The sequence below is a fragment of the Pelecanus crispus genome, chromosome 2, assembly GCF_030463565.1.
Source record: "Pelecanus crispus isolate bPelCri1 chromosome 2, bPelCri1.pri, whole genome shotgun sequence".
Taxonomy (NCBI): Eukaryota; Metazoa; Chordata; class Aves; order Pelecaniformes; family Pelecanidae; genus Pelecanus; species Pelecanus crispus.
The window spans coordinates 85,845,920-85,990,098 of record NC_134644.1 but is presented as its reverse complement, the minus strand read 5'-3'; the positions used below and the strand labels follow the sequence as shown (position 1 = coordinate 85,990,098).

Here is a 144,179-nt window from a genome sequence, read left to right as displayed (position 1 = left end):
TCCTAGCTCTCCATGATCCTGACTTTCTTCCAGACTAATTAGCAATTTCTGTAATCTCCCAGTGTGATTTTGTATTTCAGTTGCATATCATGATTACAAAGAAAAGGATCTTATATCTCTGTTAATATTACACTTTTACAATTTTTAAACAAGAAAAAATAAATACAAGTATGTGTGGTTTTGTGCATTCCATGATACCATTGTAACCTGTTAACTAGAGATAATAAAATACTGCAAACTGATATTCCATTGAATTTTGAGTGGTTCCCAGTTCAGGCACATTCATGAACCATTCTCCCTGTTTTTGCCTGCACAAGCAGATTTTTAGCTAAATAGTATTCAGAATACCCATTTGATCACCTGTACTTCAATAAAAGTCTTACATAAATGCCTAAAACATCATTTGCTGTTGTGTGTTTATTATTTTTCTGTTTCAGAAAGCTGTAGTCAGTCAAAGACTAGGAACAGTATTAAATCATTCAATTTTGTTGTTACTGCATGAATGTGAGACTTTGACTGTGCCCTTGATGTCTTGTCTCTTCTTACAACACACTGTACTAGTGATGATTACTGTCCTGACTTAGATTTGTCACAAGAATCTGCAAATCAGATTGTGACCCATCGTTTTGGGGTGGAATGTGGGGGAAATATTCTGTGGGCCCTTTGAGTCAGATGTGAATTGGTTGTGATTGCAGATTAGGCACAGTTAATGGCTCCCATGCTCTCTTCCAGTGCTTTCTTCTCTTTTGTTCATCAAAAGAGGGAAAATAAAATGTAAATTTGGAAACAAAGCAGATAATATAACTGATGAAAAAACAAAGCAAATGTATAATGATGACCTGCAGGCAGAAGGTGTTTATTTAAGCTGCTGGTTATGAGATCCACCAATATTCAGAGTCCTTGTGCTGCAAAGGGATAAATTTCATCCTTCCTGAATGCTTACAAATACTGTAAATATTTTCAGAAATTAGGATTTGTTGAAGAGTGCTCAGTAGAGTTGGATGTTGCAAAGCATTTGGTTAGATATATGATTGTATAAGGATTGGTGAGCAGCTTTTAAAACTTAACCTTTGAATTTAATAATTAATGGAAGTAGGACATTGAAACATCTATATAACTAAGTCAGTCAAGCTTAAGAGAATGGAATACTGAAATTATGCTAAAACTGAGGTTGGAAGAAAGTCCTAGAGTATAGAATGTCAAATCTCTTCGGAATTACAACAAATTATTTAGGTACTCTTCCCCGCCGCCCCCATTCAACAGTTCGCTATCTGGGAAACAGGGAAAATGTTTTGTTCCATATCTAAAGAGTCAGAGGCAATAAAATAACGTAGGAATTGCTTAAAAAAACAAGCCCCACAAAACTAAAAAAAATCCAAACATTAACACACGTGTAATGAATTACAGAATGAAACAACTGTAGGTGATGATACCAAAAGCAAAATCTACATAAATATGTAGATTATAGACTATATGCTGTTATCTATTTAATGAGATTACAGCTACTACTGCCTACATGGTATTTATCAGCTTGCAGAGCTGTCTGTCACTGTATAAGTACAGAATATTACGTATGTTATAGAGCAATCTGAAATAGCTTTCTTTTTCACGTTAATAGACTTACCTACATTTTATTGAAGAAGGTAGAATAAACTTTTTCCAGTTAAACAATAGGGATCTCTGTTGTCTTTGTATTAGCAGCAGTTGTCTCTAAAGTGAAAATAGTTCTGTTAAATTTTTCTTTTCATTTTTAGTATGCAATGTATAAGGCTAGTAGAGATGTTTGTCTATTCATCTTTTTTGGTTGTTTTTTTTTTTTTTTAGACTAGCTTGAGAATCACCTTAAAATGTCTTTTGCTAAAAGCCCCCAAAAAATCTGCATTTGCTAGTTTTATAGTATGTATGTAATGGTAAAGAGAGCACTGCTTTCTCAGAAACATATGGTTGATGACTGCTGTTTAGCAAAATCATTAATTTGGTTAAATGTCAGTAACAAATTTCTGCCAGATTGTTTTATACAAAACCTGAGAGGACTTAATATTTACTTAATACAAAACTGTATATTGATTATGACAGAATTGCTTCCCAGCTATTGATAGGTTTCTAAAAATTTTTAGATTTGAAGTTATGTGAAATCTGAATCTACTCTGTTCAGTATAATGGTGGAATACGTCTTAACACAAATATGAATAGTCAAACAAAACTGTGCTACTATTTGCATTTTTTCCTTTATTGTTAAAGCAGAACAGCTTAATTCATTAAAAACACCTAAAAATAAAGTGTAACATTAATGTCTTTATCTAGTTATACAGCTGTCAGCAATACTGGTCATAGTTTAATCAAAATATCAGTAAAGTTGCTGCCACTTAACTAAGTAGCCCAGAAAATTAGATCCTGTTTTGCTGTGTGTATTTATGTTAGTCCTGTTTAATGTTTTACTTAACAGAGGAAGCAACAACATAGTAAGTCTTTTATCCATGGTTTCAGAAGTGTAGCAGATTTTCTTTCATCTTTTTACTGTTTTCTTTTTCTAGCCAATAATAACATTAATGATTATGAAACAAAACTTTGTATTGTGATTGATCTCAGTAAATACAGGCTGTGCCCTTCAACTGTAGAAAGTGATTTAAGTTTTCACAGTATCTGAGAATATTCCCATTGTGCTTTACCAATAAACAAGAATTTCCTATATGCTGCTTCCTTGCTTAGTGCACAAAAGAACTTGCTTGAGTGTGAAATCAAAGGCATTTTTTGACATACCTATTCTAAACTTTCCCAGCCTTTTAAAAAATAAATATTAAACTGTATATAAAAATTGTGTAACTTCACTGTATTTATGCAATCAGGTGGCAATTATTTTCCTTATGTTCTGTATCATGCTTCACAAATGGGTAATAAACTCTTAATGTATTTAATGTGTATGGCTCTTGTGACCTTTGGTTTTTGATACTGCCATGAAATGAGTGGCTTTGGAGAGTGATGTGAGATTTTTTTATCAGAATTTCCCACAGGCAAATCCTGTGAACTACGAAATCTAGTTTACAAGCCTTTGAAAAAGACAAAGAAATGAAATAGCCTGTCTTCCTGTGACTGATTTCCCCACTGTTCCTCCATAGCTACATCTTACAGAACAATGCAGAGAGATACATCCTTTTACTCCCCACCCCACTTTTCCTTCTTAGCTGTTTTTCTCTTCCTTTTTTTTTCTTTTTTAATTTATTTTTTAACTTAGTATCTTGCATATACTCTTGATTCTGGACAAGACAAGAAAGGTCAAGAAGAAAACAACGTAACATGGAAGTAAGCTCTCTTGTTATCCTCTCTCACTCTTGCATCATGGTGCTCTGGGTGCTTTGTGTGTTATAGTACCATGAATGTCTCTAATGTTGAACCATTTTTTTTTATTGTTGGGGGGGTTGTTGTTGTTTGTTTTTTGTTTTTTTTACAGGGGCATGAAGTCTACTGTTGTTTATCACATCTCTTAGAAGTGTTTTCTTACCCTGAAGCAATTTATTTGCCCAATTTCGGTAAGGGTCCTGCTGTTGCTTCCATAGAAACCACTCTCCCTGAAGTAGTTAGTGTCCTCTTATTCTCTGCTAATGAAGAGTCCTCAACCTCATTTCAGTACTTGACATTGCTGATAATCCCATCTTCCTGAACTATCTCCATAGCAATCCTAGTTATCCTACCAATCTAACCCATTTTTATCTTTCAAATTTGGGCTAATTCTTTGCGTTGATAAACCTTCTGCTTATAGCATAATAAGGTTAGGCTCATGATCTTCCATTTTCTGCGTTCAGCTCTACAGTCTTCCTCTGTTTCCTTGTCTACATTTAGTAGGTTCCCAATATTGCTTGACAATAATAAATTCTAAATGGTTTGTTACATGTTTTAGGGACAGGAATACCAGGTTAAAAATTTAATTGCTGGTATTAGAATTATTACTAAGACTTGATTTCACAAAAAGTTTGGCATCTTCATGAAAGAATATGCAGATAACATAAAACAGCTATATAAAAGGCAGTTACTTATTTTTTTTACCAAATTGGAAGAAAAACAATGATTTTAGCATAGCTGTGTTTAAACAATGGTTACAAAGCAAGACACTGTGCTTTCTATTTTTATCCAGGTGCATTGATTTGCTGTGATAGGATATAATTATTGGTCATATTGCTCTTTAGAATAAACACTCTGGCAGTAACATTTATGACAGCATAGGGTTAGTAATTTTAGTGGTTGAATGAACAAATCCTAGCAGTGGTGTAAATTCACCAGAGAGGCTGGAGGAATTATTGCTGAACCAATAAGGACTAACAAAATTATTAGTGCATAGTTACATCTACAGTCTTTTCCTGGTGTACAGGGAAATGTTATCCTTTTCAGTAGAGAATAAAATTTAGTTTTCTCTAACAGTAAAGTTAGTCTAAACCTATATCGAATAAGATTTGGCAGGTTTTGTCCACGAGGGGTATGCAGAAGGACATTGCTCTTTGCTAGAGATGACTGCAGAAAGATTTCACAGGAAAACAGAATCTAGTATCAGCCTTCACTTAAGGACTTCATACTTTTTTATTTCAGAAGAGTCAAATGTAACACAATTAATTATGGCTGAATTTTAACAAAATCTTAACTATGGTTTAGTAAAGATTCAGAACACACCTACTTTTCACGTATGTATATTTGCATTTCAATATCCTTTTACATTGTTTCTAAATTAACTATTCTGTGAGCATAACTGATTAATTAGGTGGAATTCTAATGACAAGACTAAGCATATTCTAATACAGAGATATGAAATAGAAGGTTTGATTAACAATGAAAATTCCAAAGTATCATCTTTCATTGGAAACATAAACACAGTAGATCTTTGAAATGAGGGGAAAAAGACACTCATTTCAGATCACCAATGCTGACATAAGCAAAACATGTTTTCTGACATATCATTATTGGCCTGGGGGAAAAAAATCTGCTCAAGGAAAGATGCTAAAACATATAATTCAGATGAATGTGGAATAAACTGCAATTTACTTTTAAATACATTTGCTGCAAAATAATTTATCACACATAGTATATTGTGAAAAGTTCAGTTCTCTGCATCTAAGTAATTCATGAATGTTTAGTTGTGATAAGCATTTCATATTTTGAAGTCAAAATAAACTCTGTCCTGTCTGTATACTGGAAAATTCTGGTGTCTTGCAGACCATGAGTACAAAGAGTATGTATATCCCACTCATGCCAGGCTTCCTCTAGTTATTTTGCTTTAAAATCTTGAACTGACCTAAGGATCCCAGAGATAGGGTACAGGATTGAATTAGCACTCTGAAAAGAATTCTACACTCATTTCCAGTGGCAAAATGGCATTGACGCCATAGCATTTTCGCTTGGATAATTCATATCCTGTCAATCATAGGTAAGGACAAATTGACAATGGAGACTTCAGACAATTTGCTTCTTCAAGATGTAGTTTGAGTCAATGCTTGTTTTTAAACATTTTTTAAAGGCACCTGGAAAAATATGTTGCATTAGCACAGCGAGAAGGTTCATTATATTCAGTTAATACACTTCGCCCAATATCAGGTTCCCTCTCTAACCATTAAGTCCAACTACCAGACTGAAGCTAATAGAATCTGTGCTGATCAGCTGAAGCAGTCTGTGGAAAAGAGAAGTGGGATATAAAGCTTATATGTTAAATACAAACCAGTATCCTTTTTCTAGGAAAAGAGGTGTATCCAGGAAAGACATAAAGACTATGACTACTGAAGGACTATTTCGTTTTGAAAGGTGTAACTTCTGACCATGGTGTAACCACACTGTAAATTGGCCATGTATATTCTGTTTGCCTAAGTTGCATGGTGTTATCTAGCAGTCTCTTTGGCTTATATCCTCATTTTCACACAAGCTGCTCCAGGTGGGCAGAACAGCCCTACCAATTGCAACTACATCCTTCTCCACCAAGATGGGGAGCTGGCAGAGTGGAAAGTCGTATCCTGCCAAGTGTCTCTGAGGAACACAGCAGGTTCAGTGGGTTCTGCAGTGTATTTCTAAGGTTGCACACTTAAATATTCATTCAGCTGAAAAGCTGTTTTGGGATACAGTATCACAGATTCCAGTATGGATTCTGGTAAGAAGTGTGTGTCGAGAAAAAAAAGTACAGAAATAATGCAGAAAGGTAGGGAAAGTAAGAGTCTTGACTTGAGACTAGGTAAAAACACTGCAACTTATTGAAATAATCTAAATGCATTCAATGTAGCTTGAAGTTGGTGTTTGAGGCCTTGTGTTTTCCTGCATGGCAGTTTCATTGATGTATTTGACAATGGCAAGTTTGCAAGCACGTAGTGCACAGTTCAACACTTGTTTTTCTTTAAACATGTGTCTGTAGAAAGCATACTGTTATTCAGTGATGTCCTGTGACAGATAACTGCTCTAGAGTTTTCCTCTAGAAAAGAGGAAACTTTTAACTACTATGAAAAATCCTGTACTGGTAAGGCTTAAGTTTAGATATACGTATTGCTGTTAAACTAATTATGTTGCTTGTCTGAAGAGCTTTCTGCAGGGCAACATTAACAAAGCATAGTATTAAGGAAACCTTATCTTCTTCATTGTACTTTAAAAATTATTAAAAATAAGTAGGAGCTGACAATAAAAAACTAAAAATATTTATCGCCATATTTTTTCTGTTCCTTACTAAAAGAAACTTTTCAAGAAACATGTGTTTTAACACAATTTTGTAATCTTTTCTATAGAGTAGGTTTCCAACTTGCTATACAGATATGGCATAGTCATCAAGCAGTATGTTTATGTTCCAGAAGGAATTCTGATGTTCCTTTATGTAAGAAAATAATAATAAAAAGTACATTTGAAAATTTCATATGAAAAAAATTGGTAATAATTAAACCATATGTATGATATGTGATAGGTAAAACTTAATTTTAATAATTTAGCTTAATTGTATGTTTGGTGTGTTGGTTTCATTGAACCTTTTACTAGAAACAAATTTAATGAAAATTAATGCATTCCATGTGCTCAAATGATAAATTTCTTATTTGAAACTAGACTATTAAAAAGAACCTATGAAATAGGCTTCAAAGTCAAGGATTTGGCTTCAAATATTCAGGTGTCAATATAAAATAACAACAAAATTGTGGATAAGGTCAACTTCACAGACTTTTTGTGGCTATGTACTGAGATGATGACTTGCACAGCTTTTCCCCCAGCTTTCAGTGTGGGAAGTTCCATAGTGAAGAACTAATCCATGTTCTTGAGTGCGCCTTTTAGGTTCTGCTTTATTTTTACCCTCCTCCCCAGTGGCACAGACTGTGATTCAGGGCAGCTAGAAGGCCCTGGCTCTCTTTTTCTGCATGCAGAAGCTCATTCTTGTTGTGAGGGTTAGCAGTTTTGCCTGTGGGTGGTATTTTTGGTAGCCTTCTGGGTGGCAGAGGAAGTGGGACAGAAACAGCTGAAGCCAGCCAGAGAGCCCTACACCTGCGAGCATTTTCCTACAGAAAACAATGAAGTACTCTTCTTCTTTCTTTTTTTTTTTTCCACATTCTTTTATTCTGTATATATCCCAGTATGATAATGGCAGTACATCAAGTATACTTCAGTGCTGTGTTATACAAAAAATGGGAAAGAATAAAGAAAAGGTCCACATGGGAATGATAATATTTGTATAAGAATGTAGCATACAAAATGTGTATGTGCCACTGGATTTAAATTTCCATATCTGACATATTGGTGATCTGTTTTTTTTTTTTTATTACATCCTGAGAAGCAGCACGAGAATTTTATGTTGTTAACAGCTGATACATTGAATGTCATGTTTAATAATTTTCAAATATAATCAATTTAGTATTTTCTTGTGGTTTCTTCTGTATAATGCTGAAATTAAGGCCAAAGAAATACCATATTTTTTTTTTTTTATTCCTTAGGAATGCAAGAGAACATATAAATGACACATACTGAGCTGATTGAAACATTTTGCTGTATTAGCATAAACATTTCTTTTTGAAAACACACACATAAAAAGCACAGCAGGATTGTAAATTTGGCATTACCATGCCCCAGAGGGCTTATGCTTATGTAGCAGTGCTAGGAAATGAGACCCTTCTTCCAAAAAATAGAATTTTGCTCTATAAAGACAATTTGATAGGGGTATTTTGCAGGTATACAAAGGTTTTCCAGTGGAGAAGCTCTGCAGGACCAGGTTCTGCATCTCAAGATTATGTAATAAAAAAAGGCATCTATGTACAATTATTTAATATTGCAGATGCTACTGCTGTAAAAGAGTAATACTGTCTTAGTAATTACCCCTTCATTCTGTTTCCATCCCTTATGCCTTAGCAGAATGGTTCTCTGCTATATTATTGTTTGTTCTTCTCTTGGTTAATTTAAATTGTAAGAAGTAAACGAGCTTCTACATTTTTCCTGGGGAGATAATTCTCCAGTTTAACAAATATCAGTGCTTAGATATTGAATTTCCTCATAGTCACTCGATACATCCCTATTCCTAATTTTAAATGGAATACCTTATGTTTTTGAAGAGAAATATCTTGTAGACCACACCTGGTATTTAGACTTTTTTACATTCATCTTCTCAAATTTGAATAGTGCATTTCTACTGTGGAAAGCTGCTTGGTTTTAAAGGACACTTCTTGGGTTTATTTATTTTACCTTTTTTAAACATTCTGTAGTTGACAAACAGGCCATCGGCTGGCTTATTTCTTAACCTGTGCGACATCAGAAGAAGCTTTACCTTTTGACTATTTTTTTATATACCACAAAGTCTTCTCCTTCCTTCTGTTTCCCTTTTCACTACATAAGTTCTAGTTGCAGAACTGTGAGTGATGCATGAGCGGAAAAGGGACACAGCATGACTTCCTGCTTCCATGCTGCGTTTGAGGCATGACTAAGAATGAAAACAATATTTCTACTAAAAGACTGAGCAAATATGTTCTTGAAGTCACTGGCAGTTAATAAATTTGGAATCTTCATTTTTGCTGAGCTATTTACTAAGCTAGGACTGTATTGGCTGTTAGCAATCACAATATATATGTAAGTTCACATCTTTGAAGGAAAAACTGTACTTCAAATTACTTTGAAGATACTACACAAAGTTCTTAAAATAAGAACAAACTAGTTTAAAAACTAAAAGTCAGGTGTGGGAATTACTCATCTTTTAAACACAAATAATAAAGTATTTATAGGATTGGTGGCTGAAAGGTTTAAAAGCGATCACTGTCGATCCACTGGTCAACAAAACCAATTTACAAATTTAACCTTTTCTAGTTTTATGATTCTCCCCACTACTAAAACCAATAGCATAATGCAGACACATAAGCAGACTTCTGGTTAGCCAATTTCTGTCCTTGGTCACTGGCCACATCTCTGACCATCCACTGTCTGTCCACTGATCAGTCTGGCTGCATTCTGTGATCCTTGTCTTCTTTAAAATATGATCAAAATGTTTTATTTTGATTCTTTTTCTCCCAAATTTCCATTATCTTTCATTCTCCCACACACCTATACTTTTTCATATTATCATTCTGATATCCTTGTATCTTTCTTTTATGATAGATTTTAATGTTTCCCAAACTGTAATCTGAGATCTGTGCTCCACAGTAATTAGTAAAGAACTTGTGTATAAATATTCTTCTTTTGTCCTGCTCTTTCTCCAAAAGTGCATTTATTGTATGAAAGTAAAAAACAAAAACAAAACCAAAAAAACACCCCAAACTTATTTGCTATTAATTTTTCATTCTTAAGTAATTAGTTGCCACAAGGATGCTTTATAGCCTCTAATGAGCATACTTAGTATTTCAGGAAACTGAAACAACATTGCATTAATCATCTGCGAATGAAATTATATCCTTCTAAACTTCAGTAAGTTGCCAATGCCATTTAACCTCCAGGTTGGTTTTTTTTTTTTTCCCAGATTAACTATTCAAAAACCTATTTATGCATGAAAAGATAGTCAAATAACTTTAAAAAATGAATTGAAAAAACTGTAAAACTTGATCTCATAGTTTTTTGAGAAAATCAGTTAGCAGGCTTAAAGCAAGTGCAAGCTGAGATCATAATTAAATAGAAGCTATTCAAAGCATAAATGGAATCAAAAGAGATCTTGAGAGCTTCATGAAAGATAGACCTATTAGTGGCCATTAAAATGGTAGTCCAGAACAGGGCAGGATGAGTATTGAACCAAGCTCTCTTCTTTCATTTATAGAGGCCACTTGTTAGAGCTTACTGGTGTTACTGTTACACAGAGGAAAAAATGCATGTCTTTTAGTTAAAAACAAACAAACAAAAAACCCACCACAAAACCCCAACCAATAAAATAGGTCTTTTATGTTCCTGAATCAATCTTTCATAAATGAATGTAGAGAATTGGAAACATTTAAGATAATCCAATTATTGTCCTACAATGCATCTGTTAGGAAAAATAATAGTGCCTCAATATCTAAACCAACCTGAAAGAGATGAACTGCTGGAGGAATCTCTTTGTGTGTCAGGAGGAAGAGGGAAAGAACATTAGTTTTCTCAGTCTGTTCTGTTTACAGTCTGCAGGTTTGGCTACTTGTGTGAGTAAAAGATTGGTAGCAAATCGTCATCAGCAACAATATTCTGGAGAACAGAACCATATCCATGGTTGCTTTTGCAGTTTTAGTCAGTGAGAAAATTAATAGAAGGCAGCAGTACACTGATGCCTGTGAATGCACAAGGTAGTATATAACAGTGAATCATTTCCTATATATTCAGAGACTGCAGGTGAAAGTCCTGGGGTTAATTGTAAAAGATGGGGAGAGGACAATGCAGAAAAAGAAACTCAGGGAAAAATGAATTTGTTCTTGAACCTGGTAGAACATGACAGTGTTGTTCAAGCCTGCTGATAGGCACTATACACATTCAGTGATTAATGTATCATGTAGATTTATGCTGCCTAGATTTATATTTTTAAGCAGTGTATACTCTCTATTAAAGGAACTTTGTACAAGTTCATCATGACATCATTCACTTACATCACACTCCATAAGGAAAGGATATGATGCTATGGGACGGATGGCTAAATACTCCACCCAAATCCAGGTTAATTTGCTCTGAGGGAACAGAAAATTAAATCTGGAGCTGCTAAGTATAGTGTGATAATCACTTTCCCATGTTTTTCTCAAAGCTGGAAACCACTGAAGCTTTGTCAATGAACTTTCATTTTCATAGGTGTATTCACCCATGTCTGCAGTGTTGTGGTTCACCAGGATATTTAGAAAAATACCATTACTAAATGGAACTGCAGGAATCCACTAAATCATTCAGGCCTGATTCCATGATGGTCTTGCAACTTGAGAGAGTTGCCTGTAACAGTGCTCCACATTTGAGCATAGCTGGGAAGCAAGACTTGGATTTAGGTGAGACCTTTACTGAGTAAGAAATGTAACTGACTTTGCAACAGTGAAGGTTCAGAGTCAAATGTTATGTTCTCGCTCTTGATTTTTGCTCCAGGACTGCAATCTGACCATTCAGAGTTCCTGTCTTTGGCAGGATAACCATGACATGGCAGGAATTTTCTTATAATCCAACTTCTGGCTGCTGTGACCCACTGGCTTCACAGAAGTTGTGTGCAATAGTTTAAAGAACTGCATATATTACAAGAGCCATGGGATAAACTGTTATTTAATTACATAGTAAAATTTATTTAGAATATGTATGTATTATGCATATGAATTGTGTACTACTTTGTTGCAAACTGGTTTATCTAATAATTTTGAACTAGCTGCTCTGAAATTCTGCTTTTCTGCCTCTCTGGGTATGCTGACAGTCCTATCCTACAAAATTCAGGCAGCGTGTTGCCCTACTGGCTGAAAAGTGAGATTAGAAGAATTGTTTTCTCATAAATTGGTTTGCCATATTATGCACATATAACAAAAGTGAATTGAAAAAATATTAATTGGAAAATGTCCCTAAATGTAGCTATAGGGTATGTCAGCACATCCACCTTGCAAATGTTGCCTTACCAAAATACTCAAAATATGCAATTTATAGATGAGAACTTCTGTTAATAAACAATTTAAAATCAATTTGGCATTTGGACTTAAAAAGCTTATATCGCAGAGTGGCATTGGAGATTTTTCTAGTCTTTGTCAGTCCTGATGAGAAGGGATTCATAAGCCTAAAAACTTGTCTGGTTTTATTAAAGCAGCTAATATAGTTGGATAAAAGATACTACCTCTCTCCTCAGACCTTTCTTCTATTACAAGTGTACAAATTTTTTTATAGGAAAGTCCCTATTTGCTAGGTACAAATGTATCACCTTTTCTTTTTTTTTTCCTCTACTTTATATAAGACAGTGTAGATTCACAGTTTTTGTAAGATTATTTAAAAATCTGTACAAATAATCTTTCTGCAAATTATATATACAATACTGTCTAACCCTTTAAAATTTATTTAAACCTGTTTTATAGGATTGTTAGGATCAATCTCTTAATTTATGTGCAACTATCTGGTTTAAAACATCAAAAGATATTTCCTTTGTATCACTCAAATACATGTGTAAATTACATCAGATTACATCACTTGTACAGGCATGTGTTTGTATTAATGATGTAATGCAAAACTCATTTTCATTTAACTTTTAAAGGCTTTTCATAAAATCAAGAGAAAGACCATTAACATGAGGGTTTTGTTTCCTCCAAAAACATATAGTGTGTGATTTCTCATAGTACTTTGCAATTAGTTTGGTGTTGTGAAGTCCAGCAGCACATCACTGACTTTGGAAGAAAAATGCAGTGGGTGAAAACTGGCCCTTACTGGTAGTGCTGTGGAAAAGCTGGCTGTAAAGCAGCGCAGCGTTGGCCAAACATCAGTGACAACAAATATTCTGGCACGATTGCACAGGATGGCTGACAGCACTCAGCCGTGGCACAGAGGCAAACACACTGCCATTGCTTTGGAAAGATCAAACTTCCCCCTTGGTCAGTAAGTTGCAGATGGCAGCATATGTGTTAGCAGGTGGGGAAGTTGTTTACTCCCTTTGGCTCTCACTCTGGATCGTGTTGGATGGTGCCGTAGTGCCTGGTGTCTATTCTGTATCCTAATTTGAGCATTAGTTAAAACAAAGCCCTTCACTTACACAGGGGATAGGGTTGAAGAGCCTCTTCATGTCTTGTTTTCTCTCTGCATCTCTTCTGAGTTCTGGTCAGGCTTGTTCCTAAAGATTTGTCATTAAATTACCGATCTGGAACTGCTGGGGAAAAAGCAATTTTTTTCAGCAATCAAAAGATAATGTCTCATCAAGAAATCAAATTGAAAGGCATGGAAGGAGTCCTTAGAAATAAAAAATAATTAATTCTGAAGGAGTGGAGACCAGCTGGTGTTGGGTACTACTGTCCACCCCTTTTGTCCCACTGTCATCTGCTTTAAACGAAAGATTAACTTTTAGGTTAAAGCTACTTCTATGCCAAATCTGGGCATGTTCCTGCAGTTTTTAGGGCTTACTCCACATTTCTTTGTCTCTCCTTTTCACTTTTGTTGTCGTGTAACCTGACAGGCAGCTAAACACCACGCAGCCGTTCACTCACTCCCTCACCTCCCCAGTGGGATGGGGGAGAGAATTGGAAAAAAAAAAAGTAAAATTCATGGGTTGAGATAAAGACAGTTTAATAGGACAGAAAAGGAAGGGAAAATAATAATGATATACAAAAGAAGTGATGCACAATGCAATTGCTCACCACCCGACGACCGATATCCAGACAGTTCCCGAGCAGCAATCGCTGCTCCCCGGCCAACCCCCCCAGTTTCTGTACTGAGCATGACGTCATATAGTATGGAATAGCCCTTTGGTCAGTTTGGATCAACTATTCTGGCTGTGCCCCCTCCCAGTTTCTTGTGCACCTGGCAGAGCATGGGAAGCTGAAAAGTCCTTGACTAGCATAAGCAGTACTCAGCAACAACTAAAAACATCAGCGTGTTATCAACATTCTTCTGCTACTAAATCCAAAACAGACCACTATGCCTGCTACTAGGAAGAAAATTAACTCTATCCCAGCCGAAACCAGGACAACTTTGTACCTTGAATTAAAAGCCTCTTTCATTGTCTTTCCTCCAGGAAGCAAGCCTGAGAAAGCACCTCAACCCCTCTTCTTGCAACTACCTTGGACCTGTCTCAGAAACACATACTTGTCCAAAGCACAACCTTGATTTGGAAAGGAGCTTTGACTCATGGTGTCCCATGGAAGGGCATCTTCCTTTAAGATGCCTGAAATTTGTGGGGCAATAAAAATGAATTAAAAGCAAAATTTCTGATCAGTTTAGACAGTGAAGGTACATAAATTAATGTCTTCTAAATGGTTAGCTGTCCTCAAGGCAGTGTGGTCTGTGAAGAGAAGAGCAGGTTTCTGCTCCTGTCTCCACTACTGTCCTGCTGGGTGTCCTTGGGGATACTGGTGCACAAATAAGTGCTTTTCCTACCTTTAAAATGGTGATAATGATACTGACCTTCTTTGTAAAAAGCTTTAAAAACTAGGGATGAAAACCATTATATAAGAACTAAGTATTATTATCGTTGCTCCTAGCAACTAGCAGCCTGCTTTCGTGACAGCTGCAAGAGCAATTCTCAAGTAACAAAAATCCCAGCCCTAATTTCCTTCTCACCACTTTTACTCATGAAACGCTAACTTTCACCTCTTCTTCCAGTAGTTAAGTGCAAGATATGTACTTATGTGATTCAGTGTCTGGGAGGGTCATTCTGCCTCCTGCTGCTGGAGGAAGAGGAAGACTGTAAGGATCCCAGACTGTATTTTAAAAACAGGATGGGTTTTGGATCCTGTGCTGCTCCAAAGATATTCTTGCACTACTGTAACAGATCATAAATTGTTTCTAATGTGGTCTAAATATCTACCAGTAACTCAAAAGGTAATTTGAAGGACAGGACTATAAGCAGTGAGCAATGTTATTATCATTTTATGCCTACCAAAAATCAAAATCTGTGTTTGTGCAGGCTTACTTTGTTCAGCTTGTCATTCCCCTGTGAAAAGTGATGGGAGAAATGCTTGGCGTACTGACTCTAAAAGCAAATGCTTTTTAAAATTATGGAGTTTATTCCAAGCTTGATGAAGGTATATTAATATGTGTTATGACAGGAGCCATGTCAAATTCCATGGTAAATGAACAAAATCAGGAATATGTTCATATTTTAAGTCACAGGACTATGTTCATATTTTAAGTCACAGGACTGCTATGAAAATGTATTTGCTACTAAAATAGTGCACACCAGCAAGAGGAAAGAAGACACTGAAGTTCTGAGAAGACACTGTCACTTCTTTGGCTTTTACTGGTGATCTGAAATTTGCTAAAAGGTATTGTAATGAATTTTGCTGGAGTGGGTGAACAGTGTTGCAGAGTGCTTTGCTTTGAATGGCGATGGTGGGGGGCAGGGGGTAAAAGGAAAGAAGTAAATGTTCCTGGATTTCCTCTGTTGCATGGTGCCCTGTGACAGCCAGTTGGCTGATTCCACACAGAGGCACTCACTTCCCCTGCAGAAATAACGTCAACATGATTTCTTTGGAACACAAGAACAGTGACATTCACAACCCTCTTTTCTGCGTTTCCCTTTCTGTGAGATTTTAACGAAGATGCAACATCCCAAATTTGGAAGTGATTTTTAAGTAGAATTCAGGCCAGATCCCTCCTAGCTTGAATTATGATTCATGAACTGAAATTGAACTGAAGTGTAAAATACACTTTCTAACAGCAGGATGCTAGAACAACGTAAAACAGTCTGTAAAATCAGATTGGTTTATGTCATTTGGTTTGCACGTAGTTGAATGTGTCTTATACTCTGCCATTCTTTTTTTCCTTTTAGGTGTGTATCTCTGAATAGAAGTGGTATCTAAGGGTTTCTGTTGGTTAACATCACGGATAATAAAGTGGTGTGCTTTTATATATGCACATATATACACTCACCCATACATATAGACAATCATGCATACAAAGTAATATCCATGTTACGTTCCTGAAAAATGCTTCTAGAATTCATCTTCCCCCCATTCATCTCTCCATATATATTGGGTTTGCGTGGCAAGGTTTTGGGAGTGGGGGGGCTACAGGGGTGGCTTCTGTGAGAAGCCTCTAGAAGCTTCCTTTGTTTCTGATAGAGCCAATGCCAGCCAGCTCCAAGATGGACCCACCACTGGCCAAGGCTGAGCCAATCAGTGAGAGTGGTAGCGCCTCTGTCATAACATATTTAAGAAGGGGGAAAAAACCCAAACTGTGCAACTGCAGCCAAAGAGAGGAGTGAGAATATGTGATAGAAACAACTCTGCGGACACCAAGGTCAGTGAAGAAGGAGCAGGAGGAGGTGCTCCAGGCGCTGGAGCAGAGATTCCCCTGCAGCCCATGGTGAAGCCCATGGTGAGGCAGGCTGTGGCCCTGCAGCCCATGGAGGTCCATGGCGGAGCAGATACCCACCTGCAGCCCATGGAGAACCCCATGCCATGAACAGGTGGATGCCTGAAGGAGGCTGTGACCCTGCAGGAAGCCTGGGCTGGAGCAGGCTCCTGGCAGGACCTGTGGACCCATGGAGAGAGAGGAGCCCACACTGGAGCAGGACTTGTGACCCCGTGGGGACCCATGCTGGAGCAGTCTGCTCCTAAATGACTGCACCTCATGGAAGGGAGCCACGCTGGAGCAGTTTGTGAAGAACTACAGCCTGTGGGAAAGACCCACATTAGAGAAGTTCATGGACGGCTGTCTCCTGTGGGAGGGACCCAATGCTGGAGCAGGGGAAGAGTGTGAGGAGTCCTTCCCTGAGGAGGAAGGAGCCTCAGAGACAACATGTGATGAACTGACTGCAACCCCCATTCCCCATCTGCCTGTGCTGCGCGGGGGGAGAAGGTAGAGAAAATCAGGAGTGAAGTTGAGCCCAGGAAGAAGGGAGAGGTGGGGGGAAGGTGTTTAAGATTTGGTTTTATTTCTCATTATCCTACTCGGTTTCGATTGCTAATAAACTGATTTTCCCCAAGTCAAGTCTGTTTTGCCCATGATGTTAATTGCTGAGTGATCTCCCTGTCCTCATCTCAACCCATGAGCTTTTCGTTATATTTTCTGTCCCCTGTCCAGTTGAGAAGGGGAGTGACAGAGTGGCTTTGGTGGGCACTTGGCATCCAGCCAGGGTCAACCCACCACACCATAGCAGAGGCAAAAATGTTTTGTTTCCTCATTCTGCTTTTTTTGTGTGTTTTTTTTTTTTTTCTTGAACTGCTCAAGTTTATCTACAAATTCAATTGTAAAACATAAAATGTAACAATACTCCAATATGCAATGACCCTAACACTTACGTGTTCTAGCTGTCTGCTCAGCACAAGTGAGGAGTGAAGTGTAAATGTGACTTTAAAATACAACTTTCAGTGTAAATTAGACCATTAGCAGTTGAAATGCCTTTGGTAGAGCAGAAGGTGTTAATGCCTGTTGTAATTAATGCATAAGAAAAGTACTAACGGAAAGTTTTATATACATTTTTTTGTGTGACTATTGTATTCTGAAAACAGCCATTTCATGAAATGACTAAAAAGTTTAGGCATGTTTGTGTATGGTGATGGTTGCAGTTAGGTTGCTTAACCTGGCATAATGAGGAGTCTGTTTTGGCATTTCACTGAAGGATGCAACCTTCTGTGGGAAATTGTCTACAGCATTATTTTTTTACTGATAAGACTGTTTATCAGGATAAGTTTGTGACTCTATATAGGAATTCAGTTAAAGTGAAAAGAAATAGAAAATACATCAACATTACAAAACAGGACCTTCATTATATGTTCCTCTTTTTCTTCTTTTCTGCTTTCAGGATGGAATGGATTTACTTCCCCTCACCCCCCTCCACCCCTTGGAATATTCACTTGGAATTTTTCTGTGTTCATTTTTACTCCGTTTCACTCCTTTTTCTCAGCTTATTTGCTTTTAATCCTGGGGAGAGCCCATTCAAAATCGATTTAAGACTGTTCGGAATGATGACTAAATCAGACTCATCTCTCACAGTATTTCCTCAGGAATTAGTAAGTTTATCTTAGCCCGTAGCAGTCACAAGTAGTTTTTCTGCAAGAGATCACAAATTAGTCTTGTACATCCTAAGTGTTTCCAGCTACTTCTTTTCCTTTGGAGTGAACCACAACAGATCCGAGTGGCAGAAAACTAGATCCTTGGTGAGATTAGCACCGTAAAAAATGACCTTTCTCCTTCCTCTTGAGCCTCTTCTAAGGTCCCAAGGCCTTGAACTTTCCAGTGAGACATGTCTGAGGTTTGAGGCAATCCCATGGATATGGAACTTTGCTAAGTGCAGCTGATTTCACAGAGGATGAAGATGTGCATAAACATGAAATGCCCAGCACTTCAGTGCCTCAGTTCTCTCACAGAGGGAGGAACATCTGCAGAAGCATCCCTGGAAGGAGTTCCTACCTCTCATCCCTCTCTTTCCTGATACTTAACCAGTATTGTGTATCCCACTACATCAGTCAGCACTTCTGCCCAGTATTGGACCAATATTTTTTGCCTATCCAGCTGAAGCTTGGTCTTTTTTGTTGGACCTTGTGTCAGTTGTACCATCAATGTCACTAATCTTAAAATATGAAAGGAAGCTAATAACTTCATTAGTACCAGTTTGTACTGGACAACTCAAAGACATTTTCTATGTCAGTCAGCTCCTTCAGCCATGATAACGGAGTGGTATCCATCCTGGACCTCACCCAGTTCCTCTAAATGTGGACCTGTGAAACCGACAATAGCCATCAAACTCTAGGAGGCCTCTCAGGACCCTCTTTTCCTTCCCTTTATCTTTGGGAATCCAAATACAATGTAATAGTGGGATCTAGGTGTGATGATCCCTTTAGGACTTGGAGAAATCATACAGCTATTGTTTCACATTTGGTTAAAAGGAGATGACTTACCAGTAACTGGACTTCAAAACGAGTTGTCCACATACACATTTATTATCCAATCTCCTTTCCTTCTCCCTCAAACTTCCTGTTTATTCATTTAATGATAAGCTTTGTTAATATTTATTTCACAAAAATACTGTTTCGAAGATCAAAAAATTGAGGTACATAACTCCATCAGTCTGAACCTATTATTGGAATATAGAAGTTAATCAAAGGGTGATCTGAAGTTTTTCTGCCACCTTTGCAAGCCAGCAGGGTAGATTTCTATATCTGCCAATGCTGTGAAAGTTCCTGTTGGTTCCTATATGTGGCCCCCTGCCTGTTCAGAGGCATAGAAAACCTGGGATTTAATTAGCCACAGTACCCACTAGGGCATCCAGAGTGGCTGCCCACCCAGCAGCCTCAGTGAGTCACAGGCCAGAAGCTGCCCCTGTTCATCTCAGAACATCCTCAGCACTGGAAGATGATACAGCATGGGTTTTGCAGGCATAACCCTCTAGCACTATGGGTGGGCAAACTCAGAGGCACTGCAGCTGCTCTGCTGAATACCCAGTGTAGCTTCTCTGCTGAATACCCTTTGCAGCAAAGGTGCACGCCTCTGTCATAGACAAAGGTGGCAGTGGTACGCCTGAGGGATAAGGCTATTGCTGTGCAAAGGGGCTCCTCCATGGGAAATACCTTGGGAATCAGTCTGCCTTATGACACCAGAAGCAGCAGCTCATCCTATCACATACGTTTGTCACTCATTGGTTCTACTGTATAAACTGTAATCCAAAAGACTCCCCAAAATATCTCAATGGATGTAAAAAGATAAAAATTGTACAGAGCAAAACAGACATATCACAGTAGTTTCCACTGTGAACACAAATTCCTCATCTGTGATGTGCAATTAACTGTGTTGTTTCAGATGTAAAAGAAGATCCATTTAAAAAAAAAAAATTGCAATAGAAAAAATAGTTTCTGCAGCCCATTTGAATGAACAAGCCCACATAACTACCAATTAGGTATGTCAGGTGATAAACTTGCCAGCTAGTTTTAGTAATTTTAAGAATGCTTGAAATTTTTAGAAATTTTGCAAAATTACTTGTTTTGCTGTATCAACTGTGTGAATTTCTGTGAGCTGAACTACATGTAGGTCATCTTTTAAACATATATTGCTTTAAGTGGTACAGGGTTCTTGGGCTCACTATTGAAATAATGGGAAAGCATGGGAAATTCTCTTGCTGAAAACAAAGGCTAAAACTCCCTCTCTTTGCTTTAGTGGTAATGAGTCATGGGATGAGAAAACCTAGAGTGAGAGAAGTGGGGTGCCTTCTTTTGATGATATTCTGGAGTTTCTGCTTTTCCCAAAGTACCACAGTGGTACCATGAGATAATGATACTGAGGACATGTCTCTACCAGAGTGTTCTGTGAGGTGACTTCTACAATACTTCTTTTTCCTTTCTGTCACTCCTTTCTGGGGAAGAAAAAAAAAAAAAAGATAAATAACAATACACAAATAAGATTATTTCTATGTGGAAGATATAATTTCTAAATTAAATTTATATGTCTTCAAGGAAGAAGAATTCCTCACACCCTGTTTCTTTCATCCTGCCTTCACCAGTAGCCTCTCTGAAATCAAGCTGGTACCCTTTGATGTGTCCTGCACCAACTCTTAATATCTTAAAAAATTACTCAGCTCCACTGACATATACCTTGCCTATATCTGTCCTTGCTTGGGGACAGATGTATTTTCATTTTCCTTCTCTCCTTCCATTCTACATCACTGTGTGATATTAAGATTTCTGATGACAACTTACAAGATTGCTAAGAGCTCTCCTCTTAGTCCAATCTACTGTGTTTGTCACTGAAGATGAAGTGTGGGTGTACAGTTTCTGTAAGTCAAGGAAGTTTTTCCTATATTCTTGTTTTGGTTTGGTTTTTTCTTTTTTCTTTTTTTTCCCCCCAGTCATTTCTCTTCAGGGACATAGTTGTTTTAACTTCCATTTTCTCCCTCCTATCCCATATTAAGGCAGTGCCTTAAAGTTATGAAAATTGCATTCCTGTGTACTTTCACTTTGCCAGGAACATTGTTGAGAACATCTAGTCTATAAGTCTTTTGCTTTCACCTCCAAAAGACACAAAAAAGAAATACGCGTTCTTACACCATCAAGCTATACACTGATGTCTTGTTACTACATCACATCCATGTACACGGCTGCCACATGGCTGCAGGTTATTTTGACTTTTTTGTGTCACTAAAGTTTTTTGCTTGCAACATGGTGTTGCAGGCCTGACACGCAGCTCACAGTGAGCTGTCCAGGTGCTTGTTTGGACCCTCCAATCCCCTGACACATGCATGCCCCCCTCCTGGAAAAAGTGTCAGAAAACTTGAGATGCATCCTTGGGACTGGCAGAATAGTATGGTAGAGGGATAAAATAAATAATAGTAATGAGATATTTTTGAGAAAGAATCTGAAAGTCAACATAGTAGAGAGGAGATTAGGCAGGAGAGTGTTCCTATGCCTGGGAGAAGTGACCTTGCATGTAGCCTCTTTATTACCTTCTTGGTAAGAGATGAGTGCTTCAGTAGTCCACATTACATTGCCAATGTGTATCTTAAGTTTCTTACTGGAAAGATACGAAAAATAACTAAGAAATCTAGAGAAAACCTTAAAACATTATTATTTTGGACTACATGCACTTGGTTTTCCCTCAAGTTGATACTAAAAATGGAAATGCTATGGATAGTGTACATCCTGTATCATTGACATGTTTGATTCTTTTTCATACATTTGAGATTTTTTATTTTTCTTTGTTTAAACACATGTGGATAAACCTTGCAACTCTCAGATCACATGTGATACAGGTAAATTCCTTCTATCCTGTATTGTGGAAAAAAAGTGCATTGTATAAAAGCTCATCCAGCAAATAGATTTTAAACACAAACATGTACTTGAAGATTATCATTTACGCTTTAGAAAATATGCAAACGTACACACTTCTTTGAAGGAAGAGAACTCTAACACCTTTAATAAAATATTAGTCGGACTTAGTTTTTATTGCTTGGCTCACCTTGATTTAAAAGGAAGCTATTAGTAACGTCTGATTTCCCTAATTGCCTCAAAACCTAAAAATAAGATTAGAATACAAAACCCTTCCTTTCATTATTGATGTTTGTTTAATTATTCCGATTTTTTAAAAGGCGTATTATAAAATTGTTTTCATATTTACCAGAATAAACCTTCTTGGTTCCTTAAATCCCCAGGCATATATCTGTTAAATCCTCTCACTGGTCACCTGTTCATATGAAAAGGTATGTGGGGGTGAGTTTCACAATGAAACTATATTATTATGCCGTATATTAATACACATTGCAAGTCAGACTGCATTTATTTATAATCACTTTTTCAAAATAATTTTTCTTTTTTTCTACACTGCATTCCCATTACAGAGCACTCTCTCCATATTTTTCTTGCACAGTACATTTCAACCACTAATCCAATATAAGAAGATGCATTCAAAAATTAAGTATTGCACAACACGCAGTTTCCTTTGTTCAGAAAGTTTGGACAGGTCATTATGATTAACAAAGTACATGATTAAGTAGTGTTTTTATAAATACTAATTTATTTAATAAAAATACAAAAATATAAATATACATATATAAAAATATCATGATGAATCAAGACACAGACATTCTTTAACTCAATAAATATGGCAGTAATATTAACCTTTTTTAAAGTATATTTTTAAGATTATGTTACAATGCGGGTGCACACTGTCCCAGCTAGTAGGAAAGGTAATGCAAAGCAATTAAAAAAAATTGTTTCCATCTCATTATTAAAGGCACAAAAAGCCTTTTATTGTCTTTACATTGTCAATGAAAACCTTTCATCAGAGGTTTCTAGGCAGAGAGGGTGAATTATAGATTTTTTAAAATCTAAATCATTCATATTCATTCACGTTGACTTATTGATTAAGCTAACCCTTACTAAGACAACACCTATTTTTTGTAAGTTTTTTATTCCCAAGTAAGAGAGAGTAGGCCACTTTATCTAGTAACATAGACATGAATTCCACTAACACTGACCAGGTCACAGATTACTTTCTCAGTCTCGATCACTGTCCTCTCCACCATACATATCTGCTAGTTTTTTAAACCGAGGTCCCCAGTCACTGAGGTAATCATAGTCTTGGTTGTCCTCCATGGTAAGCGATTCCAGGGAGCTGAGTGAATTTGCTATGGAATCATTTCCTTCATAGGCATATGTTGCTAGTGAGTCATAAGGAGGGGCAGCTGGGTCTAAATCATTTTCCTTTAATCTTCTGTGAATAAAATCTTGGACATCAATGTTTTCCCAAAGAGGTGCAGTCCGTCTTATCTGAAATATAGTTTCTGGGATAACATCTCTTCTCATCTTACTTTCCTCCCTTGCTTCTGGATTTCTCAGTGTGCCAATGTCAAAAGCCTGTGTGTCTTCTTCCCCACCTCCTTCATCATTGTAGGTCACAATGTTGTCCCGAACATCATCCTTTGAGATGATCAAGGGTTCTTTCTTCCTCTGTCTCTTGAGAGCCGTAAACAAGACAACTAATACTGAAAGGAAACAAAAGATGAATGAAGAAGTGGGTAGTCAGAAATTAAATAAATGAGCAAATATTTTGTATTATCTGTTGAACTGAAAAAGTTTTAAGGCTGGGATGGGATTTTAAGAACCTGAAGACCTTCAGCTATCAATATTATTGACAAAACTATTTTTGGCTTCAATGACTGCAAGAATTGAAATCCAATCTTTGCTACTAAATGTTTCTTTTTAAAAACATGATCTCCCTAGTTTAAGATATTGAGTAACTCTTCCTTTTGGAGAGGTAAGGATTGACACAAAAATGAACCTCTACAGAGGGAGATGAAAAAATGAAGTTAAGATTTGTAAATATATTTTGATGCCTAAATTATACTGATTTCAGTAGGAATTCAATTCTTAAATGCATTTAAAAATCTGACCCTAGCTCCAGTAGCTGGAGTAAATAGGAGAGGCCAACAAGATCATCTGTCAATGAAGCATAACAGTGGTTGCCGAACCACGCATTACAGCAATGCTGAGTACTTTTGTTGAGTCTTAGGAGCAAAGTTTTTACTTGGGATGACTTGAGTACTGCTGAATAAAAGGGAAGACCACATGCTGTGGGTAGGGACAGGGAAACCGAGATCATCCACATGCCACGGTACAATGCTGTGAATGTAAAGGCTGTTCTGTTCTATTCTGTTTTGTTTGCAGTATTGTATCTGTACAGGAGCCATTCTTTTCAAGTTTTCATTATGCTAGACAAGTAATAGCCCACTTAATTAAGTTTAAGAATTTCATATACAAGAGTAGGGCAGACCACTAAAAGGTTGTTATGAAGAAGTGTCTTTCACAGCCGGGTACTTAATATGTCTTTCCTATTTTGGGCATCATGACACCAGTCTACTACCCTAAACATCTTGTTGAACAATTAAATCAGGTGCCAAGAACAACACCAGTTGTAGACTAACAATTCTGTTTAGATGTTCTTCAGCCTTATGCTACTCTGGCTTCAGCTATGTCTGTAGTGCTAAGTAGAGCACTGATGCTAGGGCCCAGAGACACAAAGTGATCACGCTTGTTTTGCACAGCACTGGTCCCTGAGCCTGTTCTGAGTCTTAGGTGCTATCACCGTGGTCCTAATGCTCACTTTGTTTTTTGTTTTTAGTTCAGTGTTTCTGTACTAAAGCATTGCAGCTGATCAGAGGGATGTTTTCATACTGAGCAAGTAAGGGTACATGTTTCATGGTACAAATTTCATGCTCTATGTTTGGGCATGAAGGGTGGCTTTGAAGACGCAGAGCCTGTTGACATGGTGAACAAGGTAGAGAGCAAGATCTAGCAGAGTTTGAACCATAATTGTCTGCTGCAAGTGGTGCCCTGCAAGTTCTGCTGCTCAGACTGTGCCTGGGCAACATTCTGGGGATTCCAAGCTGGCTCATGCTGAAACCAGGCCAGCGGTGATGCTTGAACCTAAACAGTATGGACAATCAGTTTGTCAGAGCTCAAGTACCCTCCCCTACCTATGCCCAACAGCACAGATATAGTTTCTACATATTGCCCCTCTCCTAACAACCTCTGTGGTCCTCTGAATATTTGCCGGAGATAGCTTGAATCCAGTTTAAAAAACGAAAAAGAAGTGATCTCCTTAGAATTATATAAACTGACACCTGTAAGCCTGTCACTGTCCCCTTGGCAAGCTGTGTTTGCTAGGACAGGTGGAAAGGGAAAGAGGTTTTCCACAAAGTTTAACTGGAAAGCAGAGATGATGGCACTTTGAAGAAAGCACTTCTCTGGTAAGAAAAACAGGCAAGTTGCAGTTTTTATGTTCTGAACACTAGATTATGAGCTAGCATTTATTCTAGTTTCTTCATATATCACCTCATCTTTCTAATGCTTCTGATCTCCAACAACCCATCCAACGGTCACACTTTGTATAATCAGTTGCTCTCACTACCACTTCTGAGGAACTGAACGTTTTCCTTCTATGCTTTTGAGCTAAGTACTTCCTGAGTATAATAATTACAAATCAATAAAAATTACAAATAATTCAAAATTATTAGAAAATCATCTTTCCAAGCCACTTTCCATCATCTATCAGCAGTCCTGGTTAACAGGGGAGGTCCCTGATGACTGGAGGCTTCCAATGTGATGCCCATCTACAAGAAGGGCCGGAAGGAGGACCCGGGGAACTACAGGCCTGTTAGTCTGACCTTGGTGCCGGGAAAGATTATGGAGCGGTTCATATTGAGTGTGCTCAACAGGCAAGTGCAGGTCAACCAGGGGATCGGGCCCAGCCAGCATGGGTTCATGAAAGGCAGGTCCTGCTTGACCAAGCTGATCTCCTTCTATGGCCTGGTGACCCACGTGGTGGGGGAAGGAAAGGCTGTGGACGTCATTTACCTGGACTTTAGCAAAGCCTTTGACACAGTCTCCCATAGCATTCTCCTAAGGAAGCTGGCAGCTCATGACTTGGATGGGCGTAGTCTTCACTGGATAAAAAACTGGTTGAGTGGCTGAGCCCAGAGAGTAGTGGTGAATGGAGTTAAGCCCAGTTGGCAGCTGGTTATGAGCAGTGTTCCCCAGGGCTCCGTTTTGGGGCCAGCCTTGTTTAATATCTTTATCAATGATCTGGATGAGGGGATAGAGTGCACCCTCAGTAAGTTTGCAGATGACACCAAACTGGGCGGGAGTGTCGATCTGCTGGAGGGTAGGATGGCCCTGCAGAGGGACCTGGACAGGCTGGACCGATGGGCCGAGGCCAACTGTATGAGGTTCAACAAGGCCAAGTGCCGGGTCCTGCACTTGGGTCACAACAACCCCATGCAACACTACAGGCTTGGGGAAGAGTGGCTGGAAAGCTGCCTGGCTGAAAAGGACCTGGGGGTGCTGGTTGGCAGCCAGTTGAACATGAGCCAGCAGTGTGCCCAGGTGGCCAAGAAGGCCAACAGCATCCTGGCTTGTATCAGGAATAGTGTGGCCAGCAGGAGCAGGGAGGTGATTGTCCCCCTGTACATGGCGCTGGTGAGGCCGCACCTGGAATACTGTGTCCAGTTTTGGGCCCCTCACTACAAGAAAGACATTGAGGTGCTGGAGCGTGTCCAGAGAAGGGCAACGAAGCTGGTGAAGGGTCTGGAGCACAGGCCTTATGAGGAGCGGCTGAGGGAACTGGGGTTGTTTAGCCTAGAGAAGAGGAGGCTGAGGGGAGACCTTATCGCTCTCTACAACTCCCTGAAAGGAGGTTGTAGTGAGGTGGGTGTTGGTCTCTTCTGCCAAGTAGTTAGCGATAGGACGAGAGGAAATGGCCTCAAGCTGCACCAGGGGAGGTTTAGATTGGATATTAGGAAAAATTCTTCATGGCAAGGGTAGGCAAGAATTGGAACAGGCTGCCCAGAGAGGTGATGGAGTCACCATCCTTGGAAGTGTTCAGAAAACAGGTAGACGTGGCACTTTGGGACATGGTTTAGTCTAGTCTACCCTTGATTGTTTTAGTGTGGACTTGGTAATGTTAGGTTAATGGTTGGACTGGATGATCTTAAAGGTCTTTTCCAACCTAAATGATTCTATGATTCTATGATTTATGATTCAACAGCTAGTATAATTGATAATTTTTTAATCACTGAGAAACTTATCACTCAGCTTCAGCAGTATGATTTTAAATTCCTGGATCTACATGAAGTTCTGTTTATAACATAAAACATTACTCAAATGAGCACTGTATCTACAACTGACCATAGGTTTTCAAATTTATTTCATCTAAATAACACTGATGATAGTCTCATTCTTTTCGCACATTCCTCTGAATAGTAATGATGACAAACAGCCCATAGTAGCACCCTCTCCCACTCTCTCACCTCCTTTTCCATCTTAGAAAACAGTTGGTAAAAAACCCCACCACATCAGATATGAAATATTGTTCTGCAGGGTCATGTGAATAAGAAGTTGAAGAATATCAGTGGTCTAGAAGTGACCAGACCTTTGCCTAGTCAATTAAACATCTCATCACAGGTACTTGCCTAGCAGGATAATGATGCAGAGGAGAATGGCAACCAGTGCCCCTGTGCTGAGGCCAGCAGGGAGGAGCAAGGCCTCAGCGTTGCAGGACTGCATGTTCCCCCAGCTGTCACAGGCACACACTCGAATGGTCAGCGTGCCGGTGCTGCTCTGGATCGGGTAGTCATTGTCAAATATTATGATTGGCAGGAGATAGGTACTCATCTTACTACGGCTGTATCCATTTCTTCTAGTCATAATTCCTGCTGTGTTATCTAGAATGGAAAAGCAGAATAAATAAATATTGCTGGATGGAGTTTTATGTGGTATGGGGATGGGGGGTGGGATGGTACTGGTCAGCAGTTACCTTTATTGTCTACAATGGAGAAGTTTGGATGAACAGCAAATTCTGGCACCAACTCAAAGAAAAATTTGTGTCCTTGAGGAGGCTCATCTTTGTCAACTGCACTCACAGTCTGTATCAGCTATAAAGAAAACAGTATTTCATGCTATTTTAGAAATCTTGTGTTTGAAATAAGGTCTCTGCTTTTCATGTACAGTAAAAATCCAATGAATCTCTATCTAAAGACACAAACTGATGTCCTATGCCGAATAGGACATAAACACAGGAGAGGTTACAGTAAGCAGATTGTTTTTTATTGTTTAAACACATAATGGAGGATGAAAAAGGGGCTGGTTGTCACTGAAAGACAGTGTGTGCTTTGATTTGCACTCAGTATCTTGCATTGATATAGAAACAATTGCCCTTCTAAATAAACTATAAACCTCCTGTGGCCTCATCTAGCAATGACACAGAGTAGTGTGTAAACCAGTTGTTAAGTGGGTCTAATCCCCAGTCCACCTCATCTGCTCCTGGCAATAAATTGGAGTACTGCACTGGCAAGATGCTTGGTTCTCCTGAGGTAATAAAAAGAGATGCTTTACTCCCTCCTAAATTGAAATTTCTGCCTATGGAGTTCTATAGCTGCCCTAACAAGGCCACTGAAGCCCAGCTGGTAGGGAGTGATAATAGTGCCAGCACAGGGTCAGAGTAGAGTGGACTAAAAAAAAGGGAGGCTTCAGCAGTACCTCTGGATTGCACAGGCTTTTCTGTTGCATCAAAACATGTCCAAATGTGTGTACTCATGTATATATAGACACACATATATGATAGCAATTTGACTCTTTTTCTGTGTGCTGCTAGACTGATAGATAGAGGTTAAGGAAAACAGCTGCAGAACTGAGGAAGGAAAAGCTACCTGGGAATAGCTGTGGTTTGTGAAATGACTTGCAATAATTAACACCATGCCTGGTTGCATGAGTCATAGTAACTCTAGTGAGCTGTATGAATGACTGCTATGTCCTTTGCACTCCCTAGTGGGTATCGCACTGGAGAGTGACCCATACTCCACCTTGGCTTGCAAGGGCATGTTTGAGTTCAATCACAAGATGACAAAGCTTGATGGCATGAGAATGGGAGTAACCTTCAACTGAGGATGCTGCAACTCAGTACAGGCGAGTTCCTATGGCACCTAAACTTAAATGCAGAAAGAGCTCAGCAGTCAGACTTGTTTCTTTCAAAGCCATGAGGGAGCCAATGCCTGTCTTAAGGTTTTCAAGTGTTTCCAGTAGGTAGGGTGTCCTGAAATCCCACAGACATCAAAGCCACTTGTTATCAAAGACACTCTGCGGCTTCTTTTTCTGATATTTCCAGGGAAAGTACAGCATGACTTCTTCAAGAAATACAGTAATTGACAAGTAAAGCTGATACGATTTTTAAGCTTTACAGCAATCAAGTAAGGAATGGCTTTTTCTTGTGTACTTTCTCTGAACATCAGCTTGAGTGGGACTTGAGGATACAGTTAAATTTTGGAGGGTATTTAGCATCCCTCAGGATGGAACACTGTATTAGACAAACATAATTATAGGGCTACCAAAAATACTAAAGTGTTTTTCTTACTGTATCATTCAGACACCTGCAGCTGCTGGTGCTGTACTGCACAATGAGTATTTGCCCATTTTTTCTAGTTAATTTTGAGATACTTTTATTACAGCTAATAATATTAAGTTGTAATAAAAAAAACGGAGAAAGTCTGAGTTTTGCTCATTCACTTCCTAGCAGCTCCTTCTAAAACAACTACAAGATTCTTTATTTATTATTTTCTTTTTATTTTTGAGGCATATGGAGGAACTTGAAAGGTAATTTGTGAACATCAGCCTTGTACAAGAGGTTGTGACTATGCTGAAGGCAGGATTATGCAGTTCTTCTAAGTGTGATTAGAATAATAACTACATATTAAGGTCTCTTCACTTTTAAAGCATTTGATCATCATTACTCTTTAGAATTTTTTTTAAGTTTTATCTGTTTCCCAAGATTAGCCAAATACCTGTTTATGGCAAAGTAGCCTGTTCAGTATGTTGCCAAGTCTCTGATTATGCCAACATTTTTCCAATGTCCCATTGCTTTTCTTTTTGCCATAATCTGCTTCTGAGAGTGGCAATACTGAGAGCAAGACCAGGATGGTGCTTAATTTTAATTTTGCATTGTTTAATGCAAAAAAGTAATGTTGCTACCAAAAAACCCACCCTTCTGATAGCACTAAAATACCAAATTGAAATGAGAAAATTTTCCTCTCACATTTTTACAAGTTTGAAAAGACAGAAAAATTGTAAAAGTACCAGAAAGAAGAGAGAGAATAAGTTATAATATTTGCACAATTGCTTGCTGAAAAACTCAAGGAGAAAATATCCTGATATAATAGCTACCAGAAATTGCAGTTGAGTATCTTGGGGCTTTTTGAGATGTAATCAGTGGGATGTTTGTAGGATCTGGATTTGATTTCCTTCATGTGCAAATCACATGGAGGAGGACGATTGTGCCAGGCATAGAGGAACCTAATTACATTGAAAACTTATTGTTGAGGGCAAGGCTGAAGAAAAATAAAATTAAAAAAAAAACCTTATTACCTGCTCTAAGTATTGGCTGCATAAATTGAGAACCAGCTGTTCTTCCACCAGGAAAGATGGGAGAATAAAAGAACAATGAGAAAGGATGACTGCAGGTGAATTTTTCTAAATGATGAATAGGTGAAAGGAAATTAGAAATGTTATCTAATTAAGGGTTTTTTTCAGTTATACAGCTGTAAATAGAAGAGAATGATGTTCATGATAATCACTGCTGAAATGAAAGAGATGTGGTTATTTTTATTTTAAGTATCACAGCTCTATGAAAAAACTTAGTACTGTTTCATGTACATTTTGTAATTTCATGTTGGAAATGTATTCTTCTGTTTTGAAACACTTATGGACATTCAATGACTTTTACTCCAATATGTTTCAAGCATGTCAGACTTAGAGAAGGTAAAAAGGATTCCCACTTTTTTCTTTCTTCCATAGTTTCCCATGCAAAAGAGCACAATTTGGAAAATACAGCATTATTGTCACTATTTTGAGGGTTGTGTGTGCATGTGCATGTGGACTTATGTGTGTTTAAAGAAACAGTCTCATACTCTTGAGTGGGTCTTATTTGGTAAATTCAAGTTTTTAGGGGTCACTTGTCTTTGAGGGTACTGAAAATTTAAACTTGGGCATTGGCGTAAAGTTTTCTTTTTTACACACAGGACAAAGTGGTTGTAGCAGCTTGACAATGTAAGATGAGTTGTGAATGAGGAATTATTCCCACTGGAAAAATTTCTTGAAGAATTTCTTTCATGATGAAGCCAGAGACTCTATTAAAGGGTTTGGATCTATTTCCCATTGGCATAATTTTTTCAAACGTGGAAATGGTTCAACTATAATACTGTTTTGTGGGGTTTTTTTCCCTCCTGGATACTATGTTTTTAAGGCCATGACTTACACCACAGTCAAAATTGTGATTGTAGTTTATGTTCAGCCTATTTTATAGCTATTCATACTCATCTCTGAAAAAGTGATTGGGGATGAATATACTGGCTAGTAACAGATTCCTTACGTATATCTGGTACATCCCTAGACGTAGCCTGCTCTCCAGTTTTTTCCAAGCTGTTTTAAAGGCAGAAAGTGAGTAAAAGCTAGTTGGGGGCATTCTGAAATAACAAGGGTCCCTGTGTACTTCAGAGCATGCCCTTACTGTTCCTAAGGCTGCATTTTTGGACACAAAGAGCTGCACAAGTAGCAGACTTGGGTCGTGGGCCCAGCCTTGGGACTGCCTCTAAAAGGAATATAGGAATCATTAGAGCAAACGTTAAGCTACTAGTGCATCTTTAACAGTATAGAGGTCAGCACCAGCCAGCCACTTTTTAGATGGGCTTTTCTGCCTGTGCTGGCTTGGCATGTCATGCGAATAAACCACAGTTGCACATTGGCTCCAGGGTACACACTTTAAAAATGCAGCAATGTGCTTCAGACAGATTCTTGAAAGGTTCATTGAAGAAAGCTGAACAAGATGAGGTCTATGGGTGGACAGATGAAATATATTTTCTGTTTTAAAATTTCTACTAATAAGCCAAAATTTCAGACAAATAGAATTTCAAAATAACAACATATTGGTTGTGGCTATTGTATTTTTAAACCTCTTTTTCAAAATTCCTTCTTTTAAAATTCACTATAAATAAAGAAGTAAAAAATAATGTCACTTTCATAGGAATTTAAAGATGGTCTGCTGTTATAGACAGTGCCTTTTTGAAGTTTTAAAACAATGTAATTGTCATATAGCATAAAAATTGTACATCCAATCTCAGAGAAGTAAGACCAGTGGAGACAGACATTGTTAAGCTAGAGATACGGTAACAGCTGCTGAACTTTATTGTTTCTTGTATGGGATTATAGATATGCAAAGGGGTAGGCCTTCAATCCACTTGAATCATTTGGGTTATTGTTCTTATTATATTATGCTCCTGGATATTGTACAACAGAGAAATTTCTCAAATGTCATTTATCTACTTTCAGATGTTTCTGAGATAAGGCTTAAAAATATCACTAGCCACTTGAGAAGGGAATGTTTGGGACATTTTGCTGTTTGTTCTTGTCTGACACTTTTTTCAGAAGTGGAATATGAGAGAACAGAACAAATCCTGGATCTTGGAGCACTGGCTTTGTCATTCTTGAAATTTATTAAACTTATTTTGTGCTGCAAATATTTCTCACGGAATCTGGAAAGGTCTCACCACTTTATATGCAATAAACTATGAAAAAACATATTGTGAGAGAGACTGTGCTTTTGACAATCATCAAGAACGTAGTAGTGTGCAAATGCTATGGGGGAATGGTGAAAGAGCACTTTGTGTGCCTCCTGTCCTTTCTTTCTCTTGCCCGTTTTCCTGCCTGTACAATCTGGTAGGGCTAATCACTAACTAATCTTGAATGTATTAATAACACAGCACAGTGTAAGTGGGTGGGGTGAAGATTTTGTAGAACATTTCAAAGTGGCTACATTTCTCTAGGAGTGAAGTAATAATATAGTTCAAGTGTTCCCACACAGAAGTGTTTCAACACCAATCCAGCTGTCAGTGGATGCCCATCTTGTCATTTTGCAGCTTGAGTGATCACATGTATTCAGGCACAATTCTAGCCTATACACCTGTATGGTGTTAGCTCCAGAAAGCAACATCCCTCGTGTGTGTAAGCTTGAATAGCCCTTTGATCTTGATGCTTTATGTCTTAAGAAATATTCTAAAATGCCTGCCACTTAACAAAGCTTCATGTTTGGCAATGCAAAACAGTTTGGTTTTCAAGTTTTGGCTCTGTTCCACAAATGTGTTGGCAGTTTTAAAGCAGGACTGAATGCTTATCGGAAGTTGGAAAGTTCTCCCTTGAACTCCAATTCTTACTTCAAAAGAGAGAGAAACTGTTAGCATGGGTCTCTCACCAAATCAAGCCAATAGGTGTCTACCTACAGAAGGCAGCTACAATGTAGAAACAACTTGTGACTGATAATTAACAATGGCCTCATGAAAAACGTGATCTCTGTCTGCTCCACCTGAAAAAGGCCGGGGAGGGTGGAATGGAGACTAATGAAAAGAAAAATCTGCCAGCTTTCTGAAAGAGGAAACAAACTCTTTCTCTGTTCTGGTGTCTGAGAGCCCCTAAATGGCAGGAAAGAATATAGCATCAGTGCAAAAAAAAGTGACCCAGGTTATTTTCTTAAATATTATTATTGATGGGTGTTGAAATTAGCTAAATTGTTGCTAGCAAATTGTTCAGTTAAATCACTCTCCTTTTCAAGTAAATCTTCCTGGTTTCCATGGAGAGGACTCATCCTCTAATCCAGCTAAAAAGACCCAATTAATTCCCATGACTAGGGCATGAGATATCTTGTACCAGAGCCTTCCCCACAACAGTCCCTGGGGCTCAGGATAATCAAAGGATTAGGGATTTCTGAATTGTGCAAGAGGAAGGCTGCATCATATTTTTCTTTAGCCTGTGTATTAGCCAGTGGAACAGGACTCACATGGTGACAAGTCTGTTCCAGCCTAATGAACGTAGTTGTTTATGCACCTTTAGTGATAATGTTTCTCCCCAGTCATACCATTGTTGGTTGGAGACAAAAGAGTGGCAGGGGAGGAGGAGAGACTCTAGGATTTTCTTTCCTCTGACCCTCCTAAGGCTATCTGAAAAACACAATGAATGCAACCTCTAATATCTGCTGATGTTGAGAATGAATAATGTCACTTGGCAGCAGAGAGCAATATTTGATCATTCTGACTGCTTCCTGATGCAACTGAGATTTAGAGAGCAATGTGATTAATAGCTGGGCCCGATTAAAAAGAAAAAAAAAAATTAACAGAATATATTTATGTTCTCAATCTGTCTCTCCTGCTATGGGAACCAAAGGTAGAAGCACTGCTGTGATGTGTCGAGAAGCAATAATGGTTCTAATAAGACAGCTGCTTTAGGTGATCTCTAAAATAAGGTAGAGTAGTACTAAATGAACACAACATGATTCTATATCTTTATTGTATTATAGGGGGACTGCTAAACATGAGTAATACAGGTTATCTGGAACTTAGCATCCTTGGCCAAAATATTCAAGTGTGTATCTCTATATTCATTGCTATTTTTAGGCACCAAGATAAAAGTTGTCTCCTGCACTGAAGATAATATTTTTTTTCTGAAATACTAAGTCAACTGTATGTAAATGTCCAGATATGAACTCAGATGACATCCCTGAGGAACCCAATTCTTAACAAATAGAAGAACAGTCTGGATCTCTCATTCTTCTGCAGCTGCACTTGATGCACACTGTCTTTCTAGTATGTTTGTGGATTTTTCCAATTAAGGAAAATAATTCCTGGAACTACATTAGTACGCTGTATGGAAGGGAGGTCTGAATAACAGTATGCCTATCTATTCAGCCTCTGTCATCTCTGTTGTTAAAAAACCACAGAATTTACCAGAAAGGGAAATGAAGTTTTATACATTAATGGATATTTCATCAATTTTGCTAGACTAGATGGAAATTGGGTTAAGGAAAGTGACAAGCAGTATGCCTGGGTTGAACTTTGTTCAAATACATGACAAAACCTGTGTTTGCTGATAAAATTGCACATGATTAATTTCAATGAAATCTTCATTTGTAAGCTTTGGAACCTTTCTTTGTGTTATGCAATTAAAGTACATGACTCACTTTGTTATCAGTCATTATACTGACATTTTAAGATTTATTTGTCTCAGTTTCATCTTGTGCAAAGAGATTTTGTTGCACAGACAGAATTTAGGTCATATGCTGGCTGTCTGAAATTAATGGCTAGAATTATTTGAATGTATTCCACCTGGAAGAACAGCTTATAAATCATAAAACAAAACTATGAGGTTACAATAACCACAAGTTTAGGGAATTTTTGCTCATTCTATAAGGCTTGAACTGTATTCTTAAGTGACAATTTATGTCACTGGTTAAGACACAATGTTCTGATCATAAACCTCAGTTGTTTTGAAAGGTGCTCCTTGTTCATTTTTTTGATATAATAATTCCTTCCACTGTTTTAATTTAATTCATCACTGCCTTTGATATGCATATTCCTCTATTTATGTCATTTCTTGAAAAAAAATTAAAATAATGGTCAAGTACCTCTTCAAAGCCAAGTGATTTCACTCAAACTATCTTCTGTCTCTCTAACCCACTTACCTAAATTCCAGTATTAGGTGCAATGAATGAAAAATAAATAGAATTGAACACAAACTCCAGCAATCCATGTATCCTCTTTTTCTCCCTTCTTTGGTCTCTTCTATTCCCCGCGCCCCCCTAGTCTGTTAAACCATTCATAAAACATCATTTGAATTGCAACTGGTAAATTGCATGTTCTTGCTCTGTCTAGAGTTCTGCAGGACTTGAAGTTCTAGACTCATCTCAGGTACTGTCTATGCTACTTTCAGTGCAGCCCCTGTAGATCTGTTAAATATGACACTGGGCAGAGATCAGGGTAAAATATGAGCATGTGTTCTGACGTGTATCCATATTGCCCAGCCCTGAAAGCCTTTGAGTGTTATATGGTCACTGTGCTCTAAGGACAAACAAAATATCCTACATTCTGATCCTTCCCACATACTTTCTGTGAAGTCAGCCAGCTTTGGTTGGATGATGTCAGCATGAAACTAGTGAGACACAAGGACAGACCTAAGCTGAGTTTAGGTCTCCATCCTGGCCTCTCTCCACTAGAGTAGGAACCCATTCATGTTTGTGCTAGTGAAAGTAATGATCTCAAGCTTTTTCTTCCACTCAAAAATGCATCAGTCTAGAGAAGAGGCTCATGGCTGGGCTTAGGCCCATGCTTGAAAGACAGTCTCAAGTTACCTAATCTGCTACTAAATCCAGTTCTTTGGTAAATACTTTCAGAATTAAAAATCAGCAAAACATATATCTTTCTTCAAAGGATTTAAAACTGAAAGGCTGACTGGCATTAGCATAAATAGATGCGGCAGTAATATTAAAAGTTTTCTGTAATATCCTGTCTCTGAGTTCTGTTGGTCTGCCTCATTTCTCAGTTCCCAGTTAATCACTTTATTTTGTCTACAAATCTTGCTATTGTCTTTTTACATTATTAGAGAATTGCTGAGATAGTTCAGAAAGGGATATACATGAGCTTTGACCAAATTCAACACAATTCCAAACTGAAGTTTAACTTACAATGGAAACAGTTGCATTATCTTTTATTTTTGTAGAAGTTTATTTTTCATGTCTCCTTTACTGAAGCATAATAAAAGATTTTCCCGCTTTGTGTACTTGAAGGTGTGGCTACATTAACTAAGGCTTTGAAAAAAAATCCAGAAAGAAATGGAATTGTCAAACAGTATAAAGAGTTTTGTAGCATTATGCATAACTAATTATGAAAAATATTTTCTGATATTAGGAATGAAAAACCATCCTAAAGTACAATTTTGTATTATATGCTATGTTACTATACTAGGGTAAAATCCTGCATCTTTTATCTCCTCAAACCTTTTTTGAATCAACTGGTAGTTTCTGTAGAAGGTAGGGAATAAAGAGACTGGGTTGGCTTGCAGTTGTTCAAATTAAGATATGCTGTTTTCACGATGGTATTCCAGGATAGTCTCATTACAGATTTTTCAGTAACTTAAGTATTCGTTTACCTGTCCTGCTTTTGCATTTTCACAAACAAATGTTTCATAGTATTTGGCAAATTCTGGTGCATGATCATTTATGTCTAAAATCCGGATGAAGACAGGTATCTGGCTACTTTGTTTAGGATTATCTGAAACAAGAAAATTATTTATATTACAATGCAAAGATTTACAGTCTATGAAAAGGCCTGAAATTATCTAATATATTTTTTCCAATAGACATTAGAAATGTTCATTTATCTTGATTATATTAAAACAATTGTATTTTATTTTCTACTGACATACATTCCATATACATAAAAGCCCTATTTATATTTAAAACAAATTGTTCTATTATAGTATATGTATTTTGAAATAATAGAAAATATACTTAAATTGATTTGCATTAAAAACAGGCCACTGAGCTGTTACTGACTTGTATTCCATACATCAGTGCAGTAAATGATTCATTGCAAAAGGTGTTTCCTGAGGTCAAGCTGTCAAGAACATTTACTTTTTCAAAGAAGTAAAGCAGTTAAACAGTGCCAGTCAACAACAACATCAACAAAAATAATACCAACCCAAAGTTGTCCTTTCTCCCCAAAATGTAAAAAACAAACCAAAAAAAGGATATATGTAGATGTTACCATTAATTGGTCTTCACAAAGTTGTCAAGCTATCACTGGAGATGAATCTCGCAGTACACATATTGAAAATGGAGACCATATTTGACCAAACAATGAAAAAGCATTTATAAGGAAAAGGTATCAGTCTTTCTGAAAATGGGAATATAATTAATCTCTCCATATGACCCGACTCCCAGACTGTTAAACACATAAACTCCTGGGGAATCTATAGGGAGAATGGAGGAAGGGAGAAAAGTTGTTTCCTAAAATCAGTATGTCTGTTTCCCCTCTGATGACTGTTATCAGTTGGCTGGAAAGAAAAGGCAGGCAAGAGACATCCAGATCTAAAAGCGTCCAACAGAATAGTAAAGAATCCAGGTGAAAGACTTGGGTCAGGGTTTGCTTCAGACATGAGGGGAAAGAATTTCCTCTAACCTTGGCTTCAAATGGAGGCATTTCCTGAGATAAGTTAAAACAGTTGAGGTAAATAATAATTTCTTCCCCTGTTTATAGTGGTCATTCTGACAATGTGTTATTTGTCCATCATGGACATCTTTTTTTCCAAGGATTTTCCCAAAGACTTAACTTAGGATAAAGCCAGTGCATCACACCTGCACCAAATTATTTGCTGGGAATTCTCAGGGAACCAGTTAACTTTTCTAATAGATACTGCACACAGCTTTGTTCAGCCTGAGCATTCCAAATTATCTTTTCACACATGGGCAAAGATAATCCTAAAGTTATAAACTGAACTTTTAGATGTGCATTTAAAGATACTGTCTATTGATAATATATGAATAAGGGCAAAACTAATGAAACAAGATAAATCATACTGTAGAATTTCAGTCTTTTCTCAGTTCTAATGTTCTTCCAAGATAAATGATCTCCAACTTACTGATTTCAGTTGCTATGACAGTGATGTTATGCCAGGGAGTTTCTTCCCGGTCAAGTGGCCTTGAGATGAATAAGGATCCATTTCCTGAATAGATGTTGAATATTCTGTCAAGGTCAGTGTGTCGATCCACAGAGTATCTGTCAAGATACAGTACGACTGAGCATCACTATCTCCTATTACAGTCTCTAGTTTAGCTCACAGCCACCTCTAAAAGTTTTCTGATTTTAACTGTGGTTAATCAAGAGTGTTTTCTTTACAATTAACCTAAGCTTTCTTGCAGCTTCCTGAGGAGTGCAGCATGTTACTAATACTGAGAAACAACTTTTTAAGACCAGTGAGTGGGATGAAAAGCAAACTATTCATGTGGGCAGTTTGTTAGACTGATATTTGAAATTACCTTTTAGCTTATAAAGTGAATGCTGGAATGAAAACTAAAAGTGAACATTCATAGATCATATTTTTGCAAATTAATTGTTTCTTGGAGAACTCAGTCATCAAAGGACACACATTGCAAGTATAATTAAGTATCAATTTGTAACAAGATATTTTTGAGATGTCACAAGGACCATCAAAAACACCAGAAAAAACTTTGGATTAGTTGTTGTTTAAGATGGAAGTTCTTAAAATCTTATTTTATGACACTTGCTTTTGCTTTGTTCTTTCCAACCAAGGAAAAACTTATTTTACAGGTGTTTTTAATTAATCTAGTAGTTGCCAGTCACTATCAGGTTAAATAGAGAATGTATACATAGATTACTTAAAAATATTTTATTTTCTCACACTTCCTACCCCAAACTGTACTGCTGCAGGACATGACAGGCTTGTTCAGAAATGCAGAAATTAGGTTGCATGGTAAATACACAAATTTCAATGCTGTGTTTGTCACTGCAGATAATAATAGCAGATGGCTAACAATTACAACAATTTCACAGCACTGAACTCTTCCCTCTAAATGTTATGACTTTCTTGCAATCATTTCTTATTTAATATAATGTGATCATTAAATAGTTAAGTTATGGAACATGGTAGACAGTGTTATGTCTAGGGGATCATGAAGGTACAGAAGGCTGACTGCTATCAACAAGCAGGGAGCGTAGAAATACACCTTTTTGAGTATTTTACCTAAGTTTGCCATTGGAAACATGGTATAAAAACATAATCATGTGAACAGTTTGGTGAAAGTACTAGAGCATGATGCCAGTTAAACGCTGACCTCTCCTTTCTTTTTACCTGGTGCCTATAGGCTGTCCTTCAGAAGCTTACCCTGCACTGTTAACTGTGTTTGCCTTAGCTCCCATAGATATTTCTCTGCTTGACACTTTTCAGAAGCCCCTATGGGCTTCATTGCTCAAGTGGCTCCCTATTGCATTGCACTCTCATCACAATTTGTGCATGAGACTTGATCCACATCTAAAGAATTTTAAATTGTGTAATGGCTTACTTTATTGCATTCTTTGTTATATCTGGATCTTGGGCTACAACCTGCCCAATAATGCTTCCTTCCTTGGCATCTTCATCTACCTCTATTAAATACCAGGATCTTGTGAACACTGGAGGTTCATCTATGTCTTCCACAGAAATTTTGACCAAAGCCGTGTCTTTGAATGGGCCCAGCTGAAGAAAACGAGGATCAGGATGAGTGTTGGTTGCTTCCACTCTTAAGGTGTATAACATCTTGTTTTCAAAATCCAGATGCTGGGGAGCAAATAATAATAATAATAAAGGAAATTGTGTCACTTTACAAGAAATGTAAGTCAGTTCTATAATGCTGAATTAGAAGTGTAGGCATTTTTAGGAGCAAAACCTCTAAAATTTAATGCATCTTGGAGAAGATGGAAAATATTAGGGCTTGTTCTAGGTATAAGAAAAATAAGGAGTATTATAGGGCAGCAAGGCAATTATGATCCCTCTGCCTACTATTTGTTTGGATTCCTGGGAAACCAGGAGGCATCAATCTATAGAAAAAGAGAAAAAGAGAAAGAAACAGGGAACTTGGACTCAATCCACAAGCAGGAATTGCTAAAGGTCTTATTTGTCTCATCTCGTTTGTAGGAACAAGAACAATTATCCCAGCTCTTAAATACTCTCTGTCCTATTTCTTTTTTCCTTACTCGTCCCCCATTACCATCTACCTTTGCCTATTTTGCATCAGGACCAACCCAGACTTGTCCCTGGCCTCCATATTCCAGAGTGAAAAGAGAAACTATGAAGTCTGATTTCCAATCTATGTGACATTTATATTATGCACATCCATATATGCATATGCATATGCACATTCATATGCACGTGCATATACATAAATATACCGATGTTTCCAAACGTATGTGTATAGATCTATATTTTATATATATGTATATATCAATTAATTGTTACTGCTACATTCAGTAAGAACAGAATGAAAACATTGTTCAGAGTTTAACAGTCTGAACACTAAAAAGCGACCAATAAATCTTTCAGAGATGATATTTTGAATTAAATTTCTGCCCATATCTTTGCTCTTTGAACTTCCATTGACATAATATGTAACAACTTAAGTTTCACCAAGGTTGGACTTAAACCAAGACAGATTTTAGGTACTGGATATACCTGACTGTTGGACAGATTAAAGAGGGACAGTTTAGCCTTGGAGGTGTAAGTTCATCAAACTTCAGGTGAGCCTCCAACCCTTGTGAGCCTTACTGCAGCATTCAGCTGACAAACCCCACTGTGAACTGAACCCCTCCAGGTTTTCACAGCCCTAATTCAAAAATACTGTGTGTGAGAGTATATATATTGAGCAGACAGCAGCCACTGAAATATTGCTTTATGTGAAGTGACATGCCAGTAAATTTCCCTCGAGACTTGAAAATAACAGATACTGCTGAAGAAAGAGAAGAACAAAACTAATACAACAACTCCTTGGCATCCTGACCCCTTGTGAGATCTACCCTCCCTTCCCCTGGAAAAAGAAAAATAACCATAACATCTGGAGAGCTAAGTACATATAAAAGAGAGGGAGAAAAAAATAAACCTTTTTGACAGTTATAATCCCTTCCTGTGTGTCCTTGTCAGTGACGATATCAAACATGTCTGATCCATCCCCATTGGAGATGCTATACTCAATCTCTGCATTTTCACCCACATCAGGGTCGTTGGCTTTAATTCTGCCGAGAGGAGTCCCAGGTGGTGCAGACTCAGGAGAGCTGAACTGGTAGGTGCCTGGAAGAGCGAAATCAAGCATTTATTATTTTGAGAAGCTTTGTTCTTCTGAATAGCATCATCTTCAATTTCACCTGGATTTTTTAAGTAACTTGAAGTTTGAAACACTTTAAGAAAAATGCTGTTAGTCATCATACTAAACTTTAAAACAGGGTTTGGAGTTGATTGACAAGCTGTCACAAAAATTTCAAGTGATTCTTCAAAGCCATTTAGTACAGTGCTTTTAATGCTTTTTTTTTTTTTTTTTCCCCTCTCCTTCGGCTATAAGGAACAGAGAAGCTCAACAATTACGCACCAGTTCTAATCTTCACTATTTAACAGCATGTATATATTTTTTTCTCTCAGTTTTCTAGAAATGTTCCCAGATAGATTTAGAAGTAGTAGGGAATTTTGTTTTGTTTTCTCAACACACAAGAGCTGTAGAAACCGGTGTGGATTTTGGATAGAGACTAAAATAGAATAGGCCTTTTTTTATTATTATTCTTTTGAAAAAATATATTCAAGATTTGTGGGTGTTCTGTGTGAAATTAATTCATTCATCTCTTATTGATAATACATACTAAAGAGTCATGTTAAAGAGCATTTGGCTACATGTTCATGTTAATTGCTGTAGTTAACTGAAATGCAGATACATTCAGACTTTAATTTACTCCGCATATACTTTTTGTGCTCTTTCAATGGTTGGTTTCATTTAATGTTTTTATAATCAGGGTTTGATAAAAAGAATTCTGATTACACAGACATTTTAATCTTGCCTATGTGTATGAAAAGTGAATTTATATGTATTTTCTAACAACATTTGCAATAAAAATCTAATTATAAAGACATGCTGTTGCAGAAAAAGTATTAATCAGATGGTTTTCTTGACCAGTCAGAACTAGACAATGAAGACCTTTCATCACTAGCAAGACACACATGTTTTTAAATCACAGTTTTCAGTTATTTGCTACCAAGAAAATGTAAAAACAATTCTGATACATTCAATATTTTACATGTGACATTCTGGAATCTGATGTTTCTTTTGATCTGTTTTCTCATGTAAATTAATATTAATTTACTGAGTGGAGTTGTAGCACTGGGAAAATACCTTAAGAGTCTGGACCTGACAAAACTAGCGCCTGATAAAATGCACAATCCTTATTTGAACCATCCAAATAGAACCTGTACAAATTATATTGACTTGTAGTACAGTACAGTCAAGTATCTTTCTTGCAACTAGCCTATTTCCTATATTTACATGTTCTTTGCTTTCTTTTAAGACACTTAAAAGGTCCTGAAGGTTCCTTTTAAGTATAAGGACTATACCAAATGTCTGAGTGGTGAATGAGTTTCTATCCCCAAATGTACAGACTAAGTACAAAAGAGTGTCACTGCAAATACCTTATATTTATATAGATGTGTAACAAAATGGAAGCTAATGCTTGATGCTAAATTGTATTTGCTGTTACAAATTCAAGGTTATAAATGAAAACTCAGCAGTAGACTGTTTGGCTGCAATCCACACACACTAAGATGCATGTTATTCCCTTAAACGAGGCTGAAAATGTGATGAAAGTTCGGATTCCTGGCAGCTAACCATAAGTTTGAAGGCTTGCTCAAATCCAAGGGTTTGGAAGGTGAGCCAGAAATACTGTAAGAACAAATTTAATCATGCTACTTATGACTTCTCCCAGAATAAATAACTCCCTTGAGTGCTTTTCCCTCTGAAAGCATTCCTTATTTTTGTGGTGCTGTGTGAGAGCTACACATTTTAGGCATGCAAGATGGCTAATTTGGTTTAGAGTACAGTTGAATTCAAAATATGTAAGATTTTCATTATGGTGCCATTTAAATTCAGTTTAAGCCTATGTCTTTTCACTGTCCAGGATTCCTTTCAGGAAACAAAACGAAACAGAAAATCTGTTCCTTCTTAATGCAGTCTGAACAACCAGTACTTCACAGTGCACTCTGCCATTTTCCTTTCTTCTGCCCCTCTAAGAAATCAATCTGTAGTTTTTCAATACCTTAACATTAATTCCTGTTGCTTCCATTTGCAATTCACCCTTGGCTTTGGGCCACATTTTCACTTATTGTTGCCTCACATAAGAGAAAATAGAAGATAATTGTTTTTGGAAGGAGCAGACTTCCAGAACTAGATAGTTCTTTGAAGGTATGCCCCTCTTCATAACTATCTAGGAAGAAATCAAAACCTCCAGATGTTTCTCAACATTTGATTTCCTAGGCAGTGTTGAAAAACACCTTGCTGAGGAGAAAGAAAATGAGAAGGAAGGGTCATCAGCAAAACAAAAATTGCACCATTGAATAGATCCCACAGCAGGTCTTCTGTAGCCCATCCAATGTGTTTTTTTCAGTGATGTTCAAAGTAGAAAGCTACACAGAATATTGTATGAAGCATCAAATAGTGTAAATTTCTCTATAATTAAGTACCAAACCCAAAGCTTATTGAAATAATCAGAACTTCCATAGACTTCAGGCTTCAACTAAACTTGAAATAAGAGCATCATAAGGAACAAAGGCTAAGGAGACAGAATATTTTGCAGTTCTATGCATTCTTCGTTCTTTATTTTTTTAAATTTAGTTTAATTTAATTTAACTTAGCAACAAAGCTTACAATGCGGTGTGTTATACCACATTCTAATTTAGGTTCAAGAATTCCTATTTGCCAAAATATTATGGGCTATATCATGCTATACATGTTTAAGCAGTATCCCTCCTGAAGTCAAACAGGAAGGTTGGTTAAAAATTTCTGTTTGAGTTTGTCATGTGTAGATATTTCTCAGCAAGTAAACTCTGAGTGTGAATTCAAATTATATTTTCTTTATGAGTGCAGTACTTCCCCTCCCCTCTCTTTTTTAAAAGCAATCTGTTATGATGAATAGAGATAAAAAAAGTTATATGCAATTTCAAGAATCATTTCTCCCACACTGACAGAGTTTTCTAATATTTTTAAAAATCTCTTCTAGGTTGACCTGTTTATACTATTCTGAGTGTACTTATTGCCATGGTACTGAAGTGCTTTTCAAGTTTCTTCAAGTCCAGCAGAGCATTTTCTAAATCAGCTCTGTTTGTTCAGTCCTTGGTGAATCTCTAAAGAGAGCCAGTCAGGTCCCTAATCAGTGCCAACAAGCAATTCAAATTTTATAATGTGGACATTTTTCCAGTAGGCACTGAACTGAGGCTGTAAATTTCTTCTGTCTGCAGCCTATCAAACACTTACAAGACTCTGATTGTAACAACGTGGGATTGGATTTAAACCAGTGGCCTAGGATGAAAGGATTTGTAGTATGCTGTGAAGCTTTCTGTATTGTGCAGCTTTCAGGTGCTTGCCATTTTTTATTCTACAGAGATATTTTTTAAAAACTTAATTGTGTCAAACTAGTCTAGATTATCAAAATCATTCAACATCAAGAGCTGAACACAGATTACAAGTACCTAAACCAAATGCTTAGACTTCCAGCGGAGCATACCACCTGACCAACTCTGCCTGTGCAAGGTGGTACATTAGAAAATTTGCTGACTCATTTGCTTGCCTAAACATGTGGAATTACAAGTGTCTCCAAAAACTGAACCCTAGATTTTGTAATTAAATTCCTCTAAAGGCTTTCAAGTCCCTGCAGTTAGCCTAGGTTATTGTTACAGCTCACATTCCTGTAAGCAGAGTAAGAACAGGAAGTAAGTTTATCGTTCTAGGAAATACTTTGCTATTAAAAAAATGGAAGCAGAGATTCCCATTTGCCTAAATAATCTACAATGTAAACAGACACAGCAGTGGAACAGTATTTACACTTAAAAAAATAGGGAGGAAAAAAGAAGATCCCACATGGTGACAGTGAAATAACTGATTTTAGAGACATTCTTTGGAAAACAACAGAACTCTTAGATGCTCCATACTCTGGGGGAAGCGAGGCGGATTGTTGTTGACATCAGTCAGCGTGATGTTCACGGTGGTGGTCCCTGATAGTCCTCCCATCTGGCCTCCCATGTCTTTGGCCTGGATGACCACTTGATACTGTTCCCTATTTTCTCTGCTCATGTCTGGCAAAGCAGTCTTGATTATGCCTTGGAGAAGAGAGAAAAAGGAGAGACAGAGAGGTGAAAGAGAAGCACCACCCACTTTAATCTCTGAGTATTTAAATGGATTCATGTAAAATATACTGTGCAGATGTTAATCCATAGCAATCAAAACAAGGTAAACTGCAATAAGCCTTTCAATCTATGGGTGATTTAATGTGATTTTAAGGAAAAAAAAAAGTAACAGAGATTTTATTCATTGTTTGTGATGTGCTAAATCTATTTCATTATTCTTTCAATGAAAAAAATACAGTTGTTGAATTAATGAAATTTTTGAGCTACTATTATTTTAATGCATTACATAATCTCCAGCCTTGGTGAGGTTTTGATATTATGGCACAAGGCTGAACTCTAACATGTCCTGGATTCATTCTTTTGGACTGTAATGGATCATAGATTTTAATGTGCAGTGATGGCCATTGTAAATCAGTTAGGGGTATAGCTAATAAAAGAATTGGACAAGACTGTAAAATTAATGTTGCAAAATCTTTTTTTGGGTGTCTGTTTTCAATAATTTCATAATTGTAATTTAAAAGTCTCAGACTCTTGTACAGGACACAAAAAGAGTAGGGACCTCAGGTGAGAAAACCCCAAATCCCATAGCCTGAACACAGAAGTGACCTCAATCCTCCTGGGATCCAGAGCCCAAAAGTCCTTTTCATTAAAGTGGACACACACATGTTTTCTTTTAGAAAACCAAGCAGAGAGGGTTTTTTTTTTTATTTAGAAGGATGGTAGCTTTGCAAGGTTGAAGTGATGAGAGCTTTCTCTTGTGAAGTGGGAGAATTTAAATACAACATGCTTTTTTGCTTGGGGGATTCACACCCCTGCCGTTCCTTTCTCAGAAGGCGGCTTTCATTACAAGCTTGGCTTGACATGGAACTGTCCTATTATGCAAAAAAAAGGCAACCCTGGAAAACTCTTACTCCTAGACAGAGTGAAACAAAGAAAAAAAACTCCGTAGTCTAGTGGTGATGGCATTTATGTCTGATCCAGGATTGCCAGATTCTGATTACTGTACCTAGGCTTGTTAATATATGTAACATTAAAAAGCAAATTGGATAAAAATGAAAGAGAATCCCAGAACCAAAGATGAGAGCCTAGGTCTCCCCCAAACCATCTGCCTGCCTACCCACCTGCTGCCATCAGTTAATGACCATGTGGTACTGGTCCTGTTTCTCTGCTCATGCCTGGTAAAGATATTTTGAGGAGGGGATTGGAGAAAAGAGAAAAAGGAGAGAGATAGGAAAAGGTGGGAAAAACCCAGACAATTTAATCCTAGGCAAAATCTTTATTCTCCTTTTTAAAACTGTAGCCATATGACTCATTATCCTTTTGATATAATGCCCTTGCTGTATTTAAAAAAGAAATTGTTTTAAAAGGAAATTAGCCATCATCTGACCATGCTCAATGGATTAGGAACTTCAGGGATTCTGGGCACAATTGCACTTATATTCTGGATTCTCAAACCAGAAAACTTTTGATAACCTGCAGGAACAGGCTAATGCAATGCCTGCTAAGTCTTATGTGCATTGGGATTAGATATCTGGAGGAGTGGAGGGTGTTGTTTGTTTCTATTTTGAACCTCAATTTTGGGTTATAGATATCCAAAGTTCACACAATTTTTTCTTCTTTGTGTCTGTCTCTTATCTGATTTCCTGCATAACAGTGAAAAGGGCTTCCATTCATGTTTTACAGCTTGTAAACATTAATGCTCCTTGCTTCAATTCTAATAGCTGTTGGAATCACAGTACAGTTTCAAAAAGCATCTTGATTTGAAAATTTTCAGTGGTCAAGAACCTATCACAAACTTTTAGAAATAATTAATTTACCTTTGGGGATTTTTTTTTTTACCTTATACTCTGAAATTGTCCAGCTCCTTTTTTCTTTTCTTAAAGACAAATGGATGAAATTCCCAGAAATTGGTGTAAAATAAGCTTTAATACTTTCAAGATTCTTTGGGCCCCTTACAATATTCTACACCCTTTCTCAAATGTTGACCTTTACAGTTAAGAGTCAACTTCCAGAAGTTTTATTCCAAGTAAAGCAGATCTTCTTCTGCAATAATATTATTTTAACAAAAAAGGCATACTTTTATCGTGATTCCAGTTTCCATTTAGAAAAAGTGTTATCAGCTTCACATCTAGTCATATGATGCCATATGCTTGTTCCAATATTTAAGTGCAAGTGAAAAGTGTCTTGATCCCTGCATCCTGTCCTTGTCGTTGCAAAAAGTAAGACTGAATGAATTGCTAACCTGTTTCTGGATCCACTGAGAAATATGGCTGTCCCTGGAGGATGCTGTAGACCACTTTGGCACTGTTTCCATAGTTAGCATCATCAGCATCTGTGGCTGTCACTTGAATAACAGATGTACCTAAATGGGTACCAAACAAGGAATCAGCAGATTTTAAGGCGGCACCTACTTCTTGTAAACAACATACAGTGGTTTCAGTATTGAATTCAGTAAAAAAATAGAACAGCATCCAGTGGACAAATCCAGTGTTATTCTACCCAAGCAAACAGTAACATAAAGTCTCATCTTCCTTGTGACTAAAACTAAAGTCATCATAATCACTTAAGTTTCATGCTTCAGTTAAACATGAGTAAATGCATAGGGATTGACACATGTCTTTGAAACCCAGCACAACATTAGTTTTTTTCTGGTGATCAAACAGGTTTGAAGATTGTTCTCTGGCAATAACATGACCTCAGTTGAAACTGTTCACTTAAAAGGTAGGTAGCTGCTGTGTGAAAATTACCATTATGAGTTTTAAGTTTGGCTTAGTAAATTAACCCAAAGCAAATTTCCCCATACTCATTTTCTGCTTAGATTACAACCTCCAAATATCTGAAGTCAAACTGAATAAGAAATTTTGTCTCATCCTTACTAATTTTTAAGATGCGTTTAAAAAATTAGCTTGGTTTTGCAATAAGAACTTCTGGGGGGTTTTGTTTGTTTGTTTGTTTGTTTTTATGTCTTGATCAAAATTATCCACCTATTTGGCAAATAATTGCCATTAAACAATAACTACATTTTTTCAGCATTCACTTATTTTGCATGAAAATGGCTTACCCATGTTCTGTGATCACAGTGAGGAGAATATAGGCTATATGGAATTAAGAGCACTGTGAGCCAATACGTTTGGTGTAGTTTATGGATTAGAAGCAAATAAAAGCTTCTGTAAAGACTTTCTTATAAGAGGTATAAAAAGACAAAACTGTTCTTCACAAGCTTTTATTTTTAAGCAATTTTCAAGACATCAGGATACATTTTGCTAACACAATCTAGAGCTGACAAATGTCTGGATAAATGCAGGCAGTCCAATAGCTAGAAGTGTAAAGGTCCTTAACTCCTTGCCAAGGGCAGAAGGCTGACTGAGAAGCAGCTCTTTATTTTTGGCCGGGTATTTTTTATGTATCTCACTTTCCTTATAAGAAAAAGGGCTAGTGAGCACTGTCCACTTAAGTGATAGCATTTCCTGTTCCTTTTTTTCTTCACCCTCAGCCTCTCTAGATTGAACTTCACCCAGAAAACCTGCAGTCAAGTATCTGTCTTGACTATAAATTTAGAAGATGCTCATTTACCTGTGACTAATGGAATTGAAGTGAATCATCTCTACTGTCGCTCTTCAGTGTGTACAAGGGATTGGGGAAAGTAGAAATTCAGAGTAATCAAAACAGATTTATGAGAGCACATGTTATTATTAGGTCCTGTTAGATGCATCTGTTTTCTTATAAGATGTAATACAGCTTTACACATAATAGTTTTACCTACATAATAGTAACAATTCCCACTATTTCAGGTTATTTAAACAGCACGACAGGAGGGGAGGAATACCTCTTTCTCTGCAACAAACCAGCAGAACAAAGTTGTAAAAATGCTTTGTCACAATTCATCAAACTCTGAAGAGGATTTTTGCCATCAGCAATCTAGATTACTTTTTGCCTGGTTAAACAGTTAGAGGTCATCTGTGTGCCAAGCTGAGCTGTAAAGATAATCCTGAAGAGGTGAATATTTAAGGACAAGTTTATCAGTAACAGTGTTCAGCAGAACTGCTCATCTGGACAAAAATTGAAGACAGTTTTTGGAGAAATGTGAAGTTCCATGAGTCCTATCTGCTTTCAAAAAACCAAATAAGTTAAATCCCATGCCTCCTCAAAACTAACAGGGAAAGGAGTCAATATTACTTGCTATGCTATAAAAAAAGTAAAAGTCCTCAGCAGAATCATATGCTTATACTGTGAGCCACTATAGCATCTAGAAGTTAAGAATCAGGGGAAATGTATATGTCCATCCCACCCTCCCCCCCAAAAAACCCCAAATATCTTCATCGGGAAAACTTATTGCTGTGGCCTCCTGATCTAGACACTGTCTTGCACGGACACAGAAGTTTGAATATGGTCATAACAACTGAATGCACATTAACTTTTTTTTCCTAGTGTACTGTTTTGATGAAAAACAGAATGCTGAAGCTTGTTTTGAGAAGGATTTTTTTTTTTTTTTTTAAGAAAGGCATTTCAGAGCTCAGGGAAGTCTTTGACAAATGTCTGCCTTTGTCTCACTGGAATGTATATCTTTGTTTCCTGAGGCTCAAGTGCCATATAATCATGATTGCTGAGGAGAGTACAGAAGCTGTAACCCTGCAGAAACTTCGGAGGTCACTACCAGGTAATTTAAGTGGATCTTATATAGAACGAGATCTCATCATGCTTTGCAAAATATTGATGTTTTCTTTTATTTGTTGAATTCTATAGGGTGGTGAAAAGATAGTGTTATAACAGCTGCTGCTTCCTAGTAAACTAATAGTACAATTGTGAAAAATTATTAACAAAAGTATATACTCAGAAAATTTGTCAGCAGGCAGTTCACTCTCTTCTATGCCAACAGTCTGCTGTGTCATAAAGGAGGATCCTCACAGACAATAGGCAAAGCCTGTGCAGCTTTTTTTTATGAGGAAAGAAACTTCTCTTAGCCTTTGGGGTCTGAAATTAAACAAGAAAGGCAGTGAAATAAAGGAACCCAGCACTAATTACGAAGTGATTGGTAATGAGGCAAAACCAGTTTCGATCTTTTTAATTAAAGACAAATATGCCCTATCTTCACCCCCACCTGAATGGTACCAGCAGAATGTGGATGTATTTATTCATTTGTTTATTTATAGTCTAGATTACCTCACAAGCAGCCTTTTGCCCACATTCGTCAGCAGAAGTCAGCATGATTTAAAATACGAATCAGGCTGCTAGGTTAGAAATTAGAAGCTTTCTGAGATACTTCTACAGCTGCCAACATGAGCAGAAATGAAGGAGTGAAGTGGAGCCTGGGAAGAACTGGGGGTGGGGGGATGGTGTTTTAGTTTCTGTCATTATTTCTTACCATCCAACTTTTTTTTAATGGGCAATGAATTAAATTAGTTTTCCCAAGTTGAGTCTGTTTTGCCCCTAATGGTAATTGGTAAGTGATCTCCCTGTCTTTATTTCAACCCATGAGCTTTTCCATCTTATTTTCTCCCCCTGTACTGCTGAGGGGGAGGAGTGAGAGGGCAGCTCGGTGGGCCTTTGTCAGCCAGCCAAGATCAAACAAAACACACAAGCAAACTGGTGTGAAAGATGACAGAGAAAATGTGAGAATGACTACAATAGCAGTCTAAGAAGTAATAACATCACTTTTCTGCAAAACAAAGTGAACTTCAACCCAATCCTATCCAGCAAGCCTATCCCATCTCAGGATGGGAACTAAATCTCAGAGTTCTCAAGAGGTATGTCTTATTTTATTTTCCTTTCTTTTTTCTTTTTCTCTTCTTCCCTTCTTTTTTCTTTCTTTTTTCTTATTTGTTTTGTTTTGATGAATTCTTAATACTTCTTTCACACAGCTTGCAGTTTGTTCTGTTGGCTTTGTCTTTCAATGATTCTCTCTATGTCTGCATACAGTGAGCAAGGAATAGCAGTTTGCTGAATGTGTTGAATTTGCCAGGCTTTATGAGTGCTATAGCATCAGCATTGATCTTTTTTTCCTTTTCTTCTTTGCTTAGATGTACATTTGAGACTGGAAGCTTAAGCACTTTGACAACACATCTGTGATGGATGGGGTCCTAATGTAGGGGTGGAAAAATGCAGAAGGATAATTGCGAAGATAACCTGAGAGAAGACAAATCTAGACTAAATCTGTATAAGTAGTGTATTTGTGTGCCTGTGTTTGAGTGTGCGTTTGTATGCACGTACGTGCATGCAAGAATGTAGAGTCCAAAAAGGAAAACTGATTTAGAGAGGACATCACTCCATATCTAGGATAGTATAACTCATTGTCAGAACTGAGTCCCACTGACACAGATTTCCAGAACTCATGAAGAGTGAGACATAAATTTGAAAAAGCATTTGAAATGAAAATGCTTTTCTGAATTATGTTTAAAATGCTTTCTATTTTTTTGTGCTATTCAGTCTTTGAAAGAGTCCCTCTGGTATAATTAGGTCTCCTAGCATGATACCAGAGTGCATTGCAAAGCTGAAGTAAATAACCTGCAGAAAGTTGTTGTAGTGCAAAAGAGGTCTTCCACTAGATGAGGTAGGTGCGCATTTTGCTACCTTTTCATGTAAAGTCATAGTCTTCAGCATGCAATTCTTGTTACTAGTTGGCTGCTTTGGTTGATGTGAAGAAGAATATATCTGTGTCTATTTGAAAATGATATTTTTACTAATAACTTTTTCTGTAACCTTAATTTTGAACAGTAATCTCCAGGTTGGGTGAAGCAAATGACCAGATTATATTGTTAGCATAGTATGTTTCAAGATTCCACTATGAATGCTGGATCAAAAAATTACAGGGAATGATTTAAATATCATTCAGAACCATGATATTTCTTTTCTGAAGGGAATTCTGTAACTTCAAAATGCATTTTGAGTTTGATTCTGGTATTTTTATAAAAGTAGGATTTCAGATCAAGTCAAACTTCTGATTTTAAGAAAAAATGTTAGGTTTAGACTTTGGCCTTCTAAGTTTTCAAAAAGTAATTTGGAAATTAAAAAATCTGAAATGCTGAAACAGGATGTTTTTTACATTACCAGACAGCTTCCTTTCTATTTTTTCTCAAGTTAACTTCTGTCAAAATTAGAAATTATTGAAAAGTTCTGATTTTTACGGAGAACTTCTGTGTGTTTGTGTGTGTATCTAGCTCTGTTTAAGAGAGAGCTCCACTCAAAGCAGAAAGGCTGTTTCATTTTCAGAAATAGAAGACCAGCTGGGTAAGTGGAGAGGCAAGAAGGACTTTGTCTCCCTAAAGGAGAAGCTCTTGTGCTTGCTTCCTGTTTTTAAGCACAATGACAATCTGCTGTTCATCAAGTTTATTCATGGAGGGAAGATTTTAGAAGTAGATTACTTTTGCAAGCTGAAAAGATTTACGAGAGCTCTGGAAAACCTCTGGAGGCAAAAATAGGAATTTTTTTTAGCTAAAAGAGGGTAACTGGACAGATAGTTTGCTCAGACAGCATGGCTCCAAGGATTATTTTCATGCAGACATACTATGGAGATGCCCCTGCTGAAGACATGAGTGAAATTTTAAATGAGCTACAGAAATATTGAGACATATTAAAGCTCTTTTGGTTTTGAGAGCAGGTTATTCTCTCTGGATAGGACTCTCTGCTTAGGCAATGAACTGGAGAAATTATGAACTAGGAGCAGTCATATGGCGCTACCTAAGCCTAAAAAGTTTAGGAACATGTAGAATTCACCACCAAGGATCTCATTACTGCATCAGTTGGATTACATCACTTCAGACTGCTTTCTACACAAAGAGCAGGGCTAAACAGGGATATAACTCTTATGTTTTGACTGGAAGACAAATCTGCCTAGAAAGCTGAAGGAATAGGGAACTGCAAAGTGAACTTTGCTTTTTCATACATGACCACAATTTAACGGAGATTTCACTAGACTGCTTTTTCTGTGATGCAGAGAAGGCCAGAAGTGTGGTAGCACGAAAGATTTCTAAGAGCAAAGAAAAAAGAAGAGTAAAAGCAGAAAAGGAGCAAGTGTCAACAAGTTAACAGATAAATCATCTAAGGTAGAAAAGGAATAAATGGGCATGACTGACAAAAACAAATAAAGCCAACTTAGAACAAATAAGGAACCTGAGGAACCAAACTCAAAGGAGGAATAACATGACACTGGAAAATTAAGAAAGAACTTAGAATGTAGTTCAGTCATATATATTGAGCAGAAGTGTATAAAAAAAGAAAAAAGAGAGGAGGGAAAAAGGTGGCATAAACCAGAAGATTTCATAAGTTACATTTTACCATGTTGATGATTTTTAATAGTCCACCATGTAGGTATGAGATGAAACTAGATTTCACTTTAAAGCATGCTATGTCTTATTTTTGTGTATGGAGTCTCACTTAATGGCTGATCAAGAAGTCAGTTGATGTGCTAGTTCCTGTAGATGGGTACTTTACCTTTGTTTTGGCTGCCTACTGATTTCCCATCCAGGAATCACAAACTTTGCACCACTGTGTACACTTTGTGCACTGTGTACATAAACAGTCACTGTAATCCCTGCTAATGTGACTAAAAGTAATTTATGAGCAATACAAAAAAAACAAGCCATGCTGCATGGCATAGCCTTACTTCTTCCTTCAGAATTACTTTTTCTTCTCTATTTCACTCCATACCAGTAAAAATATATGGCCCTTACCACCCACTCTGGAAATACAAGATGCTATTTTTATGCAGCTTTACTCTGGAAACAGTCCCTTGTATTTTATAAACATAATGGGGAAATAATTATCATCATTTCTTGTGTGTGTTGTGTTTTGATGTTTTGGGGTTTTGTTCAACACTTCCTTTTCTATGACAAACTGAAATCACATTTTAGATTGTGTTATCAGAACCTGCATTAAAGAAGTCAGTATGGGCTAATGATTGTCTCACAACATAGAAAGATGCAATGTGACTAAACTACTCTGTTTTTACTCTGCCTGAAATTCTGTGTGGGGTAGAGGCTTTTGCCAGTGAATACAATACATACACCATTGTAACATAATGTGTGAAATTGAACTGGAAAAGAATGGCTAAAGCTGAACAAAGCCTCTAGCCCTTGCTGTCCTGCTGTTCAATACCTTGATACAGTAACTTTAGTTTTCCTTTGACAGTAATTGTAATAGTGAAGTGCATCAAATGCCCTGCATGAGAATTTAAAAAGCATTATAGATGCAATTACAAGTAGGAAACAGTAAAAAGAATGAGAAGTAGTTTGAAGTATTGTTGGGTGAACAACTCTGTGTATGTTTATTCTTTTGGGAAGATTCTTTTTCCCCTTGTCACCATAAAGAAAGTCACTTCTGAAACAGCAATACTGGTGCCATCAAATGGCAGTGATAAGAGAGAAAAGAGCAGTCAGACTCTTTCAAGTGTTAACGTTGACTAGCTTTTACATTGCATTTCCTAGTGACTAAAGAGGTATAAAGTGATCTGCCATCCATAATAAATGAACTGCAGCTTAGAATTTTTTTTCTTTTTTTTTTAACATGCTATACATACTTACAATTAGCAAACACACTTCTTTTAGGCAAAGCAAGTATCTGCAGTCTATGTTCAAAAAGAAATTAAAACCCAAAATGAAAAGAATGAAACACAAAATTATCCTCAAAATTTCTATTCAAAGTAATGATGAAATTCACCAGTAGCATGTTTCTGGACTTGGAGCTGTTACACATATTGTAAGATTGTTCCAGCTAGAATTAGTTGCTAATGAAACCAATATGTTGAAGGAGCAACAAATAATGACATAATATGGCAGTTAATGACCTTGGTTACTCTTTCTCTGACCACAATGCTTTTACAGCATATGTTGAATTAGGCCAGCTTTATGGACTGACAGCTGCCATCCATGGCAGGTCAGTCACAGGAACTCCAGCACTTAAGAATCCTTGAAGGCTTATTTCCTTTTTAAAGATGAGAGCTGGTGATCTAGGCCCTTTGATGCATCTTAATTTCTGGAATACTCCAAAAGAAAGAAACAGCTTTCAGCTGTTTTTATGATAAACTTAGGAAGAGCTTGTCCCTGTTGATCCTGTTAGGAGAGGTAGTAGTTCAAAAAGGCTGCAACACAGTTATCTATTGATTAAAAATCCCAATTCCTAGCCAACAGTTGCAACCAAGTTTTTAGTTCCATACATAATTTTTAATTTTTAAAATAATGAAGTAGTCGTAGGGATGTTATTTCTCCACTACTCTCAGGGTCCTTTGTTCATGTAGCACACCTTTAAGAAGCTTTCTGCTTTGCCCTTTTTTCTCAAAAGAAGTTACTTGGGGTCATCCATACAATCTCTAAAGGTTTCACTTAAGAGCAAAAAAGCAAGCTTAAAAGAAACAGTTTTCAGTAATTGCCACTTTTTAGAATGAAACTTTGAATTTCTGATGTACATGCCTGTACAGTTCTGTACTTTACAATGCAACACAGAGAGGTTTATTTTTTGGGAAGGAACAAGTTAGCTTTCTGTACCTATTTTTCACTAGCTCTCTTCTTCTGAACTCAGCTTTTGTATCTCTCTATTAGATTTTGTAGAGTCTCTTTACTATGGATTTCTATCTATGACTAGGAACTAGAACCTCACTCTCATTTGCATCTTCAAAATTTTTCTGTAATACAAGTAAATAGAAATCTTTACAGAGTTTCTACTTTTTGCCAGCTCTGCAAACAGGTAGAATTTGAAACCATATGTGAATCTCTATTGTTACCATAAGAAAGTAGTACATTATTATTAAGACGACAGGCTAGCCTCATATTTGTTTTATCTGGGGGTATTTTCATCATCTGTGGGAACTCCTGTTTAGGTGGTGATAAAAATTTAAACATTAATACGGCTGTGGAAAATAGTAATTTTCTATGAAAATGCAGTAAATTATGATATTGTTGGTAAACTCAAATTTATATTAGTTTATAATATGTGGTTTGTGAAAGCTTCTTGTTTCTGTTGTGTTTAGATACTGTGGATGTTGTCTGTGGAAAATGACAATAAAGACCTGTAATTTGGAAGATAAATGGAGTCTAAAGCAGAGAAAATGAAACAAATTCCAGGGTTATCTTAGTCATGGACTTTTTTCAAATTACGTTAGTTAGAGTACTATTTGTAGACAAAAGCAAAACACTTCTAGAGCTTGCATGGGTAAATATAAGTAAATATAAGCATAAGTAAATATAGATGTAGGTATATACGTGTGTGTATGTACATATAGACAAACCCCCTAGAATATTACGTAGGGTCACTCTAGGGACTTTTCTGTTGTTATTTATAGACATTTCATTTATCTTCAGAAGTGTTCAAATGTCTCCAGTATAATCTGTCAAATGATTCACATGCAGAAGTGTTCTGCTAAAGACTGTTGAGTTTTCACTATGTTTGCAAATTGATCACAAGTGCATTGGCTATTGATTGTAAGATTACAGTCACAGTAAGTGACATAATGAGGATGATCTCATTTGGACAAATCTCATAGATTTGAAAACTTCTGGTTGAAAAAGATTAAAGGTATTGATTCCAAATTGCTTGTTTGAGAAATACTCTTAGAAATGCCTGAGCTAATTTCCAAAGGTTTAGACACTAGGGTGTCTAGGTCTCAGTGAAAATTAGTTGGATATGTATGCTCTTAAATAGTTTGTTTATCTTCCTCAGGTAGACACATGTTCCTGATAACCAAGGTATCTTTTAAAACCTTATTCATCAAGTCAGTAAGTATCAGTCTTCTGGACCATGAGATATAAGACTTTTTTTTCCTGTTCTCTCTCTTAACCACCTCAGTGCACTAAAGAACTGGTTATTATTTAGGTGTTTTTTTCACAGCTGTCACATATTTTGACTTTATGAGGAAATAAACCTTTCCATTTTTTGTTTACGTCTCCAATATACTGTGTACATAGCCTTATTTATCACAGTCTATTTATCATTTGCCTTGGAGCAGAGTGAAGTAACTGTTATTGAGTTGGCTTTCTGACAGGAAGATTTGATGACAATTTGCAGTTTATTGGCAGCAACTCTGTTAAATGCAGGATATTCACACATGTGTACATACTTCAGTGGACAGCAAGTTAAGTTGGGTTGGTTTGGTTTGGTTTTAAATTACCAATTAGGTGTGAGCAATATGTGTTTTAAATATGAAGATGTGAACAACTTCCATAAAGAATAAAATTGATACTTGCACAGATCTTAATCACGCTTGGTCTTAATTTCACAGTGTCACATATCTATAAGGTTGTAGGAAAAGGCTATTCTGGAAAGTCTTTTGAGGCATCTGGCTAGATAGCAGATAATAAAGTAAATGTGAGCATCAGGATTGCTGTCATTGTGAAAACTTGCAGATGTGCGTTTTGCTAGATATTAAGAAAAATACAGTGATTGCCATGAGAAATGCTGTAAGCTATCTTGTTCCATGTACTTACTAAAAGATAAGTATCAGTGGGAATAATATAAAGCAGTTTTCAAATAAGCAGGAGTTAGATAAGATAGTCCAGGATAAGCCTTTTCTTACCTTCATTTTCTTGACTCTGTGAAGGCTGTGTATGACACAGAAAATTTCCAAAATGACTATATGATTGGCAAGAAGGAAAAATGGTGACGTATAATAGAATTCAAGGTGAATTGTTATTTGAACAAAGAAAAACACACATGCAGTAACTGCCACCTCTATAGTTCATCTTCTGTGTTGCTAGAGACTTATTATCAGTTCTTATGCCTATTTTCATGATTTAATTGAAAGAAATGTCATATATTATTTCTGTAATACATATAAACACACATGTCTATTAAATATACATATATATGTATGGGCACATTTTAAATGAGAATTTTACTTATTTAACAACACTATATCCATTATGGGCAGACATTCATAGTCCTTCCACCACAGTAGAGAGACATTTAATGGTCTCTTTTAGGGAGAATAGTGGACTTCTTTCGGGGGAGTAATGTTCGTTTCCTGAGCTTCCTACTCTTAGTCTGGTGGTGTGCTGCAGCTAAATAATTTGCAATAGAAGTAGTCATAATCATTCAGATTCACATGAGATAAAGCTTTCATTTCTCAGGAGCTCTACTAAAACTGAGAGTTAGGGGTGGAGGAAGATAGCTCATGAAATGAGGTACATGGGATAAATAAAGATGTAGGAGTATGCACCTTTGTTTTGTGACAGATTGATCTGTTTGATGAGACTGTTAGCTCTTTGGAAGACTGAAAATTATGTCAAAGCACCTTTATGTACATTCTACTATGTGTGATGCTTAGTTACTTTAATTTATATTATGTTAGAAAAAAAAGCTGTGTTTTATCTTACACCCAGATATGATCTATTGTATCTTATTTACACATTTTGGAAATACTTAGAAGTTATAGAGAAATCCAGTAGAAAAAAAAACCCAGAAAACCACCCTGCCTTTGTGTTTTACTTTAAAAATAGATGTATGTATGTGCATCTCACATTTTACACTCAGCTGCGTAATGTTAGCAACTAAAATGTATATTCAGGCATTCAGAAAGCTGCCTTTGCTTTTAAAAAGAACTGAAAGGCTTCTGTGTTCAGAAGATTAGACTAAGTAAGCATCTCAGATGTGCTTTGGTTTAAGAGAATAAAAAAATGAAATAATACTTCTCAATAAAATTTGTACATTTCTTTTATGGCTACATATGACCAATTCTCAAACAGATTTAACTTATATCTAGTTAATTACAATTCCTGACTTAGATCTGTGTGTCCAGTCTTTCCAGCCTACTACAGATCCAACATTTGAGAAATTCCATTCTTGAAAACCTTAGACAACAGATTACCTCCTTTCCACTATTAGGTTGCTTATTTTAATGTCTGCCATGTTTTAGTTTTACTAAAGGGTATAACACAGGTATGCATGTTCCTTCTGATAAAGACGCAGGTGTTCCTAATATTAGTAATGTTAATTAGTCCCAGCTATTCCAGTCCTTAGTACTAGCAGGTCAATTGCCACAGGCTCCAATATGGTCACATAAACGTGAGACGAGGCTCACTGCACCTGTTATACTGTAACCTGTCTTAAAAGAAGCAAGATTATTTGGTGGGTGGTAGCTGCAAGAGCTCATAAGGGAATAAATTAGGTGCCTGTAAAATGTTACCATGCATAGGAACTCGGTATTTACTGTGGCTCTGAAAAGATGTTTCACATGGCTGTGAATTGTAACATGTTTAAATCAAAGGTTGTTTAAAGGGTGTATGTTCATATCAAGAGGTATATATACTGGTTGAAGCAACATGGCTGTATCTTAATATTTTAATAATATTTTAATAATATTTTAGTATTTTCAGAATGTCAATGAGATTTTTACTTTTTAGATGTGAAGCCATGAAAGATGAAAGGACCTTGGTTTAACATCCTGTCTGAAGGACAACATCTCTAACAATGCAGAACGTATCTCATTGTACTGCACTGCAGTGTAAGCAAAAGTGCTGATGTAAAGAATTCAGGCCCATTATGTTTTTGTTCAGAGATTATAGTGTTATATCTGAAAATCTACTGAAATAAGAGGAAGGAAAATGGATACATCAAAAAAGTTTTAGTGTAAGTAAGATACAGGCACTTTCAATGATAATTTCAAGCTCTAATCTAGAGACATCTAGACTCTTGGGTTTTTTGTTTTGGTTTGTTTTTTTTCAGTGTACACAGATAATGGGAAATAATAAATTTGTTGCAGTAAAGTAGCCAGGCAAACAGTACAACACTGAATCTTTTCAGAGACATGTAAAGGGGAGCCACATTTAACACAGCCCAGACCTGGCAAGAAGACTGTCACTCAAAGGATGCTGTGATGTCCGTTGCTGCAGCAGCTGAACACATTTTGATATATCTATGGAGTAAAGCTGCGGTAGTCTTCCACTATTTGATGGGAAATTGAGACATACAGAGATAAAATGAATTCGTGGTCACCCTAAAACTGCATCTCGAGAGTTTAAGCCAACCAGTTTACAAAACCTAAAGCCCCATATAGTTCTTTAAAAGTCATCCATCCTGCTTACTAATTGCTGCATTTGAACTGCTGTCACCTTATTTCCTCCTACAGCAAATAGTTCAGACCAGCATGTCATGAAGGGTGAGCAGGTGGAGGTTTATGGGAGCTCAGAGGAGGTGACAAACTTTTAACAATGAGTTGACTGTGGCTCAGTTCCCACAGGGCAGAAATACAGAAATCGTACCTTCCTGTGTTTACAGCAAGTGCTAGCTACCTTTACTACAATTCTACAAAATCCCAATTTCTTCTAGCACCAAGAGTGAGTGGTTACTCACAGGGGGTGAATAGGTGGTTCTTGTTTTCCCATTGTGCTGCCTCAGACTTGTGGTGTCTTAATAAGAAACCAAACTTCCCCCACAAAAGATGAGAAAGGAAGGGAGGAGTCCTGTTTAGAAGATATGAGGATTTTGTAACTGACGAAAAATGAATATATCAAGTGATTTTTTTTTAACTGAGGTTAGCTACTGCTGGATGAAACGATCTCTCCTGCTTTTACCTGCTATACTTTGCATGCTCCTGTCACTTCCCTAGACCAGCTCTGGCATCTAACCTCATGTGATCTGACCCAGGGAACAAAAGTAGCAGAAAAAGAATATTGACCATGAAGAATCCATTTTCTCTGATGATTCACCTCCTTGAACTTTCTTCTTTTGGGTTTAGAGGGACAGTGAGTAAGGCATAAGACAATGCAACTACGAGCAGAGAGACGAAAAGTAGAAAAAGAGCACCACTCCTTTTGGCTGTCGCTTGAAATCTGCTTATCCGTAAGGTTAAAATATTCTGTAAATCTTAAATTTGTTAATTGTTTTAACTCTTTAGAAGCACTGGTTTGAATGTTGTTAAGGCTGATTTTTGTCCCTCATTTTTCTGAATATGCAGTGTCTCTCAGTTCTTTCAAGTGTGATATACATTCTGCATAAACTTTAAAGGAACTATGGTATTTCTCATGACTTATGAGGAATTTCCCAAATTTTATAAACATGATTTATTTATTTAAGTTTCCTCTTTACCTTCATATATATATATATATACACACACACACAATACATACATATTAGGTTTTTTGTGATTGCTTATATTAGGTTTTTTAAGTGTTTATATTTTCTTCAGTCAGTAACAAAGAATAATGCAATATGACTAATGGATAAAATTATTTATGTAAAAATAAAATTAACAAAACTCTGAAGGAGAAAACATAATATATAAATTCAACATTTAGTTTTAATTTCATATGTTCTCTTTAGATGTTGAACAGAGCTGTACAACAATAATCATCCCGAAACGTTATTGTTAAGAATTAGTTACATAGCTTGTTTGGATCCTAAAAGGAAACTATTGCTTTTCATTTGGATCAGAGTGTATGTTTGTTTGTTTCTTGAGATCACATAATTATTTGGAAGTGTTGTAAGCTCACAGATTTTCCTCTGAGGATGGTTTCATTCTGTTCTTGAAAAGCCAAAACATCTACATTATATACGATTTTGTTTATCTAACTAAACATAGGAGAAACCTCAGGAAAAAAACAGTAGTTGTACATGGACATTTAAATTGTACAGAAATCATATACATTAATCATGAAATAAAGTACATGCAGGGACATCCTAACACTTACATAACATTGAGCTTGAAGTCAATGGAGCTGTGTGAATTCCAAATAATCTGTTTATAGGATCAGAGCTCTAGAAAGTAAGATCCTTGCAGAGCAGACTTTCTTTTTGCTAGGAAAATGCTATCCATATTATACACATAAATATATAAATGATAGAATAATTTAAGGAAAAAAAAAATCATGATCTAATTAAGATTCCTTTGGTATTCCAGTGATTTTCTCTTTTTAACTGAAAATACAAAGACTTAAAGAACCTCTCATACTCTTCTGAAATTGTTCTGCCTCATGTCAAATTAAAAAACAAATTATAAAGCATTCTATATACTTTCCTAACAAAAATGTATTGCAAGCCTATTGTAAATAAAAATGCTACACATGTATCTAACAGAATGCCTGTCCAAAACTGACAAAACTCAAAAATACCCCAAATTTCTTGAAAAACTAAATTTATATTCTTAATTGTTTAACAAAAAGAGGTTTTTGCCCTTTCACTTTGATGGTTTGTTTTAAGAAAGTATTATGAGGCACTGAACTCTTATTTTATATTTTCATCTTTATTTTGTTGAAAGGGATTTTTTTTCATTATAAAGACTCATATAAAAATAATAAAGAAGATTAATTAAAATGGACAAAATTACTGCATTTTAAAAAGAGAACCCTATGCAGATTCTGGAAAGTTATAGAAGTTTTGAAATTCTTTAGTTACAGAATCATAGAATCATTTAGGTTGGGAAAGACCTTTAAGAACATCCACTTTAAGATCATCACATAAGATCATTCACTTTAAGACCATCACACTACCAAGTCCACACTAAACCAATCAAGGGTAGACTAGACTAAACCATGTCCTGAAGTGCCACACCTATAGAGGCAAATGCAAACAGAAATACAGTAATTATTCCAGCTACAGAATTCCTGACATCATGCTTAGTTTGACTAAAAGGAATTCTAACACCATACTTTAACTGCAGAATGTAAAATATGAACCTGTGGATAAAATATTTATTTGAAATATATCTTTCTCTTAAAGCTAACTCAATAATTCATTTTAGAATAGAGTATATGTTAACAATTAGCATTCTGAAATTTTGCAAGTTAGCAAAGTAGTTTTTATAAGCTTGTGACAAAGTCAAGACAGTCACTCATAGCTTTTTTTTTTTTAATAATCATCTGAAACCAGGGAAAATATGAAGAGGAGAAAATATAATTACTTCCTGGTGAAATATGAAAGATGAGAGCTGCTTCCATTTAGTCATTTATACACATCTGTAGAGTAATGCTTACTGACATAAGCAAATTCAAAAATAGAAAATATGATGGTTACTGTATTTGGTTCAGTTTCTTTTTTCTTTTTTTTTTTTTTTTTTACTGTAAGGCCTACTTGTTCTTGTAAGAACTTCCTATACAAAATAACAAACTGTTCTTGACAAATAAGAGTTTATGATTATGTGATGCTGAAAACGTGATGTAACTAAAACCAAGTATCAGAATGCAGTCTTACTTAAATCCAGTAGTAGTTGTGATGCTTATAGATTCCAAAGAGATACTGTAGAAATAGTGAACAACAATAATGGAACTTCTAACACAATCATTGTGTAATTGATGTTGCAGTATATACTACTGCACTCACAGACAATAGCACAGTAATAAAAATGGTAGTATTAATGCATATTACCCTCTGTGTTTTACTGCAATTTAATTTCTCTCTTTCTCTCTTTCTTTTTGTGAGTAATTATTTTATATATCTTTTATTTAGAGTAGCTGTTAATACAAGGCATGTTTAGGCATGCTGTAATCCTCTATCCTTGAGTTGAAAATGGCCATATCTATATTTCATGTATAATATACTTCCATCAAACTTCACTGTTCAGCTAAAGAAAAACTCTTTTATTCTGACTGTATTTGCAATAACAGTAATTTATTGGAAAAATTCTAAATTTTAAATTTAGCTATTTAAAATATGGCCCTCTGTACTTATACATTATACAAATCTTATCATGTAGAAATTTTGAACCAGGAGGTGCCTTTGATTAGAACCATAAAATCTACAAAGCAGCAGTTAAGTATGAAGTAATGAGTGCTAAATTAAATTAGGCATTATCTCTTCTCTTAACAGGATCAATTCAAAGATTAAAAATATGTTGTGAAATACTCATCAGCTGGATGCTAAAGATGTTTAATGAGGACAAATGGTAAGCCTTACTCATTAAAATTACCAAGGCAGGTACAGGAGGATGTAATAATATTGACCCAGGAGTCAAAAGGGATTGAACTCCACAGGACATCTCATTTCTAACTTCCCTTTTTAAAAAATTCTTAATAACTTTATTTATATCCTAAGAAAAGTGGTTTTCACCAAGGGTGTAGGGTTAGTTTTGATTTAATTTTATTTTGTTTTTTTAGCAATCATCTTTCACTTGGAAAAATGCTTGGATCATAGCTTCTACTCGTGTAAGCCTTGAAGATGAAATGAGTAGATTTTAAGTATGATCAGGGCTGTACTTTTCCTTCTACATGAAGAGGAAATGAAAAGATTATTCTCAAGATGCATAATAAGTATTGAGCTTCTCTGAAGTTTCCTCTTACAGTATTTCTAAAATATAGCTAAATCAGAATAGGTCATGCTTCAAATCCTCCTGCTCTTCATTGTGACTAAGATTGTATCTTACAGCTTTGGCAGTCCATCAATTTAAAATGTTGAACGTCTTTTGTTCCTTTACTTTATATATTATGTTTTGATTAACCTTTATGGGTCTGTCTAGCATCTTTTTCTCATCTTTGGAACTATTTTTTATTGAATCAATTTACCTAGTCTGACATAAATCTCAGGATTCTCCCAGTCAACTCTAGCATTCTTTAAAAGTATAGCTACAGCAGTTATTATCCTCTAGTTCTTCAGTATAGTAGATGATTTTGGTGAGAAATTCCATGTTATTGAGTTTTAGAATCTCTTAAACTTTCTCATTTAATTTTTTAAGTTAATATCACTGTGAGCCTTTAGCATGATCATTTCCATAAAAGCTATCTGAAATTACACTGCAGTCAGCTTACTTCAATGGTTTTGATTGCTTCCAGTGCTAACTTTGCTACACAGCATTTTAGGTATACCCATAATGCTGCTGGAGATATGACTGGATGCCATTTAGGCATAGCAAGGCTAATTTATGTACGGCTTGATGGCTGCAGTGTAGATATTACAACATAGGATTAGCACAAACTACTGCACAAATAAGCATCCATATTTCCCCCTGGGCTTGGATAGGTTGTGCTGAAAATCCATGTTATGCTTTCACTGTTCTTCCTATCAAACTAGTTAAACATGAGTGAGGTTTGCCTATTGGTACTGAAAATCACACATTCTGTCAGGGGTGTTGACTTATCATTTTCCCTTGTGTGCTCTAGATCTAGTTTTTCCAAGAAACCGTCAGTAACACAGTAAGAAATACGTAGTATGATATGTCATTTAAATAACATACACACACATCTGCAAACATTGCTAGTGATGATTCCTCTTCAATTTCTCAATCTTAGTGACATTTTCCTTAGCTTTCATAAATATCTGCTGTCATATTTGTTGAACTTGGCAAACATAATAAATATAATAGTTAAGAAAAAAATTCTATTTTAAGACAAAAAATGGGAGGAAGTCAAGGATGGAAAGAAACTGAGATTTTCCCACAAATTTTTGACCTGCTCATCATTAGTATATCTATTGCTTGAAGTGTATATAGTGTAATTGTATAGTTCTTTCCAGTCAGAAAGGTTATTTGGCTAGGGATGCAAGAATCTGTGTATATATAGTTATAACAAGTAACCCACATCGTCTTAAATATCTATGCAGGTAATGCAGGACTACACTGATTTTTTTCATTCGATGTAGTCTTAGTAAAGAGATCACCCTGTTCCAGAGATTCTTGCTTTTATTTTATTTTTATTTTCTTCCATTTGTTATAGAGGAACACATAGAACTAAGGGGCCCTTCATCTTTTTATTCTGAAGTCTTCTGGTTTCTGGAGTGCACTTTTGTGATCTCAGTCTTTTTTCTTTCTTTTCATTTTCAGGACATTTTCTGTCCTTTTCTTTCAGATGCACTTACTTTCACAGCAGCAATACCCCTAATGTGCATTGCTCAGTCAGTAATTCCTCAGTTTATTCTTCCTTCATGACTTATTTTACACAACCCTCCAACTTCAAATTCCATTTTAAATTCCACATTCCAGAACCATGTAAAATGCTTGGCCCTACTTCCTTACCAAGTTGAGCTTTTGGACTTCTATTTGACACCTATCTGATCTGCAAACAGCAATATATACCAAAATCACTGAAGAGATTGTGTTGAGGTTTAATGAACCTACTTGCATAACTGACAATTCTGTAAATTTGTGATGTTCTGCAATAAACACTATATTCAGGAAAAAATTCTTTGGACTGTATATCCAGACAAAAGAAAAGATAGTAGTTGTTCATTAAATCATACCTACTGAATGAAGAATAACAACTGCTTAAATGGCATTTTCATAATGCATTAGAAATTTTTAAATGGATAACCTAGCCACAGTGGAAAGTATAAACCAGGAGCTACTTACACAGCCCATTGCCACACTGTATCATTTTTTACTTTAATTTTTGTCACTCTCTCTTTTTTATTCTTTTCCCTGTATTTTGTTGTATGTGCCACCTAGTGCATATTTGCTGGCTTACACTCATGTAGCTTTCTTCTGTCTAGATATTTCAAGAACTACACTATCTTCATTCTGTATTTTATGTGTTCTCGTGTGCTTTATGGGAAGGTATACAAGACTACCACTTGCTCACCTGTGAGTTCTAGTCCACTTACAGCAAGAATCTCACCTTTTCACTCCCAAGTAATTTTCTCCAGTTATGGCATCTGCTTCCTTACCTGGAGGAGGACAAAGGGACTCCGAGAAGGAATATATTTGTGTATTCCTTATTTACCTTTATGTACATCCTGACTGTTGAATTAACATTCTTATGACTGACCGAAAAAATAGAATTTCTGCTTCTTGAATGGACTGATCTGGATTTGGGTTCTTATTTTCTGCTACTTTAAGAAATTACAAAACTACTTTTACTCATTAAAATTCAAATGCTGAAAATTGCCATTCCAGTGTAGTTTTTATATCCCCAAAAGGAAATGTCAACTAAACAGAGCAAAGAATAACTTGGATCCATTTTTTGCCTTCATATTGGAAGCTAAGGGGCTTTTTTTTTTTACTCTTTAAATCCTTTTCCTCTAATTCTTTCTTCACAGCAAAACTCACCTTTACTTGAGTCCTTTATGGACACTTTCTCAGCTTAAAGTACATAATGGCGCTTCTACTATCATCATCCTCATCAAACATAGACATTTCATAGACTTAAAATTTCACAGGCAGTGCCAAAGCACTGGATCTTATTCTGTTCTCTTTTATTCATGTTTCTCCAATGACTCAAATAAAATTGGACTAAGTGATAAGGTTAAACCTGGACATCATGCTTTTTAGCCTATCTATTCCTATAGAGTTCCTTCCTTACATATATATTTCAAATAAATATGACAGGTGCACTGTCAACATTTTTCCTTCACAGATTATCAGTAAAGTAAATTCTGAATAGAAAGGTTTTCTCTATTTTCTATGTAACTTTCTTGGACTCTTCGCATTATACATAGCAGTGTAGTTATTCCCTTCTTGTGATTATAAAAGAGAGTTATAAAATAGAGTCCTGTTCCGTTCTACTTCTGCTACTGCTCTCAGAGCCAATTATTAGCTTCTGGAAATTATTTTGCAAACATACATATTAGTCACAAATGTTGATTGGTATTTTATTGTCTCTCTTAGCAATGCCATCATCCAGGGCTGATTTTGCAAACCATTACAGTAATTCCTGATAAGTAAATAACTCTTGAGAATTTATCTGTAAGTTGTTTCCCATAACCTATGTATTTTATGCTTACTCATCAGAGAGACTGTCTCTGCTGTAAAAGAGTGGAGCACTTAGGTAATCATGATAACTTCTGATGAATGTGTGCTGGTGAATATTACCTATCACTTTATATTATTTGAACAAAACTCAGAGAATTATTTTCCTTTGATGCTATATTTCTCATCCGTCTTCTACTGCCACTCCACATTTTTACTTTTAATTGCAGCAGTTGTGAATAGCTGTAAGTTTTTATTCATGAAGAAAAATATTTTTTAAACAAAAAGAGTTATTTCTTTGGGGAAGGTGTTCATATATTTGGTATCTGAAAAAAAAAAAAAAAACCAAAGAGACAAGCCCATGTTAAAAAAACCCAAACAAACAAGTCCACATTAAAAAAAAAACACCTACAACAACTATAATATTGATATGAAAGAGAAAAAATAATTTAAAAAAACCCAAACAAAAAAAAAACCACAAAGCAAATTTTTAGGTATTTGTAGGAACATATTTGGCATCATTTTGATACAATCATTGATTTACATACTTACGTGCTTAAAGCTGTTTATGTCTAAAGGTACAGAAAGGTTTGGTAAATTAGATGTTACAAATACAAAGAGGACACATTTTATGCAAGTTACATTTTCAGCTGTGGCAAAACCATGTAGTAACTGATAAGAAAACCGTACATGCTACTTTCCTTGATGGTTTCAGTGGGCTTAAAAGAGTAGCTCATAGTGTGGAAAAAGGATTAAAAAGTAGATGAAGATGAAACAAATAAATAAAAGCAGAAACCAATCATTTATGACACATTACTGGCAACAAAAATTGTTCCATGGATATTCACAGAAGCTTGTATTAAGTGCCTCAAATAGTAAATTACTTATAAGTTCCAAATCAGCTGAAACACATTTGTATTTTACATAAGGATAGGTTTTTACCTACCAACTCCAGACATCTCCGGAATACTGGCGGTGTACATGTCCTTGGTGAATTTTGGTTCATTGTCATTGATATCGTGGATTTTAATGATAAATTCAGACTCTGGCTCCACTTGTCTTCCGGTTTTTCTGTCTATAGCCTTGGCACGTAGCACATACAGGGACTTTTCTTCTCTGTCCAATTTCTTTGCAGCATGAATATCTCCTGTATTTTCATCTATAATGAACAGACTGCCAGCCCCATCTCCTGTTAATATGTATTTTAAATTTCCATCTCCTTTATCTTGGTCAGTGTGTAGCTTCAGGGAGGTAGAAAAGAAGAATTCTATAAATATATGTATTGTTATTACAGACCAAATCATTCAGCTTATATGAATAAGTCTGTACAATCTTGACTGTAATTGGGGTCAGCAGTGGTTATCTTCTGTTTCACTGTTGGAAAAATTGCAAATTTGAGACTCAGTCATACACAAAAAATAGCTCTAAACAAACTCGTAAGGACACAGAGGGATGTAGAAGATATTAGAGTAGTATTTAAAATGACCAACCTAAACCAAAAGATTATATTTCTTTGAATAGTCTCTCCAGAAACTACCAGAAGTCTCCTTTTTGAAGATGACAGGGGGTGTAAAACTCCCAAGTTTCTATTTGCAAAATAGCACTTGTCTTCCCATTTATTGATTGCTGATAAGGCAAACAGTTACCTTGTAACAACATAGAAGAAGTGGGTTTTAAGGATTACAGCTTCTGAACTTTCCAAAATCAGCTATAAATGTTCTGATTTAAGCAACTTGTGTTTCTAGTTGTATTCTTGTTTTATTTTTTCTTTAGGAATATCTTACCTCAGTTAATTACTTCCTTCCTTCTAGTCTTCTCCACACAGGAGAAATCATTTTCAAGAACACTAGGAGGTAAATTTTCAAAGCATGGAGTGGGGTTTAACAGTCCTTTTCCTACTGTACCTCTTCATAAGGGTTCAAAACTGTATCCCTGTGAACTTACAGGCACTGATTAGTTTGCTATATAGCGCCATTATGAAAAAGTGCTTAAAACCAAAGCCAAAGTAAGCCATTGAAGCTGACCCAGGCACTAGAAATTCTCATATAATACTCTTTTTCAGAAGCCTATTCCTCTAATTTTATTTACAGGGACCGACAGTTCCTTTTTATGAGCATCTACAGCATATTTTCCTTAGATATATGCTTACAGTCACATTTGGCCACAGATCAGTGACCTGAGTATTTTTCAAATGTGGACAGAAAGAATCTTATCCCAGCATTTTGTTGATTTCTCTGAGTAGAAAAATATAGTATATCATCCACCTGAGAAAATACTGTGCAGTATCAGTAAAGGTATTACTCTAGATAGTCACTAGAGCTAGATAAGTTATTTTATTCTACTTCTTTCCTTGTTTCTGTATTCCTGCCAGTGTTTATCACCATGTTTTTCAGCTGAGCCATTGTGTCTTTTTATTACTCCACCTGTATGAAGGGTGATTGTGGTGGATTTTGTTAAATTTCTTCACTTTGATTTTTCCCTCTAGCTTAACACTGTAGCCTAACACTAGTCACCAAATGTGATCTGATTATTGTTATGGTCTTCTAGAGGTAAGACTGGATAAGGTGACTATCCAAACAGTTTTAACACTTAATATATTCATTGTATATCTGTAATAAGTATCTGTAAAAATTCTTAAGGATTGTATACAATGGGTTGAAAGAATACAGCACTCAAAAGTCCCTGTCAGCTTGCAAACTCTACAGGTAATACAGAGAAAATAAACTTAAATATTGTATGGGTGTTTTTGGCGCAGAATGTGAAGGACTATGTAATCAATATACAAAGTTAATTAAAAATATATGATTCTGATTTTCATGTTTGATCTTATTTTCATATTTGATTCTTACTTGCAGGAAAAAAAGAGTGGACTTACTTGTATGTCAAGTACAAAATATAGCATATTTCTTTCAGTCAGATGATTTTGTCTTGTGCCACACAGGACAATTTCCTGTCCCTAAGAAACAGTACACATTTATTCTTGTTGAGATATTCCTCACCTAGTGGCATAAATATAGCTTTCTCCTTTCTTCTTGAGGTAGAAGCCTTTTTAACATATGCCAAATAAGAATCAGATCTCAGGACTGATGGCTAGCACCTGAACCTAGTTTTCTCATGAAGACAGGCCAGCTCCTTGTTGAGTCTTTAAAACATCCAAGTGCCTGTTATGATGCCCTGTGTCGTTACGTGCCTCTCTAACATCCTCAGCCAGCCAGCCATGGGAGCAGCCAGAGCAAGAGCTGTGGCTGGGAGCTTGGTGAGGGATCAATGCCATAGGTCAGGAGAAGGGAAATTGCTTAACATAAGGCATTAGGGAGGCTGGAGCCTCCATAAAGCTAACATCCTTTCTCAACACTGATTTTAAGGAAGTACTTCTTGATTCCCACACAATAAGTCATCAGTCACTAATCAGTAGTTTGTTAAACTCTTTATAGTATTAACATTAGTCATGTAAGTGCTTACATTAGACATGTAAGTTCTCAAAAGTTGAGTAGCTGCACATTCTGTCCTGTATTTACAAAGTTACTCTTTGTACTTTTGAAATAATTTGTCAGTCTCCCTGCGGCTTTTTTTTTTTTTTCCCTGCACATGGATATACTCCAACACACGTTGTTATTGATAGAAATTTATTTAACTTGCTTATTGTTATATAAATTAAACTGGACTCTGGCCCACAGGTATTATCTCCATACCAGCCTGCCTGGCAGACTGCAAAGAAAGTAACTTAACTTTACTTACTAAGATTGCAAATTTTGCTATTTGAAATTTTCTATTCCTACAAACTCTTTCTAGACTTGAAGAGCTGGTCATCTGCTGAAAACAGGTCTTCTATACTAAGAGAAGACAGATGCAGATGAGTAGCAGAGGTCCAGGCTGTGAACGTAAATAGTGTTAGCTTGACAACCTCATTTTGATCGCTCATATGAGCAACTCTGCTGGTAATCCAGGGTTGATAACCTCTTGAAATGGGGTGACGATGAGCAAGTAGTGGGAGCAGTGATCTTCTCTGCACTAACAAGTGGTTCTGGAAAAAAATCATGTCTGTCTATTGCCATTCCCTTACCCTGCTCTTCAGCTATACATACATCCTCAGAGAATAGGTTAATTTATTTTATCTGTCTGTTCAAACTATCTACAGAGATGTCAGGTAGCTCAAACTGTGATGGGTATTTTAAGCTTCCTACTTATCTCGTGTTTCTACAAAACGATAAGCAGAATTTTCAAGCATGATAAATTTGGGAATAGAATGTGATTTCCTAGCAATGAAGAGTTTACCTCTTATTGCCAATTTTCTATTAACAAGATCACTTGAAGTACAGTTTCAAACTAGCACTTATTCTACATGCAACAGTTTCTAATTCCTATGTATGTTTTTTTTTTTTTTGCACTTTGCATTTGAGGAATCTTCATTAACCTGTGAAGTAATTTTACAACATCATAGTTTGTGAAAAAAATGGGACCATTTTCATATTTACGAATAATTAAAGCAAAACATTATCAAGCATCTTATAGAAATAGTTACTAGTTGTGTAAAATGGAACAATCTCTCACTATATTAGAGTTATATAATTACAAAACATGCTTTTCATTTATAAGACAGAGTAACTCCTTGTAAGATTGTAGACGTTTATGCAAAATAAGTATAGGGACATATACATTTGTGAAAAGATACTGCAATTTAATTTTGACCAATCTATATTGTGTTTCTTTATGACTGTTTATCTTCTATAAACTGCTTAAATATTTTGAATTTATAATATAAAATATGATTTCAGCGTTTCAAGTTTTAATTGTTCTACAGAGAGCCTACAGAAAATTGCCTGCAGAATATCACATGCAAAAATGTGGCGTGTTATCATATGTTTACAAAATACCATGCCCTTTATTCACTAAAACCAAGAAACAAGAACAGACAAATTTTCTAAATCCTATTTCCAGTTACAGTAAACAGTTTTACATATAAAATAGTTTGTGTGGTGGGCTTTTTTTTTTTTAATTGGTAAACTGTTTATATGTGTGAAGGGAGCTCAGATGTCCAAACTGGAAAAATCATATTCATACATTTAATCTGAAGTAATCTTTGACTACTGTAGTTTCCCTCTACATTTTACAGACTCAGCAGGTCTGGGGAGGTCCACCATTTACTATCAGCAGAAAGCAATTCCTGTTGAAATATTTTGTTTTGATTTACTCTGCATGATCCTTTTTCTCTATTTAGGGTGGGGTAGGTTAGCAAGCAAAAACTCTATGGGTGGAAAATGAACTTATTAAATGTGTGCTTTCTCATATCATAAATTGTTCATTCTTAAAGTTCTGTGATGAGCTGGCAGGTCAGAGGAGAATCATGAAATACTTTGATAAAGGAAAGGAAACAAACAAACAAAAATCCCCCCCAGACCTGATAATATATTAGATTACTCAGTATATAGTGACCACACCGATAACAAATGCCATCCCCATTCCATTCAATATCCAGCATCAAGTCATCTGAAACATTGCAATGAAGACATAACTTAGAGGTTGCACTGCTGACTATCTTGATTTCTTAATATTCTTTTGCACACATTTCTTTTTCTATAGTCTTTTGTGTGGCTGGCTAAACGTTCTCAACACAACTTTTTCTGAGGATCATCACAGACAAAGACATTGGTTATAGTTATGGGAGTGACAATTAGCTATTTCTGTAACAATGTATGTCTTTTAAATATGGGCATGTTTATAAATGCTCTCAATCTTTTTATTTACATAGGAAAAGTGTGAATCTCAAATTAGCCTGTTTATCCACTTCTGTGAAACTGAATTTTTATGTGATGTGATAATTGAGATCTCAATGTTCTCAAAAGAAATCTTGACATAAATTTACATGGGTCCCTGTTACTGTAATTTCCAATAAGTAAATGAGCAGGCAAACAACAGATTATCTCAGAGTTCTGTAGCATAATTCTATTTCCCTTAAATTAAGTACCTTGCTCCTTTGGCTTACACTTCACCCTCATGTAGCACTCAATATTTAACCAGCAAATGGTGGTTATAACACATAACTGCCTGGTTTCAGGAAGTATTTTATTTGACTATGCATTCTTAGTATGTCCAAGACTAATCCATAAGTTCTCTCAAAACTTCTATTATTATACACAGCAGATAAGATGTCAGCATTCTTTGGAGGGGAAAAAATATCTCATAAATTATCAAGTTCAGGAATTGGTATGGAATGGCAACAGAAAACATAGAGGAAAAAGAAAAAAAAAAAGCTGCCTTGGAAAAGAATTCCTTAAAGGCCCATGTTTAAATGTAATTGACTGTTTCTTATTAATTCAATTTTAATTTACTAAATTTCCTGTAAACTGTGCAGCTGATCTGGTTGTCAGCTCTTTGTAATAGAGAGTAACTCTTTTCAAGTTAGGCAGACATATAATCAATGGAAGAGGGTAGAATCAATGGACACAGTTAACAAATTATATAGTGATATGAATGAATTTTCCCCATTTAGAGTCAAGAAATTGCCAGACTTCATTTAAATTTAATTTTATTTGCAATTTATTTCTGTACAACTATTGTTGCAGATGAAAAGGGGAAAAAAGAGCAAGATGAGCTACTTATGACTAGTGAGATTGTTATGAATAAATACAGCAAAAACATTTACTTGGTTGCCTATATTCAGAAAAGAGGTATAATCTCTCTTGTGGAGAGAGATGAAGGGAAAGAAAGGATGAAGACATGTCAAGGAGAGGGTAGATCCATGTTTACATTGTGGTAGGTACTGTACTAATGCTTACAACTTAGATGGCTTACAGTGTGCCTCTGTATCATGGTATAGAAAAAGCGCTATTCCTACAGATTTCTTTGCTCCCCTGCCTCCACCCACACAGTGGCCTCCAGCAGCGGAATCCTGATATGCCATGGTCTTCTGTCTCAGGCAATTTGCCTGCAAATGCCTTCTAGAAAGTGTGAGCAATGTTCTTTCCTTACTTTTTAGGTGAAGATATGTTGGGGGATTATTGTGGTCAGATGAACTCTTTTTAGTGTCACTAAATTGGTACATCTGCATAATTTAGTGGGTGATGAAGACCACTCTGATTTCCATATTGTTGTGGTGAAATTACTACCAAAACACAAGCAAACCTCTTCAAGGGTATGCCAAGGATACAGGATTACATGGAGCTGCAATTACAGCTAGAATGCAGATGCACATGGGAGGAGCAAAGGGCACAAATACAGAGTTTTAAAGTCAGAAATCTTTTTTTTTTTTTTTTTTTTTTTTTTCCAGATGTGTCATAAACTTACCAGATAGGTAGGCAGGTGATTGGTATCTGACCTGGAGGACAAGGTAATTCATGGTCATACCTAGTCCCAGACCCAAACGCCTGAAACTCCAAACTCTTTAACATCCTGGTCACACATTAGAGATGAGGCTCCTATCTGTCTCAGCTATTTTTATTTGCTCTCCTCAAACCAGGTGTCCTGGTTTTGGCTGGGATAGAGTTAGTTTTCTTCCTAGTAGCAGGCATAATGCTGTGTTTTGGATTTAGTAGGAGAAGAATGTTGATAACACGCTGATGTTTTTAGTTGTTTCTAAGTACTGCTTATGCTAGTCAAGGACTTCTCAGCTTCCCATGCTCTGCCAGGTACACAAGCAACTGGGAGGGGGCACAGCCAGAATAGCTGATCCAAACTGACCAAAGGGCTATTCCATACCATATGACGTCATGCTCAGTATAGAAACTGGGGGGGGGGGGGGTGGCCGGGGGGCAGCGATCGCTGCTCGGGAACTGTCTGGGTGTTGGTGAGCGGGTGGTGAGCAATTGCATTGTGCATCACTTGCTTTGTATATTATTATTGTTATTATTATATTGTTCTTATTACCATTACTATTTTACCTTATTTCAATTATTAAACTGTTCTTATCTCAACCCAGGAGTGTTTCTCACTCCTCCGATTCTCTCCCTCATCCCATCGGGGTAGTGGGAGTGGGCGAGCGGCTGCGTGGTGCTTAGTTGCTGGCTGAGGCTAAACCATGACACCAGGACAGAGAGGAATGAGAGGAAGATGCAAAAATGAGTCTTTTCTTGGCATGGGGGAGCAGTTCTGGGTCCCACAGATTAGATATAGCTATGACATGTTACCTTTCATGTTCACTATCTACAATGTTGCCTTATATATTGTGCAATACTGCACTTGGGTGTTCATCGTTACTTGCTGTTTCTTGTTTTGTACAAGTAGAAGTAGGAAGTTCTTTGAGCAAAAGTGCTACAAATTACATTGGAAAATGTTGATGTCCTTACAGTATTTATTAAATTAATCCTGTAGAATTGTGAAGGTATTTTCATAATTTCTGTAAATTTGCTATGATAATCTCAAGGGCTTAATTCCTCTTTCATAATATAACTGTGTGAAACAATTTCTAAGGGGTCTACTCTACTGCAGTTTTCTCTGTTTTTTCTTTCCAGCCTCACCACTAAAGTTAGATTGTATTTGTATTTACACAAAACACTGAAAATGCTAATGGTAAGGTTATGTATGCCTGTATATTATATACCATGTATTTTAGATGTTTGGAGCAGTAGTCTATTGCATGTTCTTTGTTAATTTTTGCTGGAATAGGGTTTTGTTTCAATGTGAGTTATTCAAAGGCCTTTCTTAAAGGAGGACTTAGGGTTTGCTTGCTGTTTTTTTTTTTTTTTTTCCTTCCAGTTGCTGGAGGTGTAACAATAAAAATGTAAAGTGTAAATGGTGCTAATTATTTTGGTTTGAGGTTATCACAAATCAGCAGGGGAAACTTGGAAGCTATAAAACACAAAGATTCTTCCCCCCTGCCCTGTGAAAATGAAAGCTGAACCAAGAGTTACATTGGTATTGTCTTTTTATACCAAAAGTATTTCTTTTTAAGGTTTTGCTAAACTGTAACACAGCTGTCTGAACATATCTCTGTTCTTTTTGTATTTCATGTGCAATTCACACTTCTGATCAAAAATATTCCCCTCCCTCCAAAACCCTGTATATTCAGCCTACTAGACCCTGGTACAGTTAAGATGCTTTCCACCTGCCAGTCACAACTTTGCCTTTACTACAAAGTCTTTTCCTTGAGTTTACCTTTCATAACATTGCTTTCTTTATGGCTTAAGGCTGAAGACTTCAAGCCATGTATAACTTCAGATTGAAAAACTTTTCCATAAAATTAACATAATGAAGCATTATATTAATAGTTTGACACCTAGAAAATGTTGAGGTTTGGCTGTAACATATCCAGACCTACTGACTCTGGGAAATGTGTAGGGAAACCATAATAGATGTACGTACGTGGCATAAATGATCAACTGGGCAAAGTATCACTAACTGTCAGATTCAGTATGATTCTTTTAAATATGTTTATGTCTTCTTAAATGTGAAAGCAATAAGCATAAATAGTAGGTAATGGGAAGGAACAGGGAAGCGTAAGCTGTTCAGGTGAGTCCAAAGTGACCCCTTCAGAAATGAGAGGAAATAAAGAAAGTTCCTGAACTTTTAGGATTCCTCAAATATCTTTTAATCACAGTTTCTAGCTAAAGCTCCTGGGCTGAGGGAAGAAACACACAACATACACAAGCTCATGTGTATGTTACTTTTACAAAGCCATATGCCTATTTACATCCAATTTCTATTCATATATGGTGATTGTACTATGCTATTTATTCTGAAGCTGTGGCACAGAAAAAGATTAGTTTTCCAAGTCTGCCCAGTATGTATTAAAGCACAAATTGATTTGACCCTGGGAAACTTGGTTGTAATTATCACTCTAAGCTTACTCCAAGTAAAGAAGGTTATGCATATAGAAGTGAGAAAGAAGACAGTATTTGTGAAGGAGGATGGATGAGTATTACCTAAACCAAAATAAATTAATTCATACCAAAAATGCAAGAAGTGTACTTGAAATAAGAGCTTGTAACATCCCAGCCAACCCTAAAATCTCACAGAAAATATGTTGAGTGCTAGTGACAGGTAGGATATTAAACAGTGCCCCCACTGTATGATTTCAGACCTTTGTGAGATTTACAGCAGTTAGGATACAGCACCGACAGCAGCTCAGCCAATATTCTCCTTCATTAGCATTTTAACTAATTAAAAACTCTAAAGATATCTTAGTAACTGCAGTAGTTCTTCAGTGTGGATTGCAGTAGCAGTATCTGCATTGCTTTAATTTTCTATTTATGTGTGTTTAATCAAAAGTTTTATGTATGTGCTAAATGGTAATGTATTTACCTGACTTGATTTTGTGACATCAGCACAAACTTCTTAATTAAAACAGCCAAACTCTGTGTGTGATGGTAACCTAAGTGACTGTATATTAAACAAGGCAAATGACATTTACTTTTCTTATCTTCTGTTTTCCAGCATCTGGTTCTTGTGTTCAGCTCCCTATTGTTACAAATTCTCTAGAGAATTATATTGTGAAAAACACTGCTGACATCAGCTGCAGGTGCTGATTTTGACTTAGTAGGTAAGGGTAAATCTGGTTTTCATTCACGAAGGGTTCAGCAGAATTCTTAGTAGTCTTTTGGTTCTGCTGATACAAACACAATACAGGCAAATTAATTCCCTCCATGTACATCTCCTCATACCTAGGGGGGAGTCTTGGAAACCAGAGCTGTTTTCTCAAGTGCCTCCTTCCCCTGCATACCTTCTACATCTCCTGTGCCCTATATGCTAGGTTGTAGTCAAGTCTGGAAAAGTGGTTGCATTCTTACTTCTGCACAAAGAATTGGATTTCAGAGCACATAGAATTTTTTTGTTTGTTCTCCTCTCTCTACTCTCCCAATCAACAGCTGGGTTGCAGGTTTTCAACCTGATGAAGAGAGCCAAACTGTTTTTTTATGGCTTGCCATACCCTGTCATTTGGCTCTTCCATAACATGAGATACAGGTTTACAGGAAGTGACTACAGTCATCAGTTAAGTCCACAGGTCAGAAATTATCACATCACAACATCAAGCACTGTCACTTTAATAAATCCATGGAACAGGTGGTAAATCCATCATTATTTTAAAGGCTTCACAATAAGAAAGGATATTTTTCTCATAGATTTTTCTCTCACCAGAAACTTCTGAGTGAAATCTGTCTCTGTGTGTGATATCTTTTGCTGTTTCAGAGGCACTCAAAATGCACTGTAGTTCCAAAAGACAGGAATAAAAGGCCTGGCCCTGGAAGTAACACGAGCTTGTCACATGGATGGATTATCCTTTACCCTCCATAGAACTAATTGATCTGGGCTCAGCTCTACACTGATAAGCATATAAGAAATATTCTAGTAGGGGAGACCAATGGTTTGTCTAGCCAAGTACTTTATCTCAGTGGCAACATGTGACGCTGGTTTGAGAGAGTATGTAAGTCTGGCCACTAATTTTTTCTTCTTTTACACTCCCTGCCCCGCCCCGACCCCAGCATCTACAACTGTCAGATTAGAACAGGGATGTTAGAGGGACCTGTGAGGGGTCTTTTTGTTTTGTTTGGTTTGGTTTTGTTTTATGAATCTGTTGTCCTTGAACTTGTCTAGTTACCCATTGCCCTAACTTTGGAAAAGTACTGCATTAACTGAACTTATACTGAAGTGACCAATGTTATACTGTTTCCAGTTGTGGGTCATCCACAATGATCTGAAGAACACATCAATAACAGGAGTGTTTTACTACTTTTAATCACAATTTCATGTGCATATACACATATATGTATGTATAGTTGTAGACAGATGCCTGCAGATCAAGACTGAATGTTTTTCAGAAAGTCATAGAGCATCATGTAAGGGTAATAGATTAAGATGACGATATGTGAGGCAATATGATCAAAGAGTCTTTTTTGGCCTAAAATATGTAAACAGGCTTCCAGGTTTGCAGCACCAAACAAAGCCAGACTGTAGGCCTGCTGACTCAAAGGAAGCAGATCCCAAAATGTGCATTTTTCGTAAGCTGTTCAACTATAAGTTTTTTTTCCAGAAATATTAAAAATATTTTAAGTTATTTACTATCCTTAAAACATTTTTCCTTTTTGATGACTGCATTTCAAACCTAAAAAAGTGATGATTTCGAGTTCCATGCCTATTGATTCACAATGATCTCTACCACAGAGCTTCAAATCATAATTCTAAAACATGTATTTTTCCTAAGATCCTAGTTTGCAAACTGATAAGCTAAATATCTTGTGGACACTGTACACAACTCATAAGAAGAAATCTGTTAATTCCCCAATACTTGTTTCAGAATGTGGTTGTTAAATGGTGGCTTTTTAAAGACCTTAAATATTTATCTAAAACTAAACTTTCAAATGAACAGTCATGGAAAGTAGATAAGGTCATTGCTTGAATTAAAGCACCACTAATGTCCTTTGCTACTGCTTACTTAGTGGCAAAGTTAACCAAACAAAAAAGAAAAACACAGACTGAAATGAATTTAAACTATTATACTGTTTCTCTATTCTGCAGATTGTATTGGAAGTGTAAACTGTCATACCAACCAAAGGGTACTCAGTGAAAGCACACTGTAGAGACATCCATCTTGTGCATTCCTCCATCTGAGCGCAATTCCCCTGTCCCGTGCCTGCTCCAAGACACATGGGTGCATGCCCAACTCTTGGCAAAATCTGAGAAGAAGATTCTGAAAGGTAGGTATATCAAAGCATAAGGTTTGGAGTCAGGATGGGGCATAATAAGCACCAAGCCTTGAATCTGTGTTGTGATAATGTAGCCTCCTAAGTGAAGCTATTGTTTCAAGAAGAATATGCTAAAAAACAGTAGTTAGGAAAGAAATCTCTAGGGTCACTTTTTTTTCTTTTTCTTATTTGTCACTGACTTGATATTTATTGAAATTTGCGCTACCTACTTCTATGGTTCTTTTAAATCTTGTTTCAAAATACTGCCTTTGGAAGGCCATCACTGCAATGATGGAAAAGACAAGGCGGTGGCTGGAATAGTTATTAAAACAACTTCATTATTTTTCTGGCACAACAGAACCTGGTAAGTGTAATGCCATTTGCAGCGGGCCTGAGATGGGCTTCAAGTTCCGCATAAACTACAGGCTGATTGTACCGGTCTGATTAAGCATGAAGACTGTGGCTTAGAGGATAGCCAGGATAAGGCTGCCTGGGGCTTCAGATGAAAACTCCGTGAAAGAGAAGTAGTGCCTAGAGAAGCCAAAGCATAAGGCCCAAACTAAGCACAAACTCCTGCAGACCAACAGTGTTGCTTCATCGAGGGTACGTTTAATTTAGTAGCTGAATCTGCAAGCTGATCGGATGAAGTGAAATTAATATGGTGACATTACACATTGCAGGAGTTATTTAAGAGGGATTTCTTTTTTTTTTTTTTTTTTTTTTTCACTTCTCAGAGCAAATATGCATGAAAAAGAAGCCCAGCAGGAGGTCTGTAAAGGATGAGTTAAACTAATGTTAGTTTAACAGCATGGATAGACAAAGTGTTTGCATCTGGTTAAAGCAGAGAAAAATCTGATGTATCGATGATAATTTTTTATTAACTTTATGGAAAAAAGGTTTTTTGGGGAACTGGTGTCTTCAATAATGACTGTCTGCATCCTTGCTGAAATCCATTTTTGTCTTACGAGTTACTCTGTTCTTTGGAGAATCACACAGCACACAAAGTAAAACTGATTCTTTTGCTAATTATCCTACGACTTCATCTGGAGTAAAATGTTGACCATGGTCTTGCTGACCATTTTGAAATAAGTTTTAAGATAGAACTTGAGATTTTGCTAATATTAAAAATGAGGGATCAGGAGTGCTCATTTTTCAAATGGTTTTCACTTTTGATGTGTGCTGTCCTTTCTGCCTTGATCTTCTCTTCAAATAGATAAGCCTTGCCATTATGGTAAATTTGTCCCCGTGCAGTGACTGTTCAGTTCTGCATCTAACTGTTGTCATTGAGTGGCTCTGTGACCTCAGATGACCACTTCAGCAACTCTGCTGCAGTTTTCTCCTCAGAATAACAGATATTATGTCATTGCCTGCCTCACCATAGGTACTGTTCATTTAATATAAAATACTTTCATAAACTTCATTGAATGGTACTCACAGAAGTGGAAATTATTAATTAATAATAATTAATTAAATCATGGCATCATCATTATAAGGTTTTATTTATCCTTTTCTCTTTTATTGTCATCAAAGAGATCAAAATAAATCTTTTCTTTGTCCTGCAGAGAAAACAATGGTTTTTTTATATATACACATGCATATATGTATATTCTCATAGGTTTATAGAAGCATAAAATGATTTTAAACTGTGGGGTTTTTTGTTGTTTCTTTTTCTTTTACACACTTTGAAGTTTGATCAAATTTAGCTACCTGAAGTACAAAGACAGTTAATTGCAGTAGCTTTAATAGAATGAAAACAGAATGGGTCATTCCTGTTTGCCTCCATTAACAGTATTTTTGAAGGAATAAAGAATTTATTCTGGGATAGATTCACATTTTGCCCTTCACTTCATGCCTTTCTACCTGTGATTCTAAATCTTTCATATGGAATGGGTGGGAATCAGACTGTGACCTCTTCCACTTCACAATTACTAGCCTGTACAGAGATGAATGTATTTTCATGTTCTGTGAAACTTGGAGAGACAGTTAAAAAAAACTTTAATGATTTATTTTGCTTTCTTGAAACAACCTCACTTCTGTTTACATCAGCAACAATATATGCAGAAATACTTGCTTGTGTGCCAAATTCCTCTTTACATTCATTTTATTGTCCACAACATTTGTTTATATCTAACTCATATAGGTTTAAAATTAAAGATAAGTATACAAGTTTATTTCTTAGTCACTTGTCTTACACGGAACATTCAGTAACATTCTCCCTTTTTTTTCTTAAATGATTGAATTAAAGGATCTTTAGTCTCAACGTTTTACATGCAAATGCTGCAGTGGTAGAGAGAAAAGGTAAGAAAATACTTTCTATATTTTATTCTTCATTTGTTAATTCAGTCCTATCAGTCAACTACCTGACCCAGTTATATTTGAACATTTAATGCCCTGTTACCTCCTGGTATTTGACAGTGTTTATTCATCACAAATGCTTATTAAAAAGAAAAATATGCTTACTTCCACAATCTCTGTAAGATTGAACTATCGGAAAAGCACCATTTTTAAAGCTTGCATCAGTAGTTGCAACATTTGTAACAGTGCGATATAGTAGCGTTAATTCCGCTTAAGCTGCATAGAAGTTGTAAACCGGAACATTTTTATAAGAACTAAATTTGTTTTCAATGTTTAGAAACTAAACCTATTTCAGGTCTTAATCAGAAATATGTAGCAACTGGTAAAAGTTCAAAGTGCAAAAAAGGGCTACAGGTGCTGACAACAATCACAAATTTTAAGTTAGGTAAATATATTTTATGAATGTTTGAGTAGAAGTATAACAATATCCCACTTAATACTTCTGTGTTTGTCATTTTTATGCATTAGAAGAAGTTAAAGCAATCATTTATGTCATAAATTCAAGCATTCAAGTACTGTTCACCAGTTAGGTTGCTATTAAATATTTAGTTTTGTTTTTTCCTCCTTTTCATAGTGTGCCCCGATGTCTTATTCAACCCAATACTTCCAAGCCCTGCTTTCAATCAAATGGCTGATTCATACCTGTTTTCATGATATTCCAGAGCTTTTTTATATATTGTGTGGGAACACCTCACACACAGACATCTTCTGCGCAAAAGCTTCATTAGGATAGGTATTGGCAATTTCATTTTAAAGATGGAAAAAATAAAGCAAAATGTATGTAAAGCAAACATTTAATCAAATTTTATTAATAATTATTTTCAGCATCACCAATTATTTTCATCTCAGGGTTTGGGCTAAAACTTTATTCTTGTAGCTTTATCAACCATTCCAAAGACCGCTTTAAGATTTTGTTAAGAGTTCTACGACTTAAAGAGAGGGGAACTGATATAATTTCTCCTTAGGTTCCCTCTATGGACATGGAGAATACATAAACCCAATTTCTCTTCAGTTTAGGTTAAAACTCATTTAAGATTATCAGCCTCATTGTAATTTCCTCATGTTCCCAATTTGACAAAAATATGATGGCTTCCCGCTGAAATGGGCATGTTTGTCCCTGAAATGTGAAGTAAGACAGGGAGGAATTTAAAACTTCTGACATGTTCATGGAGGCCAGAATGCTTTCTCACTCTTTTCATTACACTCTGCTGTGTAAAAACAGAAAAGAGAGATTTTGGCAGTTTCTTGACCACAGATTGATATAAGAGAGAGCAGAAGTTAGCTCAGTGTGTTTGTGTTGCTGCAGCAATACATACAGCAAGGATTTGACCGTAGTTATGTATTTCTATAACTGATAAGAGATTGCAGATTCCTCATTTCATTGATACCCAGCATAGTGTAAAATTGACTGATTGCATTGGCTAGACTAACATATTTTTCAGTTTCTAGAAGGCTGAAATATGTGGCGATTCCTGCAATGGACAGAATTTGATGTATCAGACACATACAGGAAGAAAAGACTTGCTGTTCTTGACAGCTGCTTGTTGACAGCTCCTCTGTTTGCTTTCAAGATGACTATTCATAAACCTTTCTCCAACAAACAAGATGTTGCACAATAACACCCTCTGATGCAGTCAAATTGCCCTTCCTAAGTAGTCACATCTTGATTTGCTCTGATGGGTTTTGCACTCTTTTTATCACCAGGCTGGCAGGTAGCAGTAAACCACAATATAGTCAAAACACTTTCCCTTTTCAGAATCACTCCCATAATGTAATCAATGTAATAAATATACAACATCATAAAAAGTATCTTGTGAAATACATTTTCCTCACCCTCCCACCTTTTCATGCACAATAAATGATTGCCTGATAACAGATAATGATAGGTCTGCAGATTGCCACTAGTCTAATCTTCTCTTCCCACAGGCTTAAAGCTGCAAGGCTGAGAAATACCAGCCTATGAGGCTGCAATAAGAAGCTGGGGCTATTCTACAAATAACAATTACCTCTTGTGGCAGGTTCCTGAGCCAGCCAGATCTTTGAGGCAGACCTGCTTAGGCCTTTCAGCATAAGAAGTTTGCCAAGACCAAGAGGCTTTTAAGCTCAGAAAAGCCAGTTTTTACTAAAATTAAAATGGTATTTTAGATGGCAACTGGAAGTTTTCACTGGAGACAGAAGAGAACTCCATTCTCCATGCCCACTTTGTCTTTAAATTGGGGTTTTTAACTTTGAGCTTTAGTTTTCGTTAGCTTGTCAACACCCTCAATCCCAGCAAACTCCACAGGGTGGGGCCACCACTGTGCAGGCCCCAGACCCCCATTACTGTTGTCCTGGTCCACCCATGGGTGCTCTGAGCACACTCAGGAGATCCCTGGGGAAAGGGAGCTGTGACTAAGCAAAGAGCAAGCACTGTAGTGAACAATAAACTAAACTCCACATAGTAGCCTTTGCTGCTATGTTGGGTATTGGGTGAGCATAATTTTTCCACACCTGAGAGGAGAAGCATGGAAGGAGAAAGGGAAAAGGAAAAAGAATTGGGGAATTATTATTGGTTTGCCTTTACTTAATTCTCTTGTATTGGCTTCGGCTTTAAAAGTAGCTGGGTAATTGTTCAGATGCCTGTATTTATGCTATGGAGGAAGTTGTCACTCAGCCTGGCTAAATTCTCAAAAATTATCTTGCAAATTCTCCTTTTTCCATTAAGCACAAAGGCTCTATAAAGGCACATAGTTGGCAGCTTTCTGCTTTTTTTTTTTTTTAACTTGAACAGCATTGCATACTGGATGTTCTGTCTTACGGTGGGGGTGGGGAGGGAAAAGGGAATGGAAAAGGGAAGGAAAAGAGAAAGGGAAGAGTTTGGAATAAACAGTTCAAGAATTTCCTCATTTCTTATGTCCTTAGTTTTAATATTAGTTTAGGGTTTTTTTTCACAAGCAATTTAGCTGATTTTGCCTTTGAACTTGAAAAACACACAGAGAATCCTTCGAAAGAGAACACACAAGGACTTAAAGATAAAATCTTTGCCATCCTTCTGCCTCTGGCATGTGTGTTTTAGTTTGCCATGAAAACCTCCAGTATCAAGATAATCCTGTCTCTCTGAGTGATCTTTACCTAGTTCTTCACTGTATTGACTGTATATACCATCAAAAACCTTTTCCTGATGTTGAATGTAAATCAACCTTATGACAATATGAACCCAACTTCTTGCCCTGAACATGACAAGAACTTGAGATTTTTTTTAGCAGTCTATTATGTAGTCGAAGAAACAGAAGCTGTCAGATCTCATGACAGCTGCTCTATCTGTACCAAGCAATGCCAACTCACTCTTGTTATTCATGTATTTGAAGTCTCTGATCATTGCAGTTGTTTTCAGAAACGATTCTTTATTTTGTGAAATATGATGTCCAAATTTGATTGCAAAATTCTAGTTTATGCCTATCAGTGCAATGTAACATTCGAGATATTTCATATTTAAATTGTTTATACTTGGGTTATGCATGATATGATTAGATCTCTTCACTATTTTTGAAACTTCAATTAAAAATGTATTTAGGTTCTCAGAAATGAGCAGCTGTCCTTTCTCCAAAAGAAAACAGTCCTCTTGGTTTTGGAAGATGTAGCATTTGTCTTTCACCATTTTCTTCCATGGCCCTCCAGCCTCCTTTTTAAAAGTAGCAATCAAATTTTATTGAAAACTTTGGTTTTTACTATTTTTTTGAGAAAAATAAATCTTACTTCCAGCAATTTTTCAATAAAGTTTACACTGGAAGCCTTCAGAAAACAAGTTATTTTTAACCAAGTAAAGCTATGGGTCTTCTTTGGTATTTGTAATTAAGTTATGCATGTATCTGGAGACAGGGACTTGTTGTGGTAGGTTTTTTAACCTTTTTTTTCTTGGTTTTTCTGTTTCTATTTTAGTTTTATTTTGGGGATTCATCTGCCTAGAGATATGGCTGCTTGAAACTAGATCAAATGTTAGTTGAAAAAATGTGCTAGCTGAAGAATGCAATGCAAGTGGAGAAAATTTATTGATTTATTAATTTTGTAATCAAGCAGGTTTTCCATTTCTTATTTTTTAAAATATTGGTCAGACTCTTTTTTTTTTTAATCTTTTCTGTCCTTACGATTTTTTTCCTGTTTTGATACATCATTACTTCTGCAGTATTCGTTCAAAGATAACAAAAAAAACTTAGGGTCTGAGAGAGGAAAAGAAAGACAAAAAGAGGAGACCCAGGAGACCCCACTAATTTTTCTTCTTTTACTTAATCTTAAAATACTGGTTTTACTTTAAGAGCAGATATTCTAATGAAAATACATTATTAAATCTTCTTCAAAAGCTGTTTATTAAAAGATGGCTTTGGGTTATAATGCATGCTAGATGGAACGTTAAGAATGTGACGAAATCTTCCCCCAGTTGAATTACAGTTCTAAATGATTATATGTCAGCAACACATGATTTTTGTTGTTTTGTCTGTTGGTTTTTTGAAACTTATCATATTGCTAAGTCAAAAGATGGCAAAGAAACACTCTGATTTTAGTAGCGTTTAGGTGCTGTACTGAATGCAAGTTTTTCAAATGAGACAAGTGGGATGCATCTATAACAAAGTGGAGGGCACACCTGAAACACTGAAAGGATAGTGCACCTATATATTCTCTCGTCCTAAGAATAGGCATCTCTTACGCTGACTCCATGGAGGGAAAATAACAAATGTAAAGAAATCCTTATGGATTAATTGCACGAATTGATTAAAAGCACAAGTGAAAAAGTAAGTTCCCTCACATAATCTAAAGGCAAGATTAAAATAAAATTCAATACATGAAGAAAACAATATTAGGTAGATGATAACAAAATATTTTTGTGGCAGATGAGAACATTATGCTTCAGGATGGAGTTTGCGGAGTTTGGCACTGCAGTGCTGTCAAAAGCCAGCTCAGTGCGTCACCCATTTGGGCCATAAGTTTCTTCTTCCCAAACTGCTCAGGGTAGAGGCTGAGAATGGCCATGGCCTTGGCAACACTGTTGAGAGAACATGGATGAGCTGGGATAAGACTGATGGAGTAAGGGCTTCACTGATCCCATTTTCTAACTTCTCTGCTGCTTCGCATATTAAGAGGGAACCTACTCTGGACTTTTGTGGTGTACCAAAGGCAGCCTGCAAAGTAGTGTGAAATAATATTTCCAGGCATTAGTACATTTTTGGTATATATTTACAAGGAAATACTATCCAGTTCCATTAAATAAGAAAAAAACCCCATACAGTATAATGGGGCAACTGAGTGAAGTTTTGTATTAAATAACAGGAAGTCTGGTGAGGCTTGTAATTCAGTGAAATTTCTTGAATTGTTACATTGTTACATTAAGTTCTTTTGGTATTGTCTCTCTCTGTTCTTATAAGGCAGACTGCTATAGTAGGCAACCTCACTTGTAGATGTCTGAATATTTGTAAGTGTGGTTGCATTTGAATATATGTTGTAGCCTGCCCCCCGCTGAAAAACAAAACTAAACAAAACAAAAAACCTCCCCAAAACCCCCAACCTCTGAGTATTTTTTCTTTTCACTTTATACTTTTTAATAAGACACACAGGCGAATGTCATGAATCAAACTCACTGATTAACTGGAGGTAGAATAGAGATTTTTCTTCAGTTTGCATCCAATTTAAATGATACTTGCAGTGCCTAGTTCATTTATTTTTATGGAAGTTATTAAACAGGAAGTTATTCATGGAACAGCTAATTTTAAGCAGTGTCAGTTCTTTTTTATTTGATTTTGTATTTCCCCCCTTAATATGAAAAATAAAGGTTGCAGGTGGTGTACAGAAATGTTTTTGTTGTTGTTGTCTGTTTATTGTTTTTAAATTCTGGCATGTGACAGGTGTTTTACTGTACAGTTTATGACTAGTCTAACATGCATTGCATGAACATCACACATTATCTTCCCATCAAGATTAGCAGCGTTTGATTAGTAAAGTGCCTGTTTGATATAGGGAGACACTAGCTTTCATGTAAAAATGAAACTGACTGACCTAAAAGGAGGGAAAATCTCTTGTCTCTTGATCACTTAAGTATATTGTTACAAAGCATAAAGGACTCTGTTTTCCAAAAGGGCTGATGATTTTGATTAGGCCTATTTCTTCCCACCTAGGGATATTTCGTAAGGACTGGAGTTAAAGAGGTGGGATATTTGGCATTTTGCACAACTGAAGTGGGTATCAGGTAAGTTATTTAGAAATGGAGGCACATAAAATCAGTATTAGCTTTGGAAAAGAAAACTAATTATCCCTAAAGGGCTAGTTGGTTAGAGCCTTCTGTGCATTTTATTAGCTTTCTCTTTAATTAATGAACATCATTCCCATCAATATTTTAATACTTCCTAAACTGCATGTCCTTTTTTTTTTAGATTATTATCTCTTTGGATTGTTTTTTTAGGAAGTGAGTAAACTTGGTAGACTTTTTTTCTCATAGAATGTCAGTGGTTTAGATTCCAGTTCTTAGGTTCTGCATGGGGCTTAAAGTTAGCAGCTGAGAAGTTGTATCTATGGTCCCTCCCTAGTGAAAGAAAAGGACATCCCAGAAACCAAGGAATGCCTCAGTATGATATACAGTCAGGTATTTCATTTTCTCAACACCTTCATATCTCAAAAAATGGCCACTTGTTTCTTTTCCTTTAAAGATAAACTTTTCGCATACTTTTAATTCTGAATGTTATATTGTAGCCCATTTTTTTCTGTTTCTTTTTTGTGAATTCTTAGTAGGCAGAATGAGTTTTACAGTTCCCCTCACTACATCCTCTGAAAATTCCTCACACTGATGTTCTCATTGAGATATTCAGCATTCACAGTAGGCAAGAGGCATCTTGAAAGAATATGGTAATTGTTATGTTTTAGAATTTTTTTATGTTTTTTCTTGGCTAAATTTTTAAACAGGACTCCGTGATACTGCTTACCTTACCTGTGTCTGACTGAATATTTCAGTTGCAAACTTTCCAGAGCAAAGTTTATCTCCCTATGCATTTTTTTATACACCACCTAGCATGATGGAGCCACTGGTTTCTCTAAGCATTTCCTGAATATAATTTAAAAGGATAAGAAATCAAAGGATGTCATAAGCAGTTCTTGCATTGTTGCAGGTACAAGTAATAGGCCCTATCAAATTTAAAGACTTTCTATGCACTTGTTTTTTATGCATGCACCAGTATATGAGACAGATGGGTCCTCCAAGTTGGGAGAAAGGAAGAAATGTGATGGATATACTGTAGGTTGTCTGGATTTACCTTGACTCCCATCACATTCACAAGGCAATTGTTCTTCATATAGACCCTGTACCTGAAAGGTGGATGGTGATTTAGGACTGTTCATTGCGTAATTTCCTTACTAGAATTGTTCTAGCCATCAAGCCTTTTTGCAGCTGTTAAATGCTAACTTCCTTTGCTCATCAAACAATATTTTCTATTTCTGCTAAGTACATTAGATGCACTTACTGGTCTCCATTTTATGTCACCTATCATCCCTATCACTGCCTTTGTCTAAAAGCTATCTAACTATAACTGGGAACATAAGCTCTGTTCTAGCTGTTCAGAGTCCATTAACACCATGTTACCCCTGTTAGCAGTCTGGGAGCCATGTGCCAGGTTTGCGTGGAGCTGGGTTTTTCATCTACCTTACAAGTACACCAGACCTCTCTTTTAGTTACTTCTTGTCACAGGGTGAAGCCGACCCACAAGCACCACTCAGATAAATGACACTAGTCATTGCATCTGCCAGCTCTAACTACTTAGATTCGTCTGGTATGTACAGGAAAGAAACAAAAAATCAGGGGTGATGGAGCTGTTAACGACTTTCCATTGTTGGAAGATATTTGGGAATGAGACCAGAGGGTGAGAGTAAACCCAGTAACAACTGCTATTCGGCCTTAGATGTGGGGAAAGAGATCGCCCTGGGGCTACTTGGCTAGTGAAGCCATTGGCTGCCAACAGTCTAATTTTAAAAAGCGCTACTTAAGACAACACCACCTCAGATGTGGGGGAGAAATTCCTCCCTCCCGGGACCTCTGACACTGAGTGGGGCCTGAGCCCCAGGCAGAAGTGCCCTCATAGGGGCTAGACTGGCAGCCAGGTCTTGGACAGTCCAGCAGTCAAAGCAAGTGTCCAGTTCCCCTGGGTCCCTGCTGCTGGTCTAAACTGGGTTGGGCATCCGAGCAGTGGGAGTGAGAGGTGTGTGGATATCACAGGTACTCATCCTTCTTAGTAAATAAATTTGATCCTTTTGTGTCATACCGAGTGATCCTACCCCACTGCCAATAACAAAATGCACTCATAACAAAATAGAGCATCAAAAAAGTAGCATCACAAACAATAACCTAACAGATTAAAATTATTTGAAAATTGAACTAGGGAGGGAAAACTAATTTTTTAGTATTATGGCTATGACCCCTTAGAAATTTATTTCGTGATAAAGTTTCTTAATTCCGTTTATTTAATTTTTAGTACATTTATTATTCTACCCCAGTAATCCATCTGCCTGTGCATATCCATATTAAAGAGGGACTGGATAAGAATACTTGCTGTGAACTAGTCCCCATGGGTTGGCATAAAAGTGCTCTCTCTTCACATATACCAGTTTGCTAATTACCCTCACTTTGAGCAGGAGAATACTAAAGCTGAGATTTAAGCCTTTCTCAGAATAATATTGTTCAAAAAGTTGTTGCTTTTTTTTAAAAAAAAAAAGAAATTCCTTAGCTGACTTCTTGTAGCAGCTCCCTCTTGGTGTTGTATGTCACGTCTATCTAGGATAATTTGAACTAACTCAAATGGATTTACTGTGGGTTTATACCACTGAGGACAGAACTATCATCATTTTGTCATGTCATAAACTGTTCTAAAGTTAATACAACCATATGGAGTTTATCACTGCAATCCAACCCCATCTCTTTGGAATATGGAGTAATGTTGGGGGTGATTTCCATTTGTTTAGAGAATCAGTAATGCTAACCCCTCCCTCAGGGCCTCTGTACAATATTTTGCAGTGAAATGTGAGAAATCTCAACATGTTATCTGAGTTGTAGGAAATTAATCATCTCAGATCCAACTGCTGTACAGCCATTTGTTTTCCTTTGTGGACTTAGCTCTACGGTAGTAAGATCCAATGGCTTTTAGTTAGTCTGGAATAAGTGCAGAGTAAGTTTGCATCTGTTGCAATATACCATGTAGGCATTTCTTGTGTGAAACAGAGATAGTCTTGATGTAAGCTTAATTTATTTGAGGTTTAGAATGGCATTGATTCTTTGGAGTCCATTCATCTACAGCAGTGGAACTGAAACTGCAATCAGCTCTTATGTTTGATACTTACTTCTCCTCTATGACAGCTTTCTATTTTTACAAAAAAATATTGCTGTGAGTCTAGGTAGAACTTCTGGCTGTGGAGATCTATATTATTGTGTACCTTATTGAATGTTGTCTTTGCAAATTTACGCAATACTAAAAGATACTTCCAACCAAATTTGGTTTAGAAATCTCTCTATGTAGTACACTCTTTACTGAAGATCCCTTTGCCTACAACAAACCTTCCTATTTTGCACACTGATAAACAGATCTAGCAATAGGATTATTAGCTCTCATCTTATTTCTGCTACTGCAAGTCAGAATTAATTTCACTGAAAACAGAATTGTATGGGTGTAGTGTTGGTATAAACGAGGTCAGAATCAAGTTCATAGTTACCATGGTTGGCTTCTTTGACATTTGTTTCTTAATAAAGAGAGGTGTTTTCTATATTTTCCAGATGATTATGCTTCCCATGACCAGGGATATTAGCAAATATTCAAAAAAATTTTGTGGTCTTTTAATTAAAAATGTCTCAATCCGTTTGGTAGTTAGGCACTGGAAAGTGAGAGAGCTACCTGACAATCCAAGCTAGTGATAGCATTGTGGATGAATTACAGAAGCTGGAATGGACATTTATTAACTTAAGACATTAAGATAAACTTTTCCTTCATTGTAAGTCATCCTGGGTGGTTGCTGTGTGTATTCTAGGTCTCTACCAAGATTGTTTAGTTATACCAGACCACAAGCAAGATCTGTGGATGGTGAGACACCACAAAGGGCTAAAAATCTGGAAATCTTTGAGTTGTGTGTTATCAGAAAAGGTAGGACTGCAGACAGCTGGAATTCAGAAGTGCTGTTGTTGGCAACAGCTGATGTAGATATGTCTCAAAGAATGGAAAGTCTTTCAAGCCATTAAGTAAAGATCTCAGGTTATTGCAGAAATAGAGAAAACCATTTTTTTTTCTCCTTGAACACTTTATCCATACTTAGAATTGTGCATAGACAGCAATTTTATTATTATTAAATAGAATTTTGTATTTCATTTGAGGAAGTACACATGCCAGTATACTGGCACATGCCATGAGGTAGATGAATGAAGGCATAACTTCTGTAGTCTCTTATCTAATATTTATGTTTAACAGTTGAAAACTGGAAATGATTCAGTGATAAAACTTGCATGGACATATGTAATAAGAAATTGGAACATTTTATTCTGAACAGTTTCCTTTTTTTTTTACTAAATGACTGAATTTCTCCCACAACTTTGAACAATCATGGAAGCCTCAGGTGGTCCATGACGTGCTTTGTTTGACTTAAATGAGAAATTGGGACCATTGCTATATAAAAAGCAAAACAACTGTGGAAAAGGAGGGAAAATACCAAGGGTGGCAACGGTGTCAGATGCATCATCTCTAAAGAATCTTTCAAACACAAGGCTTACCTTGCCCACATATTGAGTATCTGGACCTGTGTACTCCTCCAGCAAGAAAAATTGATTCCACATCCAACCACGCTTAGTGCGGTGCAGTGTTTTTCCACCATTCTCTGACAATCCTGTTATCCTTTCACTGTGTGAGTGCTTGTTAGTCCTTTTTTGGGATGGCATCATATGAATCACATGAAACATACAGCTCCAAAGCAAAACTGTCAAGAAGGAATAAGTCCTCATCATTTGCAGTAATGCTGTTAGCCTCCACTCCTCTAATAATTCACCAGAACAAATTTTTCAAATGTTATATTCCTCTTGTAAGTAGGACCTAGAGGATGGAGAAAAGTATTTGAGTAAGTTGCAATAATTTTGTTTCCCTAAAGCCATGGCCTTAGGGAAATAGGAATACCAATAGTCTAGTGATCACAACAATAACCCATGGAAATTACATATAACCATAAAAATAAAGACTAGTTGTATGTTGGAATATTTTCTTGAGACAACTACACACAAGAATTACTCAGAGAGTTATAAGTAAAATTCTTTAATGTCTGCTTCATCTTCTATTTCACTCTCTCACATTGTATATAGACATTAATTTTAAATACAATCCAAGTAAAAACTTCATCTGAAAACTTCAGCTATGAGCAGCATCATGACACTAATGAAACAGCCCAAATGATAAGAAAGCTTCCAACCTAATCTCTTCCAGCTCAGCCTGATGCTATCTTCCCTTACTATCTGTTCAGAATTGTCTGCAAATCTGAATTTTCGGTTACTTCATGATTAATACAACCCATTCTTCCTCTTGGCTAGCCCCCAATTGTCTAGAGGATCCACTTCTGTTTCTGCACAAAGGAACTCATAAGAGGAAATTTAAAGTATTATTGATAACTTCAACAGATTCCTTATTTAAGAAAGAAAAAGTACTTGTTAGCTAAGTTTCAGTTCATAGAAATCCTGCTGAGGTTAACAAAATTCGGCATTTGGGACAGAATTCTGCATTTGGGATGTATTTTATTTTTTGCCCTCCTGAATGATGGGAATTTTCATGATACAGAATCTTACTGTTATTATTATTTTTCTGAAACTTGCACTGATGTTTTGTGTAGAAGTTTGTGAACAACATTTAATCAAAACCAAAGTTTGTTTGGTTGGTTTTTTTTAAATCCATACTCTTTATTTGGCATTACAACTGAGGTGCCTGATGTCCTAGTCTTTTCCATAACCTTGTTTACCTGTCAAGCCTGCTTTTGCTTTAGGATATCGTTAGCTGAGCTGTCATATATTACAGAAGGCATAGGAAAACAATTGAGCAGTGAAGGTATCATTTGCTTTGGCAATCCTAGTCCATGAACAGTGATAGTGGCATGAAGCCACAACACCCAGAAATTTAGAATACTGAAATTTTGAAATTTTAAAAAACCACACACACCTATCCTCCTTTCTCCCACAACCCAAGATTACCAGCAGCTACTTTCACTTTGATTTTTTTTAGGGGAGGGGAAAGGAGTCTTTTTCTGTATAAAAAGATAGAAATTTTTGGATATAAGAAACTTTTTGTGAAAATTATTAGTCAGTTGAAAACCAAAACTATTTAATGGAAAATATTCAGTGAATTGTGCTCCACAGGCCTTAATGATTAAATTGATAGAATTGTGCGCTTGTGTGAAGTTTTCCTTAAAATTACGATATTCTGTATGATATCAGGATCTTAACTAGCGATCCTGAAGGAGGATCAAAGTCTTAGCATTTTAGTAACTTCAAACAGAGTTTTAGCTGAGCAAGAAGTGAAGGCTTGGAATATTTATCACTTTCTAACATCATGTTCAAAACCAAAAAGAAAACAATTTAATAGGTGTCAAATTTATGCAGAAGATCATGGATATAATGCAGGAAAACTCTTGTTTTCTTTTCCTTCCTTATTTTAATTGAAGAATCAAAGCACAAAGTAAATTAACTCTATTTGCATAAAATCATGCATGTACATAGATCTTGGCATATATTAGTGGATGTATTTTCTTTGAATTCTGTAGGTATACTCAAAATCTTGTTTTCTCCTGTGTAATGCTCAATATGCTCCTGTTGCATGCAGAATGGCAAAGGGGAGCTCTCCTGTGGCTAATTTAACACCAGTAAATTTTGACGTTAACTGGAAAACACGTTGCCTACATCATGATCTTGCCTTGTGATTGAAACTTACTGGATACAGATCAAAAGAAAAAAAAGTCCTCAGCCAATCTTTTATCCATGTCTAAATTTGATGATTCTAATTCCCTGTATAATATAGACTGAAGTAGTTTTTATCACTGAATAAGAAAATTTATCTTTGTAGACCATAAGACATGATCATCCAGATCCTCAAATCCAGCCCACTGCACCGTCCGAGGCAGATTGCAGGGCCTCTTCAGACTTTGTAAATTAGATCCCAGTTAAGGTATTGTAGAATGAAAGTAAACAACAAAAGGAACTACTTTTGAAAATACTGTACTCAAAAGGCAGATTATCAAATTTGTCCAATGGCTCTGAACTCTCTTATCCCTTCTTGAGGTGTGTCCTCAAAGAGTGCTCTTTCACAGCTGCAGTACAGCACTTTTTCTTGGCCTGTAGTTCAGAAATTCATCTTGCATACATTCTGAATGAAAACATGTTCAAATATTTATATTGATCAAATTTGGGATTTGATTGCTTTTGCTTTGTATATGAGTGATGTGTTGCTACTTAACTATTTGAACAGATTTTATGTTTTTATATATTTAAGGTCATGACTGATTTATTTCTCTAATTTCTTGGAACATATCAGGTCTTCTGCATTAAAACAAAACAAACCACAAAACAAACAAACAAACAAACAGCCCTGAAAACTACACATGTATTTGGCAAAATTTTAACACATAGTGAATCTATGAAACTACTAAAAATCCTAAGAATATACTTTACAAAACCTCTAAGGCTTGGAAGACTGCTGTGAAAAATAAGTTATCCAAAAATGTCAAGCAGTTTAAGTTTTCTTTTCAAAATGTTGTTATTTCAAAACTTAGACAAATCTAAGACTCAGATGATTTAATCTGGTTTATTTTTACTCTTATTTGAAACAGGGGGAAGGATAGGGGACATCAATATATTTTCATTTTGCCATTTGGAGATGTGTGATTGCATGTTCAGTTTTGTGAGAATTTCCAATGGAAATGAAATTTCAAATTTCAAATGCTTCACTTTTGCTTTTTCAAAACTACACTTTTTAAATTTCCTGACATTGCTCTCATTCCTTTCTGCCCAAAGACTATTTGCCATACTCATTCAAATGCGTAAGATGTTTATACTACTCTTTCCTTTGCACTCAAATTAAAACTTCAAGGTGGTCATTGACTTATGCATCTTGTCTCATAGTCAGCTGTTCAAATGGGTCAGGAGCTGTGTTTGGTAGACTCGGAAGGTGTCCTTTAATGCCAAAACAAGGGATCCTGGTGTAATCTGGAAAAGTAAGAGCAGCTATTCAGGGCACCACAATGCACTGTGCACAGATGCTCTGAGCCTGCTATAAGAAATTATTTCTGTGCAAACACCATTTTTTTAACACAGTTTTTTTTCTTCCAGGAATCTAGGTTCCCATATTTTATCCCAGCCAGTGCAGAATTTAATGAGATTGTTTAAAATGTGTGGTTTTCTGTGTAGTGCTGCCCTCTACTGATTTGCTTGCTAATTAACAGAAGGACTTTACTACTACTGAGAGGAAAGGCAATAACCTTCATGTAAAAAAGAATAAGACTAAGTCTTTGGAATGACTAGGCCTATATAGCCTATTATTTCCCGGTTTTGACATTTACAATAGTTGGACGTATTAGGTGTAAAGAGAGAGTTATTACTCTGGATCAGTCCGGATCTACTGAACATTATAGTAAACATCTAATCTGATTTCTTCTAAAAGGAGCAAAGATCTTAAGTCTGAAACCAGAGAGAAGAATTTTAATGGGTTTTGTTATAAGTAACTCAGCAAAATTATATACGTAATCTCTCTCGCTTCACTTCTGCTTCCACCATTTACTCAGTACAACAGTCAATTTAGTGTTCTTTTCAAACAATGGAAAATGGTCTTCTTCCTAGTTACATTGGAAACTTCCTTTAAGATGAGGTATTCATGTATTAAATATTTTAACATCCCAAATTGTGCAGAGCCTGCATTCTTTCCCCGCTTTGCAAATCAGAGGGTCTGAGTGGAGGCAATAAATGTTTTTTATTTTTACAGTTTGAGGGATCTGTGGTAGTAGACTAGAACTGTTACAGTTTCTCCTTGCAGTAAGGATTCTGGTATCAGAATCCTACAACGGTTCCAGGTAAATGAATTATCTCTGTATGAACAACATTATTCTCCTGAGCACATTAGCAACTGGAAAAATGTATCTTTTAAAGTCCTTTTCAATGTAAAATATTCTATTTAGATTCTTCAGGTGTAGTGTGAAATAAGCCCTGCTGGGATCAATAGCAGGCATTTGTTAGCAATGATGCCAATTTAAATGTTTCTATAGCAATTGCCATGGCAATGTTTTTAATTAGTGCAGCACAGTCACTCAGAAGCATGACATGAATAAAGGCTAACCTTCGGCAACTTGATAATGTATCCCACATTAGTTTGTTTCATTTGTTAATAGTGAAGTAAAATTCTGTTCTAAAAGAAAAAGGACGTAGTGCTCGTGTATAGCTAAAAATAGCAGAGTTAACTGCAGCAGCAGTGCTTCATATTACGCTCACTAATCTTTAAATAGAAAGGATGCAACTGATGTTCAGGATGATCCAAACAATCTGTAAAACTAAAATATGTAGTTTAACAGGATATAGCAAGTATGAATCTTGTGTAGCCTGCATGCATGGAAGTGGTCTTACTGACTTTGGCTGTGTTTCTTTTGAAAAATCTGAATGTAGCTTTAATCTACCTAGCCTGAATACTAAGAACAGTGAAGCTGTAGAAACAAAAGGCTATAAACTGCACACTGCCAGCAATAATACCAAGACACAACTAGAGGCTAGGTCTGTGCCACTGTAGGTTCACTTTTATTACTCCCCTAACTAATTAAAGATAGCCCAGGTATGCATACACATGCTTCTCTTTGACAGCAGCCCTCAAATAGTCTCTGAGTGCAGTCATCCTACAAACATGAATATAGACTGTGGATGTGTTATCGATGTCTGACGTTCAAAAAGCAAGCTCCTTTTGTTTTCTTCTTCCTAATTTTTTCCTTCCCTCTCCCCTCTTCATAGGGTGGGATTCTTTACGATGGGGTTGAGGGTAACATTGAAAGGATGGAAAGAAAACAGCCAATGTGCATCTTGACTGACCTCCTGTGCTGAACCTGGGAGGATCATTTTCATTTATTTCTATGTAAGATGAAGTAGTTTTTGAGGGATTCCCAAAACTTAAGGGACAGATTTTTGACTGATGAACACCAATTCTTTGCGTTCAAGTACTCAGATCCCATTCAGGCACAGAAACATGGGCAACACTAAAAAAGAAACACTTCCCCACTCAGCAGCTCCTGCTGTGAATGGTTTGGAACAGATTTTCAGAACTGCTTTTTGTCCATTGGGTTGCTGATCCATTCAGCAGTATATACAGTGGAGATAAGCTTAGCTGAAAATTTTTCCAGGAAACAGATGAAGGCAGTTCTTTACGTCTGGGACACCAGTGCAGGTTTCTTTAGCTACATGAGTCAAGGAGTCACACGAATATAAATAAAGTTTTAGGGAATGTGAACGAATAGCAATTTGTATTGGAATGTCTGTTGAATTAATGTCTTTAGGCAAATGAATCTATGGTTTGTAGGTCCATTATAAGAAACATTTATCTTGCTGTGACAAGAGAGAGTTAGCATTTATTTTAGAGTTTTGCCAGCCTCTTGGGCACGTACATTGGAGACACTGGTCCAAATTCAACTCAACATGGCTTGAGTCACCATCTCTATAGCACTCACAGTGAGTAACGCCAGTTCCCCAGGTGGGTAGATCTGGCAAGAGAATATGTTGATTCGTGTTTGGACAATCCCCACTGGCAAAGACTCGTGCAGAGACACAGCTGTGATTTAAAGCAACTGTCCCTGGGCAGTGAAAATACCATCTGCCCTTCTCTGGAGCAAGTCTTTTCCGAGATGCAGATGAAACTGTTTCTGGACTCTTTCTCCCCCAGCCATCCTTCCATCAGCTAGTGAATGAAGCCTGCAGCACTTCCAACCCATCCTGTATACAGGTCTCTTACTTGTTAGCAACATTATTCGATGAAGCTAAAAAGAGACTTTTAAAATATCTACCTCTGAGGCAGCAACTCACTGGATTGCAAAAGCGAAATGTGTATTTTCACATTAAAAAAAAAAAGAAGACCCTTTTTCTCCAATAATGAACCTTTTTACAGGATCTGCTTTTCATCAACATGAGGGGAACTAGGAAATATAGCACTTGTAAACCCTTAATGCAAGGCCTTTTGAAGATATTCTTTTGATCTTTAGTATCGATTTTTCTCCACAGGGAACACATTTCACTCTTATCATATAATGAAGCTGCATTATGTGTTTTTATACCACACCTTATTTACAAATGCAACACATTCATCACATTCATGGTTTTTAAAGAATAGCCTTCAGAGACAAGAGGGAAAAAAAAATGCTGTCATCAAAGCAAAATTCTTCCTTTCTTCTCCTTTCAAATTGTCTCAAGTTCTGTCACTCATAAACTGATTGGCTGTACTTTGATATTGATACCCTGCAATATTTAAGGTATTTTTTGTGGTTTGTTTTTTGGGTTTTGGTGGGTTTTTTTGTTTTTCTTTTTCATAAACAGCATAGCCCTCTATCTGCCTGATACAAAACAAAGCAGTATCTGGAGGTGTAGGCCCCTATTTTCCAGACACATCAATTCTCATCAGTCTCTCTGCATGAAGCAGATGAGATTCACCTATGCCAGCACTGTTAATGACAGGACGTACTTACCAGTTCTCCTGATAACTGGGACTACGTGCTTTTGCCAAATGTCTTTTTCTTGCTGCTTTATTATGCAGCAGTCCACTCTGGTCACACAGCTAGGTCCTAATGAAGCAGTCTGAGATTCCATGTCAGGTGCCTCCTACCTCTGCAATATCTCCTGAGCATAGCATGTACCAGGATGAGAGCTTGCTAAACTTTCTGAGTCTACAGCTTGTATAATGGCCCAAGAGATTGTTAAAAGCCAGAATTTCTTGGAATAAAGACATCTTTAAGCTAGTATTTCCTAGACTTTTAAAAACCATTAATCTCTTCCATCCTCCCTTTTTTTGCTCATGTATTTCTGAGTCGTTAGAAATCTTGTTCTTATAGAGAAAGATTGTGAAAATCAGACTTAATTACTGCCTGCAAGGGAATATACATTCACTTCTCTGGACTGGAAAAACTCAGTTGCTGACCAATTAAAGGTAGTTAGCAGATTTGGACTGGTAATTGCAGCCCGTTGTTGCTGCTTCCTTCCTGAAGGAACTGAGCAGCTGCTGAATGCTGTCATTTATCAGAGCTCAACCCTCTTTATGCCCTTCTGCTGTCTCCAAGGGGATCACAAAATCAAGACAAGTCTCATCCTCAGAGCTGAGCAAGCCCCTTGCAAGCATAGGACTTTGTGCACAGAAATAGTGCATAGGTTTAACATAATTTTTTGCTATTTGTTATGTGAGTTAATCTGAAAGGAGTCTGATGCAGCTGAGGCTTCAGCTTTTATTTCCATAATAAACACCCTGAAACACCTACAAGTGGTAATTCTGCTACTTACAGGAATAATATAGATCTCAGAAATATAAAGTCCAATGATTTTCCTTTTTCTTATTTCTAGGTCTGAATCTCTTCCTTAAAAACAAAAAACACCCCCCCCAAACAACCAAAAAAGCCCTTCACGTGCATCTCATTTGACCTCATTAATGAAAGACAAATGCAAAACATGAACAAATTCTAAATAAGTGTAATAAAATATTGCTTATTCTCTTAATATCCTGATAGTCCAAGATGAGGATGTCTTCAAGCAGCAGACATCCATGATAGTGTGTAAGCATGGAGAAGCATATAATGATTTTTCTCCTCTATGTTTTCTCAGTCTCCGAATATTCAGTATTTAGTAATCCCCAATAGATTACCTTTGTCATGACTTTCTCCATTTTTGCTTTGAAACCATATAAGTTTCTAGGAGCCACAACATTCTGCAAGGAGACTCAGAGTTTAACACTCTTGTGAAAAGAACTCTTTCTGTTTGTTTTTGAACATTGTAACTGACAGCTTCATTAGACAACAAGTACTGTCATTGGAAGCCACAGTAAATAGTCATTCCCTCTTCACTCTGCCACTGATGAATGTATAGACTTAAATCAACTTCTCCTTCACTTGTCTCTTTTCCAAGGTGAAAAGTTCTGGGACTGCCTGCTTAATCATTCCTTGTCTGGAACCAGTGCCATACTTTTGTTTGTACCTGTAGCCCTCCTCTGAATCTCTTGCATTTTTTTGGTGTATCTTTTGAGGTTGGAGATCATGATTTGTTGCAGTATTCAAGCTGCAGGATCTTCATGCATATGTAGACAGCAGCTTAATCACATTCTCTACTTAATTTCATCATGATACATAGCATTGTTTGCTTTTTTTGACTGCTGCAGAGCTCTGGGCTAATGTTTTTCTGTTATTATCTATTGTTACATTATGGTGTTGTTCCCCAATGGCAATAGTCAGACTTAATTGTTTTAAACATAAAAATCTGGGGTTTACCACGTGTGTGGCTTCATAACAATTTCACCATCCATCATTTTGGTGTCCACTCACTGTATTGCATAGACTACAAATGTATATATAGCAAACTACTATAGTTATTAAACCATTGTAAGGTAGAGACTGGTTGTCATGGCAAGGCTCAAATCTATATGGCTAAACTCTTTTTCTCTTCCCTGCCTCCCTCCAAAGCTGGGTTACCATGTCCATATCATCTATGAGAAATCACCCTGGGCTCGGCCCTCAAACACTGTCAGGAATTTTCTGGGAGACTGCCAGTTGGTACAGGCTAAACTGATGTTAGGGACTATAATAACAGTGAAATGGTATAGACAATTACAAAAAGCATTTTTGTAAAATTGCAAAAGCCAGTTTCCTTGCCAGGTGAAGTATATCAGTATAATCATTCTTACAAGATCATTTTGCAAGCTTTTGCAAAGGCCCCTTAGCTTTATTATGCAGAATGTCACTTACAAAGTTTTTCACCTTGATATTCAGACCTGTTTTCAGTTTATTTATGAGTATGTTGAACAGTGGTGGCCGTAGTACAAATCCCTGTGGAACACTACAACAGACCTTATTTCAATGTGAAAACTCTTTATTTACTTCTTCCTGCTGGTTCCTGTCATTTAATCAATTATTGATATGTGCAGGGACCTTCACTTCTAGCTCATGGCTGCTTAAGAGCCTTTAGTGAGTGGCCCTGTCAAAAGCCTTCTAGGACAGCTAGATCATATCAAAGAGGTCAAAGCTATCCATATGCTTGATAACTCTTTCAGAGGACTCAAATAGGTCTGTGAGGCAGGACTTGTTTTCCAAAAACTATACTGATTTTTCCCCAGTATGTTATGTGTCCAACAATTATATTCTTTATAAAAGTTGCTAACAATTTTACTGGTTTGGGCCTCAGACTTTGTCCCTGTGACTTGTCCATGGTAGAACTGAAACTGGTTTCTAAAAGTTGGCATTGCATTTGATACCTTGCAACCCTCAAGTATCAAGAAAGTTGAAGTGAAAAGTTGAAGTAAATAATGAATATTTCAGCAGTTTCATCACTGAGATTTTTAAGATTCCTGATAGTATGTGTGAAGTCACTGCCATTTATTATGACTTGGAATCCTTCTGTACTGAAATTAGATCTTCTGAGAGCTCCCTAGTTAAATAAATAATAATAATAATAAAATAATCTGTCATTTAATCCTTAAGGGTTTATAACCCTTTCTGTTTTCTCCTGAAAACTGTGACAAATGAACCACTAGAACCACACTACTAGCCACAAGCATAGTACTGATGGTAAAGTTTTTCATGGAACTTCCCAAATAAGTTTTCATTTTTTAATTATAGCAGTTTGTTAAAATCAAAATGTTTCCCCAGCCTCTGATGAAATGAAAGAAAGGGTATCACACAGATACATGGCACTGGGCGTTGGGTGTATATGCTGTTCTAGTGGAACCCCTTTCTGCTATTTGTTTCCTAAGGGTTTATGCTCTCTCCCAAGAGCTAGTAGCCGAGATGTGGTCAGTCAAACTCTCTCTGGTGTTTGATGGTCGTGTGGAGAAGAAGCCCACCAAAGAAGTCTGATCAGTAGCTCAGAGTTTGGCTTCCATGCTCGATTTCATATTGAAATTTTGATTACTTAAAGTTTTAAAGCCCTCTGGGGAAAGAAATCCTCTAAAAAGGAATCCTTTCTTTTTTTTTTTTCCCCTGTTGAGGTTTCAAGATTTCCTATAGTATTTCATGAATTTGCCCTCCTCAAATTTCTACCCTTAGTGCAGACTTTATATGTGATTTAGTGTTACTACCATGATAGGCAACTTTAGAAGACTTCAGACCCATCTGGAACTGAGTCTAAAGATGGGGAAATATGTCATCTGCATATGCATTTAATCATTTAATCAAGTTCTGATGAGACTGAAGTTGTTATTGCTGATACCAACTGCTTTCCTATTTGGTTCCTTTGTCTCTAGCAACCAGAAACAGAAATAACTAGTTTATTTCTCTTAAGATACTAGTTAGCTTTCAAATGACATATGGTATGTTTCCTTTAGTAAAATCTGAACCAGACTTGAGAGTTTAATAGTCTATATCTCAGTATGAATTCCCAGAGCATGCAGATTTTCATATGATTTATTTGGATTAATTCAAAACACACATAATAACTTTCAGATAACATTCCAGAATTTCCCCCTTATATTTTCCTGCCCTTTTCATTAAGACTCTTTAAGAAGCAGAAGATGTAACTGCATGAAACCATGTTATATGGTTCCAGTTTCAGAGTGAAAAAGAGTAGAAATATGCCTGAAAAAAAGTTGATATAACAAAGCATTTGCTTTATGTTGTCCACTCTAGAATTTTTTGTCTAGCTTTGTCCAAAATGGCAGGGCATAGTTAAGCTTTAAAACTTTCTCGCATACTCAAATGCCCACAACTATCTCTCTTCCTTCTTGCATTTCTAAAAGATGAAGGAAAAAGGTATATGAGGGACCATAGCTATGTTTGGGTTCCATACTGCTAAGACAACTCATAAAATATCTGGCTTCATAGAAACAAAATAACTCAATCACATAACAGGAAAAAAGGAAGTGCATAGTTAATCTGTACATAGGAATCTGTATGTCAGTCACTTTTTTTTGATCTTTTCTTGGTTTATGTAGGAATAGATATTTTACATGAAACAAATTTATACTTCCTACAACTGAATTTCCTCCCTTCTTTTTATCTTTGTGATTCTGCAATCATTATTACAGCCAAATTTTGATGTAATTTTTTAGTAGTATGGCTGGAGGTACACAGTATCAGTTAGTGAAGCAGTTTCATTACTGCTGTAAATAAAGTGTGCTAAATTGCCCTTTTTTTCCTAACACTGAAGAACTGTCATTATATGAACTATCCACAGGCTGTTCTTCATGGAAAAGAATGAACCTTCAGCTAAATCTCATTACTACAGTGTTAATGTTAAAATAAACATTTTATAGTGACTAATAAATAGAGTGAATAATAATGATCCAGCATAGTCAAATGCAATTGTCCTATTGCAACTCTGGATGCTGTGAAGGGAAAGCATTCTCTAATGGTATAATTAAGATGGGTATCATGATATAACAATTTTAGGTCAGTTGATATAAATCCAACTGATTTTTTAATTGTATAGCACAATATCTTAATGAATGTTGAGGAATGGCTATTTTTAGTAAAGAAAGCCTGTAGAACAATTTATTTATATATACCTGCCTAACATCCATATTTTATACAAAGGTAATGAGAAAGCATAGGAAGGATTTTTGAGTGAAATAGTCTGTCTTCTAGCTGACACAGCTGAAGTCATTGAATAGTGCTACTGAATTTTTCATGAACGTTTTTTGCCAAAAACTTTATTTCTAGTTGTCTCACAGCAGCATACATGGAGACATGGAGAAAATTGAACCTGTTGTGTAATGTGGAATTATGCCTAGATATTAATGCAGAAGAATGGTGGCATGCCTCCAATACTTGGGAAGGCAGAATCCAAATTCAGAATTAAATACATCTATAAAGCCAATATTGTTTGATTACTAATCCTACATTAGGAAAAAAATCTTAAACCATAGGAGTTTAGGCTCTGTCAGGATTCACTATTATTTGTTGATTGATACCTTTCAACAATTTTACTCTTTCCTCACGTTTCCCATCTAATAAAACCTGTTTTATTTTACAGGAATGATGGGGTATTTTTTTCTTCTAAAACTGTTATATGCTAGATGTCTTTTAATTCTTCAAGGGTATGTTAAAAAATTTCCTGAAGCCAATGCATATAAGTCTGTGGACTTTCAGCTAGGTCATAATTATGCTGAAGATTTTAAAAGAGCAATCCAAATGACCGCTTATTTTATTTTTCACTCACAGTTTCTAATGAAGTAATAATAGCGTAAGAACAAAATTTGCTCCTTTCTGGTCACTTGTCCAGCGAGTAAGTTAGCTGAAGTGCTTTCTGTCAATCTTGTGTTTATTCTTCTTCATTTTGTATTAATGGCACTGCTAAAATAAGGAGCAATCCATGAAAGAATTCGATATTCCAGTTTTTACAGGTACTTGATAGACTAATGCTTAATGTATTTCAAAAATATTCGAGCTACAGCCCTAGCTGGGAAATACATGTCTATTTTATGGAATGTAGAGATCTGCAATATAATTGCATTTTGCAAGAAACTTACAAAAAGCTTGTTTTTATTGGCTGCATTTGTCACTGTTAAGCAGAATCTGGGGGAGAAACAGAGAGACTTGTGTTATTTTTTTGTTGTTAAGGACATGGTGAGTTTTCTTATTGTTGCATACTGGATATGTGCTATCCAAAAGAGGGAGCCATAACATTATACTACATCTTTCCACTTTATGAGACCATGAAACTGTATACATCTTTTATTCCTTTTTCTTAATTGTACTTAAGGATGATTTTTGCTCTGAGTTTTTTTAGTTTTATATGAATAAGCAATATAGTTCAGAACTAGATAATACATGCTAATAATCTTATTTGAGCTGAGTGAAATGGTTGTACTGAAGTCAAATATGCTTAAACAAGAGAAAAAAAAATCCTGTCATTAAAAAAAAAAAGTCAGAGCAATTTATCTTGCTCTTGATTCCACCACATGCCTTTTCACCAGTTTTGAGCAAAGAGTTTAATCTCTCTATACTCATTTCCCACCTTATGAAATGGGAAATATATATATGTAACTATCAAAGAAGAGTGCTTAGGTATTTGCTAAACACACTTCAATTGTTTGCCTCTGTAAAAAGTGAGATCAACATAAAATATCACTCTTAATAACTGATGTCCAGTTCTATGAAACCTTTGCTTGGAGGAACACAGTACTCATAAAGGCGTTACCCATATTTTGGAAAGCATGGACCGCATTGCCTTCATATGTGAAAGGTCAGTGGACTAGAATGTACCTGAAGGCGTAGAACAGAAAAGCGTGGAGCGATCAATAACACTTGCATAACTTCCGTAATTTCTTTAGAGCATTCTCTTTCCCTCTTCCTGATAGTTCTGTGTACCACATGGGGAGTCCAGCACACCCCAGTAAGCCTATGTGAGGAGGGACTTTTGGTATTTTTGGCATCAGAAGAGCACTGATAGTTGTTTAATCCCTTTCTAATCTTTTTGAACTAAAGTATAGGTTTGATTTGCCTGTTGCTTTACAAAAAAAGCTCTCTTGCTGGTTTGGCTATGAACATATCTCATTATTTGGTAGTGCTGTAGTTGGCAGAAAGTAATGTTACTGTTGGTATAATAGACCTATTTGGTAAACAAGAAAAGAATGGCTAAGTTAAAACCCTAGAGATGCAAGTCCACATACAAATTCTGCGGCTGAAAGCACATATGCTCAAATAGATCTGAAATGTTATATGAAACGTGAAAATATATGTTACTCCTTGTATGGAATGTGATTTTTTAATTGTTTCTGGTATTTTTCTTTCTTACTCCTAAGTAAAATTAAACATCATAGCCTATATATGCTATATTATCTAAACCATTACATCTTTTTTTCTTTTTTTTTTTTAGTGAAATGAATGCTGAGTAAATGAGAAAAGAGGAAGGCGAGTGTAGGGAAGGGAAAGAGTAGGTGTACTGAGGAGGAGAGGAAAGAGGAGAAGAGAGGATACAGACACTTGAGAACAAAAAAAGCTGCAGGAAAGGAGGTTAAGTGTTCTTCAGAGAAGTGTATAAAGTTAAATGTGAGCATTCCATTCATGGCATATATTTGTTAGATAAAGTTTGGATGCCCATTAGAATCACTGTTTTCATTTACTCAGTTCAAGAAACATGGATCTGACTTTTTCAGAGCTACTGAGTGTCAACAGGTCCAGGAATTAAACTAGTTTTATAAATGCTCAGCAACTCTGAAAATAATCTATGTTACCCTGAGTCTATTGTTTTATTTCTTTTGAGATCCACTAAACCTTTCTGTCCCTAGCTTTTTCCTCACTGGAGACATGCGTAATAGTAGTACTTTCTCCATGTGTTTTAAGACCCGCTGCTACTTTTTGTGGAACTTCAAAGATACACATCTGAGAATAAGCATTGTTAACGGAAATCAGTATTTATTACAGTGGTATCTGAAGTCACCTAAAAGTTTCTACTGCAATATAATATATAGATAATTTTTAGGAAAACTTCTTTGTTATTGGGGTTATGCTAAATTTTAACAGTGACTCCAGTGCAAAGTAGACAAGTAGGACTGCAACTTTTCTTTTGACAAAAGCAATCAAATGAATAAAGCAGAGAGAATAAACATTCCACCTTAAAATAGTTTAGGTGAACATCTAGGCAGTTTCTTCTTCACTCTGAAATTCTTTAGATAGTTTTTGCTTATCACATATCTCTTCATCACATAAGGTTAATACAGCCTATGATGCACCTTGTGGGAACAGCTTGTGACTTGCCCTCCCAATAATTTGCTCCAACAATACATTTGAACTTGAAACTTGAAAAAAGAGAAGAACATTTACAGCTGTTTATGTTCAACAAGTTATTATTATTTGTTAAGAGTTGTTCACCTTTCATAATTTACCCTCATTACCAGTAATTTCCAAAATTTCCTGTAAAAGAGAACTTCTTTAATTGGTATATTTTAAAATTTATGCTTTTCCATTTCCATCAATATTTCATGAGCTTTTATTATATTGCCTCACAATATGTAAACAGCTTTCCACTTCACCACTTCTGGTGGGACGTGGTATGCTTTAGTAGTTACCACAAAATAATAAAACCCCTTTAATTATTGAAGGCCTTTGTTATCTAATAAAAAATTAAATACTTTATCTTAACTTCCAGATTGAACCCCCCTCCCACTTGTGTTATAATGAAAGTGAATAATTTTGCACGGAAGTTAATTTCATAAAATAAAAAACCTAATGTTATCAGTTGCCATTAAGTCATCATAACAGAAATGATGAGTTTGAGGTTAAACTTATTTTTTGATCTTTAGCTTTCCCTTTTAGTCTTGATGAATAAATAAGAAAATACATTTGTTAATAGCAGCTTGCAAGTGTTGAAATTATAACAGACAATGCATTGAAAAATATACTACATGTGAAACTTTCCTCATTTGGATGTGAGCCTTGTGAATGCAATTAAAAATAAAAGTGCTTACTCCAGACATACTTTTACTTTCTGTTTACCCTGTTGGCATTTGAAAATATGTTCATGTTTTCTCCAATTATGTTCGCTGAAGTTCTTTTATGTGCCATCAGGCCTACTTCGAATACTCCACTACCAAGTCAAAAACACTCATATTTCAATTTATTGCTTTGTTTAATCATACAAGTCCTCTGTAATGCAGCGAATTACCATTAATACTTAATTACTGGGTTTTTTTAACACAGGTTGTATCTGCTAGACCAGCCAGGTTAGCTCAGTTGGTTAGAGTGTGGTGCTAATAATGCCAAGGTACAGGTTCAGTCCCTGCTCACTGCAGGGGGGTTGGGCTCGATGATCTCTCAAGGTCCCTTCCAACCCAAAGCATTCTATGATTCTATGCACCTACGTTAAAAAAGGTGGTCTTAATAAGAATTTAGTTAGTTACTTCATAGTTGGAATTCCCAATTTCTGGTGATTTATCTATGACACATACAATTATAATTTTGTTTTTTCTTTCTGAAAGCCAATGTATTCTGGATTTTTCTGATGTGTTTATTTCAGTATCGTCTTTATTTTTGGCATGTATTCAAAGCTTAAGTCTGGTAAGGCACTCTATTTCCATTCTTCTTTCCTCCATCAATTACACAGGACATTATTTCAATAAGCAATTAATCTTTGTAAGGTGGTTTGGTTTTTTTTCTCTTTCTTACATGCACTGTATTTTCTCTGCTCAGGTGTGCGTAATATTGTTCATATTTTTTGCTGTTCTAGTCTGCAGGAAATTTTAGAACTTTCTTCCAAGTCATGTAAGTCAGTAAAAAGATTTTGCTAACTTTGGTGGCTTACAGTTAGTTTTTTGTTGCATTTCTGTAGTTTTTCTACTTTTCATCTGGCTTTAGTTACATAGCGTCTCTGTCTTTTAATGACATTTTCTTTAATGATATATGCATTTTAATTCCTTCTAAAGCAATGGATTCTTCAACACATGTTACTAATGTATACATTTGATTTTGATCTTTTAAACCAAAGATTTCTTAGCCCTGTGTATAATTTTAAAATCTGTACTGCATGTTTGTCTTTTGTTCCAATCATGCAGTACTCAATTATAACTTTGTTTTATTAGATAAAATATTTTATTACTTTCATGAACAGTATATTCACAGTATTCTATTTATTTCATTTTAAGCTATACTGAAATCATATTTCAATCTCATCTTGACAGCTGAACAAGCTATACTTTCCCTTTCTCTCCCAGACCATGCAGAAAGAAGCCTCTTTACACTATCTGGATTTTTCTCTAACTTTATCCTCTGATGTATCAGGAATCAGTATTTGTTGGCATTTTGCAATACTGTTTCCTCTGACATTTACCTTGCAAAGAACGTGGAGTTATTCCACTTATTTGTTTGAATACTGATGACATATTTGCAGAAGATAATGCCTTTTTAAAAAATAATTATTCCTTTTTTCATGTATTTTATGTAAATTGGCTTTGTCATATAATATTATGTATCTGCTCACATTATATTCAGATGCACATTACACAAATTAATGTGGATTCTGCACATATACCAACCCCTGTGCAGGAGGGAGGGCATGAAGAGGTTGGAAAGAAAAAATTCTTATAATTTAACATTAGTCTTGATTACACAATAGTTGACCATTTCCCCCCTAGTTTGGTTGCTATTGCCCAGCCTGCAGGCTCTGGTGTGGGTCAGGCACTTCAAACATTCCTGAACAAACTGGTGCTCAGCTGTGTAGTGAATTCTGCTCTTTCTGTCCCTTTGCAGCTCTCAGGTCCTCTGCTCTGCTTATTAATGACCAAGACAGTATTTCCTCCCTTTATAAAGATTGAATCTAAATGTTACCAATGTCCATTGGAATAATTATCTAGACAATGCTGAGATTTCCATCAGGACTATGTGCACTTCTGTTGTTTACCTGGAGCTTATACTTAACTGTTTCCATAGAACACTTTGAAATACTTTGTTGTAATTACTGACTGGTAATTGGTAATTTCTGAGGGCACCACATGAATATCAATTTACTTGGTCTCTAATACAACACTGATCATCTTTCAGTTCAGTCATAGTGAGATAGAACCGTATCATTACGAAGAGACTAGGTATGATACGCTAATATTTTTTGTGTAATTTTCTCAGGTTCTAGTATTTCTTCTTCAAGATTTAATTTCAGTATTTTATTCTGTGCTCAGTGAGAAAACCTGCTATTCAAGTTAGTGTATTTTTTTTTACGAAACAGTAAGCTATGACTCTGTTTATACTCTCCTGTTGCACCAGTAATTTAACAGGACTTCAAATTCAGTAGTAAAACTATTCATTTATTCTTAGCTGTAGCTAAAGACAAAACTTGAACTTATGCAATGTAGACTTATATCCATGCAAGCTTCTGAAATTGTTAATAACATATTAAAACTAGAATGGTTAAAACTTCTCATTTTTAAAACTGCACTGTCTGTGCCTTCCTGTCTATTCTGTCCTTCAGATTTATTAGTGATATCAAAATCACAACAAAGTATGAATAAAAAATTTTCCACTTTCAAGTCCTTTCACAAGCTCTCCCTTTGTGTGCCTCCAGTATTTGCAGTATATGAACACAAGGTTACTTAGGCCACATATCTTTTTTTATAAACCTCAAATCTGTTGAAAATGCAGTAGACAAATATTGTTCTAAGTTGTTTTCTTTTTTATTACTAAGGTTCTCAGACACTACAAATATTATCCTTCAGGAAAGTGGGATTCTGTACAACAAATTTAAGCCTGCTTGTAATTGGCATATAGATTTTCATATGGGTCTCTTAGAAATAGACTCCTCAAAAGTCTGCTGACTCACAGGGTAGAAAACACTCACTTACAACAGTGTATCCCTAGTGAGCTAGGTAGTGTTGTGTTGTTCTATGAGAACTGGGTTCACTGTCTTTAATTTACAAATGATAAAATGACTTTCACTTAAGTAATAGGCAATATTTTCCATGTTGGGGGGATGCAGAAATATTATTAATAATTCTATTAGTTAATTATTGCAATTTTTGCCAGGCAGTCACTATCAGTGGACATAAATACGATAGAAGATCATATAACTTGCAGGTGGCCTGATGAATGACTGCCCTAATAGTACGACAAACCGTGGATGTCAAGTGATGTAGGTGCATGTACTTAGGCCACGTTGGATCTTATCTTTAGCCCAGTCCCCAGCCTTTCCTGGAGGTCTCTTAATGATGCAGTACAGATATTAGTGATTGTTAAGACCTTCTGAATCTTTCATTGTTTGAATATCAATAAAGTGTTAAGACAAACATGATGGTGACATTAGTTCTTTTGGACAAGAGGTCAATGAGACTTGGAGTGAGGGGAAGGACCTTTTCCTCCACTTACTAAAGCAATTTGGGTCTCCAGAGCAAAGGGAAAGGATATTTTCATTCATATATCACCCCATGGTGGAGAGTATCACCCTCTTTTTCCTTGTGTCCCTCAGAATGACGACCACTCAGAAACCTCTGTCCCCTCTGCTGTCCTCTCTTCAAACTGGCAAGTCTCTCTGACCCCTAAAAACTCAATAGTCCTCCAGCTCAAACTGCAGCAATGACACAGAAAGGCCAGTTTCTCCAGAAGGCAGTGAGGCCAGGCACTAGAGAGGGGTACAGGGTATGAGAAGAGACAAATGTTGGAAATATTGTAATACTGCTGTCATTCCGGCAGATAATAATTTTTGGTAATTAGCATCATGTAAATTAAGATTCTACTGGGATCATGAAGTATTCCTGCTCACTAGCAGATGCACTCTGTAAAATCTGAATGCACCTGACTCTCCCTAGTAAGTCAACTCCAATTTTTTAATTATACTTATTTATGCCCATAAATACATATATATATACACATAAGTAAAGCATATGTATGTTCTTGCATTTAAATATTGAGGGTTTTTTATACTGATTATGTTTAAATTTCTTTCACATGGAATTTCATAGAACTGTGGACAATAAATAAAATGAACACTGACAAATACTTCTTATTAAATTTTCAGTGAGATAAACTGCAAGTTCTAACATCTCTTCCTAGCATTAATGAATATGGCTGGCAAAGTTTTAAGATACATCAATTCTCAGACACAACAGTTTAACATACCATATGGTAACATTCAATTTCTTGAGGAAAAAAAAAAAAAATTACAATACATGCTGCCTCCAAAGATGAACACCATTATATTTTAGGGCAAATAACAGCTCTTCATCTTTTGAATGCGATAGGTGCTGTTGTTTGTTACCCGCACCTGAGAAAACAATTGTGTGTAAATGGAGGTGGTACTTTTGTTCTATGACTACCTTTTTATTTTAATCTTAACATCTGCAATTTTCTTTTTTATAAATAGCATAAAAAACTTAAGATGCTCTGGGGCAATCCTGAAAACCTTGTACTTCATTCAGTGTGCCTTAGAATTAACCACTACTGACTACCTGGAAAGGAGAGAGAACATGTCTATCTCTTCCTTGTCTTTCCTGTTCTTCAGATACCTGTTAGTGGCCACTGGGATGGAAATTTCTGTTTAAAAGGAGCACGCTCACAGTACTTGACCTGTCAATTATCAGGATAAAGCTAAACTTCAGGAGCAATTAATTAAAGTAGTAATAAGAACTCAACTTTGTATTTGCATTGTAAAGGAGTATTTACATGAAAGTTATCAGAGGTATTGTTTTGTCTACCTTGGGGCTGATCATTTAGATGAGTATACACTAAGGCTGAAGATATTCCAAAAATTACATTGTAGTTACAAGATTCCAGGTTTCGTGAATCTTCACCCCTTGAGGTGAGAAACAGTGAGACAAGCTGAAAACCTCATTTTGAAATAGTCACTTATATTTTCTGAAGGTAAGAAATTAGTCAGTACATGTAATGAGGTAGAAATTGTATGGGTATTCAAATAAATACAGATGTTTCACCAAAAGCAACCAGTCATGCCATATAATTGTATTAAGGTGGTTTAGTCATCAGTTCTTCTTCCAGGGAATTCTTGCCTCAATACAAAGTTATTGAATGAAGTGGAAATTGTTTCCTGAAAATCCTGAAAGAATAAACTGAGACTGACTGGTTGGTGGACCCTGGGAACTAAAAGCCAGTCAGCTTCCCCTCTGTGCCTAGTACGATCTTGGAACAGACGCTCCTGGAAGACATGTCAAAACATATGGAAGGCAGGGAGGTGATTAGAGATGGCCAGCATGGCTTCACCAAGGGCAAATCCTGCCTGAGTAATCTAGTGGCCTTCTACGACGGACTGATTGCATCAGTGGACAAGGACCCACAGATGTTATCTACCTGGACTTGTGTAAGACCTTTGATATGATCCCCCACAGCTTTCTTGCGAATAAATTGGAGACATATGGGTTTGATGGTTGGAAAGTTAGATGGATAAGGAATTGGCTGGATGGCTGTGTCCAAAGAGTTACAGTCAATGGCTCAATGTCCAAGTGAAAACCAGTAATGAGTGGTGTCCCTCAAGGGCCTGTACTGGGACCAGTACTATTTAATGTCTTCATTAATGAGATAGACAGTGGGATTGAGTGCACCCTTGGCAAGTTTGCAGATGACACCAAACCAGGTGGTGCAGTTGATACACTAGTGGGAAGGGATGCCATCCCAGAGGGACCTTGACAGGCTTGAGGAGTGGGCCTGTGTGAATCTCATGAAGTTCAACAAGGCCAAGTACAAGGCCCTGCACCTGGGTTGGGGCCAGTGTCAATACATAGTGGGGGGTGAAGCGATAGAGAGCAGCCCTGTGGAGAAGGACTTGGGGGTACTGGTGGACGAAAAGCTGCACATGAGCCAACATCTTTAAACTGAAAGAGGGCAGGTTTGTATTGGACATAAGGAAGAAATTTTTTATGATGAGGGTGGTGAGACACTGGAGCAGGTTGCCCAGAGAAGTTTTTTTTTTTTTAATGTCCCTTCTGACGCAAACCTTTCTATGTTTCTATGATTCTGGATTGGTGATGTAGGCAAAGCAGCTTTTTTGCTGTGTTTTCCTCTGCTATGTACTGGTCTGGGTCTGCTGTTAAAGAATAGAAACTTGAAATGGCCTGCAGAGTTCTTCTCAACTCAGAGCATATTAGTGTCTTACCTTACCTGATATTGGCTAGAACGTATACCACTGGAGACCTTACAATGCAAGTACAACCACAGGTTTCATGACACTGATGTTGTGCACATAAAAAAATATATATACATATATCTATATTGATACCATTACAGATATATAGATATAGAGATCTCTAGGTCTCTTTAGCTCTATCATCTCTATCTGTAAAATTATATCAATATTGATACAGATGTAGATATATAGATATAGATATGTGTATGCACATATACATATGTGTGTTTTCAGCACAAGCAATGAAATGTCAGGAATTTTTTTATTGCCTACTAAACTCACAGGCTGACTAGCATGAAATTTAATTATTGCTAATCAACTTGAGGTGAAGGAAGCAGAAAATTAATGTGACTCATTTATTTTCCATTCTACAGTTATGTCCCCCTATTTATGTTCCTTAAAAGCATGGTTTTTTTTCAGATTTTAGCTTTCAGTCTGTACAAATGAATGATTCTGATGCTATTTGCCCAGAAAGGATATAGACAAACTACAATATTCATTTTGGTCCCTTTTGTATTGTAGCTGCCCAGAGTACTGCATTTAAAAAGAGCTCAAATGAAGTAATCCAGAATCTTATGCTGGTTTACACAAATCTTTATGTGTTTCAGTTTTGTGAATCCACTTTTGAAGCTTTGGAGAGGAAGCTGGCCTGCCTGCCTTCCTTCCTTCCTTCTTTCCTCCCTTCCCTCCTTCTCCACACAGCTAGTGATTCTTTCTACCACGTTGGCAGAGTTTCTTCTAGTGGCTCTAGGCACGTCCTTTAACAATTACATCGGGTTACTCAATGTGTGTTTCTGCCCTGGCTTTGTATTGTTTGGGACCCCCATGTGTAGGTCTTAGGAAAGTTCCCAGTGACACGCATGGGACATAGCTAGCGTTTCAAACTACCCACACTTTCCGGAAAATATCATTTAAATAGTTATTCTGAGTTTATACAATTTTCTGCCAGTTAAAAAGTAGCGAAATTCTTTTTGAATAGAAGTTGAGATCCTTTTTATATCATGAGACCAGGAACATTAATCCTGTCCTGGTTGATCCTTAAGTCCCATTTTAGTTCTGTTTAAACTCAAGCTGTGAATATACACAACTCCTAGTGTGTTACGCACACAGATCTCTACACAAACTACACAAGAACTACTTGGTCTCATCTGCAATCGTTAGAAAACTTTCAGATGTATGTTTTCTTTGTAAATACCATTTATATATTACTTCCTATTAGTATATCTTGAGTAATCAAAGGTAACTATGGTCCTATATCTGTGTATAGCAGTGTAGTTCACTGTTTAATCAAACAAATGCTTAGTAAACATAATCCTTAAAGTAGTTTAAAAAATGTATATATTCTACCTGTAGGCTTTTGGTTTTGGGAAAGCATTATGAACTAGAATCTGAACATGTTGGGGACAGAAAAAAAACATAGAGGACCTTCGTATATTTGAGAAGTTTATTCTTTGTGGATCTATATTGGAGGGGGCTGTTAGACAAATTTGCTCTAAAATGTGAATGTGAATTGGATGAGTGTAAAGTCAAATGGCAGATAAATAATTAGAGTGAGTACCATTGGCAGGAGTGCTAAATCTTCCCTTCTAGCAGTACTACAGTTGTGTTTCTGAATGTGCAACTCTAGGTATGTTCCTAAACCATTAGCTGTTAGATTGAACCTTTTCAGATCTATGTCAGACAGTATGAATGAGCATCTTTTATTTTACTTTTTGTTTCTTTTTTTTTTTTTTTCCCCAAACCATCAATCTATGGTGCAGTCTAACCACTTCCTGATTTACTCCCCTTTTTAACTTCCCTGGTGCTATTTTCCCCTTTCCTGAATGAAAGCTTCATGGAAAGGTTCTCAACCCGTAGGTTTTTTGGCCACTTGTAGCTGAAAACAGCTGTAACAACTTTTTGGAGAGTTTCTTCTCTTTAATTACATTTAAAAGTAGTTAGAAGTACATTAAATACGTGACATACTTTTCTGTTTTGAAAGTCCTATTGCTTGCTGCAGGGATGGTTTGCCATCATGAATAGCAGGGATTTTTCAATAGGACTGTGACTGGAAGAGCAGGCAGAACCAGAGGTTTGGATTTTATTAAAATGTGACAAATGCTGTTAAAACATTACAAAACCCGTACTTGAAATGATATGTGAGTTCTCAACCTTGATACTACTACTACTGGTAGTACTAAGCAAAGAACAATATCTTCAGTATCACAGATAAAGAAATTCTGTCTCCATGAAGGAAAATGAAGCGAGTAATTAATTTTCTTTATAACACAAGGGGTTTTACTTAGTGTCTTACCCCTAGAAAAGATATAAATGTAATCCGAAAATGTGTCTCCATTGGGAAAGAAGGCCTATATTACACAAATTTAAAACCATTAGGAGCAAGATCTGACTCAATTGCTGGTAATCCACTGGATGCAGATAACAGCAAGGAATGAAGATTCTGCATTAATTTTAAAATATATTTCCATTTTTCAACAAGTCTGATTTCTCATTAGAGGTAACATTTCCTTTTACATTTGGGAAGCAAATGTAACAATTATTACAAATTTTACAGGAAATGAGAAAATATTTTCTGTAACATAACATTTTTATTTTTACTCTGGGGAAAATATATATTCTTATCAGATAGAATCATTATAAAAATACAGATTCAGCACTCAGTTTTACTCTGTGTAAGGGAAATGCACAAAAGCAATTTCACTGGCTTCAGTGGGACTAGTCTTATTGCAAAATGTTAGTCATTCTGAAAAGGGGTTCTAGAATATGGCACAAGCACAAACAGCTCTCCTGACAAATAATTTTAACAACTGCAAGAAGTTCCTTTTGAAATAACTATGTTTTCCTGATTTTTTTTTTCTGTTACTACACAGGCAGAATCATTTCCATGAGATTTCCCACAACCAGCACCTATGCTTTAAAGATCAAAAGAAAGAACTTGTTTACAATAGTTTCCCACTACAAAACTTGATATTTGAATCCATTATTATGAACTGTTATGGTAAAGAATAATGCAAATCACTTGCAATATTATGATAAACAACAAAGTAAACAGGCAAATAAATTCAGCCAGAAAGTAGCACTGCAAACTTAAGCAAACACATTTTAATCTATTCTTTTAAAAAATATTTTATCATTCTCCTTACAATTTGCCTGAATTATGTAGGTTTATGTCTGTATGCATATATATATATATACACAAATGTATGTATATATATGAAGAATTCTGTTCATGAACTGGACTATTTTGATTTGTCAAATTCAGGTATGAGTAGTTTAATGATACCTGCTAATCATGTATAACCTAAAACTGCTGGATTTTAAAATGTTAATTTTCATTTGTATTATGCCTACTTTTTCTTTCAAAACAGAAATAATGGCATTAACTTCACCCTTATCCCCAACTCACACTTTTTTCACTTTACCTCTTCATCATCTCCTCAAGAGCAAATATTGAATGATGGAATACAGAGGAAATAAAGAACAATTATTTTGGTAAGATCTTCAGCTGAGGATATTAGATCATTATACTTCTAAAATTTCCTTTACTGAACACTTTTATACAACCTGATGTTTTATTGAATTCTTTTTTAAGAGGTGCCAAAATAGAAATGTCAAATTCTGCACTGCTGATTATCAGTACAATTGATCATCATTTTCTGAAAGCAATGCTAAATCTAATAATGTCTGTATATATTGCTAGATGGGCTTGTATACATTGTTAATTGCCTTCAACTGAACTATTAAAAATCTGCAAATGGAGATAATCTTCTTATGAGATTTGTTGTGTAGTTTGTCTAAAATGGTGGAAAGGCCTGCTGTTTCCATCCCCAAACATAAAAGCATTCTCTACAATTTTCTCTATTTCACAGAATCTTTTCTTCGGTATCATTTATAAAAAACATGTTTTGAATTTGGACAAGTAATTTAGGAGCTCTTTCTCAACATACTTATATACAATGGGAAAACGCTTTCAGTATTTTTTTGAAAATTGGAGCCTCTAAGCAATGACATGCATGGCCCAACACTGTAATATTCTTCCAGGCAGAATTTCCATGAAGCTGGTGGTTATTTCCTTTGACTAAGGTTTGTGAGGACGAAGCACCCTAAACACCATTTAGCACCTGGAAAGGAAAATTTGTAGTTACATAAACCTCTGACATTTGCATTTTCATATCAAGAGATTCTAGTATGAAAGTTATGTTTATATGAGACAGGGAAAACTGAATCTAATGTAATGTTGTCTTGATGTTGCTATTACTCTTACTACTAAAAGGTGTGAAATATAAATATAGAAATTTGCATTTAACTGGCAAAGAAATACACTGGCCATCACTTGAGGCATTCCATTATGCAGTTATAGAAATACATTTCCAGAGAAAAATTCATGGCTGTTTATGGTGTTATTTAAGTATTCAAGGCACATTTAATTTTATGAACATTGGTACATTCATACAGAACAATTGGAGGACTGAGAAAGCAGAGGCCCCGTTCTACCCCTGGCTGTGACAATGAGGTGCTCCATAACTGAGACCAAGTCAATTCAATTCTCTGTGCAATAATCTCTGTGTATGAGATGAAGACAAAGCCACCCATCTCTTTTTGTAATCTTTCCAAGACTGTGGAATTAAGATTATAAACAACATGCTTCACTTCCTATCTTTTCTATAATTACATTACATACTACACATTAAAAAATTATTTCTTTCTAAAACAATCATTTTAGAGCTTCCTTGTAAGATGCAGTATATATCCAGTATTTTTCCTTTTTCCAGGAAGTTAGTAACAGCATTTGAAGTAACCAAAGCCCAGTTTCACCAGGATTTTGCATGGCAAACACATAGTATGTTCTGATCAAGATATGTCTCTCCTGTTCAGTCATGCTCAGCAAGTAGGCCTTCATGCCCCTGGGTTTTTTTATCATCATCAGTCGCTGAAAGTCAGGATGGTAACTTGCCTTTTGCCATTCAGCAATTTCCTATTTGTTTAAAAGGCAAAAGGAGAAAGTTATTAAAATGATGCTTGACTGCTTTCACAAAGATTCTTGTTCATAGCTGAGAAGCATTTCCCTTTGCTTTATATTCCTTCTCCTCCCACCCTCTTTCAGCAAAATTTTGGATTTATTCCTACAAATGACTTTTCATAAACTCTCTCACTCACATGCAGAATGCAGTTAGCTTTCACTCAGACATCCCTATTCATGTTCAAATATTTGTGCTTCTGTAGATAGCATTTGCATGTAACACCTGCTGCAAGCCTTAGAAATTCAGAAGGCATTCTGATATGAGTGGGAGAGACATTTTTGTCTAGGCTTTTGCTCCAGTTGCATTCTGCAGTTATATAGCACTGACTGCATGAAAGAAACATACAAAATTATATATGTGTATTGTTTTATATCCAGGTCTATATAGCTCAGTTTTCTCATAAACACAAGATTTGTGCAAGAATTGGGAGAATTTTTAAGCAGTGGTAATTACTGAGTTTTGATTTGCAGTAAGTTCTTGCTGTATCTCCAGAACAGTTTACAAAACTGGGAGAAGAAAGAGGAGGAAGAAGAAAAGAACAGTTATGTGTTTCTGTTTATCTCTGAAAATAGATGCAAGATTCTCTGTGTGTGTATCATGCTATAATAAATGAAAATTCTGTAGTAATGTGTTCCATCATGTGTCCTGTTATCATCAGGCTTTGGACAGCCAACAGGAGACATCAGTCTACCTTGTTTCATCTCCTGGACAAACTTGTCCTCAGAGGAAATAGTCAGTCCTGTTAGTTTCTAGGTCTACTTTCTCAATGCTTCTGCCAGTAGACTCCCTGCAACCCATGGTGTGCAGCTTCAGAAACCATATCCTGATGCCAGGGCATAAGCAAATGTCAGAATTAAGTTGTACAGTTCTTTCTGCAGCATTGTGGGTCATAACATTTAAACTAGTGGATTTAGGTTATTACATTTTGTTTGGCAGATAAGTCGGGGAATGAAACCATCCTCATTGGCTGACCAAATGATGAGAGGGTGTCTCTGCCAATGCCGTGGAACTGCCGCTGAGATCAGCAGGCTTGTGGAGCAGCAGCCAGGTGAGGGGAGAGGGCAGATCCCTGCAAATGGGCTGCTGTCCGGAGGGGACAACAGCCTTTTTGGAATGGCCACTTCTGCAGACAAGTGTGAAAATGCTGAAAGCCTGAAGCACTTTTACCATGGAGCTGTACAAAGCATATGGGCAGAGCCGTTTCTCTCCCATTTTCTCTCCAAACTGCATCTCCAAACTGGTTTTGTGTTTAGGTGAGATGTACTTGTTACATATGCAACATAATTTTTCACAATAACGGCTGCAAGGCAGCCTCTGAAATGCCCTAATTTGTTCACACAAATAAACATATGAAAAACTTTGATTGTTGAAATCACCCCATCAAGGCTGAAAAGACTTGACAAATATTTTAGGTACAAGTTTAGTATATAGTACTGATACAGTTACATTTCCTCACTTAAAATTGATCATGTTTATCTAACTTAAAAAAAAAACCAAACCCAAGAAATATAGCTTTCATAGGCATTTGATTGTATAACGTGACCTTGCAAAAGTTTTATATTTTTGCTAATAGTAAAACATATTTAATTCTATCTTGAATGTAATTATTACATAGTGAAGGACAAATGACAGGACAATGTATTTTACCTGTCAAATTGACATATAGACAACTACACCTTTTTTAAAAACTAACATAGTTCTTCTATAGAGTTCTTAATAATCATAGAAAAAATGTAGTACAAGACTTCTAAATACTTAATTAGTCCATTCTCACTTTTTAAAATACAGATTAACATTTTAGATGTGGAAAATTACTTGGAAACAATGATTTTTAAAGATCTGTCATTGGCAATTCCTATTATTACCACTAATATTATTTATTAAACAAAGCTTTTGATCACATTAGCGAAACTATTGCAAGTATTACACTTGCCTTTTTATCCATATTTGTCCTTACCATGAGAAACTAGGGTAGTACTCAGCAATGAAGCATAATCCTGCTGTGATTTAAGTAAAATATGAGTTTTGTGACTGACTTTAATCAGAGCGAGACTGATACGTTGGTTATAAATTTGTCTACTGAAAATGGAAATTATCCTAATACCATTCTATTTTCTGACCTACTACTTAAATCTGTGAGAAGGCAAGTGGCTACTGTATGCACATTGCCATACAACTGCAAGGGATATCAATTTCTGTATAGTTCATATGCATCATTCTTTATTTGAAGCTCATACAGTGAAATTGAAGGGATGTGACTGCATGCTTCTTGTATGTGAAAAGAAAAAGCAAACTGCCATTCCCTGGACAATTGGTTTCTTCTGGTTACTTCAAAATCAAGCAGTCAGTTCAACCTTTTATGCTTGCTGTGTTGCTTTCTGTGCTCGTCTCTGATTATACATATTAGGCTGATAAGGTTGTTTGGTAGCACTTCTGGAAAACAGTCTTACACTTTAAGCCTGTTGACTTACTGCTATGAATAGCCAAAGGGACATCTCCCTCAGCTCTCAATCTTTCTGCACCCTGAGCTGCCACTTCCCCCTGTAACACATATATATATATATATAAAAGATACTAATTTTGCTACTTCCACTAAAGAGAAACAAAACAAAGCATCAGTACTTCATTCTTATTAGTAGTAAAGACCTCCTCCTTTTTTATCCTTCTTAACTGGGTTTGTTTTGATTAGACATTTTAGATAAAAACAAATGTGAAAGAAAGAAAAGGAAGATAGCTTCTACCTGGACAGGTGAAAAAGCATCCTGCACAAAAGTTAGGCTATATTGTTACTGCTATATTGCAGTAGAAACTGAATAATGTCTAACAGTATTGTCGGATAGCATACACATTGCTAGCTTTCTAATATGCACAAGCAGTTGTCATATATACAGCAACAGCAGTTTAGATTTCAGCAATTTAGTACAATTATTTTCTTTCTGAACTGTATAAAAGAAATCTTCCCAAAGTGCTCTGCTGACTCTGCCCGCCCCCCTGTCCCCCCGTCCCCCCCCAGAAAAAAAAAAAAAAGTATTGGTAAGGCATCTTTTACATTTTAGACACTTTTTAAGAAAGCATCTGCTCTCTTTCTGTCAGAAATTTCAATGTTAAAGAAAGTTAATGTACTCACTGTGTCTGCCAGTGTGAGCCTAGGTCTGTGCGTCCAGTGCTGTTTCTCTACCCGCTTCCTCCCTTCTGCCCGTTACTGTATCTCCACCGCTGCATGTACTTGCATCTAACTAGGGCTCCCTCTCTCCCAGCATCACTTTTAAGTCAGGCAGGCAGGAAGCTGAAACCAAAGGGACTCTCTATCTGATTGGTTTCCATTCAGTGCCCCTGATTAATAAGAAACGTCCCTCACTGAGAGAGATGTTGCTGCTGATAGAGCCGCAGTGCTCAACAGGAGAAGGTTTGGGGCTGGGGGGGGACAGGACGCCGGCTCTGCCAGCCATACAGTGATTTGCAAGTGAATGCAGTGGGAGTGTTCAGAGAGGAGGGCTTTGTTAAGGACCCTCTTATTAACTGAGGCTTAAATACAGAGACTCATGCTACCAGCTCAGCTTGATCTGTTTTCAGTTTTAATAATAAGGGTAAAGGCATCCCCGTAACCTGTGAATTATGTGGAGAAAAAAATTACTCTAATTATCCACACTAGCACTACAGTGCTATTTGTGTGCACATACTCATTGAAGAATGCAAAATTACCCTGTAACGCTACAGCGACAAATGATTTTAAGTTGAAAGAAGGCAAGGTGTGGGAGATTTCCTCCTGTTCTCAATAGGTTTACAGCACTAGTGTCACTTATGGCTATTGATTGGGGCTTGCCACTGTACCTGAAAGTGGACATAACACAAAGTTGCAAAGGATGTTTCAAGAATCGTGGCTAATAATGTTCAGGTCATTCACAGAAATACATGGGTTTGCCAGCAACAGTAATGAATTTCCTATTTCCTGGTGTAGCCTGTGTGGGTACAAGTAATTACTGCTCCCTACTATGTCACCAGATATTACAGACTATTGTGGTTTGCTTGAACTAGCATTTTCAACTGAAGCACAAGATGTTGCCTGTTAAAATGGGAGAACTGGAGTATGATAAGTTCTGGGTTTGGACCTGCTACTTCTGCATTTTTGTGGTACTAATGATTATTTCAGCCACTGACATAAGATAAACATTTGCAATGGGACTTCTAGGAACTGGTTGGTACTTTGCAATCACTTTCTGTACCAACAAACCCTGAAGATGTCATCAGATGTCTCTTGTGGGCACCAACAGAATAACATGAAATGCTGCAAAGTGTAGTTCTCTGGTCTTGTAGCATAATTAATTTAGTACAACATTTCCTCTTAGAAAGATGGATCATGAGGCTAGTTTCTAATTATGAAGTATCATTAGGGCTATGGGTTCAGTAATTGGGGTGAAAGGAGGAATCTGTTTATTCTGGCAGAGAAGCTTTAATATAACAAAAGGAATGTTTACATCAAATAGCCAATTGAGAAACCTAAGTAAATTATTCCCTTTTTTTAATGCTCTTATTATTGCTTTAATACTAGCATTGATGAGCTCAGCATGCTCATATTCACAGTACACTGTTTTTAATTGGAACCATTTCACCATTAGATCCCCTTTGAAATGATTAAGGGATTGATACAATTTGTATAGACATCAGTCAGAACCTTTCCATTGATTTAAGTGGCAGTTAAATTGGGTCCTGAATGAACTATGTCTTCTCTGAGAATGCTACACATCCATTAAAACAGTATTTGCATATGTGTAACGGAGTGCAGAATTTGGTCTAATATTTTGAAAATTAAAAAGCAAAATCCAGACCCAGAACAAAATAAATTACTGTACCTCAGCTAAAATGTATAAAGCAAAGTTTTAATCAGTATTTGCATCTAACAGTCAGTCCACTTTAGCAGTGGACTACTTTAGCTACTACTGGAAAAAAATATTTAGCATAATTTTTGTGTCAGTAATTACATGGGAGAGTAAACAGAAAAGCTAAAAGCTACAGACAAGTGTATATCTCTGATGCTCTATGGTCTCTGTGTAACCTTAAACCTTGGGGATCCTAAAAGATATTTTCTTAATAGGAAGATGTCTGGATGATAAAAAGACATGAATAATGGCTCTACTTTTTTCACTGTATTGGCTTTTTTTCACTCTTTTGGCTGCTCTTTGGGAACATTGCGGCTACTCTAATCAATATTAGGAGACCATCCAGGTACAGAGGAATCCCTGAAGCTGGGGAGATGTACAAAGCTTCTTTGCACAATACTTCCTTGAGCTTCAGAAAACATTATTCAGTGGCAGCTGGGGGACTGGCCTCTGCTTTAAAGGCAAGCATAGATCTGTTCAATACCAGGCAGAGGACACTCGGATAAATGGGAATGGCTCTGTTCCTGTTGATGCCATCTACAAGTTTGTAGTAAAATAAGCAACATTATTTATATTAGACAGCATAATGCCTGCTCTCTCACATATATTTTTCATGGTGTTGTAAATACGGCACAGTAACTACTACAGGGAAAAAAAATGAAATTACGTGCTATACGTTCACAAACAAGAAGCACTTCTAATGCAAACAGTGTTGCCTGATAGGGGTAAAAAGTTTTGCAATACCCACTGTAAATGGAATATACATCAAAAGTAGGCCAAAGAGGAAAAGCGTAGGTGTGACAGCAAATAGGGAGAGATGGGTGGAAATCTGAGGCTGTGCTCTAACACACAGAAGGCTACTCCAGATAGGGGAGGAAATTAAAATGCTCCTTCTGAAAAAGAGTCGGCAGTGGAAGGAGATATGGAAAAGCAGAAAGTGCACCAAAAGAGTAAGGCAGGGTTGTTTTTATCGCAAGACAGGCTGTACTTCAGTTTTATGTTTTATGAAGTCTTTTTTGGAATTGTGTCTCTTCTCTTTTGGCCCCTGTTCATCTTCCTTTCTTTACCTTCCTAAAGATTTGTCTGCTAGCATCCATGGGAAATGGTGATTACATACCCAATCTTTGTTGAAATTCTAAGCATTTCCTTATTTTACCGAGGCTAAGATCACTCAGCAGTGCACGGAGTTGGGCTGGTTGCCATGTTAAATCATTCTGAGTTCAATCACCGGTTCCCATCATTTTTTCTTTTCCTGACATGTTTACACTTAACTTGTTTAGGTGAAACTAAATGAAAATAAAACTTCAGAAGAGGAAAGGAATACTCTATTTTTATCCATAGTTTTTTTCACCTATATCAAGTCAGCAGATGATGTCTAGAAATCTGCCAGTGGGACTTTGATATCTCATGCAATCCCTTCCCATGCTTCTGATAAGCCAAGGCGGGCGTGAATTCTCACAAACCTGTGTTCCCTCAGATGTCCTAGGGTCTGTAAGGAAAAATTGGTCTGGGGTTTGGTAGTAACAACCTCCCTTCAATACACCACTTATATGAGTTTTTTCCATTGTCAGAAATGTTAAATATGTATTTAATCTTTTTCAAATAAAAGACTTTATGTGATGCCAAAAAAGAAAAGAGCTGAACAGAATGGAACAATCAAGAAGCACATAAATAAGAAAAGCTCCCCAAGATTCACAAGAACAAAGCTAACAGTTGTGCAACTTCAGCTCTGTTCATTTTCACCGAAGCCTTTAAGATTCTGAAACATAAAGAAACTGGATCAAATAATTACCACTAGTTAAAAAACTAGTTCTAAACACATCTGTATTTCCACTTAGTCAATCATTTCAAAAGAATGCTATTAGCTTCTTTTCCAGCTTTTCTCCAAGCTTTCTTCTCTCTTTCTGTGAAAGACTTTAAATTATTCATTTGTTAAAGAATATGATGAAGTGTATGACTTTGAAAGATTGTCAGAACGTTGCTAAATCAGACCTGACAAGCACTAGATTTTGGCTGCCCCCCCTTTGATATACATAGGATAGAGCATAAGAGAGAGAATAAGAAACCTTCTGCTCCTTTCGCACTTTTGAACCTCTTCCTTTGGTACAATTATGCAGGGAACAGCTACTTTGCCTTGTCTGAAGGAGAATTACTTTTCTGTATATGGCTCCCAGTTCCCAAAAAAGACATGAGAGGAGGGAAGATGTGTGCATGGAAGGGAGGAAAAACATGTAACAAAACCAAAACATGGTAAGAACAATTATATATTGCTAAACTTTGAGCTGTTTAAAACAAAGCAAAGTTAAAAGACATATAGAAGGTAACCCTGTGCCACACAGACCATTGGATTAGGCTAACATGTCTCCAGACTTATTTGTGTTTCTGTTTTTGAAAAAATACAGTAATAAAAGCTTTAGTTAAGAATATATGCAATAATCAGTTTCATAGCTTAATCTGTATACTGTTTACAGCATTTTTAAGTAAATTAAATCCTTAAATTTATTTTTTTTCCCAGATTAGTAAAAACCCAGTGATATTTTTTAGATAGTTGGCACAAAATGATTTATTTGCATACACACACACACGCATGCGTATGCATATTTACATACATTGCACACCTTCTCCATTTATTTCTATGAGAAAGTTTGTTTATCTCAATAAGTCAAGATTCAAAACTAATATTAAATGAACTTGATTTCATAGGTTAAATAGGCAGAAAAAAATTTTAGAAATCTCTGGCAGTTTCAAATTTATTAATTTGTTTTGATTTAATTTTTTTTTTTTTTTGGTCATCCATAAATCAATGGTATTGATCAATTCTATCTTGCTTCCTTTCCTTGGTCTGCAGATACACAGTTTTGAAATATTAAAATAAGATAAATTTGGGTTAGGTTTTGTAGAAGTGAAGTTTTAAAACGTCAGGCCAGATTTTACAGCAGCAAGGCTTTAATGTTTTCTTAGCATTTATTCAGTTCAAAGCTGGTGAAGATTTTGAAAGTACATAGTAACCAGTGTAACTAGGTATAAAAATTGTAATATTCTAATTTTCAATTTACCAAAATGATCACAGAAGCATGATTCATTGCATGCACAAAAAATAAAGTGCGGTGTACTTAAGTAGAAACAACAAATATTGGATGGAAGATACTAATACATAAAGAGAAAATTAAGATAAAGTCATGCACATGAAAGAGTGAGTGCCAGGCTGAGTTTCAAGTCATAAGTCCTTTATAAAGTGATTTATTTAATAAAAACTTATAATTTTTTAATATTTAATAATAAAACTTTATTTAATAAAACTTATTTTATAAGTTTTCAGTCTTATATAAACAATTTTTACATGGATAAGTAGACCTGATCACAGTCTTTAACACAAATTTTTTCTTGGAAATGTTGGTTTACTGAAACTATTGACAGATATCAGTTGCTGCCTGTTTATTTCCTTTATCAATACTTTGGGGAGAAAATTGTGAACATATGATTCCTGCGTGAAATGAAACCTTTCAAAATTATTTAAATGCATTGGTTTTTTTGACCTAACCTGAATAGGTTTTCTGCAGCGTGCGTTTTTTTTTTTTACATCTCAATCTGCAAAATATTTTACAACTGTTTTACTTGGGGATAGGACTTCTTATTTCTCAGAAATTCGAAAGATCACATTGAATGAAAAATTTCTTGACCTCCCTACAGTAATTATCCAATTAATTGCAATAGCAATACACTTTTACTTGTACTTGAGAAAAAATTAACTTCAGCTGCAGGGGTGAAATAATCAAGTTAAATATTCTTTTGTTACAGGAAATAAAGTTAAGGAAATAATTTGATTTGGGTGTGCTGAATTCACTTTCTACTCAAAATAGCATCATGCTCGCCTCCAAACATTAAGAAAATAGGACTTCTTAAATATTAATAAAAACATGCAAGACTCCTGACCAGCAAAGCATATGTTCCAGCACAGGGTGGACCTCCACGTACACTACTTACAGAACAGAAGACCAGATCTACTACAGTATTTAAGTACCTTCTAGAGGAAATAAGTATATAAGCAAAGCTTGTGATTCCTTTTAGAAACTGTGCCACTTCCATGGGCAGACATAACCCATCCTCACTTTCATATTATAGAAACATGACTCTGATGGGCCACAGCAAAGCCCTCATCTTAGCTCAGACACATTGATCTGAAACTGCTCCCACGCTCATTCATGTGTAGATACACACACACACGCACATTAACTACCTACCTAACTGTTTCAGGGCAACAATTGTGGTCCTTGTGGTTCGGAAGACACACAAGCAAAGTGCTCTGCAGTGTGAATGCCACCTGCTCGCTACAGAAAAAATTAACCCTAGGCAGTGCAGGTGTATGCGTCTATGGTATTTATTTGTAGAGGTACTTCTTAAATTATTAAAATTAATTTGCAAATATGACCCATAAAAATTATAATATCAAAAAAAATTAAAAAAGAATGAATTTGAGTTGAATTTTAGAGTATCAGTAAAATTAATGATTTTTTTATTTAAAAAAAACCCACTTTATTTTCTGAAAATAAAAACAAATACTTGATATTTCTGACTTGCTAAGGAACAGCTAGAAAGTGCTTTAGCTTCATATAACATTTCTATCCTTAATTCCATTGCTAGAGTCCATATGAGCTTTGTATGCATGTTCAAAAATTTATCTAGATGAACTGCTAACCCTTCAGCTGCCATTGCTTCATAAGCCTGATCCCTAAATTCTTTGCTTACAGTGTGTGACATATGAGAGCTGTGAAGAGTTACTGAAAAAAATCGTGGGAGAAGAGTTGTTTTCCTCTAACATTGAAGAAGAAGCTGTTTTAGAATAAAGGGCAGAAGCAGCAGCTTTTTTTAAAAAAAAAAGAAACAAGGCTCTGTCTGATGATGTTTTGCCTTTTGATATGACAAAGGTAAGGAATGATCCCAAAACTGAATAAATGAACTTTCATTCTTTTTACATTGGGATAAAATATACATGCATAAATATGTCTATTAACAGGGATCATTGTCTGTGTAGAATATTCCCAGACCTCTCCCATGTTGCTCTCTGCTTATGGATGTAAAACAATGCATAAATGCATAATCTTCACAGCACATGACATTGTTATCCTCCGTCAGTTTCACAAACCTCTATTCTGTTTACATCAGGTTATTTAGATGAACCTTTTCACCTTCTATGTGGTAATACTCAAGTTCCCTTACACTACAGTCCTTGGAGCACAACCAAAATCTGTAATTGTGCTGTAATTGGATCTTGAGATGGAATTAATTTCACCTATTTTACTGGTCCAGAAGTTAGGCAGCCACTTTTAGATATTTTATCTATAATCACTGGAAGGAGAAAGAAGTCTCCAGAGGAAGATTCATCCCATTTTAAGATAGCTGTCTAAGATATTTGAAGACAATTGGAGTTGCTAAGCAACCTCATCTGGATTTTTTGTTTCTTTCTCTCAGCTGACTATGGAGGGAACCCTGCTGAGAAGCTCAACTCTGCCTAACTTTCAACTGCTGATGATAGGTGAGATGAATCCTGTCCTCAAGTTCCAGCTTCTGGAGTTTTGAAATGTCTATGATTCATGATGACGATTATTCAAGATTTGTCTTTTCCCCTAAGTTGTTGTTAAAGTATATTTCTAGTCATCATGATTGGGTGGAAAGAATGAAAGTACAACCGAAAAAGAGGGCAAGAAAGAAGATTAGCATGTAATTATCTGTTCAAAAACATGATGGCCTCTCACTGTTTTCTCAGAGCTTGTCTTTGCCATGCTGCTCAATTATAAACAGGTACCTATATAGATCATACAAATGTAGCAATAGTGAGAGAATAAGCAGTGCTATTGACCAGTTTGATGTGGTCAAACCAATTAGATTTAATGTATTCATAGCTAGATTCTACTACTCATGTGTGCACAGGAAGAATACTGATGATTAAGATTTTTCTGCTTAAAAATATTTTGGAGTAGAAAAACAAGCAAACAAAACCAAAATCAATTTGGCAATACCAGTAGATTTCAAGGAAACATTCTGAGTTGTTAAAGATTTCATCAAAGCACAACAAGGAAGTTAAGGAAACTTGATTTGGACTTTGGGTAGTTCCTAGGGCAATCAGAGAGTTCCTGGGCTTTGGTGGTTGATTCAGATTTGAGGACTCAGTAACAGCCTCAGAGGCAGCAAGGCCTAAGAGCCCCAGGCTGGAGCAGTGGTGCTCAGAGAAGCCAGTGCCCAAGCCTTGAGCCGGGATATGTGGCTTGGGTGACAGGCAGAATTCTGTGCAGGCAACCCTTCCTGGTGCTTTGTGTAGGCTACCCCAATGGGAAGATAGTTCAAAGTGCATGGGGAAACCACTTGGCTCATGCCTTTTGAAAAAATCAGACCATATTGATATTCTGAAGAGTATGGGTTTTTTTCCAGAATATTTAATCCTCTTGATTTTTTTTTTTATTATTAACATTTCTGCCTTTAATATTTATTTGGAAAAAAACCCCATCCTAAACTACTTAAAAGTTGTTTTTCAGTCTACTCCAGTAGCATTGGTGTCTCTAATAGGAGGAGAGGAAGAGAGAGAACTAATATTGTGCTCTCCTGTTTATATGCCTCTTCTTTTATTATATGAAACCCTATGCCTTGGTTTATGGGACTATGGTCTACACAGTGCTTAGTTTCCTGGCTTTTATTTTCATTAAGCTGTGATTGATTTAATGTGAATTTATCTTAACTAGAATACTTATGTGGCTTCACGACCCACATAATCAGTTTTCTCTAAACAACACGCATTTTTGGTAAATGTTACTCCAACCACAGCAGGATAATTTAAAAGGACAGCCTCTTACAGGGGGCTCTCTGTAAGATCAACCATTCTTTATAAATATCAGAAGCAATACTGTCTAGATTATATTGAATTCCTGGATATTACCAGGAGGTTAATGGAAAACCCATCACCATATTTTTAAATGTGCACACAGCGACACTTGAACTTATAGAAGTTAGCATAAGAATATTATACTTTTTATTTACTTATTGTTTTTACATGACCTGAAATCAATGGCTGTTTTCTGCTGTTTTCTAAGCACCTTAAGTTAGGTATGGAGATGGAAAAAAATAGCAGGAGGGATCATAGCTCACAATAAGGATAAAAATAAAGGAGGCAGATGACAGGAAAATATATTAGATAAATGTATCTAAATGTGAGGTCCGATCATCTGGTTATTTTGTTGCCTAGTATAGCATCCAAAATTTATTCAGAATCAGAATTTATTCAAAATCCAAAAGATATTTGCATGCTAGTGAAAAACAATATTGTCTGCTCCAAAAATGCATTATCCTAAGGGATACAGAACAGCTCAAGCTTCAAAATATTATCCTGCAGTGAATAGGTATCCTCTTAGGATGAAGGCCAGATGGAGTAGTGGAGTACTTTGTTACTGAGTCCCCCCAAACAGCAAAATAGTCAGGTTACTTCAGCAGATGGGCAACACAGTAGTTTAGACATAGCCAGCTTTGTACACTTGTGTTTCAATGACTCTCCAATGCTATGTTGTAACAGTGGGTCTTTATTATTATTATCTATTTCTATTTTTGCGGTGAAAAAAGGGCTTTCGTAGAACTCAGGAACATAATATGCTAGATGCTTTGAAAGCATGCTGTAAGACAGTATTTCTACATTATTGAACGTAGTTTAAATGGCCAAAGACCTCTTAATGTGAGTGGAAAGGATGTGAAGGAACAGAAGATAAGAAACTATTCTGAAGTGACTCCTCTCACTCATATCGCGGCTTAGGGGAGGGATGGGAGGACTCAGCTCTCCGCATTCCCCCTTGAGTGCTGTGTCTCCCCTAGAGCATAATACTGATTTCAGACCGCTTTACAGGAACTTGTTCAAAGCTTAATTGTGGCCATGTTGCCCTGGTTAGTGGGAATGGAATATGCACCTTCTGCTCTCTGATGCATCAGTCAGCACTTCAGCAGTGCACTGCCTACCAGTTGAGCAGCAGCAGTTTTTGCCATGGATAGCTTTTGAATTTTTCTGTTGTTTTTGTTTTTGTTGTTGGTTGTGGCGGGGTCTTTTGTGTGTGGTCTTTTTGCGATAGAATCCAATGGACCACCTGCACCTAGATGAGGGGTTTTTCCTCAAATGGTCATAGATCGTCAGACCACCATTTGCAAAAATATAGCACACCTTTGACAATGTTGAGCTATCTTCCATGTTGTCAGGAGACATTCAGGATTTCTCAGCTCTAACCATTGCATTCAGTGGCCAAATGACTATGACACACGTTATTCAGGAAGCTAAAGTAGTGATAACACAGCTCCATCTGCTTGTGCATTTTGGCCAGTTGCAAATCACAGTGCCCACATGAATATATTCAAATCCTACCAGCTTCCCATTTCTTTCCCTTTAGAGCCCTTCTTTCTTAAAGACAATGATTTATTATTGAATTAAAAGAGTGTTCAGAAGCACTGCCACCCCACAATATCGAAACTTATGAAGCCAGATACTGGAATTAAAACAAAACACTTCCAAAGAAATCACTCTGAAAAGATGAGCCAGACAAACTAAGTGGTAGTATTTATGAGCTTAGCTGTTGTACACATCACTTTTAAAAATTTGCTTTGGAACAAATAAAGAAAGCTTAAAATTATAGCTACATCTATGGTAGCAGTAGGGAAAATTAAAAAAAAAACAAACCAAATCAAGCCACCTTTCTTGAAAGCCTGGGGTGAAGTATGGGAATAAGCAATACAAACGCAAAATGATGTGTTGCAATAATTAAGCTGCTGTGTTGCACTAATTAAGCTGCCAGTAACATGTTTTGCTCAATTTTTCCACATTTTGGTAGTAAATAATTTATGTTTTCTATAAGTAAAAGGGCATCATTTTCCAATAGCCTTAGTTATTTCTGAGTACTGAGTCTGTAATTTTGATTGTAGAAATATATTGTGGTCAATTCAAATATTGAGACTTTTGATTAAGAATTATTATCACTCAAATTTCAATAAGGAATTTTGATTATAAAGCTTCAATGACAATATTGTCCAGTTTCTACCAAGAAACCATGTTCATTATATACATAAAAATAATTGTGTTGCCTTGAGCATAAGCTTAGCTACTTAGTGCATGTGTTGTTAATAACACTGAATTCTATTCTCTCAAGCCAAGTCAAGCAGAGGGCTGAGGCCACTGTAGTAAGGAAATCTGCAAGTTAGAGGCCCTCATAGCTGATCAAATAGATAACAAAGAATAAATGTCTTTACTATAGTGGTGTCATTTTTCTGTTTTAATATAGGATTTGCTGACTTCTCTATTGCAAATGTGATTTTGCAAGCTTATCCAGTTGTTTAGAAAAGTGACTCTGAGTAATACTTAGAGTGTAAGAAAGCAGAATAAAAGAAATGCCTGTGTTTCAATCTCAGTGTATTCAGCTTCAGCCATAGTGTACCATTAACAATTCTCTTGGTATAAAATATGCAGATTCAGTCAGTGACCTCATCTTACCATGTTGCCAGTCACAATTCTTCTCTTCAGGGACAGATATAGGCCCGGCTGGGAAGACTAAAAAGGAGCAGCCACCCTTTTGTGGGCACCTTCAAACCAGAGCCCTGGTGCCATCCTGCCTCAACACTTGTTTTCCTGTTACTGCTCCTCTCTTTTCCTCCTCCATCTGAGAAGTAATGACAGGGTTTTCCTGCTCCTCCCCAGTGTCTGAGCCCGAAGTGCCACTTTGCTGCCCTTTAGCTTGAAACTGGATGTTTTGTAGCACACAAAACCAAACAGTTTGAGGGCTGTTAAAAAGGGGGCTCTGAATTAAAAGAATGTCGTCTGCAGTAGACTCTGAAGAGCTTGTATTGTAAAATTCATTCTCTCCTGCTAAGCTACAAAACTAGTGCAGCCAAAGAGTCCTTCATGTCAGGGAAGATTCAATGATCTTTTATCCCTCAGAACTGTGGTCAGAATCAATACAGGGACTAGCTTACCAGTGGCTGCTGGATTTCCTCGGGTGTAAGTTGCATGCTTTTAAAACTACCCTCGGGGACTTTTTTCAAGACTCCCTTCTCTTTTATAAGTTCTAAATTATTTTTCTTGTTGCCTTTCAGTTTATATACCCTCTACCAAGCTTCTTAAAAGATTAAACTGAATTTGCTCCCCTTTCAAGTTAGGGATGTAGTAAGAGTGAGAAAAGAATTTGACGATATTCTACATGTCACTGATTAGCTTTAAACTTTGTATTATCACTGTTTTTAACCACAGTGCCATTCATAATCCTAATGAAAAAGGAAAAAAAAAAATCCATTGATGTGCAACTTTCCCTAAGGACAAACACTGTTGTTTGCATTAAGGGGAATGTAAATCCTAGAGAAATTAGACCACTGTTGAAACTCAGTCTGTGCCAAGCTGCCTAAAACTGTTTGCGGTACTGTAGACCAAAGTGAGGTCTCCTGGGAAATCGCTCGATGCGTCAGAAGAAGCATGTGGTCCGTGTGCACTACTGTTCCGGAGACATTAAAGACCTCTGTGATAGATTAATTCAGCCCAGACTCTATGCCAGCCTTGCTGTGAAAATTCTGACACATTTCCCGTTACCCCAAAGGAGAGCCACACTCATTTACTCAAACATAATTTCTCCTCTGACTGACGGTTGTTGCATTTACAGATTAAAAATATCCCAAACCTACACCACTTCAGTTGTTGACATCTTAGCACCAGCAGCAGGCAATCATAAAGCCTCAGATTAATAGGGCTTCAGGGCAAATCTGCTTTATCCTGACAGTTTCTGTTTCATTCTGGTGTGTTCTTCTATTGCCATAAGGTTTGTTTTCATTAATTCATTTTTAGTAAACAATTAGATTTTTAATGTAAAAAAAGTAAATAATCAACATGGGGTAAATATGCAAATAACTATCAACAGATGTCCACATTTTTTAAAAAATAACTGGATTTTTTTGTCTAAAACACACTTAAGGAACTGTTTGTTTAGGATTTACTATTATTACCATGATTAGTGTTTGCTAGTCATGTACTGAATACATAGTATCGCTTCTCTTGTCTTTCTCAGATTGAATGTAATTTTTAGAATTACAAACCCAAGGATATAAATATGAATCTGGCTTCACAAAAGTGTAGAGACAAAGCATGTTTTTAATAATCAGACAAGAATTTACTAATCTCCTGATTTTCTTTTTTTCTTAGTTTTCTGGGGAAGCCTTGTATCTTTAGTTTGTGTGTGATGTTTCTTAAGTTCAAAAATTGCCTTTAAGCACATTCAGAGGTGTACACTTCTCGTCGTCTTACTGAGGAGGAATCAGTTTGCCATGGCTGTTGTCTGTGTAAATTTGGGGATCTAGTAAATAGAGCTGACTAATATTTTTAGCTTTTCTTTTTTTTTTTTGGTATCAAAAATATCTTAATTAAAAGCCAGTGAGTAATCTAAAAGAAAATTACCAAAGTAAACCAATGTATTTTAAAGCAACCAGTGGGGTTTTTTTTGTTGTTGTTGTCTATGCAAAACATAATATGTGAAATGAAACTGGGTATGAACTGGAGTATTAATCAGCTTTCACTATTTTATTTTGGGGATTTTAACTTTTCTGGTCTCATTTCAGACAGGAAAATTTTTGATATGTCAAAAATTCTCAAAGGACAGCAAAATTGTTTCCTGACAGCTGTACTGATATGATCAAGTTTGTATAGCTTCAGGCTATAAATTAAGATATCCTTTCAACACTTTGAAACTGATGTATGGCAGAATATTATAGAACATTTTTCAAAGTATCATGGAAAAAGAGTAAGTATATTCATACTGAATTAATATGATATTTTAAGTAAAGTGTAAGTTTAAAATTGAACATAAACTTAATTTCATGATAGTTTTATTATTTAAGCATACTGGATAAGGCAGTACAATAACAGGTTTTTCTTTGCCACTGAAAGATTAGCTCATTCTCCTTTTTCTATGTATTAGTGTTGTCAGTGTGTCGTTATCATTGCTTTCCATCTAATTACTTGTTCAAGATAATAATAAAACTGTGTTCTCACAAATATATTATGAATTATTGCCTTTTTGCACACAAAACAACTTTTTAACACAGCACAAGCTTCAAAAGAGGAAATAATGCATGTTACTGAAGATAAACTGAGCAGTGTTCTGTGTGGTGAGCAAGCACATCATACTTTCATATCTCTCAGTAAGAAAATTCAGAAGTTTTAGAATGTGTGTATAGGGGAGTTGCTTGGGGTTTTTTTTCTGTGTTTTTTCAGTCTCCTAGTACTTCAGCAAATCAGGTGGCATGTTTCAGACAGCATCTGGGGAGGTGTCTGAAGATGTCATGTTGTGATGTATACTACATGATTTGGCTTTCAGGATGCTCCTGGTGAGAACACCCCTCAAGGATGGCAAACCGCTATAAAAAAAAGAAGGAAACCAAATAACTCAGCAAGGTCACACTACAAATACAGCAAACAGAATGAGCAGACAGGTGCCAGAAGAGGCCATCTTTCACACTGGGTAAAGAAAGCAGTCCATGCACTTCAAGAACCATTAATTTATTTATGAATTAGTGAAAACTTGATACTTACTCAGTGAACTTTAAAGAGGCAACTTGACACCCAATTCTTTCTTGAATACTTGCTGGTTAATGCTTTATCATGTAAGCACATTAGCACCCTGTAGCATTGCCATGGATTATAGGGTGATACAAGAAATGCATTCCCCAGCAGAAAAGCTGGAAACTTTCTCAAATGCTTTGATGTGTACTCTGTCTGCAACGTGCAGAGCAGTTCCAGATTCCTTGTGTGGCGGTTTAACGCTGGCTGGATGCCAAGTGCCCACCAAAGCCACTCTATCACTCCCCTTCTCAATTAGACAGGGTAGAGAAAAATAAAACAAAAAAGCTTGTGGGTCGAGATAAGGACAGGGAGATCACTCAGTAATTATCATCATGGGCAAAACAGACTCAACTTGGGGAAAATCAGTTTAATTTATTACCAATCAAAACTGAATAGGATAATGAGAAACAAAACCCAAATCTTAAAACACCTTCCCCCCACCTCTCCATTCTTCCTGGGCTCAACTTCACTCCCATTTTTCTCTACCTCCTCCCCTCGAGCAGCACAGGGGAATGGGGAATGGGGGTTGTGGTCAGTTCAGCACGTGTGGTCTCTGAGGCTCCTTCCTCCTCAGGAGAGGACGCCTCACACTCTTCCCTTGCTCCAGCATGGGGTCCCTCCCACAGGACACAGTCCTCCATGAACTTCTCCAACATGGGTCCTTCCCACGGGCTGCAGTTCTTCACAAACTGCTCCAGCGTGGGTCCCTTCCACAGGGTGCAGTCCTTCAGGAGCAGACTGCTCCAGCGTGGGTCCCCCACAGGGTCACAAGCCCTGCCAGCAAACCTGCTCCAGCGTGGGCTCCTCTCTCTCCATGGGTCCACAGGTCCTGCCAGGAGCCTGCTCCAGCGTGGGCTTCCCATGGGGTCACAGCCTCCTTCGGGTGCATCCATGTGTTCTGACATGGGGTCCTCTATGGGCTGCAGGTGGGTATCTGCTCCACCATGGACCTCCATGGGCTGCAGGGGCACAGCTGCCTCACCGTGGGCTTCACCAGGGGCTGCAGGGGAATCTCTGCTCTGGTGCCTGGAGCACCTCCTCCTTCTCCTCCTTCACTGACCTTGGTGTCTGCAGAGTTGTTCCTGTCACACATTCTCACTCCTCTCTCTGGCTGCAGTTGCGCAGTTTGGTTTTTTTTTTTTCCCCCCCTGCTCTTAAATATGTTATTATAGAGACGTTACCACTGTCGCTGATTGGCTCATCCTTGGCCAGCAGTGGGTCTGTCTTGTAACTGTCTGGCATTGGCTCTATTGGACACAAGGGAAGCTTCTAGAAGCTTCTCACAGAAGCCACCCCTGTAGCCCCCCACGCTACCAAAACCTTGCCACGCAAACCCAATACACCTTGAAACACCAGTGTTTCAGCCTGCTCCTTTCCATCTGCAATCACATTCCTGTACTGAATCCTTGTTCAAACCACCCCTTCTTTTTACCAAAAACTGGAGGAACTCATCTGTAGTATTCCTAATGTTAGGAATATAAAGCCTAATAAACCATAATGATAGCAGTTGAAGTGTCAATGACACTTATTTGTGATAATGGGAAATTTGGTGCCTCTCTGTTGGAGAGAGCCAGATATCTGTTTCCTTGCTTTCTGAAATAAACTATGCATATAACAACCTTAACTGCTTCAGAACAAAATGTATGCATAAGATTCATTGTAAGTGATTGGATTTCACATCTTACAATTCTTTTTCTGAGTAAACTGATGCATGTTTTCTCTTAGTTTATGGATACATTAGGACAATTGTATGCAGTACAATAGTGTACCAAGGTTTCTCTGTGGTTTAGGCTATTAAAAAATATGCAAGATTTGAAAGGTTTAGTCACTTGTCCATAGTTTCTTGACATCCTGAAGCCAGCTGGGGTAGGCATGCCTGTTATAGCTTGGTCGGATGCTTCAGTCTTATTCATCACAAGTAGACCAACAGTACAGTATGTGCACACTGGTTCCAAGGCTTTCCAGATGCATCTGAACTGCTGATGTATGGTGAATTGCATGTCTGAATACGGATGGTATGTCATGTGCATAAGTTATGCTACATGCGCAAGAGCTGGGTGTACAGCACATGCCTTAGGCAGCTGGGTTTCCTAATCATGAACAAAAATATAGGACTCTCATTCACTTAGGTAGGAGAACTTATATGACTCCTTTCTACAAAAAAATCTACCTAAGTAACTCCTTTTTGAGTGAAAAATAACACCATCAAAAAGTCGTCTGAAAACTACTTATGTTTTGATGGAAGATTTAATTGACAAGCCAAACAAGAACTTTTTTCCTTTAATTTAAAATTTGAAAACAATTTAACAAAGCAATCCTGTTATTTTTCTGAAGCTCCTTTTTGTTTCCTAGGTTTTTATTTTCTTTAAATTAAAACTAAATTAAGAATCCAGAATGCATAACATCTCAATCAAAAACGCTTTTGAAAACAAATTTTGTATGTCAGGCAAAGCTGCTAGAAAAATTTCAGTTGTCCATAGCAAGAAGACATCCCAGAGTCTACACTAACATAGAATGTTTTCAAGATCCTGATTATAGGAACCATTTACCTTCACACTGAAAGTTTTGGTTAGGTTAGGTAAACAATTCAATAGTTAGTCTCTTTGCAAAAATATGAATATCTTGTTTACAGAGATGTTAGATTCAGCTAACATGCTATCAAATACCACAATGTCTTTGCACTGATGCTGCCCTTCCATCTGGTGTGACATCCCCATGGGCCACTGTTTACCAGTGTCTTTGACAAATGAATCAAGAGATGGGGATATGGGGCTCTGCTGGCAATAGAGCTCTGATTAATCCAACTATCTGTGATACAAGAGGCATGTATGTTCCCATCTCACTAGCAAACCATTTATTCTCTTCTGTTCCTCTCACAGCATCTGTGACACTGCCTTCAGCAACCATTTCGTCAGCCCAGCTTCCCTATAATGACTCTGGAAATGAGCTGAAACTCTCTCCATGGAAAACTCCATGTACTTCATGATACAATTGCTCATAACTGGGATGCCACTGCTGAACTCACAGAACTGAATGTCTCTGTAGAGAAGACCATCTTTTTGTCTAAATTACATATAATATCCCAGATTTTAGATAAACAGAAGATGTTTCCTGCTACCTGTGGTTACAATGTAAATCACCTTATAAAAGCCATATAGTGCAATCTCCATTGTTTGAAGAAATATACCTTTGTGAGTTTTTCCAGTGCAGTACATTAGATTTTTCAGCCTTGAAATGACAGATACACTTGGAAATCTAAATCAGCTGTAAATACATTTTAATTTGGTCAGCATGCTTTCATTGTTTTCCGTTATTCTGAGTTAAACAAAAGATCCAGATAATACAGGTAAACCAAAGCCAAAACCAGCAAGACCTTTCCTGATATTCAGTTTAGCTTAAAGTTTTATAATACAAATCCTTAAATTGTCATAAATATTTTATAACAACATTTTCTTTCAGAATGTCTTTGACGTGTATTTATATATGATTAAAATATTTTCATGGGAAGTTCTCGAAGAAAAGTAGGAAAAGTTACATGTACATATTTATAATTCCAGAACAGAAAGTATTATAGTGATATAATTATCACAAAATCAAGCACTACATATTCAGAAAATGTAGTGCTAAGATTTACTTCAAAAGAAATACACACTGGTGTTAAAATATGCAAATCGAGACTCTAAAGCTGTCAAAACTCTCTTTCACAATGATACTAGAGAGGAAGAATTGTAATGAATGTCTCATGAAAAGACCCCAACAAACATATTCATTACTCCTAATCGCATTTCCTGTTGTATAATTTTTTTAAAAAGTTAATGTTGTTTAGTGAACTTGATTATACATTTTAATGTATTGATGTGTTTCATTTTTTTAAGATCACATTTAATTATGAAAATCTTCTGAAGGACATTCAAATTTCCTTACCAAAATCCTGCATTCATTAGAGCTCATGACAAATCATATAATGACCATTACGGAGCCAAGTTTTCACCTCTTTCTGCTGTATTAACCTCCAGTTTTTAAGGATGTTTTGGCATCCTTTTCACTTAAATCCCAGATTACTGATCAATGCTTTCAACTCATTTTAACACTCTTTAAACAAGTGGATTGATTGCCACCACAGGACAAGTTTTCTGCATTTGGGAATACATTTAGTGTAGCCTATTCTCATCTGAAGAGAACTTTTCTTTTTTTTTGCAAGAAATTTTTTCTTTCCTTCTTTTTTTTCTCTGGAGTCACTCGTGTAGCCAATGGAAGAAGTTGGAGTTTCTACAAAAACTCATCCAGAAAAGATTTTGAAATAAATTTTTGGATGAGGAACTATAGGAGGGAAATTGGCTAAATTACATATGAGTAACTTTTTTAATCTCAAATGTTAGGCTGTTAAGATAAGTTGTTCCCTTGCCTTTGTAAGATGACTCAGCCATATAGAGTTAGTCACATGTATCCTTGCCAAACTGATATCCTTGAAGTTTTTTTCTCTACTTTATTTTCCAAATTCTTTAATAAAATCCATTCATTCTTCAATAAGAATTTGGTGGGAAAATACATTATCTTTACCTATTTGAGTAACCAGAACAAATTCTAAATTTCAAAGGCATTTTCAGTTGTTATAATTGAGTTGCATTGTCAAGAAATATCTGAAAAGTTTTCTCTATTTCTCACTTACATCATACCTGGCTATAAACTACTGTTGCATATATCACCAAGTCTTGTCCTATTTTCTACGGACTTTAACTGTTACCACTCCAGTAACATCAGGATTTACATCTGAGCACATTCATTCAGCACAGACAATCCCTGCAGTCAGTGTGTGATTTTTCATACAAAATGTGACTCTAAAGAAATAAAATTACTTTGGGACAAGGTTTGCATACCAGGTAGATGAATTTGATGCAAGTCTAAATAGCTTCTGGTTTATTCTGTTTCTCAAGGATTGCGCAAGTTGACATGTTTCCTTGCCTTTCCTTCCTCATTGAAAGTTAAATGCTGGCTTTTGTTGTGTTTTCTTTGGAGCTTAGGATATCTATTTAAACACCTGCCTTGGTATTTTGAATGAAATTCACAATATGCTTCTGCCAGACACTGGGACATTAGAAATGCAGCGTTGAACAGAACACATCCTGTTATATTGTAAAAAGGAATTTAAAATGTCAGTTTACTCAGTCAGGTGAAAGTAATCCTATTCTAGGAAGTAATTAGAAGGGTTTACAGCTATTAGTTGTCTCAGGTCAGGATGATTAGAGAAAGAATCCTATTTACTTAAATAAGTACTGGGCATTATAATTATCTGTACTGCCAGGGTTTAAGACTTTATTGTCACTTGACAAAAGGGTTTTAAAAAAACTACTCTCCTATGCTAAATTATTTTTTATATATTAGGAAAAAAAAATCTTTATTGCATAGAAATTACTTGGTCCTATATAATCCTAGATTGCATTCTATTTTTTCCTATCTTAACCTACTTTTCCCCCATCCTTCTCATTTCTTCTTCTTGAGCTCTCTTCAAATTCAGATGTGGCTAAGGGACAGAGTCGACAACCTGCCCTTTGTAAAGCACCATCTCATAGCAAATATATTTTATAGTAG

The 144,179-nt window shown here is 36.4% G+C and overlaps 1 protein-coding gene across 4 annotated transcripts; it reads right to left on the bottom strand.

Moving 5' to 3' along the window:
• Nucleotides 1-23,006: 23,006 nt before the first annotated feature.
• LOC104024921 (cadherin-9) lies at nucleotides 23,007-94,311 on the bottom strand. Of its 4 annotated transcripts, XM_075706004.1 has the most exons (12): nucleotides 94,054-94,311; nucleotides 69,272-69,566; nucleotides 48,040-48,159; nucleotides 45,603-45,770; nucleotides 41,524-41,711; nucleotides 39,955-40,208; nucleotides 38,514-38,650; nucleotides 37,023-37,144; nucleotides 28,125-28,148; nucleotides 27,823-27,931; nucleotides 27,479-27,730; nucleotides 23,007-23,494 (listed from the first exon to the last, which is right to left on the bottom strand). In XM_075706004.1, exons 1-12 carry the CDS (start codon nucleotides 94,282-94,284, stop codon nucleotides 23,007-23,009), a joined length of 2,388 nt encoding a protein of 795 aa, XP_075562119.1. In that variant the 5' UTR covers nucleotides 94,285-94,311. The 4 variants fall into 4 exon arrangements, with proteins under 4 accessions (XP_075562119.1, XP_075562118.1, XP_075562120.1 ...); XM_075706003.1 differs by lacking the exon at nucleotides 28,125-28,148 and having other exon boundaries at nucleotides 27,823-27,940; nucleotides 37,023-37,201; XM_075706005.1 differs by lacking the exon at nucleotides 28,125-28,148 and having other exon boundaries at nucleotides 27,823-27,940.
• Between the last annotated feature and the right edge of the window lie 49,868 nt (nucleotides 94,312-144,179).

Bases quoted from the DNA above. Each gene is read 5' to 3' on its own strand.
- LOC104024921 (XM_075706003.1), bottom strand. From the start codon at position 94,284: ATGATGAGGACTTATTCCTTCTTGACAGTTTTGCTTTGGAGCTGTATG. The intron at 69,567-94,053 runs GTAAGCCTTGTG...ACCTCCCTGAAG, and splicing joins ATACTCAATATGTGGGCAAG to CTACACACTGACCAAGATAA. The intron at 37,202-38,513 runs GTAAGTTGGAGA...AGATAATTTCAG, and splicing joins TGTCATAGCAACTGAAATCA to GCCTTTTCATAGACTGTAAA.